Source organism: Schistosoma haematobium, chromosome ZW, assembly GCF_000699445.3.
Source record: "Schistosoma haematobium chromosome ZW, whole genome shotgun sequence".
Lineage (NCBI taxonomy): Eukaryota > Metazoa > Platyhelminthes > Trematoda > Strigeidida > Schistosomatidae > Schistosoma > Schistosoma haematobium.
The window spans coordinates 14,143,752-14,257,974 of NC_067195.1; the positions used below are offsets into that span (position 1 = coordinate 14,143,752).

At 37.6% G+C, this 114,223-nt stretch overlaps 4 protein-coding genes across 7 annotated transcripts; 1 reads left to right on the forward strand and 3 right to left on the reverse strand.

Annotated features, from left to right (window-relative positions):
- Nucleotides 1-2,910: 2,910 nt before the first annotated feature.
- Nucleotides 2,911-7,874, forward strand: MS3_00002825 (uncharacterized protein; the record flags this gene model as incomplete). The annotated part of the gene is made up of 2 exons (XM_035732610.2): nucleotides 2,911-3,139; nucleotides 7,448-7,874. The coding sequence occupies 2 exons, from the start codon at nucleotides 2,911-2,913 to the stop codon at nucleotides 7,696-7,698; spliced, it is 480 nt and encodes a 159-aa protein (XP_035586967.1). The 3' UTR covers nucleotides 7,699-7,874.
- Nucleotides 7,875-27,428: 19,554 nt separating this feature from the next.
- On the reverse strand, nucleotides 27,429-31,969 carry FTSJ1_1 (putative tRNA (cytidine(32)/guanosine(34)-2'-O)-methyltransferase). 4 transcript variants are annotated; one of them, XM_051210474.1, is made up of 7 exons: nucleotides 31,916-31,969; nucleotides 31,781-31,869; nucleotides 30,293-30,430; nucleotides 29,044-29,153; nucleotides 28,840-28,996; nucleotides 28,261-28,607; nucleotides 27,431-27,784 (listed from the first exon to the last, which is right to left on the reverse strand). In XM_051210474.1, exons 3-7 carry the CDS (start codon nucleotides 30,414-30,416, stop codon nucleotides 27,491-27,493), a joined length of 1,032 nt encoding a protein of 343 aa, XP_051070468.1. In that variant the 5' UTR covers nucleotides 30,417-30,430; nucleotides 31,781-31,869; nucleotides 31,916-31,969; the 3' UTR covers nucleotides 27,431-27,490. The 4 variants fall into 4 exon arrangements, with proteins under 4 accessions (XP_051070467.1, XP_051070468.1, XP_051070470.1 ...); XM_051210475.1 differs by having other exon boundaries at nucleotides 27,429-27,784; nucleotides 28,261-28,996; nucleotides 31,841-31,969; XM_051210477.1 differs by having other exon boundaries at nucleotides 28,840-29,153; nucleotides 31,841-31,969.
- Nucleotides 31,970-52,876: 20,907 nt separating this feature from the next.
- Nucleotides 52,877-99,031, reverse strand: SKIV2L_2 (Helicase SKI2W). The gene is made up of 15 exons (XM_051210478.1): nucleotides 96,683-99,031; nucleotides 83,850-96,650; nucleotides 82,626-82,779; nucleotides 78,378-78,657; nucleotides 77,538-77,693; nucleotides 76,014-76,181; nucleotides 70,183-72,339; nucleotides 67,515-67,750; nucleotides 66,873-67,163; nucleotides 64,316-64,549; nucleotides 63,102-63,350; nucleotides 60,244-60,712; nucleotides 58,996-59,284; nucleotides 56,044-56,360; nucleotides 52,877-53,931 (listed from the first exon to the last, which is right to left on the reverse strand). Exons 12-15 carry the CDS (start codon nucleotides 60,640-60,642, stop codon nucleotides 53,617-53,619), a joined length of 1,320 nt encoding a protein of 439 aa, XP_051070471.1. The 5' UTR covers nucleotides 60,643-60,712; nucleotides 63,102-63,350; nucleotides 64,316-64,549; nucleotides 66,873-67,163; nucleotides 67,515-67,750; nucleotides 70,183-72,339; nucleotides 76,014-76,181; nucleotides 77,538-77,693; nucleotides 78,378-78,657; nucleotides 82,626-82,779; nucleotides 83,850-96,650; nucleotides 96,683-99,031; the 3' UTR covers nucleotides 52,877-53,616.
- A 7,348-nt stretch (nucleotides 99,032-106,379) lies between these two features.
- On the reverse strand, nucleotides 106,380-113,049 carry SKIV2L_1 (Helicase SKI2W). The gene is made up of 4 exons (XM_051208595.1): nucleotides 112,617-113,049; nucleotides 112,255-112,581; nucleotides 107,296-107,558; nucleotides 106,380-107,181 (listed from the first exon to the last, which is right to left on the reverse strand). Exons 1-4 carry the CDS (start codon nucleotides 112,947-112,949, stop codon nucleotides 106,968-106,970), a joined length of 1,137 nt encoding a protein of 378 aa, XP_051070472.1. The 5' UTR covers nucleotides 112,950-113,049; the 3' UTR covers nucleotides 106,380-106,967.
- Between the last annotated feature and the right edge of the window lie 1,174 nt (nucleotides 113,050-114,223).

The window sequence follows — 114,223 nt, forward strand, 5'->3', positions numbered from 1 at the left end:
TTCGTCTGTTGTTGACTGATGTCTTCTTGTCCTTAGTTTCTTGAACCTTGTCCAGTGTTTCGACGGCGGTCCATTCCTTTTGATGATGCTTCTCGTGGCTCAGCACTTCTCGGCACGTTAAGGACAGTGCTACTACTCGCTGCATTTTATAATACATATATAACAGTACTGAATACAATAATGGGAATACATTCAAGTGTATTTGTGAATGGCTCTAAAAAGGACCTTCAGCCGTCTCTTAATTTTCATTCCCTTGCCTAACTTATTACCTTCTGCGATGACAACATGCCATGTGACGAGTCGTCTTTCGTAACTTGTCTGAGTAAAAGGTTTTTCTCCTCAAAATCACGTGTATCACCTCCATGGAACTGAACATTTGGTTGGACCACTTTTAACACCTTTTACTTCTTCAGTAATAACTAATCTACTATATACTGGTGAAATATGGGATCTGACGCTTCTGTCATTGAGAAATAATTTTGTAAACTAGAAGGCAAATTTATCAAAAACGAAATGAACCTATCCAGGATTTTTCCGACGTCGACAGTGGAACATCTATATATTTTTTCCGATTGTGGTTTGCTCAATCCTACTGATAGTTGACGAGTAAACGAAAAGTGTCACACACTTTACATGACACTTCAAATTAAACAAATCGTAATATTTGATACTAGTCCGGATGTGTTTCCGAGACTGCAGCGACTATCTCCAATCAATCGTCCCTGACGATTCCAAGAAAATTTAGATTATTGATTGACACCTATAAAATTGTGGAAATTGAAAGGGTACAACTGAAAACGCTCAGCGGGTGAAGGGGATGGATGTTGGTATGCTCAGTAGATTCATATCCAAGGTCATAATTCGAAAATGAAGTAAACGTTTGTTGTTGATCTGTTGTAACACATTATGCCACATATTGAAGGCACCCTGCGGATTCACCCGTGTCAATAAAGCCTCTTTAAAATGATAGTATTAATCTGACTAACTTATAACTATCAATTAATAAAGGCTGAGTTTTTAACAAATACCGGGTATTATCGAGAAAATTAACACCACTCATATTACTCTTTCGGAAATACTAACCATTAGCTTCATTTGATTAGACAAAACGGATAGATAAGGTTTTAATGATAAAAAATACATACACCAGTGTGTTGCAAATGGTATTCATAAGAAATTATCTCCTAAACCAAAAATCCACTTCCAAGGAATCGAAGTCAGTTGTGTACGTTTGTGAATAAGACTTCCTCCGCTGTCCGGACGCAGATTAAAATACACTTTATCGGACGAGCACTTGATAGGGGCTAATAAACTTTTCGACCTCTAAAACTGCTCTGATTCTCTGGAAAATGGAACTTAGTTACTTAGTTTCGAAATATCCAGGCAATGGTCCCAAGCTTGCAAACATTGGAGCAAATTATTTATTTTTTGGGACTGTTATAAGTTCTCAAACTTCTCACAAACAAGTATTGTAGTCTTCACGGTATTCATGTGCAAAACTATTAGTTACAAAGAGGTGTAGTAGAGATATTGGTCTACGAAATTCCTTTTCAATCTGAGCACACATATGACGCAAGATTGCTATCGTTTAGCGCATCAGTAAAAAATAATGACTGTGTCGCATGTTTATAGACAAAGAGTAGCCAAATATATACCTCTTTTAAGGGTCGATTGAAATCAGGTACACGTTACAGAAGGAACCTTACTGACGAATAAGAGACTATCAGTTAAACGGTATTTTCGAATAAGAGTTGAGCACGAAAATCAGTGGGCCATTAGAGAATCTGCTACATGATCAGCAAAAACTCAAGAATCAGCCATCATTGAAGTCCACGAAGTACTCTAGCCAGTTGATGATAGTCAGGACAAAGCTTTCGGACATGATGTGTAACATTAGGATCATTTATCATAAAGCGTGGTCCTTAACACCACCACGGTAGTTAGTGTGTTCGCGCCAACCCTTCCGTTAAACCCCACGACAATTAAGTCTCTGTCTGGTGGCTGTGAACTTCAGAAACCGAGAGGATTTGAGTAGAGATTATAGTACTAAATTAGGCGTGTCCTTCCTCCAATATCACGGACGAAAAAGTGAGTATGCAAGGGATGGAACATTTCCCATTCGATAGGGTAGGTAAAAAGCGAGATGAAGTGACGACACAAATTAACAATCGCTTCAAAGCCGAAACACAAAGCTTTAGTTAGCTGACAGAATCATGCTACTGTTGCTCCGATAGACAGACCAGATTACAGCAACCACACCTGGGGTTTTTCCAAATATCACATGTTTCTCGTCGAATCTTTCCATATCACGGGACAGTTGGACGACCTATTCGGACCAAACAATAACGGTCCATGTATTATCTTTTGACTAGGAGCATTCGACTCAAAACTTCATGTAATCATGGATACAGCTGCGAAGATAGGTTTCACTTACCCATGTTTATCTTGGATCCCAAACTTCATGGAGAAAAATATATTTCCAATCAGATCAAAGAAACTGCACTCAGGCTAGATGATCTGAAAGAGAAACGATCATTTCCTAATGCTTGAATTTTCGCTTTTTCTTCACATTGGGATCAACCAGTCAACCTCTTGCTTGATGACATGATAGCTGCTGGTATCCGAAAAGGTTTCTGCCCTGAGATAACCGAACTAGCTCAAATTAAAACATGTAAAAATCCACACAGCTACGAAACTGATAAGAGTTTGTGTAATCCATTAACTGGACTACCTTTCATTGAATAATAATAAAGACCTGAAACCGTACTGAATAATTAAGAAGCAAGATCAAAGAAATCATTCGGTCTATTTAAGATTGCGAATAATAAAATGGTATATTGGATCTTACACGAAGAATATTTCCTAGGCCATTCTCGAAACGCAAACTGGGGAGGCGGGCGTTTGGTTTTCATGAAGTCATTACTGAAAAAAGCATTAAGTCAAATTGCTATTGTTACAGCTCTGCCTGAGTTTCGGAGACCTGAGGTAATCTTTCATGACGTTTTGCACAGTTCTCAGGTACGATGTAAGTCCAGTAGGAAGAACCAAAGTAGAGGCCAACTGAAACGTCTTCGCAATGAATTATACCAAAAACGTCATTCCAAAAAAGTTACTTGGAAAATATTTTCAAGTAAAAATGGTAAGTTATTTTTTTCCAGACTCAAAGGTTGTAGCATACTGTGTCTGGTAGAGTAGCATGTTGTTACCTAATTAGGTGCTACGTAGCACGACAGGTTAATCCCTACAGATTAACATGTCATCTTTAAACCGATAGGTCAACATAAGACAGAAAAGCCAATATATGAAAGTGAATCGAACAAAGAATAGGAATTTTAAATGCTTTAGGCGTTAGGTCGGAATTCTCCAACTGGATTTTGTATACTTTGAGCTGGTTATTAGTCTGATTTTCGTTTCAGTTAACGCACACTTATATGCTCTTATCCTAAATGTCTTCTATGTTAGCCGTTATTTACACCACAAGACGAACGTTTAGATACAGTGGACTCGATTTAGAAAATTATACATGGTTAGTAACACTTATTTACAAGAAATGACATCGCACCTCCTCGTTGTACATGCAAAACTCCACTGTCACTGACGAAAATCCGCAAAAAAGTTACAGTTAACAGGTTACGCGCTAATTATTTAGAATTTTCAGCTTCATATATCAATTTTTTTATCTACAACTGGCAACGTAAAACGAGAATTACGGCAGCTCGTCAAGACTGAACACTACAGCTATTGAACAGCAATAAAAAGTTGCCACTTCAACGTATTTCTCATATTTCTTTTGTGACTTGCAGCTGATCTCATGTCACTCAGTGCTTTGGTGAGTTCAGTGAGTCCCGTGAAATGATCTAGCAGGTCAGTGAAAGCTCTAGATCTAATTAATTCTTTTTTCCTTGATATCAGTGATTACCCCAGGTTTTCATGTATCATTACTACATTATCCGGCTTAAATGAAGTTATAGTAGTATAGTTATAGTTGTAGTAGTATCCTTAGAAGTATTTTTTTGTTTCTTACAGTCGTACGTGTCTGCTGTAGTTGCCGAAATGATAACTTGAAGCCTACTACAGGAAATTATCTCTTCTGCATAACTGTGATTTGCTTACTTAGCCATAGGCTAAAAGCTATGTACTATTTTTTTAGTATCTCATATAAGACTCGAATGGAAAAGCTGATAGCGGATCTTGCAAAATAACGTTAACGAATGTACGCTATAAACTAAGTGTTCAGTCAGTCAGTAACAACGTAGAACTTCGTACGTACGTACATCAGTTCGAGTTGCCACACCACATTAGCACAGAGATGCAGTTGTCGATTCAAATCCCGTAGTGGTAGAGGTAATAAGAGTATAAGCAGTAATCGGGAAGATTAGGGTTTGGAGATGTTATTTAAAGAGTATAATCCAGTGAAATAAATTTGGAAAGAGGAAAAAAGGGACATGAAGAATTCAGAAGATTAGAATTTGGGAGAACACAGAGAGTGGATGCACCTGCGCCATTGCAAACGATTTTGACCCATGTCATTCAGGGTCTCTAACCATCGGTTGCTATCATCTCGCGGTCCTCAACCAGGTAGTCTACACCTACCAACATGACTCAGTTCACTTGTCAGTGACTTCATGGACTTGTGCCATGTTTTGGTCTGGCCGCCCCTAGCTTTCTTCCAACCTACTCCTATACCACTGAACATAGCACGTCGAGGCAGTCGGTCGTTGGGCATACGTAACACATATCCCAGCCATCTCAACTGATGAAGTTTCACTACTTCATCAATTGATTTGCCACCCTTACCTAGTACCCGTTTCCTAACAACTGTGTTACTTACTCGATGGTCCCATGATATACGAGCAATGTTTCGAAGACACCTATGATCAAATACTAGTAGCCTACGGATATCCTCTACTCTTACCGGCCATGTTTCACTGCCATAAAGTAGGACGGAACGAACTGCTGCGCAGTAAACACGTCCTTTGGTTGATAGACAGATATCTCGCCTACGCCATAAATGACGCAAGTTGGCAAAAGCTAATCGAGCCTTCTGTATCCGTGCTGAGATTTCGTCACACACTAAACCACAAGGGCTGATGTGACTTCCAAGATAAGTGAAGCGGTCGACACGCTCAACTACTTCACTCCCTATCACTAGTTCGGGTGTCGATGCAACCCAATCCTGAAGCAACATTTTGCATTTCGAGGGAGAGAATCGCATCCCGAACATGCTTGCATTGTTGCTTAGAGTGGTCAGAAGACTCTGCATTTTGTCAGCGTCTTCACCAAATAAAACTATGTCATCTGCATATTCTAAGTCAACAAGTGAACCTCCCGGTAAAAGTTCAACACCTGGAAATTTAGATGAGGAGAGTGTTATCTCTAAAAGTACGTCCACCACAAAGTTGAACAAGAATGAGGAGAGTGGGCAGCCCTGACGAACACCACTTGAGGTAATCAATTCTGATGACAGTTCGCCATAAGCTCTCACTCGACCAGTTGTGTTCGAGTAGAGAGCCTTTATAAGGTTAATGTACTTCTTTGGTACTCCTTTCAGTGACAAACACTGCCATAGAACCTCACGATCAACAGAGTCGAATGCCGCCTTAAGGTCGAGAAATACTACGATTGTGGGGCGTCTGAACGTGTGTCTGTGTTCTAGAACCTGACGTAGTGTGAATATCTGATCTATACAACCACGTCCAGGTCGAAAACCGGCCTGGTTTTCTCTAATCTGCTCTTCACGAGCTTTGATTAGGCGTCGAAGTATTATTGAAGCTAATATTCACATTCTCTAAGAAAATCACACAAATGTTTTCTAACTGAACCTGTCACACTGCTGCAAAACTTAAGACGCGTTTGCGCTAATGCTAGACATCTAGAATTTAAGTACGGAGGTGGTGGTGATGTATTTTTAAGGACTATAAAGAGGACAATAAACACTGTCGCTACCCATACAGATACAAAATCTAATGTACGACATTTATGCTGAAAGTCTGAAGTACTTTCAACACAACTCAAGAATAACATATGCCCGTGATAATAGTTTTATTCACACTCCAAGTTCTTTATGAGGAATCTACCCATAAACAGACTTTTTTCTTCATTACACATAAATATCCCAAGTGCATTGGATCTGAAGGGAATCTTGAAACCATATTGATTGGAAGTGTCTCAAAATTAGAACGTCCATGGTGTGAGTTGGTTGACTTTGTTAATGAAAACTGTCATCAGTTCGCGATATTCATCGTTTAAAAATATCATCCTTCCTTCAATGAAATAACCCACTACTACATGCATATCATAGCCTGCTTCTCCGTTGTAACTGTATTTAACTTCTGAACGAGCAGGTGCGTCAAACGTGACGGCAACCACCTTAATAGCTATACATTTGTTCATTCAAAGGTTTCAAGCTATTTAGTTGTGATATAATATGCTGTTCCTTAGCTTACAAGGCCCGATCTAGAGTACGAGTAGTTGGCCAAATGTCTTGAATGCCAAAACACCAGTTTACTTACTCCCACCTCCTACATTGTCCTCAAAGCAAGTTATCCAGTTTCCTCAACTCTAGAAAATGACCAACTTTTCAGTGGTCAAACATTGCTTTCTCAGATAACGCTAAGATTATGTTTTATTATAAGGTTATTTGTCTGTTCCCACTCGAATGCTTCCGGGAATGAACGCCTGTCATGTTAAGAAGCGACACTATAGACAGCTATATGTGTCGTTTATCGCAGGACATACATACGCCGTGACACCAGTACTTACCGCGCTACCCACCATTATCTTTTGGTAAGTCGGCTTTGACAATTACCTCTTGCAAAACATCATCTATGAGCATTCCTTGACACGTGAGATTGATGTTCGTGAAGCTTTGGTGAGTAACCACAAGTAAAACCGGAATCTTTGAAGAAGGAACACCACTGTCCCATTCAAGTAGTGTATAATCCAAAACGAGTGTCATTGGTAACTAAGACGACGTGAAACAACTAAAAATGATGTAAACGCTAAGAAGATCCGAAAGCTGTCCTTCACAGTGGTTTTTATAACTAAAAACAGCTGATAATCACCTAGTCGTTCACTGTTGAAGACTTCAGAATTAAGTCCATTGTGGCTAGCAGTGGAATCCAAGACTTTAGCTGCATGTGCGTGCATCCAAACAACCATTACAAATACAGAAGTAGCTCCGGCTAAGTTGAACATTATTTATTCGGATTCATCATAGCAATCATGCAACTTCTCTACAATTGACAGATGTTCATGGTGTATCATCAAGAATTTACCAGTCTTGAATACAATGGTGATCCAAACATTATATATATATATATATATATATATATATATATATATATATATATATATATAGAGAGAGAGAGAGAGAGAGAGAGAGAATTGAAAGTAAACACCTTTAACTTAGCAGTGCAATAAATTTGTTTATGTGAACGTATCCAAGGTAAACTTTTTTTCCTGAATTATTTTACAGACTCTCAGTCCAAACCTGACAAGTGCGGTTCTGTCAAACCTAAAAATATCAGCAAAGTCAATCCTGAACTAATAAAACTTGCAAAACAAATAAATCAAAGTAGGCGCGAGGTTTTCGAAGCAACCTCCAACAGGACGATAAGCAAGAAGACAGAAAGTGTTCTCTTCAACCAAGATTATGATCATTTTAAGGATGATTTGAAGACTCTTATATGCTCATAATTTCCATTATATAATCATGATTTTCCGTAATTAGTTAACTGGTTTCTTCAATACCCATTTTTTCAAATGTACAGATGGATAACTAACAGCTAGAAAACTGGTGGGACGTAGTTGTATAGATACTTTATTTTTACCGTTACGAACAAATATTATAAAATAAAAAATGTTTCCTATTAGTTTTTGTGACGGAATACTAGTTTAAATATTCGATACGTTGACAGGAATAAGGCGAAACCAATTGGTACGAAAAGCGGCGTATAAATACCATATTTTTGGTCATCCTACAAAAAATAAATTGTGTAATTATTAAGCGAGTAGGTAAATCTTCAGAAACTAGTTATTTATGTGATAATCAGAATGAAAGCACTCAAAGAACACTACTTTGACGTTTTCGCAACGCTCAGTAGATTTGAATGTGATTTTTGTTCTGCCGTAAGGTCGACGACCAAGATTCTCAATCAAATGTTGAATCGTAAGGGATGGCTACAAACCCCAATTGTATTGTTCCCCCTGGTACGGTCGAAAGTGGGGAGAGTCTGCTCTTCCTCTTGAAATGCCATCATATGACCATGTGTATTTAGTCACTACTGTGGAAGTTCTACTCACCACCATTTCGTTGCGTGGTCGTTGTTTACGAAATCGAGAAGACGAGAGCGAATGTCCAGCACTTAAACCAGGTTCATGCACGGATCATGACTTTCCTCCCAAGAAATCACACAAGCTTCTGCAGTCTGCATAAACTCACGGAAGTAAGTAGTCGGATGACTACTCATCTTTTTCTGTATTTAAGAATATTCTTCTGTAAGGATTGAACTTGGAAGGTATATCAAGCAGATTATTTATGAAGCCAACTTAGCAGAGTTGGAGAACCCTGATTCCAAACTAACGATTCTCATAGACTCCAGGATCCTGAGAGGACAAATAGCGTCCAAACCTATTCTTGATCACCGGCTGCCATGAAACCGCAACTCCCAGCGTTGCTCCACTGCATCGTGGATTAAACCTCTTGGTCGAAAGTTCGGGGAGTGGCACCCAAGACCGCATTCTATGGTTTGGGCACTCCGACAAAATCCTTGGAGAAAAAAAATTTATTGATAACTACTTTGTGTGGCGCATATACATTTTGTTACCCCTTTGTATCAATGTGTTTCAATAAATACCACTTACAATAGTGTGTGCTAGTGTGACAGAAAGAAGCTTGGGCACTATGGTTAAATTCATTAACCACAAATAATTTAGACAGTCTTAAGATTAGCAAAGATCTCACTACAATACGGAGTTCCAGTTACACAAGAATACCTACACAACAAAAGGTAAATAATAATTATGCGTTTGCACACCTGTCAAAAAGACGTACAATTTAATTTTAAAGGCTAATTCCCCAAAAATCACATCTTCCCTCCGTAAAAGGTGATTTTGCATTCCTAAGGTTTAAGGGGTATAGTGACTCCGTATTATTCACTAGATTTAATATAGTAAAGCATTGGGTTACATTGAATCTAATAAGTGGTTCCCAGGTACTTGGTAAGGTGAGCATTCCATAATTTGACATGCTTTTACCAACCGTTCTAGACGGCGATAATAATAAAAAGCTTACTCACCTCGAAATATAAAAGACCAAGCAGGCTGTGGTCGAAAAACGCGCCATTTGAAGAAATTAAAGCATTATGTGCATATTGGAATGTAACACCGAAGGAGCACATAATCTCGTTGTGTGACGACGCTGAATTGTTTATTTCATCTGGTTTTTTGAGATTATCAAGAGCTAATGACCAATTCGAACATGAATGATATACTTCATGAGCAACATCATCTCGTATAATCATGTTTGGAAGGCGTTGTAGTATGTTTATTAATGATTCAATAGTTCGTTTTGTCTCAGTAAGACATTCAATAGTTCGTCGAAGAAACCACAAGTTAAGCTGTAAACAAACAAAATTAAAAGACATGTCCTAGTCATGTGATTCACTAAGATTTGAACTCGCTATGAAGCCCTAAGAAACTTACAAGTTTTTAAGGCACGTTATGAAGTGAACATGTGCACAGTACTCGATAGAACATACTAAGTGAAGACGGTAACAGATAGAAGTTACTAAAAGGTATAATAACGAAACATGATAAAAACGAGCTTTTGAACTCTGAGACTCTACATGTAGGCCAGTAAAAAAACAAATTCACTGAACATACCTATAAGATTCATGTAGGGATCATGACTTTCCTCCCAAGAAATCACACAAGTTTCTGCAGTCTGCATAGACTCATGGAAATTAGTCGGGTGACTGCTCATCTATTTCTGTATTTAAGAATATTCTTCTGTAAGGATTGAACTTATAAGGTATATTCAACAGATTATCTATGAACCCAAAAAATTTTGAGTTGCTTCAAGATTCCGAAGCGAAATTCAATCTGTCGTTTTTTGTGAGGAAGGTGATTGGCTTTCTGTCTAGGCAACTGATGAGTTAAAGTAATTCATAAATACCAATTATACCGACAGGAAATGTAAGTCATGTCTGATAGGTAGTGCATGTTGAGTACACTTCATAGTCAACCTGGTTACAAGCAAAATAGCCAAATCAACCAATGTAAATTAAAAGAAATGCTTCATAAGCCAAATAATGCAGAAATTAGTAAAAACCATGCTAAAGCAATAATTTTCAGCCACTCCACATCTAAGCTAAATAAAACTTTGTCAACATAGTGTTTTAAAGATATAAATTTATAAGAAAAAACAAACCTCCCAATTCGTTGTTTGACCATTTAAGTCCATGTTAGATTGAATATGATAGGTGTGACTATTATCCTCATCCCGATCAAAATACATTTCTTTGATTTGTGGAAAACCTAATATTGAACGTATCACATAAATAATTTTTTGTGCAATCATCTTGGTTGATCCAGTCCTTGTCATACAATCAGAAGCATCAATAGAAAGTAGACCACCCCATTGAGGTACAAGTGCATAGTCGGTTATTACTACAGATGAATATGATGATATATGAAATCTTAAAGGTAAGGGACAGTCAACTCCGTGTGAATTATTTCTTTTAAAAGTATTTAATAACAAAAAAAGATGTAGACCTGGATTAGAACGAGCCACATCGAGATTATCTGCATACGCTGTTTGAGGAGGTCCCAAAAATGATTCTAAATAATTAATCAGATTGGATATATCACCTTGAGAATAAAATGTATAGTTTCTGGTTTTCGACAATTGACTAGAAAGAGAATTAAGTAAAATATAATTTAAACAGACAGAGTAAAAGTTATCGTTATAATTCAAATTGCTTTTTTTTGATGAGATTAAGTAAGCCTTACAAAACAAAGAAATCAGTTCGAAACAAATCATATTTATGGCAGACATCTCATAAAGATATAAGCTACTAAGTTAAAATATAATTTTCAGTTGAAAAAATAACAATCTCCTAGTTTTGAATTGTTTCCGCTACAGTTGGCGAGGATTATTCGAGTACATAATCCTCTAGAAATCTTATTTGTATCATTAAGCTGTTCTACTTCCCATTACTACCAAAGCCTTAATCTCACTAGTCCAATACAATACATTGGAGTGTGCATGCACTGTGCTCTCTTTATCTAGTTCTGATTCGGTAGTTGTGACTAGAGTACGTACTGGTTACAAATGAGAATTTACTAACTGCTATATTGAAATAAATGAGACCCATTCTACCATTTTCGAAATGAATGTGCATTTTGATGTATAAATAACAAAATATGATTTATCACGGCTTAATTCTCCTGCAAACCATTTTGACAGAATGCTTGTATACACGCTTTATAGCTATCAAGATAACTTTGGATAGGATGTGAATTTTCTGACTGTGAAAGTGACATCACACTGAAGTTCTCTAATGACTTCGGAACTGTTTGATTCATCATATCATTGATTAGGATTTCTATCTCTCATATGTGGACTGTGAAAATGCCCAATATCTGAAATGATATCAAAAATATGATTCAAGTTTAAGTCATTCAGAAAATGATTCTCACAGACTAGATCATATGATACAAAGTTCTGACCAACAATTGAAGACCAGATTACCTGAGCCAAGGTAACCATCTGTTAAGTGTGAAATCTAGAGCACATTACAGTGAAGTTAGTCTTTTACGTATCATAACAGTCTTAATGCTAGATACTTATCTGCTTCGCTCAGAAACCTAATTACAGATCGCTTTGCCGTAAAACATCAGTTTTGTGTAGAAATGAGCACCAAAACTGTGCGATACATGAGGAGTTATTACCTGAGCTCTTAAAGAGAAACAAGCGGTTTGCTTAGAGAAATATACACCAAGTCTTTTACTTAAGTACATAATCCATAATGCATTGAGATATCATCAGAACAGGGAATTCCACAGTAGGTTTGCACACTATTCGTTCGCTTCGGATCTAGAAGCCATTATGTACCACTGCTTTGGAATCACAAATTTTAACCTCCATAGTTTAGACATCTGTATCTACCAACCGAATTTTAGCGTCTGATTTCTATTTCCAACCTTTCATTTTGTAGGAAAACCACACCACACCAAGACAGGGGGTGCGGATCCCCTGTAGAAGGCTATAAAAATATGATTGCATAGTAGCAATTCGAGAGGGACTTCTCTACGTATGGCCACATTGTGATTATCGCTCTTCTCACCGTTTGGAATATCAATATTCAGCTGTTTTGGTTGTCGATGTATTCCAGTTAATTAATAAAACCGTGTTAAATGTCCAGGGTACTCAACAAAAAGATAGTATGAACATATAGAAGTTGTAAAGCAAAACAGAGGATTATCAGTTGTCGTCCACAGGAAAACTTGATGTTCAGTTTCAGTCTTTGCCTACTAACTATTCAAATCCAGCATCGGTCAGTATTTTGCCGAATTCCCATCCACCTTTACTTAATGCATGTCATATTATTGAAATGAAACAATGAAAAGCGGCATTTATCTGTCAGTAATGACAACTATATTGTAAACTAAGCTTAATTACAAGCATTCCACATAACCTGATAAATCAGCAAGTTATAACGAGGATTAGACTACAAAAGCCGAAAAATTTATTGTCGCCCATGACATATAGCTGTTGAGATTGGCAGAATGAAACAATGTTTATTAAAACTTATCACAGTAAATAAGACTCAAATATTCCACAAGTGTTCAAACGTAATAATCGGTATTTCAACTGAAGTCATATTTATAAATCAGCGATATGTCTGTCGAACTCGAAAAAATGGTGCTTGCAGTTCTATGAATATATATTCCCCAAAATGACAGATACATACCAAGCAGTTACATAATTCTGATACCATAATGGAAAATACATCTAGGTAGTCCGAGCACACCTAGCTGTTAAACTGTAAAGATATATCCGGAGTGAACACCACGAAATTTCCTGTTTCGTGACTCAGTCAATCAAAACAAACGAGTTTGACCAAGTTGATGTCGTTTCACTCAGGTCAAGGTAATTTATGTAAGACATACTTATATATTTGTGTCTGTTAATGGATGAAAAACTTGATACATGTAATAAGAAAGGATAGAATTGAATTTGTATGTATGGTAATAGTGTGAGATGTGAATAGAATCAGATATGGCAGCTCAATAGATGGTCGTCCAAGGCCTTCTATTCTATTGAGGCCTATGGGATTCAGCAATATATGGAAAGCTTCAGCTACTGGCAATTCTTCGCAGCTGGAAAAGCTATTTTCTATTATTTTGATATTCTTAACATCGACTTGATGGTTATTGAAGATATTATGCACTCCTATAACAGATTCAATTCGGATTCTTTCAGGTTCTACAGGATCATTAGGTGGCTTTTTGTGTACCTAAGATGGCTTGAATCAAGATTACACGAGATGACTCTCCGATACAGAAGGTACCACTATCGACATAATCTAATTTGTAAACGCAATTCTGTGTTGACTTAAAGTGAATCTTATCCTTTATATGAACTGAAGCAGTTTGAAGAATGGTGGTTGTTTTGTAGTATGCTATGATTCTGTATTGTTTTAAGACTCTTTGGAGTTCTTCTGTTGTACCGTGGCGGCATGGTAAAATACAGTATCAATCCATGGTGCTTCTTTCAAACTATTGTTTAGCAGTAAATAATCTCGTTTTAATGCATTTTTATAATAATTTTCATAGGAAAATTATTGAATTGTAAGATGTTAATTATGTGCTTTTGTTTATCCATTTCAGATGTAATGTTGTTTGCTTTTCTAAAAAGATTTATGGTCAGAAAGATTTTTGAACTGAATCAAAGTGCCGAATTGAAGTTAATATGACGATCCGATAGTGTTAGTTTTCTGTAGATGGTTAGATTCAGAGCTTCAATTCACTTCCTTTTAATTGAGTAGTGTGAAAATGAGAACTGACTGTGTTTATTTTCATTCTTGCAAGTAAAATAATTATGGGATGAGAGCGTATTGATCAGTTTAGTAAAAGTATGTAAGAGAGTCTTTTTCATGAAGACAAAAGTGACATGATATTGACTTGGCTAAACCTATTTTTTGACTGATCGTACTATATATCTGTTTTATTTATTTGTACTATTTAAACTTGGGTTAGTTTAATTTGTTTATTTATTCTCCGATGAATTCATGAAACGTCATTGGGATGTTAAAAATACATCATTTTTATTAGCAACAATCTAACCAACATTCAATTTATTTGAAGTCAAACCTTGGTAACGATACCTAAAAATTATCTATTATACGGGATCCCATTGGTAGATAGTCTATTTTTGATAAAGTGGTCCAACATATAATGATACTTACCTTTTTTTCAACAGTTCAGCACTAACTCCATAAAGTCTCTGTGAATAGAAATCGACTTGAACAAAAGGCGACCAATTTTTAAAAGCTGATCCTACGTGTGCTTTTAACCATGGTATAGGATTTATCAACATTTCGTTAGTCCAAACCGATATTTCATTAGATTCTTCTACTAATTGTGAAACAGAATCATCGAGTGTAAGCACTGTAACAGTTACATCGTACATACTAGATACAGACAATGGTTTATCTATAATTTTCGAGATTTGATTGTACTGACCAGGAGACAAATTTGCAGGATTATCGTATTTTTGTACAAGTTTCTAAATGGGATTTCGAAAGCAGATATTTCAATACCAGCCCACTTGCAGACGAGAAAGTAGTTTATTAAATTTAATGTACAGTAACAACTAAATAAAACTTTTACATAACCGCGACTACATAACAACGTTCGCAAATGACACAAACTATTTGTTTCAGGAAACCATAGAAAACAAAAGAATTAGGCTTAAAATATACTATATCTTATAAAAAGTTAAACAGATATAATCCCAAGTCAAACATATTAAAACTGCGTCAAAGCGAACACTTATTGCTTTAAACATTCATAAGAAAGATGTAAATAATCGTTAAAATTTATAGTTTCCCTTTTACATAAATTTCGAACTGGAGAATTAAAATAACTCTAATAAAATCTTATGATATAAAGAAAATACGAATCTTTTGGGATTTATAGGAGTAAATCATACAAGTGAATAAAACTCACCATAACAGTATATATAGCATTTAAGTACAGGTAAATATGTTTATATATTGGCTTGTATAATATGATAAGAGGTGAAAATGATGAATACATTTAACCAAAAATGTTTCAAACAGTCAACAAATTTTTATAGTCATATATGGCTGGAAGTCAGATGAGCTTATATATGGTTGAAAGTAATTAGGTATATCATGCAAACTACTTGTGAGTAAAATCAGATATAACATTAGTATATATACTGAAACATTTATTCCCCTCAGTTAAAAAGACCAAAAGCTAGAAATAAATTATAATATAATTTGATACGAAAATTTGAGTAGTAGTGGTGATTGTCACATAAATATATAGGCTATTTAATTAAACCTAATAATCTCTTAAATGATATTTACAAATAAGTAAACCACAAGAAAACTCATTAGAATTTCAAATTCATGTATAACGAGGCGAAACAATGTAAGAGACTTAGCTTCCATGTATGCGAATGAATATAATAATACAAAACTAAATCTGTAATTTATACGAAACATTCTACAAAAATAACCTGACCAAGTTACGTATTCAATCGCGATTTCTTATTGACGATATCAATAGGAAACACGGAAATGAACCGGTGGGAGATTAAATTTTTCAGCTGTGGTAACAACTACCACGAGCACAAGAGATAATTTCATAAGCCACTATTAAATCTTATGAAACAAAATTACATCTGAAGTTTGTGCTGATGATGTCGTTCAGAAGAACGATGAAAGCTCCACGACCAAACTATCCAGCTCAGAGAACAAAACTCCACCAAAATCATCCACCTGAGCTACAAATCTCCACCATCTCACATTGTGCAGTTTCCATCATAAACTGACCTTAAATAGGCAACCATCCCAGATCAGGAAGCACTGTATAATCGATTTACCATAGTATCAAATTCCTAAGCAATGCATAATCATAACCTCATCGGGAATCGAACCTACGATTTTTAGGTCTTGTGGCCACGCCCCCAAATGCCTTGGTATGGCCTAGAGTGGGGTGAGCACGCCCTCCCTCTAGAAATGCTCTCACACGGCCACGCGTATATAGCCTCTGCCAGGGAAGTCCTACTCACTGCCTTCTCGTGGCGGTGTTTATACGAAAATGAGAGGACGAAAAGCGAATGTCCGGCGCTTTAACCGGATCCCAAACCAAATCAATGGTGCACATGGGCTCCAGTATCCTGCGGGAACAAGTGGCGTATAAAACCAATCGTAGGTCACCGGCTACCAAGGGACTGCATCTCCTCACGACGCTCCACTGCCTTGTGGGTTAGACCACTAGGTCAAAGGCTCGGGGTGTGGCCCCCAAAGGAAACCACCTGCTTCGGTTTGGGCACTCAGGCAGTATCTCAGCCCGCACACAAAAACATGACAAACTATCTTGGACGATGGGCAGAGTTCTTTGAAAGGCAGTTCAACTGGCCTGCTGCTCCGGCAACATCGGTCAGACTGTCCTGCCCTTCATGGCCGGTGACGACTGATCCACCAAATGAGGCGGAAGTCTGCAAGGAACTCCAACTCTTTAAACGCTACAAATCACCTGGCCCAGATGACTTACCTCCGGCTCTTTTTAAAGATGGTGGTGACATTCTGACTAAGGAAATGACGACATTGTTTACAAAGGTGTGGGAGCTAGAGAGTGTACCAACGTCATGGAATGAGTCGATAGTTGTCCCTATCTTTAAAAACGGTTCACGTCGTTCCTGTAACAACTATCAGGGGATAAGTCTACTTCCGATTGTGTCCAAGCTATTGGCTTCCGTCATACTTCGTAGGTTGTTCAAAACCTGAGAAAGATTGACTCGCGAGGAGCAGGCTGGGTTTCGTTCTGGTCGAGGATGTATTGATCATATCTTCACCCTCTGCCAAATGTTAGAACACCGTCATACTTATCACAGTCCAACAATCGTAGTGTTTCTTGACATCAGAGCTGCCTTCGATTCGTTGGATAGGACAGTTCTCTGGGATTGTCTATTGAAGAAGGGTGTGCCTGAGAAGTTTATTAACATCCTAAAGGCCCTATATACAAACACCTCAAGCAGAGTGAGGGCATACAACCACCTCTCTCCATTGTTCTATTCGAGCAGTGGGGTTAGACAGGGTTGCCCGATCTCACCATTCCTCTTCAACATTGCCATAGATGACATTCTGGGAACAGCTCTGATGAATGTAAGTAATGGTGGTGTAAATCTGTTGCCTGGAGAAAGACTTCTCGACCTTGAGTATGCGGATGATATTGTCTTACTGTGCGATAATGCCCAAGGTATGCAATCCGCACTTAATCAGTTGGCAATCAGTGTCCGTAGGTATGGTATGTGCTTTGCACCTTCGATGTGCAAAGTACTTCTACAAGACTGGCAGGATTCTAATCCTGTACTCACTCTGGATGGTGAGCAGATAGAAGTAGTCGAGAAGTTCGTGCATCTGGGTAGCTACATAATTGCTGGTGGTGGCGTGAGTGATGAGAACAATTCACGTATAGTGAAAGCAAGAGCGGCTTAAGCCAATCTGGGCCATCTTCGACGCCTTCATGATGTCAGTCTGGCTGTAAAAGGTCGGATCTACAACGCATCGGTGAGAGCAGTTTTGCTCTATGCTTGTGAAACCTGGCCTCTCCTAGGTTGAGGACGTTAGACGACTCTCTGTGTTCGGTCATCGTTGTCTCCGAAGGATTGCTGACATCCAGTGGCAACACCATGTTAGTAATACAGAGGTTCGGCATCGTGTGTTCGGGCACAGAGACGATAATTCAATTGGTGTCACCATCTTGAAACATCGACTGCGGTGGCTTGGACATGTTCTACGAATGTCGTGCCAGAGAATCCTACGTCGTGCATTATTTGCCGACTCTGGGACTGGTTGGAAAAAGCGGAGAGGTGGTCAGTGTATGACATGGTGTCGTAGTATGAAAGAAAGCTGCAAAGGGCTGGTTTGTGTTGGTCCCTCACGAATCCCTGGCTCGGGTCCTAGAGATGGTGCGACACAGTGGCTAGAGACGTTATCAGATATGGCTCAGAATAGAAGCCAGTGGCGATCCTGCTGTGAACTTCTTTTACTTTCTTTATAAAAAGTGGTTGTATCTTCCTTAGCTGAAAGATTTCTCCTGATTGTACCTTTCCGTTCCCCCCATTATTATTATTACACTTCCTTACACCAGTCTGGTCGTTATTGTTCTATTTTTTTACGCTTCTTACCGTCTTTTTTCTCTTACCATTTTCATTGTTTTGTGTGGTGCATATATATTTGGTGCCCTCTTGTACAAATATTTGTGTTCAAATAAATAATGCGACCACTGTTTAACCTTTGAACCACCGAACCAAAATCCAACGACTTATATGTGTAAATTTCATCAATTCGTAGTATTTCCCAACTATCTTCCAATGTCATTTGTAGGTAATTGCTGCATACACAACATAGTCGAAACCAACCACAAGAGAACTACAGGGGATTATCGCACAAAACTGGTCACTAGTGAATATACGATTATGATTTAGTACTGGGGTCAGTCTGTAATTTAAACCATAAAATTCAAAAATTTTCATAATTTTTACATTATTTAAGTCTAAAATTACTATTGCAAATGTATGAGAGAGTAATTTTACTTACCATAAGATGATTGGTTTGTATCAAAACATTATCTAATAAATATTTCATATGTAATGCTAATACCTCTGGAAGTTGACCATTTTCACTTGACATAATTGTCGGTGGAATAAAAATGTAGATTAAATTCAAATGTAATAAATTTCTAATAATTGAAAATGGTTTCACTGATGTAGTAGATTTGTTAAAATTCATCCCCTCTAACCATAAATTATCAATATTGACCATTGGTAATAATAGAAAATGATAAACAGATGAACTGCTGTTTCTTCTTTGTTCAATAAGATGATCGCTGTCAACGACAAAATGGTAAAGTATTGTAATAATTAAATTAAAATGAAAATATACATACATAACATCAATGCACTGAGAAGTCGGTTTACAAGATGGTGGATACACGTACCATAATCAAATAAATAAAACTATTAATTCAGATCAATCGATTGTAAAAGTAATCATAATATGTGAAAAACTATCCCTATACTAAATAAATATCTAATTAGTTGAGAGCGTGATAAAACTAACTAATCAATTCTATTTTTATTGATCGAATAAAATACTGAACTTTTATGATAAACAGAAATCACAGAAATATTCCATACGGTTATTGTTACACTGTCACCAGAGAAAAAAAAGTTTCAGATTCCAAAATATTCGCATAATCATCTTATGCATTGAAGGCGGAGAAAAAACATTGACATAAATGCCATTTATCAAATTCAATAAATATTTAAATGTTATAAAGAAATGAAAACATTTTTATCAATGTAAGTATGCGTGTAGCTTCATCTGTAGTTAGGTATTATTACCAAGGTTTGACTTGATAATTTCGAATAAATTGAGCATCTAAGATCCTTTTCAAAACAGATCAATACACTTTAATCGCACATCAAATTTACTAACGAGAATAAAAGTGAACATGGTGAGCTACCATTTTAGATTGCTTAGTGAAAAGAAATCTAAATGGAATTTTAAATCTATCCATCTACCGAAAACCTACACACTCTAATCGTTATATTGATTTTAATTCAGCACACCCATTCAGTGCAAAGATCTCGCTAGCCCTAAATCTTTTTAGAAGAGCTAACAAGATTATCACATCGGAAGAAGATGAACAAAAGGAACTAAAGAATGTAATTAGCATCTTGCAATTTAATAAATTTTCTATGAAGATTATTAGAAGTATATTAAAACAAGACGTTTCATTGCGTAATAATAGTAATTCGAATGAAATACCATGGATTGGTACTGCAGTTTGACTATACTGTCATGGCACAACAGAAGAACTTCAAACAATCTTAAAACAACACAGAATTAAAGTATATTACAAAACAACGAAGACACTTCAAAATACTTTAGTTCGCTTAAAAGAAAAAATTCCCCTTCATGTCAATACAGAACTGTGTATATAAATTTGGGTTTGTCGATTGTGATACCTTCTATATTGGGAAGATATCTCGTGAAATCTTGACTCGAGCCAAAGAACATATTAGGTACACAAAGAAACCTGATAATCCCATAGAACTGGATAAGCTCCAAATTACATTGGCAAAATCAGTCCACGCAATTTTCATCGACCACCAAATCGATTTCAAAAATATCAAAATACCACAAAAAGGTTTTTTCAATTACAAGGAAAGGAGAGTAGCTGAAGCTTTCTATATAATGCTTAATCTTACTGCTCTCAATAGAAAAGAATGCCTTACTATACGTCATACTTGGACGACTTATTCTAGCCACCTAGTCTGATATTATTCACAATTTACACTATTATCTTACAAATTAAACTCTATCCTTTCTCACCATAAAGGTCACACATTTTTCATCCTTAACAGTGCAAACATACACATACACAAATTTACATACATGTCGCTTATGAATCACATTGACCCAAACGACATAACATTGATTTCTTCAGCCCTATCGTTTGATTGACCACATAATATTCTTGTTGTTCGATTTATACTATTTAAACTTGGATTAATTTTGATTTGGTTATTTATTCTCTGAAGAAGTGGCTCACACCAAGTCACCAAACGTCAGAAAATTTAATTTTTCTACTCACTGGGATATTACAAATATATTAATTTATTCGTCTGTACCTCTTCAAAGGTTAGTGCCGATCCAAAGTCGGTGGGAATAAAATAGGTAAGCGGAAAACACCAACTGCGATATACCAAATAAAAGGTATTTTAGCGAAGATATCTTTTATAGGAAAATTTTGTTCGAATGCCGAAGCGTTATTAGCTACCAATCCATGCTACTGGTACGAATTAATATAACGACCATGGACAAATTACTTAAATATTTCAAGACCTATTTTTATGTTAGACAAAACTCTTATGGAGTGTGGAGTAATGTTTCCTAAAATTGTTGATATTGTCGCTCACCATGTTTACAAAATTATGAATGGTCTCACTCTATTGTAACAGTAAGTTGAGTGGATAAGGAAACAATTCTACTGAAGTTGAAGGAATAAAGCATTGAGTATGCATGGATAAAAATGGACAAAGTGATCAATCCTCACAAGTTACGCTAAACCATTAAGTGTGATAAGCTTACGACAAAAACTGGAACAATAATATAAGTGACCAAAGAAACACTGGGCTATGAAATCAAAATAGGATGATAACTTATAGTTAGCTTACAATGTACTCATTTTCAGTGATGACTGGTAGTAATTAGATCCAGAGCCGAGACTGTTACTAACTCTGGTTTATATTAGTTAAACTATATGAAATTTCAATGTTAATTTCTGGTATATACACTGATGTCTGGTAAAAGTGAGACTGAAAAGTCATACGTTAAGTCACCATTTCACTATTAATAGACAAGATTAAACGATTCTTTAAGAAAAAAAATCAAAGTAACATATATGCAGCAAAAATTTCACAAAAACTGACAAAGTTATATTAAATAAAGCTAATACTGTTCTGCCACAGATATATTATCATAGTGTTTTGTTATTGTACGGCATATATGTGGAGCAGGAATGAGATACAAAATTCAGGAGTGGGGTTCAACAATTACTACTACCTTTAAAATGATGGCAAAATGTTCACTTTATTAAAATATTGTGATCTAAACTGGTATGTTTAACCACACCAAGAAAACATTAATTCTCTTGCTTAAAAAATGATGTTTGTTTATTCGTTGAATCAATCAACAAACCCTATTTATGTCAATAACTCTTGAGTTCTAATTCTACAATCAATATTTGAATTGTATACAGTATTCCACTATGAATAAGCGATTCAATATAAAATTGTATATTTAGAAATTATTTAATAGCTTATAGGTTAATTAATTCATTAAGCGTTTTTATCCGAAAAGCTACAAACTTTTAAATAAAACAAAACATAAATATATCAGTGTTTCCAGGTTTTCCATGGTGGTCTAGCTTCAACTGACTCATGATCTTAACCATTGAAATAAATATATCAATCTTGTCCTGAAAAGTATGGTGAATTTAAACGCTACTACTGATATTAACTAGTAGTAGGCTGTATTTCTTACAGATAATGTCAGCAGTGAACAGTTATCATCAATGGTATCAAATGATTGGAAGCTGACCTAACAGTTTAATGACTAGGAGTTAGCCACGAGACCCGCAGTTCCCGAGTCCAATCATGGTTAGAGTTGTGAGTGCGCAATACTGAAAGGCGTCATACAATGATTAGACACCCATCCACTGATCTTTAGTTTTCAAAAGTATACTGAAATCAATTTGTGACGAATATAACCCACAAATTAAGCTAACCTCCATAAAATCACTTCAATTTAACTTCCAGAACGATAACAATTCAATGGCGTCATTACGATCGCTTTGATTTAATTGTACATCACCATCAGAACGGAATGATAAATGTTTGTCAATAGATTTACCCACTATACTATCAATCAGACTGTAAATCTACGACAGTCCGTAAGAATAATGCCAGATTTTCTGTTAAATTTTTTTATTGATGGATGCTGAAACCGTTTTTCTATTTAGGCTTTTTCAACTAAGTTCCTTAATTTAATTTTCAAAAACGATGGAAGGACTTTTGTGGAGATTGATCTCAGTTGAGGTACCACTGAAAATTAGGAGGCACAAGATAACTGAATGGGAGGAAGAGGAAATAGCTAGGAAGGAACTACGAGGAAATGGCTGTTCACCGCGCTCCCGTTTCCAAGGGTACGTCAACTGAAATCGTTAAGCAACGGATACAACCTACAAATTTTCAAACTATTCAAATATTACTTTACTTTTCAAAGCTCTTCGGAGTGTCTTTTATATCGAAAGCATTCAATAAGCTTAAATTTTTTTCAAATGTTAACCAAAAGCTAAGAATATCATTTGAAAGCGACTTTGTATATGTTCGGATTTCTAAATGATTCATCATTTGTCTGGTATTTACATGATAATTCATTAAAATTTCATCAGAGCCATCTGTCACCGTAAATGCTTGCTGCTCCAAATTAAAACGGGTAAATATTTCACTGATTTGGTGTAGACTTCGATCATCAAGTTCAGCATGAAAATTGAGCACATTGATCTGATGAGAGGTAAGAAAATAGAAGTAAACAAACAATAACCTATTTAAAACAGCTTGTAACAATGAAGTTTATCATATTTTTAACTGCCTCTGAATCATTTGGCATATTCCATGTGGCGACAACATATTATTATTATTATTCTTAATGCTAATATACACATATGTAAAACCTTGATCGGGACCAAGCAAATGAGCAAAAGCACCGTATGGTAAATGACCTAACTACATAGTAATGATACTTTCAAGGAATAATCAGTTAACCATAAAAACAAAAGTTTCAATAACGATCCTTATGTTTTTGCTTTATCGATACGATGAATAGGTGTTGAAGTACAAACGCCGCATGTATTCAGTTTTTGTTTAACGAACAGTTGTTAATATAATTATCAATCTCACCCTCCACCTTATCCGTCCGTCGAACTAAAATAACTTGTGAAATTGTCTTTTCCTCGGTAAACCATGTTTAACTGCAACCACATCAATGGTAGGAGTTTTATTATCGTTAATTTTTACATTCCTTCAGTTTGTTTCCACCAACTGGTAACTACTTCTTATTCATCTAGCTGCATAATTAACACATACAGTTTGTTCATGTAGATTGATTACAACTGGCTGCTTTCATTGGGATATCTTAAATAATAAAATTTAGCCTTGGGTCAACATTTTAGTGCATCAAATAGAAAACCTTATCTGAAACAACTATCACTGAGTAATTACAACACAATCACGAATTAATCGATGTAAACTAATGGGTTCTGCGCTTACCTGTGCAAGCGAGAGTTCACGATACTAGGTAAATTGTCAAATAGACAAAACTGTTACTACTACCTTGACGTGGTGTTTGGGAATTGATAATTAAATAACTCAATAAAACTAAACTAGCTGAAACCATACCAGATAGGTTGATTGGAGTTTGAAAACTGAAAGCAGTAAACTTAAGGTCTAGAAGTGAAGTTGTACTCCCGTGTGCATAGATCTGTAACTACAGTGTGGTGTTTTCCAGATAAAACCAGCACCTGCAGCGATGATATCTCCTCATAACGGAAGGAGCGTGTTAGAAAAAATCCCCTCTACAAATAACACAGCATACCGTGCTACACCGATTTCCGTCGTCAGTGACAAGTTTTGAAAATTACGGAGTTAACAAATAAAGACCCACTAGCAAGAGGTGTGTGCGACTGACCATAATTAAACATTATCCAGTGTTACCAACACCACCCTCCTAATCCAGTTTATTTTTTACATAACTCCAGACGTATCCATTTTAGCGTGGGTAACTTCGAAGTCAAGATCACTTATATCTCTATTTGAACATAATAACACCATTTTAATCACGACCAAATCCCACCTATTTCCGAGACCCATCATCTGTCATCTGTCTTTGACTTCTCCCATATGTGCCACCAGTGCTCATGATCCGAGTTTATGGAATACTGTCCGAGGTATCTTGAAACTAAATCGAAGTGAAATGAGTATTGAATACCTGGGCTTTAATGGTCAAAAATTAACTCCTCCAACCACTTCTTATATAATTACCAATGCAGAGTAGGTAGTCCATCACCTGGAGTATTCGTCTTTCAACCAACGTGTCGTATGCTACAATTCTCATCCCCGTTTCTTCAACCGGGTATTATATATATATACCATGCCCTCCATACAACTACTGCAACCACAAAGTCAAGTACGCACATCTATACTTTGTAAATAAATTGGACGGAAATTAAACTTTTCAGAGTCCCATTTATCTTAAATAAATAAATAATCACTAAACAATGTTATTCCATTTTAAACACATCAACAAGTTACAAAAAACCATTATAAACGCATCGGACTCAATTCACCAAATGAAATTTCGCTCAACACATACTTACTGGTACAGTTATCTCAATTTTACGCGAGCTTAATATTTGAATCTCATTATAAGGCAATGAAGCGTGATATGGTGTAGTAGTTTTCAACCATAAAGGTACTCCAATCAGAATTGTAATCAGCAAATAGAACATTGAGTTGACGATAGTCTTGCATTTTTCTTCAGGCGTTGCTTGATATGTTTGTAATTCTGGATAGTTGTCAAGAGATGTTTTGAACTGAGATGATGACTTGTATGAATTATGCATCATCATTGTCATTAACAATCCTGTAAAATATGAAGCACACAGAATATTGAGATGAAGAAAAGTGTGATGAACACAGCTAGATATAGACTTGTGTGCACTAGACTAGATTTACAAATTCCCCATTAAGTATGAAAGTTAATTGCACTACTCCCACTAATAGTGTTCGTGCGTTTACATAGATTATTAGTTAAGCATTCACCTTCCCGATAAGTAGATCAGAATTTTGAACTTTGATCCACTCATAATTTAGAAAGTCACATATTTGTAAAGTCTCAATCAGTAGAAAATCGAAACTCCCGAGTTGCTACCCACAGAGAATATACAAACAACCATATCTTACATGGTTGCAATTATATCCTACTGCAGAGTAAGGTAAAACTACTGTAACAGCCTATGATATTTCATTACTTCTTTTTAAACAAATCACCCCGTTTTAAGAAGTATTCATAAGAAAGTTACTGAGCTCCAAGATCGTCATTGTATTCGCCTTCTGATTTAAAAGTTTTGGTAATTCTTCTGAATGAATTTAAAGCGCTGAAAATTCCTCCACTAAATAATATGTGCTATCGAACTCGACATACTGATTATAACGTGTCGGTTTACGGCAAATGACTACATCCAGAATTCCATTTAAACTTCCTTTGAGTATGCAGTTTAACAATGACACCTTAGTGAGTTCGTTTTCATTTCCGAAAGTGGATAAAAATGTGAATCTATATGGAACATGAAAAAGTAAGCAACAATCAGGAACATAGGTGGGACTCACGTCCACTTTGTTTTCATCTATAGTCCTTCTTTGAATGTAAATAAGATCGAATTGAAGCACAGTTCAAGGAATAAACTGATGTTTGAACGATTCTAGATAGCCAACAACGAACTAACCAGAACCTTTATTAATAACGTTGTAAACACCATATCCATCAAACAAATCAATGTCTACCCGGATTCAGTAGCTCAGTGAATAACGCTCTCATATTTGAAGTGAAAAGGTACAGGAGATTGAGTCTTAATGTGAATATCAACACTAAGACGCAGACACATTCAACCGATGAGTCTGAAACGGGAAGAAAGTCTGTCGTATCCTCTTGTTAGTCACAGCTCATCTATTGTGCGAAATCTCATTAGATCTCATAACATCGAAACTAATGAAGACAAAACAATCGTGAGTATTCAAATTCCTAAAATCAGATTAAGATGAAAACCTTTTCTCACGGTAAGAATTAAAATAAGGTTTTATCGGGAATCAATGTCAGCTACAGAAAATTAATCAAAACCATGATGGAAATCTGCTCGTTTCCACAAACATTAAGTAATGACAAACAGTCATTTGGTCATTCATTTATAAGTAGTTTCGATATGAATTCTGTGAAATTCTAGAGAGGTGCTATGATGTGTGAAATTAATCCAATCCGGTGGGAAACACTTACTCACGGAATTGACTTTAGTAATAAATTTGGACCACTGAATATTGTATTCGCACATATACCAGGTGATTAAGTATTGAGGACTGGTCAGAAGTATTAACCCGAAACGAGTTTATATGTGGTTCCTGATTTTCATAGTACTTTAACTGAAATCAGTTCCTGGTCAATAATAATGTTGGGAAACTATCCACTAATGTGATACCCTTATACAACTATCCTATACATTTGTTGAACAGATATATTCATAGAGATATGGTTGAATGATTTCGTCAATCAAATTTCAATCATTAAGCCACAAATCGGAATAAATCTTTATTTAACTAGGTTTGGAAAGTCAAGTATTTTCTTCTACCTGCAAACAAAACGTGTAGTTCAAAGCTTGATAAATCAGTGTTTAGTTAACGAATTGGATTAACAGTTTGTTAATTATTGGTGAAATAATAAACAACAATCACAACATATAACACTAATAGAGGAAAGAAATTAGAGGATAAATGTAATACATTTATTTGTTTATAGAATAAAATAGTTTTGTCCATAAAAATCAAACATCATAAATGATCTTCTCTTGGATCGAAAGACAACTTTTCCATAAGTTCTGTAAATCTAGAAATATCATCATTATTATCAATTTCATTATTCTTTTCCAAAGATTGAAATTTTGAAGTATTTGATTGATTTAAGCGACTGAATCGGCAAACTTCGGAATAAGCAGGATCTACAGGAACTTGTACTGGTGGCTTGACTATATGATCAGGGTCTAAAGTATACGTGACATCTGGGTCAAAACCTCTCAAATCTCCACACGCCATGAATGGTAATAGAGCTTGTTGAGAAGAATTAACCTAACAAATAAACAAACAAAAATGTCCCAAAATCACTATAGCTTAACTCTATATTCGATTTGTGAATGAGAGTATCAACCAAAATAATAGGGTCATCTTATTCTTGTGACTAATTATTTACTTAATCATTCAATAGGAAAATTAATGCAACATAAAGATAAACGTTTAGATTTACAGGCTGAAAGAATGACGGTTGAATAATGTTTTGCTATTTGACTTGTAACGAATTATTTGGAGCTCAGCATTCTTACAGCAGTCATAGATAACGAAGTATTTTCATACATTTCTATACATCGGTCCTCAAAATCTCATACTTGAAAACAGGAATGACCAATGGTTGACCACAACCACTACTCAACTTCAAAAATATGATTGTAAAGAAATACACATAGCTATAAACAGAACATGAGAACGGAATATTCTCTTGGCATTTTTCATAACAAACTGAGTATTGAAGGCATAACATGTTAACATACGTCTTCAAAGTTATCCTTGTCGTACCATAATAATAGCAAATTATCGTTGCTTGAATGATTCTCAAAAGATGTGGATGGTTTCAAATCTGTCCGTAAACGAGGACCCATAAATCCACGACATACAACAAAGGACTCTAAACTAGAGTTCCGACTAGCTCTTGGTTTTGCAAAACTAACTTCACCCGAAAACAAAAGTCGGAGTTGGGAACCTAGTAAACCAGAATCTCGTCCACGAAAAACCTTAGCAACAAATGTACCACCAAGCTCAAGAACTCTTGAACAGATAGTTATAGCAGCTAAGATAAGATGCGACTGAACATATTCATCCAAATCATGTAGACCTGTCACTACAAAAATAATAAGAAAAATGTTAGCAAGACCATTAATACGTGGAGTAAGGATTTTAAGATAAAAGTACACTACTCAATAAAAATTGGCAGTAGAACACAAAGAGTCAAAAAATAAACCTAATACAAAGTGGCATATATTTATACCAAAAGTTTAAACGGACAGAAGTCAAAACTTACACATAATTTACAAATAGAAAATTATTAGCTTGAAAAGCTCAAACTCACTTACCATCTGGAGCACCATCACAAACAACAAGTTGAGCTAACTTGCCGTCAAAATGTCTTATAATCTGTTGAGCCGTATCCTGACTAGTAATATCGCCTTGAATTTGAATAACTCCTGGTATTGGGGCCATAGCCTGTAGATCCACGGCAACGATTTTCACCTTCATTAAGAAATATCAATAATGAAATCTCAAAATGTATGCAGTACAGATTTTTGATCCTCTGGGGATTTCGATTCCCATAAACGTTTTGATAATACTTGTGACCAGCTACCAGGTGCAGCACACAAATCAACCACTCGTTCTAAAGGAGCATTTTCTGTAAAAGTGGGGAAGCAAAATAAATGGCAATAGGAGCTCTGATCTTTAATTCGAAAAAGTTCCCGATTTACAAACCAATCTGTAAAAAAACTGTTATTATTAGTTGACAAAATCTCATGTAAGTACACCATATTCTTGAGTTGTAGCCGCTAAGACTATCTGAAGCCACCACGATGTGCAAAATTCATTACAAGCAATTGATTATTTCAATCGACTTGACATTTAGTAACTCATTGGTACGACCGCTTTCCATCTATAACTTTGCAAGCTCTGAGATTGCACTAGTAGAATACTGTATCAAATTTAGCTGTTTTAGTCAGTCGAATGCTATGATGATATGAGGGTCAAAGTGGATTTTTCAACGAAAACCTTAAACTAATGGTAGATTTCACTACTCACTAGCCAAAGAAAACTTATATGTAGCTGACGAACCGTTGGAATAGTACAGAAAAATCTATGACAACAAGTCTCAAACTTATGTGTAAACCAATTTAAACGCTTCTTTATTCAACTTACTAGTTTACATTGCCATTAATGATTGGACATCGTTGCATCTACTTTGTCGCGGTGGTTAAGTTTGTTTACTATAACGAAACAATTGAGTTATATTCCCTACATCACTTGTTTCTTTTCATTTTGCTAGTAGACAGATCCGCCGGAAAGTGGGCTAACGGAAAGGAGTGAATTTCAGGTCCAAGAAGAAAATCCTGATTACTGGCCCTATTCAAAGTGTGGTGGGAACAGCCTTTCCCAGACAACCGTCAACACCGCTTTTAAATAAGTAGCAGAGTTGAAATAGGTTACTAGTAAAATAAGCACATAATCTTAGCTCCAATAATTCTCCTTTCTTATAGTGTAGTTTGAAACACGTGGACTAACCTTAAGAAAGTCGGAACAGCTATTCACAAAACAGTCGTGTTAGAGCCACTTAAAAGTTATCCCTTAGGTTGTTTAATGAGGTTCACATGTGAATAATGCCAGCATTCACACTATCTCTTCATAAGAATAATCATAACGGATTGTTCTATGACTTCAATCAGTTTGTCTATCAATCAGTGGACTTCTATAATAAAAATTTAGTATAACTCGAGTGGTATATTTCATTTTGCCCATAAATCTAAACCACCATACACTTACCAGGAGAAAAAATTCCATACCCATCATCAATTTGTAGCAGCTTATAGGCACTACGTGCTCTCCAACCCTCTTCTTTAGCTAATCTATAGTAAATATCACGTTTATCGCGTGAAGACTTCCCCATTATTGATGGCTTCTCTGAAACGGGTAAAATTAAAAGTATGCTTTAAGTTTTGGGGCAACAATCCCAGTAATCTGGTATTCAATTAGCACTATAGTAAACTAGAATCTGTTGACAGAACGAAAACTCACTATTAGTCTCTTTAGTAGGATAAATGAAACTAAAATATGGGCAACAATCATATCATAATGAAACGAACACTTCAGTATTGCTATTAAATGAGTGGATATAGCAAATAAGTATTGTAAGAATTTTTACATAAAACCAGAACACTAAGGCTAGAAGACTCATCTCCAATTTATTTTGTGTATATGTAGTTGTAACCAGCAAGTTTTTCGGTCCGAGATCATTGAATAGATTTCAGCAGTAATAAACACTCCTGTAACTGATACTTACACAACTCGTTAGCTATGAGACCTTTCCAAAGAGGACAGGAACTCAGATGGTTGGAGTTGAAAACTATTAGTCAGCAACTGCCGTAAAAATATTGGAAGGTGATTCTACTTGAACCGACCAAATGATGATGATACAATTTGAGGAAACGTTGGGAGTCAGCAGTATAGCTGCCTACTATCTAGCAACTAACACAGTAAGGGAGCGATTGAATCGACAACTGCATCACTGTGCTAATATGGTATGGCAACTTGAACTGATGTACGTACGTACAAAGTTCTACGTTGTTACTGACTGACAGACAATTCCAAGCTTAAAACATGTGAAAATACGTGAAGTATGACGAGTCAAAGACGAAAAAGAGCAGATACTAATATCCAGATGGATTATCCTCGGTAGATTTCAATTTTGGAGGATTAATTTTGGTTTAATTGACTGGGTAGTTAGTCTCGGAGTTTGGTGGCATTTCATCTAACTGATCGCAGTCACTGACGACCAAGTAGTATCGATGTTTTCACACTGAGTAGTCAACGTTTGGAACCTACTGACAGAAATGGTTGACGTGTTACGGTCGTCCGAGTCTGACTGACAGAGCGTATCAGTGATGCAAGCACTTAATAGACTTGTTCAAAAGAAAACTACAAATATACAAAGGCCTACTGCAAAAAGACTAACATGGACCTCCAGCCCTCTTTCCTCAAAATACAAATCTCATCTGTTTAAAAATAGATAGTAGTCCAATTGTGATGATCAGAAAGGAATTATTTCAATCAATGGTGATTAAAGTCTAAGCTACTAAAATCCTTGGATGGTTTTCCGAAACATATGATCAAGGAGTCCGGAGAAACAAGCTGGTAATAAGTGGAAAGAAGATTAAGATGATCGAGTACTTAGCTCATGAGGTGTTTCAGAACTTGGAAATATTGCCATCAGTCCTTATAAGCACACACTAATAGTGTGGCCTTATAACTTACGGTAATAGTAACTCAGTTCAGCTTAGACGCACTTTTCTCGAACTCTTAGAATGCACTCACACTTTATAAGGAGAGAAATCGACAACAATCTGAAGTAAAACAAGCGTGAGATTAAGGGGATATTCCAATTGGGACCAAAGATTGACGACGCAGTGTCGGCAACGCTTCAATGATATCGTTCACTGATGTAGGTTGCGAGCACTTGAAGGTCAAACTGTCCCAAGACGATTGGTGCATCACATCGACAATTCATGAAAATTTTCAGAAGCGGTAAAATCAAGACATTTCTAGATTTGAATTGAGTTCAGCCACACCATGTCTGATAACGTCCATCCTTCAAGTAACGAAGACGATGCCATCGTAATGATGTTTCCAGTTTCCAGTTTGGGAAGGACAGGAGGCCTGATGGCCTATGTTAGTCCTGGTAATGGTGGTCTCTCAGTTGATCCAACTTTCTTTTGAAAGAGTCGACGGATGGAGCCTCAACCACGTGCTGAGGTAGTGAATTCCACTCGTTGATGATTCGATGGCAAAGTCGATAGTCAGCTGACAAGTAATTTGTTCTTGGCTTGTGAACTTTTTTGGAGTGTCCTCGTAAATTCTCTGTTTTGGAAGACAAGAAAAATGAATGCATATCAGGTGCAAATTTGGCACTAAGCAATTTGAAAACTGTATTCAAGTCGCCTCTAGTTCTGCGATATGACAACGGGAAAAGGTTCAGCTTGGCCAGTCGAGCTTCATACGGAAGCTTCGCTATTCCGGGAATCAGCTTAGTTACCGTTCTCTGAACCTTCTACAGAAGCTCACTGTCTTTTTTTAAGCAGAGGCTAGCCGCTTGTATGCAGTACTTAAGTTTAGGACGTACGAAAACTGTATACAAAGTCAAAAACGTCTTAGCGTCGACGTGACTAAAAGCCCTACGTATTGACCATAAGGTTTTAAAACTTTTGGCGGCTATTGTACGGCAGTGTGCAGTAGTCTTTAAGTTTTGACTAACGATAACTCCTAAGTCATTATATATCTGGACGACAGGTAGCTCAGTGTTATTCATCGTGTATGTATCTGTGCCTTGATGACCGATATGCATCACAACACACTTGGAAGTATTTATCGGCAACTGCCATGTTTGAGACCATTCAGATAACTTCTTCAGGTCATTTTGGAGTTCTAAGCTATCACCCTTACATCGTATCGTTTTCCATATCTTGACATTGTCAGCATATAGTAAGACCGATGATGATAGAAGATGGGGAAGGTTATTTACATACAGCATGAATAGCACTGGCCCCAAAACTGTACCGTGGGGCACTCCACTAAGCACAGTTCCCCAGCTAGATAACTTTGAGTTCACCCGAACTCTATGTTGACGCCCAACTAAGAAGTCTTTTATCCACATAAATAGATTGCCTCCAATCCCGACATTTCTTAACTCATATAACAGCCGGTTGTGCGAAACCTTGTCAAAAGCTTTGCTGAAATCAATGAAGGCGACGTCTACAGGTAACTTTTGGTCCTTAAGAGCGCACCAGCTTTCACGAGCCACTAATAAGTTAGTGAGACAAGAGTAACCTATTCTGAAACCGTGCTGCGGTTTTTATCGAGATACTTAAACAGCTCCTTCCGAATAATCTTTTCTAAGATTTTAACGACCACACTAGTTAGGCTAACGGGGCGGTAGTTCTCAGGCTTGTGTTTCGTGCCTGTCTTGAAGACAGGACTTACTATGGCGTTTTTCCAATCTTTCGGTAAGCGACCCTGCGTAACGGATAGGTTAAAGCATGTACTTAAAGGGCTTGCAACGAAGTTAGATAATTCCTTCAGTAGCCTAGGATGTAGTTCATCGGGTCCCGTGGATTTACCTATGTCAAGCTTATTTAGTAGACCAAAGACATCGAGTTATTTAATGATCACGCTATCCAGTGTATGTATGGGGGAATCTGTATACGTTGATGGGAAGGGTGCTTCTATGGTGTATATATTGCTAAAGTAGTTTGAGAACACTTGAGCCTTACCAAAGCCGTCCTCCACTAGTGATGCCGCAGTACTGTCTCCCCATAGAGCAGGAATATTTCCTCTTCGCTTTGTCCTTCGGTTTATATAAGAATACAAGCGTTTAGGACATTCTATGGAGTCCTTGACAATCTTTTCTTCGTACAACTTTCGGAGGGTCGAGGCACAGTTATTCCGGACTTTTCTATACTGAGATTTAGTTTCATCAGTCCCCAGTAACCTAAATCTATCCCACATTTTTCTTCTCTTACGGAGAAGGATGCGGACCTCCCTACTGAACCATGGTGGTGAGTTTTTCGGCCCCTTTGGTATAGTCCAAGGGATGTAGGGTGTGATAACTTTTAAGTATGAATTTCGGAATGCGTCCCAGGCCGTTTCAATTGAGGACTCTGGGTCTATTGTCCAATCTAATAACGATGCTGAGTTCATGATATCTGGTATATTTGCTTTCCAGAAGTTAGGTCTGGATTGGGCTGACAAGTGCTCGTGACTGACAGTTATATGGAAGTCGAAAATTAAAACTGCGTGATCACTTTTACCTAGGGGTGGCATATAATGAAGGTTCGCAACGTCATCCACATAGTGAGTCAGTATAAGATCTAATAAGGATGATTCAGTGTCCGGATCGTACCTTGTCGCTTCTTTCACATGTTGCACTAGAGCACATGTGATAACCCCATCAACTAGTTCCTGCTCGAAAGAATTCTCCGACGATTTAGTTCTCAGATTTTCCCAGTCTACCATAGGTGCATTGAAGTCCCCTAGGATTAGACATCGACCACTTCGTGATCAAGTATGTAGACTGCTTAGCGGGACCTCATTTATTACACAGCTTGGACTGCGATAGACCAAACCAACCAGCAGCTCTTGTCCCTTGCATTTCAAGCGGAGACTAACTAATTCACACGTCCCACTCTCGTGGGATACACCGTCGATAATAGCAAATGGGATAGCATTCCTGATGAATAGAGCTACTCCCCCTCCTTTACGCTTTTGTTTTCTATCAACCCTTACTAACGTAAAACACTCGAAATCAAGTTGCATACTATCTATAGACTGTGTCAGCCAGGTTTCTGTGACTGCGATTATGTCTGGCTTTGTAGAGTCAATCCGTACACCTAGTTCCGATCGCTCATTGAGCAAGCTTAGGGCATTAGTGTAATAGATCCGAAGCCTATTTAAGTGGCTTCGTGCTTCACCCAGAGTGGCTTCGGTATCATTCTCTGTCGAAGTCTTACAACCCGAAAATTTACAATTTTTGGGTCCTTTTCGCCAGCGTCTAACCTAAGTTGTAGTTCTTTTTCGACTTCCCGTCTTTTTACACGGTCTGTCAACGGTAAGTCCTTTCGTATAAAGACTCGTGAACCCTTTTATTTGTGTCCATTCTGTAAAATTAGGTCACGTTCGTTCAAAGAGTTGAATACCACTTTAAGCAGTCTGGAATGATTTGGTTTCGAGTCCGCTAGACTCCCTAGTCTGTACACCTTTAGCAAGGTGATCCCGATGATATTTTGAGGCATGAGTTGATTAAGCAGCTGCCTGATCAGCACAATGTCATGCTCAAAACTAGCTTTAGGTTCAGAGCTCTCGCTCTCCTTGATTCTATAAAAAATAGCTGATCTGTCACTATGACCAGCTTTCGATTTTACGACTACTTTCGCGGGGGTAGGATTACCTTTTATATCGCTACTTCTTTTCTTCCTTACAACCTGTACCCACTCGTCAACGGTGCTGGGAGAAGCAACAACAGTTGCGTCAAACCTAGTGTTGGATTCTGGACGGTTGTCGACGACCTGAGAGGTCAGGTTATGTTTACCGTTTGAAACCGATCGAGCCTTGCGATTGTGGCTTCTAGGCGTTTCCTGTGGGATCCCATCTGGGAGACGGGGAACAGAAGACCCTACTTTTCTTGAGCTTTTTTTTAAGGCAGGACCCTTTGGAGACTGCTTTTCCTTCTTTGACCGGCGTGAGTCGTCTACTATTGAACTAGCCCTAGTTTGCTTCATGTCGATTTGTGTGTCGACAGATCGAGTGCTGTTTGACGTGTTCCGACTACGCTTGCTAAAACACTTCTTTGAAGCATCAACCAGTGAGATGGCCTCGGTTAACAGGCCGTTAGCATCCGAACAGCACTGTTGACAAAGCCATACGCAACCCATTTTACTGAACCGTTTGAAAGCCGCAGGCGTTAAGTTCTTGCAAACTTCGTGGTACCAGCTTTTGCACTCGTCGCACTGCATGCCGCTTTCAACGGGATAACGACAACCCGGACGTTGGCAACTTCTTTTTTTACACTATCCAGCCATTTACAAGGAGTCCTTTTCAGAAAGGAAGGAGATGCGATAATACTCAGAAACAAAAAAATAATCAATGACCAAAAGTGAAGAACTGTAGATTGTTAGGACCAAAAGTACTAACAGATACAATTGGAAATGAGGTACTCAAGAGTACCAACGACAAAACTAACTGAGAGAACGGTAAAAACGGTACTCTAGTCGAATGCTTTAACTGAAAAGAATTCAATTAAAGTGGAAACAGTGGTTTTGATACGTAATAAACGATCAAAACAATGAAATTTACTCAGCGAGGAAAAATAACAGCTATTTGAAAGAAGTACATAAGGTAATATGACTTTGTGGTTAATAATTATTATTTTAGGATACGCATACTAAGTATGTTATGTCAGTATGCATAAAGAACGGTGATTATCAAACGCTTAAGTACTTTTTCGTGAGATATGTATGTACATATGGACGTAAACACAATTCGTCAGAGTCAGATGCTTGTTTTCAGGATGTAGATGATGATAGTGATCATCATTCTTCCGAATAGCATACAACTTCCAACTCACCACCACAACCTAAACAAAGAAGACGATGTCGGTTATCTACGTATGTCTTATTTCGAATGAATTTTTCCTACAGGTCTAAATATTGCTATTGTCAATCCGGATTTGGGGTCCGTGTAGTGAATGGTGAGCTAAAAGTCACCTTCATTAAGACCGTGCACAATCATCCTTGCACAGAAGGATATATTTCTTTAGATCCTTCAAGACGACGTTTGACGTCAAGTGAATACTTATATTTCAGAACGTTTCTATTGAGTAATACACCAACTCGTAGCTTACGGTATCTGGTTTCTTGGGAGTTTCATAAACAGCTTACCAAGGACGATATCGCCAGAATGCGTTCACACTTGTACCCAGGTAATATGTACTGATTTGATTTATCAGACCAACAAAGTTGGGTAAGTGACGAATAGTAATAAATTTATCTTAAAGTTTTCCACTGTCCCAGCTAGTTGTTACTGAGCAAGGGCACTGTTATGTAAGGTCTTTGCAGGCAAGAACGACGCGATGTCGTAAGTCTAGTGGAGTGCTTTAAATACATGAAGTGCGGTACTTATGATACACGCACTTTCAATATGGATTCGGCAGCGACCGAAAATTCAGCGGCACAGTCTAAACAGTCATGCCAAAACAGTACTTTGTTCATTCCATGTCTTAAGAACATTTTTCAGGAAGGTAAGTGTTAGCTGTACAAATTATTTTCTGTAGGTCCGAAATCCTGACTAAATTCTGCCCTGTGGTCTTATTTTGTATGCACATTCTAAAAATCTAATTCGTGAAGGCATGTGTTTCTTTGTCTCTATAAGCATTGTAGACTTATTTCAACATAGCAGCCGGTGGACAAGGGAATACATAATGGACTTGGCTCTTCGTGCGATGGACGTGTCAATCTCTACAGGGAGTGATGATCTGCTAAAGAAGTTCATCAACAACTAACACTCAATCCATGCTCTTATTGAACCTTTGACAAGTAAACTCATCCGTTCATGCCTAGAAGCATCGGAAGGTATATGCGCACAAGTTATGAGTTCAGTCAGTGCTAATCATGAAGCTACTTCGTCAGAATCCATTGTTCTCACTGACCATAGCTATGCTCCTTGATAAGAAGTTCTAAAATTGTAATCTTTTTAGTTTTACATAGATTCATTTTTATGGCCATTAACTTGTTCTTATAGCGTTACAGCAGGTAGAGTGTACTGTGCAGTCTTATGTGGTCGTGAGACACAGATGTTGGGTGTAACAATTATAAGGTTGGCGCACACGCGATTAGTCATACAGACCGTTTACCAAATACTGCAAACTTGAACATGGTGTACTATAATACTAGGTCGAATTCGGGTCTGTCACGATAGATAAGCATTCCCGTAATCAAAAGACCGATACGTTATAAATGAAAACGTTTATTGAAATTTAAAACCAGCACAAATGATCCATCAAAAAATAACTTCCAATTCCTAAGAATTGATCATGAGTTTTGGTTAAGTAGATCAGGTTGGTGTTGAACTTTCATTCAGTGTTCTACAAAAACAGTTTATTACAAATGTAGTATCAGAAAAGCTTATAATAGATAAATGAAAGCCCCATGTCTTGGCCATTATCCAACCTAGGAATTCATAAAGCGTGCCAATGGCATAACAATGTTTTCTGAATTAAAAAGTTCCAGTTAGGTCTGTGAACACTTGCGAAGCCAGCTGGAAATAAGATAGACAGGAAATAATTATTTCAGTATAAATGTTGACCAAAAACTAATATACAAACAGAAAGCGGTATTCGATTACAGATCGAAAGTACATTTAGCACACTTTCTTTGGATCACCACCCACGCTAATTTACTTTATCTCTTGCGTTGCTTAGCAAAGTCTGGCTCGCAAGATACATGGCTTGTATTATTTGGTTCTCTGAACAGGTTACACTTCGAAAACTAAAAACTAAACATATGTAAAGACTGCCATGTGAACTTACTTTGAATCGTCCTATGTAATATGTAATTACTGATGCCTATGTTACTTTAGTCAGTCATCAGCACGTAAGCTAGACACACCTTGGTTGATTTTCGAAGATCGTCACATACAACCTCGGACAATCTGGTCACCTGAGCTCAGGGTTGCTTGGGAGATCAGGATATCTTAATTAATAAATCGTACATTTCAATGCCTTCTCGTAACCACTTTATAATAGTACCTATTTCTGCTATTAGCTATTTTTGCAAGAATACCGGCAGCTTAAACATTGGAATTCCGTACATGAGGTAGTAAAGCTATCTTAGCTTAGACTCTGGTGAAATCTTCACACATTTGTACCTCTTACACACAAGTCTAACTTATTTCCTGCAATATAATGATTCGGTAGCTTATATATATAACTGTAGAAGGTGATATTACTATTTTGGTGTGTGTTATAATCATCTTTATCATATACATGACATTTACAACCCTCAGAACAGCTAAAGATTTTCACTGTTTACCTATTTCTGCCATAAAAAATGGACAAAACAGTCAAAATAAGCCAAAGTTGCAATAAAGAATGGAAAAACGATAAATCTTATCATGGCATTGTTACTTGTTGCGCAGTTTTGGTAGCCTTGACAACTACGCAATTTTTATGACGATATATGCTTGTATCATGTTATTTCATATAAAAATAGAATATTTGTCTACCCTCAGTGTAAAGTTAAGTTGAAATAGTTGCTAGTCTACGATGAAAATACGGAAAAACTATTATAGCAGCACCTGATTAATGAATTTTCAAGGAATTCGCGATACCATGAAGCACAAGTTAAAAAACCCTTTCCACCTAATTGTGAAGACGGAAAATGAACATTCAAATTTATTTATAATTAATTTCGAACTTTGACTCAGCAAAAAGCAAAAATGAAAAAGTAGCGCAAACAAGTGTCGCGAAACCCCTGGAGCGTTGGCCGAAGTTGGCGCCGTAACCTTTAAATCTCTAAAACGCCTCTGATTGGCTTGTCCACAAATTAGTCTCGCCGACGGACTGCGTTTACATCCATATGTACAGACATATCTCACGAAAAAAATACTTCGGTGTTGGGTCATCATTGTTCTCTTTACATACTGACATAACTTACTTAGTATACGTATACGAAAAAAATAATTATTAACCACAAAGTCATATTACCTTATGTACTTCTTTCAAATAAGTCTCAAAATTGCCCCAACTTGTAAATCGACGAAATAACATAATATCATTAAAGATTCGTCCTATATCATGCATCATCACGATCGCATTATCTTCGTTACTTGAAGGATGGACGTTATCACACATAGTGCGGCTGAACTCAATTCAAATCTAAAAATGTCATGAGTTGACCGCTTCTGAAGGACTTCACGAATTGTCGATGTGATGCACCAATCATCTTGGGACAGTTTGACCTTCAAGTGCTCGCAAACTCCATAAGCGGACGATACTCCTGAACCGGCACCCCAAGGGTACATAAGAGTACTCCACAAAACGGAAAAGAATATATGCTTAGGGAGGAAAAAATTAATTAGATTACAAGGACCAAGTACATTTGTGTTAAATTCCCTTTTCTGGTTTGATGTAGGTATGCATGATATATTGAAGAAATATTATGTCAATTCATCCGGGTAACGAATTGGTCTGCACCTTTGAAGTGTGTGTGTCCTTTTACTCATTAGTATTATGAATGATTAATCGATGTAAGGAAATATTTTATTCATTTCCCCCACGGTCTGATATGGTCTTTTGGCTTAGCTCGCGGTCTAGCATTCAGTAAGACAGACGTTCGCGTGTGTGTGTGGCCTTGACTTTTGTTCACAAAACCCTCTTTGCATACAATGTTTGTTGCCCGTAGGTTGCTCAGATATGAGGAAAAATGACAAGAGGACAGACTGAAATGTCGAAGTGCCATATTGAAACAGTACAAGTTCTTTGTTTATATTAATAATAATACTACAAAAATACTACAAGTATGGTAGATTTCCATTTTACGTTATACTTAAGCCAACAAAAAAATATATAAGTTATTGGCATAACATGTTTTTTTACAACGCTATTGTAAAGTAACAGAATTTTGTATAGATCACTAATAATAATTGGTTTAACGTTAGCATAGCCGTGATAGTCATATCGTTAGTTCAATTTTATGATTACTTAACAGTTCACTTATAAGTTGTTTAAAATTAGGTATGTGGAGTCAATGCAGCTAACACTGTCAACTTACAGGTAACGTACTGTACCATATCTTCAGGATTATTGATTCTGAAATGTCATAAATTAAAAAAAAATCTGAATGGTGCCAATAAAACTGGGTTATATGATCACATTAATAAGCATGCTGTAGGAAAACTGGTCGATTTATTGCATATTACAAAGTAATTGACCATTGTTTAATCCAAAATGTTTTGTCTAAAAACCACTTATTAATAGTAGTATCGATCGTATCAAGCTAGTAAACATATCTTCAACAGAAAACGTTTTAGGAGTAGTTCATATGGTATATATAGAGACAGTCTAAGTGAAAAAAATATATATAAGAAGTACTGCAAATATAGTTAATTAACCAGAAAAAGAAAACTCGCCAGGGTTACTTTTTGAATTCGCCGTTACTGCCAGGGTTAGTTGTATGGGTTCATGATGCATGTTCACAGGGAATTTGTTCAATTTTTCCCTCCAACTTTTTTATTTGTCTACCCTTTTTATGTTTTTGATTAATAACACTCAGCAATTGTTAAGGAATACCCAGCTTATGTATCAATTATTAAAAAACTTAACATAATACTTATGTATCAAAATTAAAAGATCTTGGGAGTTATGGCTAGCATAGTATCGCAAACTCCCTTTTTTGGAATGCTTTTGTTAATTAAATAAATTAGGTAGGATTGTATGAGGAAAAAAAATATTTTTAAATAAACGCAGGACCTTATCAGATACGTCGTTAGATTTTATTCTGCAGCCGAAACTGTCAATATCGTTGACTGATAAATCGAATGTGCCAAGCTAACCATTTTAGTCACTTGTAAAGATCCGTCATTTTTACATGTCGATTCCGTAATTGTTTTGTCAGTTAAACGGTCTACCAACAAGTATGGTGGTTCGCGATCGAGATAAGCCGGTATTAACCTATCAATACTTACGGACTCGATGTTTCCATGTCTTTCTATTATGAAATATTTAGATTTTCTTGAGACGACTTTGAGAGAACCTTCAAATGGAGGACTGAGTGGTGCTTTTATTTAGTCACATCTTATCCAAACGTGTGTGCAATTGCTTAGATCTTTAGGTAAATATATGGCGCGTGATTGTTCACGTGAATTAGTTTGCTTAAGTTTGGACATATGATCCAGTAGTTGATCTACGTAATTTTCTAGATTAAGTTCTGGACTGTTAGTATTAATGTTAAGAAATTCAACTGGTAAGCTCAGAGTTTCGGAAACTAGTCCCGCAGCTGAACGCTGAGCGTTAGTTTTGACAGATGTTCGTATTCTCAACTTAACTAACGGTGGAGATTCTGTTTACTGATGGGGGTTTGAGTGAGATGTAAGGGAGGTTTTTAACTGACGGTGAAAACGTTCTATCATCTCATTATTCTAGGGATGATATGCAGTGCGACGTATCCTATTGGAGCCTAGAAGTTCAGTCAAGTTATTAAATAGTTCGGATTCAAACTGCGCTCCTCTATCCGCCATTATTGTTATGGGCGTACCGAAAATGGTTACCCAGTTCTGCTTGGAAACCTTGGCTACTGTTTCCGCTGTGATGTCCAATATCGGGATGGCTATAGGGAATCTGGCAAATTGATCTATGCATGTAAACAGATAAATAAAACCGTTCGAAATTAGTTAAGGGCCTAGCAAGTCGATATGTACATGGGCAAAACGAGCATCTGGTTACGAGAAAACACTTATGGGTGAACTTGTGTGTGGATTAATCTTTGATTGTTGGCATGCTGAACCCTCTCGAACCCACTTATGTACATCATTCTGTAAATTTGGCCATATATATCTGGCACTGATTAGTTTAGTTGAAGCTTTTGCGCCAGGATGAGGCAAAGAATGAAAGTTATTATACACCAACTTCCGCATACTTTTGGGAGCGAAAAGTCGCGGCATCACCTTGGTCGTGTCACAGCAATTTAAAATACCATCGATAGGTGACGGTAATTGTTTCAGATTAAGACTTGAATTGTTTGTTTTAGGTAGGTTTTGTAATTCTAGATCCTGCTATTGTTCATGTCTCAACGTCTCAAAGTTTACTGTAGTCTGCTGTAGCAAGTTCATTTCTGGTCTAGATAAAGCATCTGCAGGATGAAGTCACCCGTTCCATATCTCAAGGGGGCTGAAAGACGGATCAAGTAAAAGAAAGGACGAAAGGCAGAGTAGCCAATATTTATGAAGGAATGTTTAAAGTATGATTACTCAGTCTAATTTTCTTTTGTTAAGGTATTTGTTAAGCAAGAGAATTCTAATAGGTTGAAGAAAATAAATGTGAACAGGTATGAGTGGACATACAACTGACAAATGGAGGCGATTCAGAAAGGAGTTGAGAGCATGGGATTATGTGTGGTTATAAAATATAGTACTAAAAACAGTATTATGATATACAACTGACTATCTTCCTTTTTAATCGAAGCTATTGGAGCCCTCTTCATCTTTTTGTATTATTATCATTTATTTATTTAGGTATCACAGGGTGTTGAGTAGGCTTCGTATATTATCGAATTGTCTAGTTTGCTTGTAATAGGATTACTGGGTAGGAAGTGAAACCAATTCAACGTTCGTAACACGATTTATTGAGGTATTTTGCATGGTATATCAGCATTACCTGAAGTTCGTAAGATCCCACTGCTCGTACATGCTGTTCGTGTGATTGTAAATCGGGGCTGAATATTAACAAATCGTCTATATACCCTTGTGCAAATGACATTTCGAATTAGGTCATTCATGAATATTTGAAATGTTTGTGCCGCATTTCTCAGTCTGAATGGCATGCGTACAAACTCAAACAAGCCAAAAGGTGTAGTAATAGCTGTCTTCATCAGCCACCAGGATATTGTGATATGTCCTCACTAAGTCAATTTTAGTAAATATGTTCACACCCTGTAAGCTGTTGATTCGGCTTTCGGAGAACTTCTACGGAGCCTCCAGAGGCCCAAAAGGAGCCGAAGAGTCCTAGCCAATCGGAGCATGATGGAGCATTCTTGAATTCCAACGTGGCGTGCTACTATTGGTCAGTAGCATAATATGTCATTAATGGATTGGCTGAGAAATGATGTTGATTTAACAAACACTAACATCTATAAATACCCATGTTTTCTGTACAAAAACGAACCTTGAAATAAAGTGTTTCTCTCATACTTTGCGTCTTCTTTCTGATGTTCAGGTCGCCGTATAGTTCTAGCGTGCGGGTTATCAGAATAGCATAGGAACGAATATAGCGTCCAATTCAGCAAGACATCACGTAAACCGTTTGTGAAATCTTGAATATGCAGTATTGGGTACCTATCTGGTAGCGTTTGACGGTTGAGGGCTCTGTAGTCTCCGCACGGTCGCCAATCGCCTTCATCCTTCTTTGGGATCATATACAAAAAGGATGTCCATTGACTATCAGAGGAACGGATAATACCCAGTTGTAGCATATAATCAAACTCGGCTTTAGCGATTTTGAGCTTAACTGGCGCTAGTCTCTTGGGTTTTGCAAACACAGGTTCACCTTCGGTTTTGATAGTATGACTTACTTTTAGTTAGTCTTTGGAGGGCTGTGGGTTTGATCTAGTTAAGTCTGGAAGTTCCGCGAGTATATCTTGGAATTTCGCTGTTGTTACTGGAGGAGTTTGAATCAAGTTAAGAGATGTGATGTGACTTTCTTTGCCTTTTGTGTAATTAGAAGTTTCAGTGTTGAGCGTCGTTTCGTAGTGTCAACTAGGAATTCGTATCTCTCTAGAAAGTCCATCCTCAGTATTATAAGATCTAAATCGGCTACAGTAAAAACCCAGGGGAATTGCCTCCGGAACCCTAAATCTAATGTTAAAGTTTTCTGCCCAAATGTCACGATTTTAGTTTCATTGGGCGATGTTTCTCGACTCAGCACAGTTTTATTTTGAGGGATGATACTAAGAGCAGCGCCACTATCTACCAAGAAATTCAAGCCAGAGTTTCTGTCTCTAACATAAGACAAGCGGCTGTTTAGGTGCCCCTCCTCAATCGTCGCGATCTGGAGAGGGGTTACTCGTTTCCCGCTTTCTTGGAATTTTGCTTAGGTTAGGCGCATTGTCGCATGCACTTGATTGAGTTGACACCAAACTTCCAGTAAAAACAGTAGAACTGTCCAAATTGTCTGGACCTTTGTGACTTGGGTCTTGGTCGTCGTGGTGACCTACTCCTGTTTCTTTGACCCATTTGCATTCTGGCGACAGCCTCAATAAAACTTTTAACACTCGCAATGAGTCCTTATATGACTGGGCCTTTTGATGGTTCTTCCTTTTGTGTGTGATTTGTCGTGCGCGATCCAGTTGGAGGACCTCTTTCTATTATTCTATCGGTTATACGTGCCAAATGAGATAAGAAGGTTACAGGATCTTGTGCATTCAAACATTGTTGGACTTAGCATGGCAGAGCTTATATCCGTTCTCGTTTTAGGACTGCTTCATCCACTGTGTTATCACCCACTAAGATTTGGTGACTTAAAAACTGTGACGGCGACCTGTCACCTAGTGTTTCTTCTTGGAAAAGCCTTTGGATTCTTTGACTGTCTGATAGTAATAAACGGTTTATTATCTCTCGTCTTAAGACGGTGTATGGTTGTGGTGATGGTGAACTTAAAATCAAGTCATGGACTTCTTTGGCGACTGAAGGAGGAAGGATAGAACACAAGTCTCTATAGCGAATTCCTTCAGATTTGATATTGTGTCTCGTGGAATAATGCTCTAGTTGAGCAAATCACAACTCAGGATCACTACGATCAAATTCTGGAAGTCAGGATTTCGTAGTCATAACAGTGTCTATCTTCGCTGGTCATAAATCCTCCAGGATTAGGGTTTGTATTGAGTCTGACATGAGGTATGTGACCAATGTAGTAATAAAATTAGCACGAAAAATGGCTACTATAACACGAATGCCTTCAGATAAAAAATAAACTATGCATATACCCCACTTAGTTTGCGGATAATCAGGTCTACTTTTACGATTAAGTAACGACAAAAATGAAGTTAAATTTGTATTCAATAGGGCTCACCAGTTTCGTGCATCTAGATAACCCTAGTGCTATTGATAGAAGAAACCAGAAAAGTAGTGAATAGGTCTTCATTTAGATCTTCGCACAGTCACAGTGGAGCGTGGGATTGTTTGTTAAGACAAACAGAGCCTCTCAACATTCAATATAAGATAATAGAAAATATATCGCCTATACAAATTAGGAAGTAAATGAATACTTGCACTATACTGTTTTCACATATGCTTAGTTGTTTGAGGTGAACTCTTAACCAACCGACCTACTCTGTTACAGTCTCATAAGTGACGCGCATTTTGGCATGAATCGTCTATAGAAACTTACAAGGCTGATATATATGCGCTACTACTTTAAGGTTGTCGGTTCTGGGTAATCAAGAATGGCCGCCACTTTGATTCTAATGGGTCGGATGCCTTGCGCATCAATATTGTGTCCTAGGAAGTTTAAGAAGTCGATTCCGATTTGGAATTTTTGAATGTTTACAGTTTTGCCATGTTTTTGTAGTCGGTCTAAAACAAGATCCAGATGCCGGAGATGCGATTCTCTGTTCGGACTTGCTATTAGGCAGTCATCAACGTACGCGTGTACGAAGTTGAGACCTCGAAAAACGTCATCTATGAACCTTTGGAAAGTTTGGGCAGCGTTACTTAGACCGAAAGGCATTCGCAAAAAGTCATAGAGTCCGTAGGGAGTTATTGTTACGGGAGAACTGTAAGCATTTGTCTGATTAAAACCTTTACATTAAATATTATTGATTTTACTGTGTTTTTGGATGTATTTGTCTTACGGAACTTCTGAACCTGTTTGTTTATATTATTGTTTTCGGACATTTCGGTTTCTTTTGTCTTTGGTTTGGTATTTGTGAGTTTTTGCTCCGGGAACCTACAAAATTGAAGGTTTGTTTCGCAATTGTTATAAATATCGTTGTTAGAACGACATTTGGGTCGACTAATTGTAAATTGCGAATAAACTTTGGTACCCAAATCGGAGTTAGATTCGTAAATTGCAAATAGATCGATATACCGTACTTCAATAATGGGGACTAGCAAAAACTTGGACGTAACACTATGATAGCGGTTTTCGGAATATCGTCAGTAGCCATAAGGATTTGGCTATACGATTTAACCAAGTCAATTTTCGAAAAGACAGTTGTACCTTTCAAGGTGGCTGTCAAATCGTGAATGTGAAGCAACGGGTAACGATTGGGAATGATTTTTGCATTCAATCGCCGATAGTCACCCGTTGGACGCCAATCGTTTCTATTCTTTTTAGGGACCATGTGCAGCGAAGATGCCCATGGACTGTTTGACGGTCGTATGATTCCTAAGTCTGTCATGTGGTTCAATTCGTTTTTCGTCAACCTCAGCTTTTCGGGGGCCAGTTGGCGTGCTTTCGAGAATACAGGTGGTCCTGTAGTCGTGATGTGATGTGTAATATTGCTGGTTTTACACGTCGATTTCCGCTGCGGTTGGTGTATCTCAGGATACTTATCGGGTAGTGGTTGATAGAATGGAGCTATCGTGTGCCTAACTGTGACAGGAGATAATCTGCAACCGGAAAAAGAAGTTACACAAACAGATAAATTAGTGTTTCCATCTACTAGCCTCCGTTTGTGTGTACTTATGATCAGATTGTGGTGTTGTGCAAGGTCTATACCAATGATTGGCATAGAAACATCTGCAACAACGAATATCCAGTGTATGGGTTTGCGTAAACCCACGTTAAGATAAACGTACCTTTTGCCATACGTAGTGATAGGCTTTCCGTTTGCCGCCTGTAAGTTTAAAGCCGATTCGTGAAGCCGGTCATTAGAATTCGCTGGGATAACGCTAACTTCTGCGCCATTGTCGACAGGGTTGCGAACTCTCATTGTCACATCTGTGACGTATAACAGACGGCTATGTTTGCCGGACCGGTTGCCGTTAACGCGTGCCGGCTTGGAAGTTTCCCGAGTTGTTTTTCGTGTCCGTCAGTTCCAGGGTTTTCTTCAATTTCTGGAAGACTTTCCATACTGGTTATGATACCAGCATCATTCGAAGTTGTCCGTCTCTCGTGGTCTAGAGACAGATCTCCTACATGAAGTGCTTCTACTCGGGGTATGTGATCGATTATGGTCGTTTGAGGCTTTTCTTTGACTGAAAAAACCTCGGAATTAGAAGACTTCGTGATCCTTAAAATGCGGTCGGGAGATGCAGCCAACTCATCTGCGGCGTTGTTTCGAAACGAGACAAGCACAGCTTTCACCTGTTGAGTAAATTTGGATAAGAAAAGTTTGAACAGACCATCATCGAAAGTTATTTGGCCGGTAACCTCTCTCATTCTTTGCAACATATCTGTCGCAGAACCGTGTTGCTAGTCACTGTTATTAAGGAGTTAGTCTAACCTTTGTCGATCGGTTAGGTCTCTACACGTTTAAGGATAGATTGTTTCAGTGTTTCGTAGGGTTCCGAAACATCACTAGTAAACATACTAGGTGTTAAGTACCTGTTGAATTCGCTCAGTAGTGCCTGATTACTGCGAGGAAATGTGCACGTGTGTCGATCACGCCGTGCTCGTAGAAGTCGGCTTCTGCGTAGCAAAACCAGGCTTCGATGTTTTCTGACCAGAAGGGCATCAGTTGGAACGAAGGTAGAGACATAGTCTTTAATCTAAGTACCTTGGGTATCTGTTCATTCATGGTGAAATGTCAAGTACGAGAATGAACGAATGAAAAATCTATATATATAACCAAAAACACAGAAAAAATATCACAATGCATAAAAATCAAAATAAAGCAATAATTTATGAGATCCGAAAAAAGAACAGACTCACAGTTTGCAGTCTGGTGTACCAGATCACGTCGGGCTCACTAATGAACATGCCACAGGTATTTGGAGTTTGAAAACGCTTTAACCAGTAACACCTCCTAATGTCAATCGTGCCCATCAAGTGAAATCAGAAGACAGAACCTAGGAGGTTCGAAGATATGTTTGTTAGGCTATCAATATATCGAGGATCGATTGATCTAATCTGGCTAGCGATTGCATGGGATGTTGAGCACGACGTCCTCACTCGTGATCTGGTGCGGATGCATGACCGAGCGCCTTCAGTTAGGTGAGTCCTTTAAAACGAATGTGGTCAGCATCCAATGTTTAAGACTTAAAGAGCTATTTATTTTGGGGATTTATTTACCGCTACACACTCACCTCGCTGCATGCTACAATCCACCGTGAATAGACATCTTGGGCGTTAACAACTACGCTTGTCACATTACCCAGTCAATAATAGGAGGTTTTCAGACAGCTTGGATGAAAATACAGACTGAAAACTGATGTTTAATGGGGTTCAGACGAAAGCAAACATCAGAATAGTTATTTTTTAAGTCCAAAGGATGCAATAACAGAAGACCTATTGTACTCTTTAAGGGCACAGGTGCAAGGATATCTTTTCACGATCAACGACATTTTTGGTAATACTTAAATTAAAATTTATAAAATTGAAAACATCAGTGTTGACGCGTTCTAAACCATCAAAATCATAAAATTTAGTTTAGTGAAGGGAAACGCCTCGGTATTTTGGGTAGTTTGATTTTTATAAAAATCTAGAATTAATACTATCTTCCCAATTTGATCGCCTTTCGCTTTCATTTTCGCTGAACAGTGGAATAGCTGAGATCATTGACTGTCAGATCTCCAGTAAGCGCTGAAGTTATAAGTGTCCATTCAGAATTATCAAATATTAAGTGTTCGAAATTACCAAATTATTACTTGAAATTTTGGTGAGAATACATGTTGGTGGAGAGGTTAAGGAAACAAAGGATGGAAGTACTAACATGTAACTTTGTGAAGACCTGACCACTGTAAGTTTTATTTTGGTTTAATTTAATATTTCAGATGAAAGAAAACTACATGACATATTTGTGGTCATTTTGCATTCACTTCAGATGGTTCAACGAAGTGACGGCGACTAAGCTGAGAGGTCTTTATTTTAGAACATCCACAGAATGCAAGTGGGAACTCACTGTTGTGTTCCCAGTTAGTGGTTGATCCTGAGGGTGTCCGCATGTGATCACTGTTATGTTCTTATGACCTGTTAATATACCATGTAGTAACATCACCATTTAGAACACCGACTTATTGATCAAACCAATGACGCATGAACTAGTACGAACAGCCTGGAGTCAACCCTCATTTCTTATTAATCCTTCGAGGTAGAAGCTTCTAACATAATCCAATCAGTTCAGTCCAAAACACTAATATCAAATTCCGGTATATGAATCATGTATTTCAGACATACGTGGTTCATATTACAAGCAGATTAGACCGCACCATACCATAAAAGAGAAAATAACAATTATACAACATCAGGAAAAAAGTGGCTGTGAGTGTCAGATACTGTAACTAATAAATTGGGAGAAACTTAAGAATAGTAAACTGTATATTAGTAGTCAATAGGTCAATTGGAAGCTTGTAATAAAAAGAATATGAATATACATATTATATAGTTACTGAATAGTTATGCAATAAAAATGTATATATAATAACCGTCAATAGATATTGAATATAAATTCGGTTACATTTAGTGTGACAAATAGGAAATGTGGTTTTTGTACTGTCGTTACAAAAATCAGTGAATATACATGTCACAATACGGTAAACTCTAGCTTTCCGAACCTGACCTTTTGTGATTGCAACGTAGTCAATGTAACTGATAAGACGTCCACATACATCTCCCGGTGTTATGAACTATTCTGGAGTCAGTATGGTGTAACCTATGAAATTAGAACAATCCCATTTGAATTGCTTGACTATAATTACACATTTTGACTGTGAATGAAAGCCCTCTTTCAGAATTGAAAACATTTTGGTGTTATAACAAAACTAAATATTATCTTTCGGACAATCTGTACAAGCTCTATCCCAAAAGGATATAATAACACTCCTGTATTGATAAGATTATTTAATTATTGCACTTGGTAATACTCTTATATAATTTGTCAAATTATCTGCTGATTGCAATTTAAATCTGAATACTGAGTGAGTAATTATTGTTTGGATAAACGGGTAGTAACATTTTTTTGGGTAATAATGTACACCTAAAGTCATAGGGATATTTAGGACCATCACGTACCTAGTTACTTTGTTTTGAAATCGACAGGGTGATAGCACTAATTTACATTAATATAAACAGTTATTCCTCGTCGTTATGTCTTGTGGCTCATCAAATATCACGTGACAACTAGGATACTGACTTCTATGACCTTTGTCCCTGTGCCAAACTAAGGATGCGTCAAACAACACGAGCAACATACTGCTAATTCTGAGTCCTTATTGGTCTTCTTTATGGTAGCTTTTGCCCAAATCAGCTCGTTCAATCCAGAACACAAATATCAGCCTCCAATATATGAATCGTATATTTTGAACATACGTTATTTATATACAAGAAAATTAGGCCGCATGACACCATAGAATGAAGAATGATAGTTATATCAGTTCAAGCTAAAAGTGAGTGTGAGGACAGGAAACTGTAACTAACAGATTGGGAATAAATTCAGTCACTTGAGTCACACAACTTGCTGGAGTGAGAATTAAGCTTGAAACAAAATCGCCAGTGCAACACTCACCTACAAGGTGAGTGTAAAAGTGCTTGAGGATACTTGATACCCCAAACATTTGAACATTAAAACAAGAAAGCTGCAGACACCGACATGGATCTTATTTTCCGGAGACCTCTAAATAACGCTTGAAAGCTTCATTTACGGTCACTAAGACGGCTAGACACATCCTACTCACTGACATAAACTAGTAATTTATTTCCATTAACACGCACACCAGGAACGTTGGTTTTCTATCTACATCATTCTAACAAACCAACTATACTTACGATTTAGTTGATAATACCATCATGTAATCGACAAAAAAGACGAATCCTCAGTTGCTAGACTCCATTTTTATAGTGACTGATTCGAATCAATCCAACGAGGTGTTTATTTCCACAAGACTATATCGGTATGCCAAATGAATTCGTAAATACAGATAATGATAGACAAACAGTAGTCCCATCTGGTATCAGAGACAGTCGTAAAATGTTTTGGCGAGAGATATTCGTGATATACATAATCGAATTCGTATTTTAAGAACAGTAACAAACGGGATAAGTCTAACGTAGCTCTCATATTAAGGGCTGATATTTTTAGCTACGACCAAGAGCGCTCCATATTTCAAACCTCCTGAAGATTTGTGTTGTAACGGGTGGACTGAAGGTTAGATGCGCAGAGTATTTATCGACCGATCCAGTGACACGTAAGGACGACCTAGAGTCCCGCTTCCCTGTTTAGTCCAGCCAGTTGAGTCCAGAACACAAGTCACAGCCTCTGAGATATGAATCATCATATTTCAGACATACTCTATTTATATACCAACCAACCAGACCACATCGTACCATAAAATAGAAAACAACATTTGTACAATATTTGACAGGTGAAATGAATATCGACCAATGGAAATGTCCATTTAACGTCCAAGGACACCATTAGACTTAACACGATAATTATTGGTATATTCCTCTGCATCCCTAACAATTTGTAGACAGATTTATGCAACAGTTAGCTAATTTGTGATGTATATTGAGTCTTGAAGTGCCAGTAAAAGAATAAACTCAAGAATCTTAAATCAATTTGCAAATCGCAACCGTCTCATACTCTGCGATTCAGAAAGTAAACTTGGCTCGATTGCTTTAACATTATTTGCTAGTTGTGCTTACTTAACTGTATCATCCGGAACAGTGTGGGTTGAACCAAAATCGCCAACGCTCCATACAAATCCTCATTTGTCTATGTATACAACTCACTCTATAGTTAGATATCTAACCAGCAACCATTCTACCAAACCTCAACACAACTGAAATCAAGATCGCCTAATTCGCCTGACTAGTACGTGCATTAATCAATAATCAAGCAAGTACAAACTAGGAAAATATGTACGACACATAAAAAATCTGTCAGACTTTCCACTAGCCTGTCGGAAAAAAAACAATCAATCACTACTTACTTCCGCCCACGCAACACTTATGTTTGAGATGACACACTTCAAATCATTGTCAAGCAAACAATTCTTGTGCCAAATTCAGTTCTCGGCACACTAACCTTGTGTTGGTATAGATTTATTGATATTCACTGTAAAATAACTCTGCACACAAGCAATCTGAATTTATGCTTAACACCGAAAATTAATTTTTTTTCAAAGTATATCAAATCATAGAAAATGAATCAGTTCAGTAAAAATGTTTATTGAATTGCTGCCATTATATCATTCGTTAATTGAGCAAGTTAAAATGTTTATCTTTTAAATAGATTATAACGACTAAACTAAAGGAGAGCAAACAGACTATGCTCAAAAAGAAACAATACAAACATTATATCAAATTACAACAAATAGAGTAACCTCTTGAGAAAGTCAGTAAAATAGCTAAATAACAAAAAATATGTAAATAGGCATACAGTTGTATACAAACGAGCGGAGAAAAGATTGTATACAGTTAATTAAACCAGGTAGAAACAGAAAAATACTCAGTAGTAATAATATAAAAAGGGGAACAGAACAACATTAAAAAACTAGCTGCGTAAATAACCTTGAAATGCATTGATATTAAAAGTATAAATATGCTCGATAAAAAGCATTTCAGTTGAAATAAATAGCAAGTGTAACTATAAGTAGTAATATAAAAAAGCATAAAGGTATGTATATGCGTATATATCATCAACAAAATAAGACTGCTGCAGAAATAAAATAATTCACACAAGATCATCTGCAGTATACAAACTTGGAGCACATACAAGATCTCGCAATATTAAACTTCTTGCCTCCTTCATTCGTAAACTTAAATTTTTATCACCCAGATGATGACAAGCATTGCATATATGATGTAATAGTTCATCGAGTTGTAATAAGCCACGAACCAAGTGACCTTCAGGAACACTAGTCATACTAACCAATGATGAGAATGAATAACCTTGAGCCCAAGCAAAAACAGCATTTACAGCTTGTAGAGTTATCCTTGTGTCTATAGATGGATCAGTAAGACCATATTTAGTCTGTAATTGCTCTAGCTGGAAAAGAAGAAAAAAAAATCAGATTTGATACTGTTTAAATGTGTTGTTCTCCAAGTTTCAGCTCCGTACAAATAGGACAACTACTATAACAATCATAAAAAAGTACAAGTATTTCTAAACAGTTGTCTACACAAGATACTCAACGTCCGTTGGCTGGAGACCATTAGCAACCAACTTCCAGTTGAAGAGAAATCAGGAAAACACACTGGAGGAGGGTAGGACATGCACTATAGAAATCATCAAACTGCGTTACGGAGCAGGTAAAATCTAAAGAGGGAGGTCAAAGAACACATTCAGTCGGAAGTTGGAGGCACACATCAAAAGAATGAATACCAATTGAAAACAGCTGGAAAGAAGAGTTCGGAACAGAGTTGCTTGGAGAATCCTGGTCGGTGGCCTATGATCCCATGAGGGGTAACAGATGTAAGTAGTAAGTATCTACGTGGAACGACTGCAGACAGCTTTAAACTTTTCATGTATAGAATTTTGGACCAGTAATATTTATGTTTCTTCCTAAAATATACTTATTTAATGGAAGTATATCTGATGAAATGCCCTTGAATATAAAAAATAATTTAATAATTTATCAGCTAACCCTACTCAAATATATATGGATAAAAAACATAACATGCTTAAAATTGCACAACAATGATAAGAATAAATTTCACAAGTTGAAATCATGAGTCAATTGAAGCTAGACCACCATGGAAAACCTGGAAGCACTGGACGGCCGTTTCGTCCTGGCACGGGACTCCTCAGCAGTGCGCATCCACGATCCCGCACCTTGCAGGATTCGAACCCAGGACCTACTGGTTTCACGCGCGAGCACTTAGCCATTAGACCACTGAGCCGGCATCCAACGGTGTTAATGTCTAACTTCAACCAATCCACGAAGTTGCGCCACCGTACACCACAGTGAGTTCCTTTCTCACAACGGATCTGGTTGAACTCCACTGGTAACGACTTCTCACTAGAACTCCAGGAGTATCTCCTGAAGTCAAAATAAATTTGTTTTATATAACTCATCTATCTATTTACTTGAATTGACTTAAACGCTATTATTTGTTTCTGTGATAGGTTACGACTAGTGACACTATAACATGGCTCATCAAACAAAAATCAGCAAAGCAGGTTAAAAGCTGGGTATTCTAACTGATAAACAATCACTTCACAAGTATTACATTAAATTGTAGTAAACGTGAACGGGTGTAGAAATATATTGAATATTATGAAATAGTCTGATAAGTTGAGCTATGAACAATAAAACTGAATAAACAGTATACATAACGTACATCCTAATGTTGACTAGTACAAAAGAGTTTTTCAGCATACTACAATCTGAATAATTGCATAAAACTTGTTCATTAATTACAGGTACTTGTAATAGTGAAAACTTAGAGCTGATGTTATTGTTTAACAAGTCAGCTTTCAGCATTTTAATTTAAAATTGTTTGAGAGAGTATTATCAATGACATTCGTAATATCCAGAAATGAATGTAAACGTGGAAACATATGAATCACTGAATATTAGATCAACAATTTGAAGGTGAAAACTGACCACGAGGTCTGTATATTTAGGGTTTACTATCTTGCAGGGTTGTCATTTCTCGGATTTCAATGACTGTTTAGCTAATTTAACTCACACTTTAGAGTTTATTTCATTTAGTCCAACTCATATGGTCCGTAGTCACCAAAAATAGTATTTTGGTTTAAATTTCAGTTCATCAAAGCATAATTCTATTACAATCAATCCAATAATATAACCTGTAGCCAATAACAATAATCTTTCACAAATAAAGATTCAAACTGATCTTAACCACCACTGAAAACCTGGAAACGCTGGACAGCTTTTTCATCCAAACAGTGTGAATCCACGACCCAACATACGGGAATTAAATCTTCGGTTTCACACACGAACGCTTAACCTCTAGACCGCTGAGAGAACATTTAACGGTCTAAACGTTTAACTTAAACATCATCCGGATACTACTTTGAGAAAAAACTACACTACATCACTGCCATGAATTATCATAGATAATAATTTATAAAACAGATATAAATCATTTAAAACAAAGTAGCCTAATAACTGAAAACCAAAAGTGAACAAACCTCTATAGCAGATAGTACAATCTTTTGTAATGCAGGTATAAGATTTGAAGGATAAGAAGTAACATCTGAACAACTATTAGACAGATGATTTTGATTACAATCATCATTAGTAAAATTCATTAGAGATCCAAGTAGACTGTGTAAATATTGTCCATCGTGTTGTTGTAATTGTTCTGTATCAGTAGTGGAACGTGTTTCAAATACAAAACACGATAAAACAGCTGCTAAATCAGGAGCCGATAAATCAGTGAATGAACCATTTAGTAATAGTTGAGTAATTAACACTTCCATTTTTGTCAATTCACAAGCAATTCGACCTGAATTAATGCAACAAAAAAGAAGTAAAAAGACGAATAGATTCAGTTATTCAGAGGCTGAGAAAAAATTAAGGTTTACAAACAACTTTTCAGATCTGATATGTGGTTATCAATTGCAATATATCAGTCGAACGCTTCACGTAAGCAATAACAAAAGATCCAGGAACGAATATACATCATAGCACAAAAACTAGGTTAAGCAGAGTTTCATGTTGACTACTTCTAAGTTTAAATAGTGTTGTAAATAAAAATAATATATTTGTAATATCCCAATGAGTAGAAAATTGGATTTTTCTGACGTTTCGTGGCTTAGTGTAAGTCACTTCTTCAGAGAATAAATAACCAAATTAAATTAATCCAAGTTTAAATAGTACAATGGAACAATGCAAGAATAATATTTGATCAATCAAAAACAGGTCTGAGCAAGTTGATGTCATGTCATTTCTGTCAAGGTGATTCATAAGTGATATGTATGTAAATTTGTGTATGTATGTGTGCATTGTTTAAGAATGAACACTTGTGTGACCTATATGGTAAGAAAGGATAGAGTTTAAATTTGTAATATGAAAGTGTGAAATTGTAAATACGATCAGACTGAATGGTTAGGATAGATGGTCCAAGTAGGATGTATGGTAAGGCCTTCTTTTCTATTGAGAGAAGTAGGATTAAGCATTATATGGAACGCCTCGGCTACCCTCCTTTCTTTGTAGTTAGAAAAGCCTTTTTGCAATATTTTGATATTTTTAAAATCGATTTGGTGGTTGTTGAAAATGGCATGAACTGCTATTGCCGAGTTAATTTGAAGTTGGTTCAATTCTACCGGATTGTTAGGAGGTTTCTTTGTATACCTAATATGTTTTTTGGCTCTAGTCACGATTTCGCGGGATGACTCTCCAATATAATAGGCATCACAATCGATACAACCTAATTTGTAGACGCAGTTCTGTGTGGACATGAAAGGGATTTTTTCTTTCAGGCGAACTAAAGTATTACGTAGTGTGTTCGTTGTTTTGTAATACACTTTAATTCTGTGATGTTTTAAGATTCTTTGAATTTCTTCTGTTGTGCCATGAAGGTATGGTAGGACTACAGTGCCAATCCAAGGCATTTCATTCGAATCATTATTATAATGTAATAAACTGTTTTGTTTTAATATGCTTCTAATAATCTTCATAGGAAAATTATTAAATTGTAAGATGCTAATTATATTCATTTGTTCTTTTTGTTTGTCTTCCTCTGATGTGATGATCTTGCTAGCTCTTCTAAAAAGATTTAAGGCTAGCGAGATCTTAGCACTGAAAGGATGTGCTGAATGGAAGTCAATATAACGATTTGTTCAGACCTGTTTTTGATTGATCAAATATTATTCTTGCATTGTTCCATTGTACTATTTAAACTTGGATTAATTTAATTTGGTTATTTATTCTCTGAAGAAGTGACTTACACTAAGCCACGAAACGTCAGAAAAATCCAATTTTCTACTCATTGGGATATTACAAATATATTATTTTATTTATAACAATCAACCCAATGCTCAATTTATTCGAAATTATCAAATCAAACCTTGGTAATGACACCTATTAAATAGTGTTGGTTTGACAGAATGGAAATAGTATGGAAAAAATATAGGTATAGCAAAGTCATATGAACAGTACAAACAGTACTGACTAGAAGAGTTGGATAAAATATTGGAATAAGACTTGATTTACTCAAGTGCACGTGACATTCTCTTGGGACATGTTGAACAACAATCTGAAAAAATCCACGAAACGTAGAATATACAGTATTCTGCGAGTAATTACTTTTAAATGTTTTCTGAATGACAGCAGCATTGAATAAAAATCTGAAACGATCACTATATTTCGCAATCGCATCATCAATACGGTCAATAATAAAACAATTGATTGATTTTCGTGAAATGATGTAAACAGAGGGTAAAAGTTTCATTAAATCGATAATAAAATCGAAATTCGGTAAAAAAAAAAAAAACAAAAACAACATATAAAACAGCTTGATATCAAACAACTTTTCATCGTCATTCTTTTGTATGACAATGATTTATGGTAATTTCTCTTATTGCCCATACAGTGTGTTACAAGAAGTCGAGAAGAAAAAAACCCAACATAAGTTTATGATAAACGGATAAAGTAACAATCTATCGATAAACATTTAATTTAATAATACGTTTCCAATTAGATGATATTTTAAATCTAACATGAAATAAAATGAATGATTAAACATTATTCATACTGATTTAGTGAATTAGTGATATTGATAGTCAGTCGCTAAGATACTTTGTTATTGAAATCTTCATTATGATGTAACTCACCTATCAAATACAGGTTTATGTCATTTGAATTTGAACTATACCATTTGAAGGAGGACTAAATATATTGTCCAACTGCTCAAAATGCATTAGATAAAACAGGATCTGAACCTGTAACGACGTACTGATTGAAAACTAAATATTTAAACCGTTAAGCGACTGTTCATCTAGTCAACCTTTTTTTACGATCGATTAATGTGTAAATTTTTTGCGAAGCGATAATATATATAATTTCATACCACTCAAAAAGAGTTTTTTTCCTTACAATTTAAAATACAGTATATGATAAAAATAATAAAAATGTCTAACCTTTTAAAGTCAAACAACCAGTATGTGTTGCTGAATCGATAAAACCCAATTCTTCAAGAACACACAAACGTTTCACATACTCCGTATTTAATTGTAACTGCGAATTAGATAAACTATCTTCAATTCGTTTTACAGCCCATCTTCGACGGCAGGTACGATGAATCAGTTCCAAATGTGCTACAAGATCAGGACAACTAATCGGAGCCAAACGCTGAGTAATAACCGATGTCAGAAGTGGTGTTGTTAGTTCATCACTGAGTAAAGCGTGTTCATCAAACACACAAGCATCCTAAAAATTTAAATGATCACAAACAAATTATTTATAGATAGTGACAGTTGTATTATGAAGGTTTGAAGAAGTACTCTCTAAGCGATATGAGATTAAAGCACTCATATTTCAACAGACTGGTAGACTATGAATTCAAAATCCAGCTTGACAATGATGATGTAACTCACTAACAGGTTTATGCACCCAAACATTGAGCCAAATCTTTTAGGTGCTAGGCAAACAGCCCCGTTGCTGAAACTGAAGCAAATATGGCAGGACTCAAACATGGAAACTAGTGGCTGGAAGATGAATTCGCTAGTGAAAAAAGTGTCACCACTCCAGCTTAACAATAATAAATGTGATGACTAATCAATTATAAAAACTGTACTTGAGTAACTACTGGAAAACCGCAGTGCAAATATTTTATATAAACAAAAATATGGGAACAATAGGAAAATGATAAACGTGGTTTATATAATAGTAAAAAATTTTTAGATCAAATTGACTTATTCACCATGTTCCTTGGTATACTACCCGCATGTCTAAACCCAATTAAGTGCAGCAGGAATCGAACCTGGGACTTAACCATAAAGCCACCGCTCTCTAGGAAAAGAAAAATTCCCAAACTTGTGACAAAATGAAAAACAGGATAACGGCCATGTCTTTTTTAATCATCAATGTTTAACTATTGATATAACTTTTGTTATCGTATTTTATTATTCTTACTACTATCAGTATTCTTACTTATTATGTGTGGTGACTTATTCTATTTCATTGTGATCATTGACCCATATTGCCTTGATTGGTTTGACATTTTCGTATAAATATTCATGTATATTAAAGCCTGGTGACGATCTAATTGAAAACAATTGTTCGCTTATATGTGTTGTTCTAATTTTCACAATTGGAATCTTTAATATATATATATATATATATATATATATATATATATATATTTTACTGTGCAACATGATAATTACCTCCTCTGAAATTCCTTTGAACTTCAATGATGTTCTTAAGTCAACTTTAGTAGGGCAGTTAACTGGTAGACCAAACATCGGTGACATAGAAGATTCCGGCATCAATGAAATTACAAGATTAAATAAATTCGCATTTAATTCATCCATAAGAACTAGGGGATCACAATCACTTGCAGTCGAGTTTGAACCAATCACTAAATGCATACCAGCTTGTTTAGCTGCTATTTGCTGACGATGACGTTTAATACCACGAAGTAATAATTCTGATGGCGTTATATTTGCATTATTTACAGTATTATTACAATATTGTTTTACAGTAAAAACATGATCAGTAATTCGTACAAATGATCGAATAGACAAATTGGATAATAACGTTAAACGAGCATAACCATCTTCCATTGACTAGTGGAATTTATAATGAAAAATAAACGTAGAATCATGAAAAGACAATACATTTTATGAATTTTACCTGAGAAAGAATTCCAAAATAACAAATTTAATTAAATAACAGAATATTTAATTATGTATGATAATAAGCATAATTTCATAATCCAGTTCGCTAAACTGTACGTATCAGAACTGTTCAACTTAGAAATGAAAGCAACAATTGCACTAAACTGATATACGATAAAATACAGGTGTAGAATTAGCTAAATCTTAATTTTAATGGTATTTGATGAATAGTTAAAAACAGAAAAAGAACATCTTATTATCGTTTAATGACTAAATAGAAGTTCAAAAAGCAATAATTTATTTAAAGAACGCTTCATTTGTTATTGACTCGACATAAATAGATTACAACATTAACTCTTGATGTATCTGTGGCGATCAATGCGTCTGTACGTTTGAAAAAACTTCTGTAAGAATGACTACAATAGCGTAAATGACAGTTGGTATTGTGGTGTGTGCTACTGGTGTCGATAGATATAAATAGTATGTAGCACCAAAAGAAAGTGAAATGCCTGAAGACAGAAGGTTGAGAAAACGGAAGAGAACAAGAACAGAGAGTGATTGGTATGGGGACGAAGGAACAACAAAATCTGAGACAACTGATGGATATCTTGCAAATGAAGTATTTACTGTACGGTTCTCAGATTTTTACCAATATATTCTGCAATGTTGTATTAAAGTACACTTGGTTATCCCCGCCGGTATTCTCGTTCACTAAAGTATCTGTGTCTAATGTTCATAACACTTTATCAACAATCAAAGTGAGGTCTAAGAGCACGCAAATATGGAAACTGGTGAGGCTTAGGAAATGTACAAAACTGTAAATCAGTGTTACAAGGGTTGATAGAAAGTAATTATAATAATAAATACAGTGAACGTTATTAGCTTATGCAAATATTTTCAAATATTAAACAGATAAATGTGCGTCACGTTCAGAAATTATTGGAAAAAAACTTTACTGAATATAAACAAGTAATGTAAAGCAATGCGCAAAAGATGGGCTGAATGAGAAGAGAATAAAGACAGAAAATGGCAACAAATTTAACAACATATGATAATTAAATATGGTGCAAAACCTCAAAAATCACGTCCTTAATTCTAATCCACCCATTCCTATAGTATAACTTTACTGAAATGTCATTCAAATTTGAATTTAAAGCAAAAATCCAAAGGTTATTCTCTCGATGACAGCTGGCTTGTGTTAAATGTATTATTTTTAAGGATAATATTTGTTGGAGATATTTTGTATAAAAGTATACTATTGTACCAGAAATAAAAAGGCACTATTCTAATGGTCATTTTTTTGATATCAGTTCATTTATGTGTGCGAAGAGGAATTGCGTCTAATTATATCAAATATCAATCAGTATTTTATTTATTGCCACGTTTGCATGATCATTTATTATAAACATTTAGGCTTACTTTCACGTTACAATGGAAATAATAAGTACTGAATTGCTTCAATACAACTAAATATGAACCGTTTCGCGTCATCTCAAATATCACCATTTGACCCTTGACTTCCCATTTCCTTCACATACGAGCGAAATATGGTGGGTATAATTAAACAATTATTATTTACTAATGTCACATAATTTCCGAGTGTTAATTGTTAATTAGAAGTTATTGATCAGCCGTTGCAAAGAATTTGTGAATAAATATAAAAACTTCTTACAAAAATACCATATTTTAGAAAAAAAATAAATTCATAGTGATAAATATGCATACAATAGAACTGGTGATAATGAACTCTGTATGACAGTCAATTGAAAGATAAATGTTTGATGGATACATTTTTTTCAAATGTGCTCGACTTCTGTGAAGTTCATTTCATGTGGAATTATGAAAATATGAGGCATTTTACTTGTTGATTTATGGAACAAAGATAATTGGATAGTAAGCAAGGTAGTAGTCAGAAGTAGTCAACAGGATACCCTGAATATAGGTTTCGTGCCACCTGACACTCGTTAGCATAGTGTACCAGTAATTTTGAGGGAATTGATGCTTCCTGTCGGAATCGACCACGTGTCACCCAGCTTCATTTGAATTAGTGGCCATATTGCAAATTGGTCAATAGAATTTTATCAGCATTAAAAAGGACTTGACATATATAATACTGGTCACCACTCAGTGGCCAAGCAACTGTAAATTATTGGTTAGTACTATATACAAACTAATGAGCGATGTGATTTATTACCTAATTAGGTGTTCCTATAAAGAACTGTGCATCTTGAGCATGTGTTTCGTGGTAGTGACGTACGTAAGTAAGAGAATTGTCACAATAAACTTAGAAAGAGGTTTTCAAAGTTCTTGTGAGTAATCGTGATGTGTATAGTCGACCAAGTCAGAGGAGGGCAACTCGTTGATGACCATGCGTTCAGGGTATATATATATATATATGTACTTACCTCAGGTGTATAAACAGGCATTAATTGTGGAGGGTATGGTGTATTAGACAGTTGAGAATCTTCACCTTCTTTCAAAATATCCTCTTCATCAAATTCATTGCATTGAGTAGTGTTATCGTTAATATTTTCTTGTTTTCTATCATTTACATCATTCACTGAAACGGTCTGATTTATCGATTGATGATTACACTTTTTAAATGATCTAGAATGATTTGGTAAATTAGACGATTCCCAAGTGATAATATCGCACTACAAGAAAGGAACAAAAAATACTAGAATCAAGTGCGCAAAACCAATCAAACAATAATCTGTTGGCATTAAAAAAGGAAAACAAAGTATTTTAGATGATTAAATTAATATTGTCAAGAGGTTAGAGTCCAGACTATTACATTTTCTTATTAGGATCTATCGGAATAAATTGACTGACTGATTGATTTTCAACTAATTAGCACCCGAATGCCCTGGTACGGCTGAGAGTGGAGAGAGTCTGCTCTCCCTCTCGAAATGCTCTCACATGGCCACACGTATATAGCCTCTGCCAGGGAAGTCCTACTCACTGCCTTCTCGTGGCGGGGGTGTTGTTTACGAAAACGAGAGGAGAAAAGCGAATTTCCGGCACTTTAACCGGATTCCAAACCAATGGTGCACATGGGCTCCAGTATCCTGCGGGAATAAATGGCGTATGAACCAATTGTTGGTCACCGGCTACCATGGGACTGCATCTCCTCACGATGCTCCACTGCCTTGTGGATCAGACCTCCAGGTCGAAGGCTCAGGAAGTGGCCCCCTAAGAAAACCACCTGCTTCAGTTTGGGTACCCGGGCAGTACCACAGCCCTCACACATGTCGAATGAGATTTGTGTGGCGCATATGCATTTGGTGCCTCCTTGTACCAATATCTATGTGTTGAAATAAATAAATAAAATAAAAAGTGGACAAATAGTGAGTGTTAGAAGATCCCTCATAATTTTTTTCTATTACACTAATTCACATTTTCTTGAATCCTATCTTTTATAGCTAGTCTTTTGTATTACCAATATAACACTTACTAACCCTACTATTCTTGAATTCACGTTAACAATTTAATGTGAGGACTAAGCAACTTGAACCAATGTACACATGCCAGGTTCTTCGTTGCGTAAGATTAACTGATGAAAGTGGAAAAGTCCATTTTGTCTTTTACATTTGATCTAAAATAAATCGGTACAACTCACTTGTATTTCACTTTCGTTCTTGATTTTTTTCTTTGTTAAATTAACCAAAACACCTGGTACTAACCAATTGGGTTGTTTTGTTGTTACTTTATTATACAATGATGAATTATCAGTTTGTGGTAGATTAATAAATACTATACGACCTGGACAGAAGACTTTTTGTAGATCAGTTAGATTTTCTTCAGAAAGTAAACGGACAATGGATGATGTAAGCTTTTGATAATTGCAACAGGACTAATTTATTTGCAAAAAAGATGAAGATAAACAAAAGAATAACATTTGTAAAAATCTGATGATCAGAGAGAAAATATAACTAATTATTTCACATACATAAGTACACAAACACATTAAATGTGAAATTGTATTTGCGAAACTTTCACTGATTGAAATTTCATTAGTATCAATGATACACAACTAACCGATCGACTCCGAGATTCTTCGGGGAAATAATAATCATCATCAAGTAAATTTTGACTTTTATTTCCCCAAAGAAGTTCGTACCGGATTTAAATCTTTACAAAAAGAAAATACAGTAAAAATATTTCAAAAATGTGCAAGCTGATGACAACTTATGTACCTATTTAATCTGAGCCAATATAATAATAAGAAGAAAAAACGGCATAACACATTTAAGTGAAGATACTTTCAGCATTCACATCCATCACCCTGTCATAGTACAATTATGAAACTTAATCTCTACAAACCACTAAATATACAATAAAGGAAAATCTAGTGATGACAATTACAAAAACATGTACAAGTACATGCGTGCATGAAACAAAATAAACTTGAAATATGTCACTTTTTTGGTACATTAAAGAAAATACTTGGACTAACGAAGCATAACTTCAGAAATATATTGAAAAGCAGTGAACCATAGATAATATGAAATTGGTTACTTTACATTGTGATTAATTTCTAACAATCATCGACAACTCCGAGCGTAACATCTTCCTTGACGAGATGGTTGAGTTTGATGATGACTCAATCAAGCTACAGTGGCTGGAACATATGTACCTACCTTTAGGTCGGTTGAGGAACGGTAAGATTAAAAGCAGCAACTCAATGTTCGAAAGTCAAGTCATACTAGTGACTTTAGAGAAGGACGATGTCAGTAAGTTGTTCACCACAAACAACTAGCAACTACTGACTGTCCACAAAGGAGGGAAAGGGTAAGAAAAAGTCAACCCTGAAAATGTCACACCTTACCTTACCCTATGGATTTTCGTCTCCGGTGGTAAAATTTGCTAAGTACTCATCTAAATTACAAAAAATCAGTGTGACCGGCTTTCATCAGTTGCTCCTCGTGCTCTGTAATTACGCTCCCGGGTAACTTAACTCAGTTTCCTTTTCAAGTCCCTCGAGAAGGAATATCCTTCTATGATTTGGAGAGCCGGGAAGTGAAAACCGTCCCCATATCACTAAGAGCACTCGAGATCAACTGGGTAACGATATGAATCCAAAACAAAACAGTGCCAGCAGTATATAGGTGTGTAAAGTTGAAATTTGACAAATAGTAATCTACAAGCATCAAACAAAGAAGGAAATCCGAAATACGCAAGTCTGTTTATCGTTCATTTTCTGACCAGTTAACAATAATAGGTGATAATGCCCAGTCTCCATATTAACAATATAAGGTGATTACCATAGAATACGTATCTATGGTTTTTTAGTGTATCTGCCTCTTAATTATAAATGTGTGTGAACTACAGGGTGTGTTCATAGAAGCCATATGAGAATAATTTAATATGACTGAAATGAAATCCCCCGTGAAAATGGCACTCGTAATATATAGCACTGACCTAATAAATGAACGGAAAAATGCTAGATATTAGACCTTTATTGAATATTGAAAAACGGATGATTATCTTCACACCTAAAAACTAAATATTAAGATTAAAAACGATTATAAAGTCGTTTTAATCAAAATTTTCACTTCAAAAATTGAACACTTTTGATATAGTTTCTTTTAGATTTTATAAAACAGGATTAATCCTTGTGGATTAAGAGAAGTGAAACGTTTAAATTAAATAGTTTCTTATTAAACATATAACAAAGATATTTTATCCTAAAATAAAGATAAAATCTAATTGTAAGTTAGTTCACTTACATGCATATATACATGTATACAATGTTGAAATTATCAATGTTACCAGAACACAAATGACATATGTTTGATTTTGCAACATGTTAAACATGCAATCTGTTGATCTCTTGCAGGACCCACTTATTTCATGGATTATGAAATAAACTATTCACTCATACAAGCTGTTTAACACAACCCAACGTAATTTACTCTACAAAAGTGGTTTTTTTAATTCTCCTATACAATCTGGATGTCTGATAACAAAGAAAATTGGGAGGTAGTAAAAGGACCAATCCATAATGTTTTTATGCGATTTGGTCGTCTCTAGGAATAAAATGTCTTCTGTGAAACTTTAACACAATGAAGATAATAATTTGTTGGAAGTTTACAACACCAATATTATAATAAACATATATATATATATATATATATATATATATATATATATATATATATATATAACAAACTAACCTGATAATAAGTAGTCATTGCATCACAACAACTTATTTGACCAAAAGGGCATTTCACTTGTAAAATAGGTTCACCGATTGGTACAGATAAACGAGAAATATTATTCATAGATATTGTAACTTTACTATTTGAACTACGAGCAATTTGATGAGGTATATTTGATGATAATCCAGCAGGTGGTATAAGAGTAGTTGTTTCATCGAGTTTTTTGCGTAAAGCTGACAACCATTGCTTACGGTCAAGTTCACGTCTAAGATTGGCTGCTTCCATGAAACTTCGTCGCATTACATCCTTCGTTTATGCATAAATAAATAAATAAATAAATAAATAAATAAATAAATATATATATATATATATATATATATATATATATATATATATATATATATATAAAGAGTAATTGCAAACGAGTACAGAGATTAAAATCAAATTCTTAATATTAATTTCGTTGCAAAACAGGCAAACGAATATGTACCACATACACGTAAACAGACAAAAGAAAACAAACGAAAATTATTACACAATTCTACACATTGGATTTCAGCTGAATAGATCATCATTTTTTGTAAAAAGACAAAATAATATGAAAAATAAAATACACATAAAATTAATGTATCCACTTATTATCAATAACGAAATTACCTGTGGAGTTAACCAATTAGTTCGATGTAAATGTAATATCATAGAGTAGGTGATTTTAAATTTCGAAACTAATTGAGTTTGTCTTCCAAGAATAATATCACACAGTGTATGCTCAGATGGTAAACCCGAACTACCTGGTGTAAGTGATTTACCAATTCCACCAAGTAGAATAATTACAGAACCGGAAGCATCTAAACCACGACGACCTGCACGCCCAGCCATTTGTGTATACTCACCTGTAAGTATGAAACATTTTTTAAACGAGGAAATAAAAAGATAGAAAAAAAGTTTACAGTGATTGCATATATAAACACAAACTATCTAACAATATATCACTATTAGTAAAAGCTTGAATTATTACACTATTGGCATACACAACAGAATTTCTGATTAATCCTTGTTGGCATGCATATATATATAATGTATGGATTGCTTCGATATAGTCATTTTGTTAGGATTATTTTAAAATGAAAGAATTGTGGCTAGTAATGGAATCTAGGATGCACTAACCGTCTTACTTAAAACTCGTCAGACAGATATATCTGCATTCAAATATTGATGTTTACATTGGGACTCGAACACCACACCTTTCTTCAAATAATAGCTCATTATCCACTGAACTACTAAATCCATATAGCCACCAATTTCTAAATGAGTACGATGTTTATGCCATTATTAGTGAGGGTTGGAATTATTCCGTTGTTGACAAATAGGACTGAGTTTTTGATCAGGTTTTGTTGGTACATGTCCATTCTGTACAGATTATCTTGATATAACTATGTTGCGTCTGCTGTGATCACCGAGGGGTAAGTAATAGTGACGTTAGACGCAGGATATTAGGGAATGATGGTAAATCTGTTGATGAGGTCGTCGATCTTCATCGACTGAGATGGTTGGGCCACGTGTTACGTATGCCCGAACACCGGTTACCACGACGTGCAATGCTAACTGGTGTTCGGGATGGTCGGAAGAAAGTTAGGGGCGGCCAAACCAAAACGTGGAATCAGTGCTTGAAGTCACTAACTTCTAGTCTGAGCCATGTTGGGAGATGCAGACTACTTTGTTGGGGTCCGCGTGACTTTCGTAACCAATGGTTGGAGACATGGCTCAGAATCGATCACAATGGCGTCGGTGTATACACTCTCTGTCTTCCCTTAAACTAAGAGATTAAAATCGCTTTATATCTTTCTTTCTACTAACTAATTCTTTCTTCCTATACTATATCCTTATATGCAATCTTTCTCCTATATATTACCACCTTTGACCAAACCACCCCTATGAATCCGGTGTTCATCTTGCTGTGCTAATGCGGTATGGCAACCTAGACCGATGCACATATGTGCCTGGTCCTACGTTTTAGCTGACTGACTGTCAGTCAAAATCCATTTATTATAAAATACCTTATCAATAAACTATAATGAATTTCTCCACATAAATTGGGCAATAACGAATTGTACTTTAATAAGTGTTCATTGAATTCTACAAGTCGAAAATGTATTCACCTTAGTCTTCAGTAGACTAGAGGTTGATCGATGTACAACTGTGAATTTAAAGAATATTTTCGTGATTAATAAGGATTACATAACAACACTGCCTTATATATAATCTGGCAATAATTTGGCAAGATATCCATAACTAACTATAGTAACTAACAAAAGTAGTGGACAATAATAATTCAGAAAGCTTTCCCTAAAAAATGAAATTTACTTGAAGTTACACCATAGAAATCTTCATGATAATGTTCATAATAAGCATAAAACAAGCAAATGTACACATTTCAACTATTCTGCTTTTTAAAAAAAAACAGTTACAAATTGTACAAATGATTAAATGGTGAATTCACCAAAAAACTCGATCTTCTTTCATTCTCAACAGATAAACTGTGTCAACAATTAAAAAAATAATGGTCTTGTTCAATAAATATAAAATTAAATACCATTAACTTAATAATAATGTAGAGTGATACAATGTGTAACACATATGTGAGATTTGTATGTTATAAGTGTGTTACTAATGAGTAAATAGTTTTTTATCTAGTAATCTCCTGCTTATACTTCATCAGCTGTTAATTGTACGTTGTCAGAATGGAGACTGTAGTAATTTTTCAAAGTTGAATCACTGAGCCCATCTAAGCTAAACCACCACTGAAAAGCTGGAGGCACTAGACAGCCGCTTCTTCCTAGTATGGGACTCCTCAGAAATGCACATAATTATTCTAATCCTGGTTAAGACAATTCTCATCTGTTCGAACATATTGAAATGATCCCTTTCGCGTTTGTCCGCTTAGTTACTGTTATTGTTGAGTTTATTTCTATGAATGTGAGCACTTTTAAACGCAAGTTAATCATTATTTAGTGAACAATCACTTATTTTTCAGATACATACTCATATAATAAATATTTGGAGAAGCCAAGAGAGTCGTCTAATCTTCACTGATCTCGAGTGAGTTATTCCAGTGGACGTAAAAGTACAGAAGTGAAACTTCTTTATAGAGTAAGGTTGCTTAAATCACATTAGGGTGGTATGAAATAAAAACGTGACATGAAATGATTGAACTAGTCCAGCACTATTTACTGAATTATCAGATAAAAGCTTTCCTCTATCAATATTAAAGGTTAAGAACGTGAAAAAGAAAAGAAACTATTAATAAAATAAAATAAACACTGACTTGAATTTAAAGGACGACGTTTTTGACCATCAAATTTCTCCAATGTAGTAAAGATTACACAACGAGCCGGCATATTTACACCCATCGCAAATGTTTCAGTAGCAAATAAGATTCTGATTAAGCCACGTCGAAATAACATCTCCACTGTCTAATATTGTGTAAAATAACAAAACAGAACACGCTTTTATGAATAAAAATACAAAATGGTCAAATGAAAAATGAATGTACAAATTAACTATTGGGGATGAAAGGCCCCTAGAAATCACCTGGTAAACGTCTTATTTTTGTAATTTTACCTTTAAAAATTCGAATTTCTTATTTTCGCCCCAAAAGCGTCTATTTTTATTTTTACCTTTACTTTGTATTTCCCTTATGGGTTCATTTCCACTTTTAATACGCTATTTTGCGAGGTTTATCAGGGACATTTTTATGCTGTATATATACGCTTGATTTGTGTGCTTGTTGACTAGTGCTTTCTACTGCTTGTAGAACATACTTTCCCCTCGACTGAATATGGGGAGCAGTGAATAGTATAGCTTCTCTTGTCGCTGTGTTGCTGATCTTTTGTTCCGTTCGCCGATTTCTAAGTGATCTCGTAATCTCCTCAATCATGGCATTAACAGTCAGTCATAAACAACGTAGAGCTTGGAACATTAATGAATCGCGTCATATACCACACCACATCCTAAGACAAATGACAAAGCAATAGTAGAAGTAGTAACAGAATCAATTGTAGCAAAACAGATTACGTCTAGACAATATGATTCGCCAAAAAAGAATAAATTCACAGAATAAAAAGTACAGGATAACTTTAAAGCTTATGATTTAAAGGAAGACTGACAGCGAATGAATCTACACGACAAAAAACCGATCCTGAGTTATATCGCCTTAGTTAACAAAGGAAACTATAAGAAGTCATTTGTTAAAATTACGGGCTAGAACAAAACAATTATCTCAACGTATGAAGTTCATTGGGATCAGGAAGCGACCAATGTTAGACCACCATGAAACCTGGAAGCACTGGGGGGCGGTTTCGTTTTAGCATAGGAATATTCAGCAGTGTGCACTAACGATCGAAGGTCCTGGGCCCGAATCCCGCGTGCGAGACCTGAAGAGATCCACAAAACTATCAGTTGATTATTCATTCATCATAAATACAATCATCCTTCACACCTATTCGTCTAAAAACTATTTTCTTCCTAGTGCATCTCATTATCTGTTTATTACGTGACTTTCTATAGCTTTATTATTGATGCAACAACTTTCTATTTACAAATAAGATCGTATAGCATAAGTAAATAACACCATCAACTACCATATAAACTGAGTCCAATGCCGACTTATAAGTCAATGAATATAGATGATGTTTGAAGCTGTAAAATTTTTCAGTGTCTCAAGACGATAACAAAGACGGTAATCTGATGGATACACCCCGTGCTTAGACCTGAAATCATATTGGTTATTACGGTCTTCTGTTGTCTAACTACCATTAATGCATGAAATAATCATGAACTATGGGAGTGTAGAGACTATTTTAGTCAAATTGGCTTCCTGATGGCTATCATACGAGCGTTCGTCTTTTATTATTAACTGATCTGATCAAAAATTCAGATCAGTTTGAAGGGATTATCCGAATAAAACACAATACATAGACGCCTGTAATTGGCAAACAAGGTTCATGAAGTGAAGTCTACTAAAATAGATCCAACAAGAACCGAGGTATGTATATAATATCTGATAGTAGTAAACAAGTAAATAGCCACAGACTGATAATGATGAATTCTCAGAACAAGTTATATTCTGCTATGGTTGAGGCGAAATGAAAATACAGGTTCAGCTAGATGTCATGCATTGTAGACGTTTGAGTATAAGGAGGGTAATTTGAAGGCCCGTAAATATAATTAGTGTCCCACTTTTAGTTTTTAAAAGTTAACGTGCAGAAAATATCGGTTGACAAATAGCTTCTAAGAAATTTCACAAAATTATAAAAGATAACTCTCACCTCTTTCAAAATAGGCAACATTCCAGCATGATGAACAGCTAATCCTCTAACAGCTAATTTACTAATAAACTGAACTGAAGCAAGTTGACGATCACATCTTTTTAATCGTTTAGTGACAGAACAATGTAGAAAATTTTTAACTTGTTGTTTTTCACCTGTTTTTAGATGTGAAAGAAACCATAAAGGCAAACTCAACTTCGTACTGAAGCATATTATATTATAATCACAAAGAAGAAACACGTTGTCTAGTTTAAAGTAATAACAATATTGATCAGTAGTGCCCACGGACTGCAGGAAAATGAAGGAACGAAAATTGTACATAGCTACTCAGCTTGCCGGTTACCGAGAGACAATATCTCCTGACATTGTTTCACTGAGGTAGATAGAACTTTAAAGTCAAAAGCTCAGGGAGTGATCTTTGGGTATGGGTGTAAGGGCAGCATGCTACTTCACACACGTACGATGATGAATAATTGGGACGAAAATGTACTGCGCGTTTCCCCTTACTATCCATAATAACAATATTTGAAATCGTTTTACTTGAGGTGAATTTATTTTAAATCGGATGAAGTTTTATTTTATTTTACTAACTGCTATAATCTCTTTCTTCTTACGCTTAATGACCCAGCTATTCCTATTGCTTAGTATTCTCGGACACCGATTCACTCGACAAGTCCCCAAATCAAAACACGGTTGAACAGGAAAGAGATTATATTCCAAATAACAAGGTTAGATGGAAGTAAGAAGCACGTCAGAAGCACAATAGAGAAAATGTCAGTATATTTATAGTTTTTACATAAGAAGATTCCAGAGTATTCTCCAACTATCGACTAGTGCTGATTGGATAAGAATTAGCCAATCAGCGTGCACCAAAGCAATCATGCATTGAGCATGCTTTAATCCAGTCTATATCCCGCTAACACCTCCCCTTTGAGCAGATTCGTAGGATCTGGTGCTAGGGTCCAACTGCAACCGAGTGACTGGCCTGTGCTTTCGATTAGTCCATCGTCTAGGCAATAGAGAAGTATCACTCTTTTCTTGCACAGAAACTGACGTGTCTATTCCCGATGTTTTGATTTCAAAGGTGTCTAGCAGAACATCAAGAGGTAATCGATATTGAATGTTGTTGCTGGCTATCGAAGTTGCTTTCAATTGCTTAGCATGACGTACCCAAACTTCCGAGCCAACTGACACCTCGTAAACCACACTCCCCTTCTTTCTCAAGATCCGACCAGCTGTCCATGTAGGATGTTTCCCACGATAGTCCATAGCAAGTACTTTTTGTCCCACCGTGAACAATCGTCTTTGTGCCCCATGATGTCGGTTGAACTGATTCTCCATCGATAGGTTTCGTTGGGGTTCAATAGCTGGCGTAGGACGGATGACATCGAAATGTGTTCGTATTTTTGTTTTCGGTTTTCCTAGTAACCTATCACCTGTCTTCTTTGGAAGTACTGGGGTGTCCAATGATGAACGCGATACGTTACAGACACTGTTAATTGGTACATCCATTATTCCAAGTTTGTCTAACATATCTAGACCAAGAAGATCAAGGTTTGGCCGTTCTGTTAGGTAACATATTCCTGTACAGTTAGTTCCATTGAAGGAAAATTCACACTGTAATTCACCAACCAGTCTTAGCACACCACCTGATGCGTTTTTAGCCGTTTTCTTAGATGGTTTCATTGGCGGTTTACCCAGCAAGTTATACGTTTCTCTAGAGACTAACGTGATATCTGATGCTGTGTCAATTTGAAGACGAGCTGATATGCCGTTGATCTGGATGGTCACATACTTTCTCTGAATGTCATAGTTTGTTTGAAAGGCAGCTACCAGAGAAAGAGATTTAGACTCGGCTGATTTCACATGTCGAGGACGTTTATGCTTCTTCTTAGGCTGAGACGTACGCTTCGGTGGACAGTGACCTTCTTTATGTCCACGTTTGTTGCACTCCTGACATTTATGCTTCTTGAATGGACAGAATCGTGCATAATGCCAATCACCGCATAACCAGCATGCAGTCCTTGGTTTGTTACGAGTTGTTAAAGGCTTCTGAACTTTTAACCTAGTAATAGTATTTACACTACCGCAGGTTAAATTAGGATTTACCTGTTCAATCAACTCGTTTTCGTGTCTGATGCTTTGTAGACGCTTACACTCATCTGTCAATGTTCTGAGTGTGACGTTTGGGTCTTGATCCAGTCGAGCTAAAAGTCTAGTCCTGATCTCAGCATCTTGTGGTGACTGAAGAGCTTTGATGAATATTAAGCATTTAAATTGGTCATCAGTCAACGAGCGTAACTTGAAACGTTCACATTCTCTGTTGACGATGTCTGCTAGAACACCATATTCATCGGCTTCGCGTTTCACCAAGTTTAGACACTGATATCGAATACTAAACAACGAGGATGACTCGCCGAATATCTCTGACAACTGAAATACCGTCTCCTCGAAACTGAGCTCTCGAGGTAACTTTGGCAATATATGGTCAGCAAAACGTGCATGTTCATTGCTTCCCAACTTACGTACCAACAATCGGGTCTTCCACGCATCGTCTTGGTTACAGAATTCTGTTCTAAATGTATCTTCCCAACGTTTGAATTACGTGAGAAAAGTATTTCCACTTTCGGGATCATAGATGAATTCTGGGATGCTACTAGCGACTGCATCACAAGACGTACTTGAAATAGCATGTGAATTCGAGCAGTGGATGTTAAGCTGTTGAGTCAGAGTCTCCAACATCCGCATTTGTGCATCAAGTTGTGCTTGCTGTTGTTGTGGTATTCGGTTAAGCTGGTCATCTGATATGGGCATCTTGAATTTGTTTTCCTTTTTCCCCGTCGCCACTGTTATATCTCTTTCTTCTTACGGTTAATGACCCAGCTATTCCTATTGCTTAGTATTCTCGGACACCGATTCACTCGACAAGTCCCCAAATCAAAACACGGTTGAACAGGAAAGAGATTATATTCCAAATAACAAGGTTAGATGGAAGTAAGAAGCACGTCAGAAGCACAATAGAGAAAATGTCAGTATATTTATAGTTTTTACATAAGAAGATTCCAGAGTATTCTCCAACTATCGACTAGTGCTGATTGGATAAGAATTAGCCAATCAGCGTGCACCAAAGCAATCATGCATTGAGCATGCTTTAATCCAGTCTATATCCCGCTAACACTAACATTCTGTGTGTACTTTCATTCTTCAATTAACTAGTCACGTCGTGTTTATTGAATCTTAGTCTAAACGGTCTAAAGTTGCTGAATAGTTAATTTCAAGGATGTTATTAATAAATATGAGATCTATCAGATTTTCTAAAGCTACGTATCCCATTTAAGCATGCCTCCTTCAACGCTCCAAGTTTGATCCAAGTCAAAAAATTTATAGGTTTAGTCCACAAAAATTTGTGATATTGATAAATGATGTATATCCGAGACGTGTATTAATGGTTTCGTCGAAGTACAACCTATACTATCTATCTGTCGATTCTAAACGTCTGTACCATGTGAACTTTATCAGGAACTTTGTAGTATTGGCGTCTGTTATCAGAGCTAGGCTAGGATTTATCGATCGGATTCCCGTTGGTGGTTACTTATGTATTGTTAATTTAGTAGGATGGATGAAACTGAGAAAAAACTAATGTGGCTAATAATGTCTTTTCGTAATCTCTGCCTACGACCCGACAGATTATAACGTGGATGCATTCAAGGATGAGCTCTATGGCCAATTAAACGACCTTTTCAATAAAGGGCACTTAACGGATAGATGAATATATTTAGAAGAAACATCAACAATAATATAATTGGCATTAAAGTCAAAAACTGATTACTTGAATTTAACAAGTCCACTGAAGATAAATGACCAGCCAGAGTTTCCAATGATGATCGAGAAAAGGCAAATGCTATAGTTGGCATAAGATCACGCTCTTGAAGAAGGTGAATTACTCCAAGCCATAAATTTTTGGTACGATGATCATGTACACTTATTCCGTTAGTTGCTAATGAAGTCAAATAAATATAAAATTATTCTAAAAACTTTTGAATCAATATACTACAATAAATAATAACGTAACTCATTTGCCAAGCAAAGGGTTTACGTAATAGACTTTGATACACAATTTATGTGGAAGCTAGTGAGACAATACCATTGCCTAAACCGAACGGGGTTAAAACTTGTGAATATACATAAAGTAATGGTTGTCTTTTTCTGTCATAAAGATTAGGCACATTATGATGCAACAGCTAAGCTACATATGATTGATATGTTGTAATTCCTAATTTCATCATGAGAGCTATACAGTATATAAATTGTTAGTAACACACAGTACTTGAACTTAAGCTCTATGTAACTTTGATTGGCCTCTGAAAAATTCTCTATCGAATCTAACATGCGATCAGTAGTTCCGTTATATTAATCGAGCTATGAAAGATGTCTTTTGATAACACTGAAAACCATTCATACAATGACACCTTAGCATTAACTACTGAAATACAACCTAAGAATGCAATGATCAGGTAATCGTTTTTGTTATAGAAATTTTATCAGAGAACAAGTGTTACATGTTATTAATTCATTTAAACGTAACACGATTTCTGCGTGAAATATTGTTGGTTGATATACTGATTTTAATGTACAAGAATATTGGGTTAAAATAGGACACAGAAAACTCAAACGCTAATGATTCGAAAGGCTCAGCTAAAATCGATTAGAAATGTACGTGCAACAGGATTTCTTTAGGCTAACTTTTAAACACGACGCACAATATGAAATATTTCGACCATTTGTAAGTAATTTTCTGAACCCATAATTTCTGACCATGTGGTGTAGCGGTGAAAAATGAGTTGCGATTCGATTTAGGTGTACACAAAGCTCATATAATGATCAAATAATTTCACTGAAATTATGAACCGACCAATGAAAACCTGGAATAACTTAACGAGCTCCACAACCTTATACTGATAATTATCATATCGTCACTATTGACTAGCTTAGAGATAATTCCTCGAATTTCGATGAAAAGTCGTGACTAGTGGAGTTCAAGCGTGACGGATGTGAGGCCATTAAAGAAAATGAAACGTGGTAGTGCAATATCGTGAATTGGTTGAGGTTAGACATTAGCACCGTCGGTTTTCAACTGAATGGTCGAGAGGCTAAGCGTTTGCGCGCGATATCGAAAGTCCTGGGTTCGATTATCACATGGGAGACGGTAGATGCGCACTGCTGAGTCCCATACTAGAACGAAACCATCATCCAGTGCTTCCAGATTCTCATGGTAGTCTAATATTGGTCGGTTCCTGATCTCAATGAAACTCAACAACCTTATACTGACCTAAAATAATTCTCTATAGCTTACGTGGTAATGCACGGAAATGACCTGGAGTATTCACTTTACCACCAGTATTCTTTCGTGGCACGTTTTTAGCATTCGATGGATTTGCCGGATTTTCAGTAGGTTTCTTTTTATCAACATCTTTTTCGCCGCTAAGCATACGATTTGCCTGTTTATAACCTATATTTGTGTGAGAAAGGTGTGAGAAAAAGAAAACATGATATTTTGGGAGTTATTTTTTAGTGAATCAGTTTGTAAATAGTTTTGAAAGCATTTATAAATGATTTTTTAGATGACAGTTTACATAGCTCTAATTGTATTCTTATATTCTATACAAGTCTAAGAGCTAATGCTACAATGCCTACAACTCTAACGCAAATAGTAGAAACCGGAAAAACAACGACATATTAAACTGAAACTTAATACTGCACATATAATGAAGAGAGAAAAGTTATATTTTTCATAACAGGTTTTGCGGTTTCTATAAAAAAGATTCATTAAATAATATTTATCTCATACAGATAATGAAAGTGTTCAGAGTCTGATATATGAGCTCTAGTGGTCTACTGGATGAAAATAAGAGGATTCACGGTTCCTTCAGGATCAAGGTACGAATTAAAGCGATAATGACTTAAACAATATTGATGATAATAAATACTGATAAACATGAATTAATGTTTGCAACCATAAATAATTCATAAATATAAATTGATTTTGTGTTCGATTCGTAGCTGGAATTGTGGGTGTATACGGTTCAGAAGAGATAAAAAAACAAATGTTTTCTAAATGTGAAATCTTTACGAATAGCAATATGAACATGAAGACAAAAGCTATTATATATCATTAAAAAGAAAACAGCTTAACCTGGTAAATTGAATTGACCAGCTTGATCTACAATTAGATGAAGATGATCTTTACTACGTTGACCATCCATACCGGTAAAAAGAAAATGTTCCAATGGAACTGGACGTTTATTAGTTGCAACTACATGTACTTCAGTTCCACGTACACGTCCTAACCAATCAGCAAAATCAAGTTTATTAGGAACTGTTGCACTTAACATAACTAATAACACGTGTTTAGGCAGCATTATCATAATTTGTTCCCATATATGACCTCTTTCCACATCATTGACATAATGAACCTGTAGAGAAAGAGAAATATACGTATACATATAAACATTTTGAGCACTAAAAGAATACATAAAAAGTAACTATTACCTTGGTTGGCTACATAATTAGAAAAACAGATTGTAAATACAATAAACAAAATCACTATGATAGATTACAATTGTTTAGTTCATAAATATAACAGAAGTTGGAGATTAAATTTCTTTAAAATATGAGTAACTGACTAATTATATCAAAATATCTATTATTATTTTTATTTATTTTACTTTACACAAGGAGGCACCAAATGCATATGCGCCACACAAATCTCATTCGACATGTGTGAGGGCTGTGGTACTGCCCGGGTACCCAAACTGAAGCAGGTGGTTTTCTTAGGGGGCCACTTCCTGAGCCTTCGACCTGGAGGTCTGATCCACAAGGCAGTGGAGCATCGTGAGGAGATGCAGTCCCATGGATGCCGGTGACCAACAATTGGTTCATACGCCATTTATTCCCGCAGGATACTGGAGCCCATGTGCACCATTGGTTTGGAATCCGGTTAAAGTGCCGGAAATTCGCTTTTCGTCCTCTCGTTTTCGTAAACAACACCCCCGCCACGAGAAGGCAGTGAGTAGGACTTCCCTGGCAGAGGCTATATACGCGTGGTCATGTGAGAGCATTTCGAGAGGGAGAGCGGACTCTCTCCACTCAGCCGTACCAGGGCATTTGGGGGGCTTGATGAGTTAAACAAGGCAAGAACAGTAAAATTTACACAATAAAATGAACTTATGAAGTCTTAGTAACTACTCTGAATAGTTTACATTTACAAATAATCCGCAAAGGATGCACATATGCCACTAAGAGACTGGTCAAGTGACGTTTTATACATCAATGGGAAGATTCAAATAAACAATATAAAAATGAATTAATACTTCACCTAATGGCTATTAGGATTCAGTAGCTAAATTTTTATAACTTGTGGCCCGAGGGCCCTGTTAATGTATAACGTAACGATACCGCCAATTAGAGAGCAGTGAATTATCGATCGGACCAATGACGCGTAAACCCGTACGAGCAGTCTAGTGTATTTATCGGTCCTGCTTCCTGCCTAGCCCAGCCAGTTAAGTCCAGAACACCAATCTCAGCCTCCACGATATGAATTGTTTATTTCAAGCATACTGGGTTTATATGCCAACCAGACAGACCACACTGTACCATAAAATCTGAAACAACATTTGTACAAGAACTAGGCAAATGTGGTTGTGAATGTGAGAGGTAGTAATTAATAGACAGGCCATAATTCAAGAATGGTAAATCGTATAGTAATAGTTCATAGGTCAAAATGAAGCTCATAATAAGAGGGATACGGATATGAACATTTTAGTTACATAACAATTATACGATAAAAATATACTTATCGTATTGGTCCATAAATGGATACAAAAGTTACCATTTATTATGCTTATCGGGACATGACTTAAGTGGATAACGCAATTACGTTTAAAGCGAACGAAAATGGATTTGAGTCTCGGAGGGAACATTAATCCAGTTGACGAGTATCGAACAGAACGAACCGCGCGTCCTGTATTCCACTTTTGCTTACAATAATAGTAAGATTTCAAGTAGAAGACGCAAATACGTTAGTTAATAAAGAAGTTGCAATAAATACTTAGCAAAATAAAACGAACAAAATACATTGTCGTTGACATTAAAGCATATTTATGGGTAGAAAAGCTGAAGAGATTGAGATCACAAATAATAACATCAGTAATAAAATAACGATTGGATCACGAAAACATTTAATCAGAATGAAACGTTTCGTCAAATTATTTTCAGAACTATGTTCCTAGCATGATAGAACTTGAGTAAATAAGCATTGTATTCAGTATAGTTTCACCAGGTCATCACAATAATGGCGCCTAGTTGGTGCATCAACACTGTGGCAGTCAGTCACTAAGTCAGACAGCACAGACCGTAGTGAATGAGCCCACTGGCAAGTCTCTTTATTCGAAAAATAAACTACCTACCAAAGCGCAACTATACAACGCAACGGTAAGCTATAATTTAAAATAGAGTTGTGAGAAAAGACCAACAGACATAATATATATACGGTGTATTTAGAATACAATCGTGTAAAGGAAAACCAATGAGTGGGTACTGTCAACATAAAGCTAAGTCCAAAACAAGAGAGATAAATCAATCGACTAAAGCAGTCAAGATATACGTTGAGAATGTTAGGTTGCCACTTCGTGTACTGCTGAGTACTATAGGGTCAGAGAAAGAGGGAAAGTGTGGAAAGATTGAGATATAGAGTGATTATTACGCCACTAACTGCTGATATAAGCATTGAACGCTACGTGAATGAGATCCTCGAGAAGAATCAATCACCGAAGATTATCCGATTCCTTCATGAATTCAAATAATGATAACATGACCTGAGATCAATCACAATCCAGCAGATACATTCAGATTGTAATTACATATTGAACACATTGTAGCATCTAAGCTGAAATTGTCTATTTCGTTTGTATTCATGTACCTCTATTTGCGTTAGACTTTTTCTGTGTTGTGACAAATTAAAACTTGAACTGATGGACATTCCGGGTTTTGTTGTCGGCTTTTGACGGTTATTCATTAGAGCTAGAAAAAGTACTCCCACTGAAGAACTAGCAGATTTCAAAATCTGTTACAATATACGGATTTAAATTGTAATGATTTGGATTATCCCGATTTTGATATTTTGACTGAATTTTGATCCGTCTTAGCACATATGAGCCCGGTGGGGATTGTCTCAAAATAGCCACTATGAAACAAGTTTATATGGAATAGACGGATAACACTAATCAAAATTCAGTCGAAATATTAACAATTGGATAATCCAAACCTTTCCGAATTAGATTAAAATTCATACTCGTTGCACAAGTGAGTGGCTATGAGGAATCAGTGGCATTAACATTTGAAGTGAGATGTACTGAGTCCGAATCCCAAAGCGAACATCAACTCTAGGATGCAGATATATCCAGATGACGAGTCCCAAGTGGGACGGAACGCACAACCTGGATTTTACTGGAAGCCACATCCTATCTATTAGATATAGACAAAAAGACCTTTTAATAAGGTTATATGTTAATCAATTATGGAACATATGAAGTCTGATAAGTACTAAAATACATCATTACCACAAACGATTTGTTTATCTTTAAATAGTAACAGATCAAACAATAATCTGGAAAGATGGAGACTTGATAAGATTTCTCAGTTAACTAAACATCTTATTAATCTTATTTAGCCCATGATCTGGAACAAGACAGCAGTGCACATTGCCACTGCACTAGGTTACTACTTTGTTGTATTCAATGAAGTTAGGTGTGTCAGTGTATGTAAATTTTATGATCAATGTTACAGAGTCATAGAATTTTGATAACATGAAGATTTATACACAGTTTGATTCTGCGAAATGATTTTAAGAAATAGAGTACGTTACTAAATAGGCTAAAATAATCAAAAAATGACAAATTACAGAAATACAATTGTAAAAAGAAAATTGACCTGTGCAGTTTATTGGATTGTCCTTAGTTCACAACTGTTAAACCATGAATTTTAAACATTACTCACTTACAAAGGCATTTTAAGCTTGACACATGGTTCATGGATTACAAACTGAAATCGAAAGGTGTGCCCAAGTACAAGACTAATTCCTAGTATTGTAGATCGTTAAACTAGAGATTCAACTATAAACCCTATAATCAATAAGGTTTTTGGGAAAATTAATACGGTGGGATACAGCTGGGTTTATGAATATATATGTAAATGCTGAATTGGATTTTGTTTCGATCTGGGTACCCGAGTAGTATCACAGTCCATACACAAATCACATGACTTGTGTGGCGCATATCTCTTCGGTGACCCTTCGTACCGATATTTATGTGTTCAAACAAATAAATAAACCAGTATGAAGAGAATTATGAACATATAGGCAATAAATATTTTAAAAAATACTTGCTTCGTCCATAATGACTATTTCCAGATCTCTGATAACATCAGCATCGTTACACAACATGTTATGCAGAATTTCCGTGGTCATTATTAGAATTGTAGATTCGGGAGCCAGTTTGATATCACCTGTAATTAGTCCAACACTATCTCCGAATGTCTGTCTACAATCCATTTCAAAAAATATGAAAATGGTAGTTAGGAGACAACAAACCAGGTTAGCAATAGTCTGCTGTTAATTACAGCTGGCATCAGGTAGACGTATCGAATTGTATTTTAATGCTAAATTTTAGGCTTTTATGCTATTTAATACTTTTCGCTACCCGAATTAATTTTTTCAAACTTTCCAGATTAATTATTAAAAATAAAAGTGTTTGGTGTAACACACAGTAAAGACAAAATTATATACTATTTTTCAGTAGTAAAAAGTTTGTCTAGAAAACGTTATTGAAAAACGATATGTAAGATATATGCAGTTAAGCACTGTTAATTTCACCTAGAAATCTAGTTGCCAGGATTACTTAAGGAATATAAAAACACTACAGATAAGTACCTCAACAATGGGATGGCGAAGTGGTTTAGTAAATTGTGAAACTAACTCAAATGGAAATTTTTATTGACTCCCATAAACCGACGACAAAAAAATCTCAACACAACCCTCAAGTTCAAACATACAATACAACTAACTAGAAGAACGACCACTATATATAAGTGAATGGCACAGCAAAAAGAACAGAAGCACAGAATATTTACCGTCAAATTTTCAACCTCTATAAGAGTTGAGAGGGATTTTTGTGTTTCACTGTCGTTATGCCTAAATGATGAGGGAATTAAGACTAGTCAGTGTTCGATCAATCGTTTCAGCTGTCTGTTGTGAGCATGGAATCTTGACTGATTATATTCAACGATGATTTGGATTATCAGCTTCTTACTTACAAAAGCTTATCCCTGATAGATAAGGTTCATTGTTGGATCAAAGTCTTAAAAAGAGACTGAGATTATTAGGTTGTAGGTAGTATGATTTCGCAAGCGGTACCTTCACTAATTTCAATTTGAAATGGTCTACAATGACTGAAATACTAAGCATTATATTTTTTATTTTAAGACACCTATTAAAAAATTGAAAACAAAATAAGAACTACATTTTTCAAGGTTCACACTAAATATAAAAAAGAAGCTATTAGCTACCAAATTAAAACGCGATTTATCCCAAGATACGGTGAGAACAGTATACCTGAAATCATAAAACTTTTGATTCGATAAAGCTTTAATCGGACTCGTATAGATAACTCTTGTGCCCCGACGTCGACAGAGAGCACAAGCATATTCTGCGACAACCGTCTTCCCAGCCGAAGTATGGGCTGCTACAAAGACTGTTTGATTACGCTCAAGGCACAAAATAGCTTGTTTTTGAAAGGTATCTAGTTCAAATTCCCAATTGAATGCCGGGTTGTCGACAAGTTCAGTTAAAGGTGGGAGTTCACAAGTGGTATCCTCCTAGAAATCGGAATTATGAAAACTATTGATATAATTGTATTAAATCATTTGATAGTAGATTACTACAAAAAATTTACACCATAGAGATTAACAAATTTAATTTTCCCATTTGTATTTTAGTGGATTAATTGTAATTTTTAAATAAAATACGAAAATTTTAAATGTTTTTGCAGTCGGATAAATAAACTCTATTAACATTAATACCGTAGTGAACGAAGACTTGGTGAAGTAAAAAGATTTATTATTTTATGTAAAATCACAAAGTGACTTTGTAAAATATGATTGTCATACATTAAATACATCATCTGCACATCTTCTTTGAGTTATCCTTTACATACTCCATCATTCTTCCAATTCTGTTGTTATTCCGATTGCTCTCTGTTTTCCATCCTCTTCTCTTGATTTCAATATTCTGTCGGTAGGCATTTCACTTCGAAATCCTATAACATCCTACTTATATCAGTCCGCATAAGTAGCCCACACTACAATAAAGTTATCAATATTTGCCTTTTCATAGAACAGATACTAGTTCCAAAGTAATTCGCTATCAGTAAGTCATGCAGTCAGCTACAACGTAGGACCAGGCACATATATGCATCGGTCCACGTTACCATACCTCATTAGCACAAGATGAACACAGGATTCATAGACGTACTTCATTCACTGGTTGCAATATATAAAAGAAACATTGCATCTAAGGACATAGTACAGGAAGAAAGAATTAGTTCGTAGACAGAAAGATATGGAGCGATTTTATTCCCATAGTTTAAGGGAAGACAGTGAGTGTATACACCTACAATATTGTGATCGATTCTCAGCCATGTCACTCAGTCTCTAACGACAGTCACGCGGACCCCAACCAAGTAGTCTGCATCTACCAACATGGCTTAACCTAGAAGTTAGTGGCCCCAAGCACTGATGCCACGTTTCGGTCTGGCCGCCCCTAACTTTCTTCCAACCATCCCCAACATCGGTTACCATTGTGCGTCATGATAATTGGTGGTTGGGCCTGAGTAATACGTGGCCCAACCATTTCAGTCAATGAAGGTTCACAACCTCATCAACGCATTTACCGTCATTCCCTAATACCCTGCGTATAATTCATCATTACTCACCCGGTGATAATAGCAGATGCAAGCAATATTTCTAAGACATCTTTGGTCAAATACTAGTAGCTTACGAGTATCTTCTACTCTTAATAGCCACGTTTCGCAGCCATAAAGTAAAACAGAACGAACTGCCGCACAATATACTCGTCCCTTAATTGATAGGTGAATAACTCGCATTCGCCATTGGTGTGAGTTGGCAAAAGCCAAACGAACATTCTGAATCCGTGCCGAGAACTCGTCAGATGCCAAACCGTTAGGGCCGAACAGACTTCAAGATAAGTGCAGTTGTCGACGCGTTCGAATACTTCACTCCCTATCCTAAGTTCAGGCGTTGCCGCAGACCAGTCCTGAAGCAACAACTTGCATTTAGAGGAGGAAACGCATCCCAAACATTCTGGCCTTGTTACTCAGTGCTACCAAAAGACTGCATTTTATCAGCGTCTTCACCAAACATGACTATATCATCTGTCTATTCTAAGTCGATAAATGGACCTCCTGGTAGAAAATCAATGCACGAAAATTCAGTCGATGAGAGCGTTATTTCTATCAGTATGTCTATGATGAAGTTGAACAAAAATAGAGAAAGTGGACAGCCTTGACGGACACCACGTGAAGTTGCAAAATCAGATGACAGTTCACCTTATGCTATAACTTGACTAGTAGTGTTCGAGTAAAGAGCCTTCACAAGGTTTATGTACTTCTGAAGTACGCCTTTTAATGACAGACACTGCCATAGAACCTCTCGGTTTACAGAGTCAAATGCTGCTTGCATGCTTGTGTTCTAGAACCTGACGAATGGTGAATACGTGGTCGATGCAGCCACGACCAGGTCTGAAGCCAGCCTGATTTTCTCGTGTTTGCAGTTCACGAGTCTTAGTCAGGCGATCGATAATTATTGACGCTAATATTTTACATGCTGTATTAGTCAAACTAATCCCTCTATGGTTGTCACTGGATGATTTTGACCCTTTCTTATATATTGGGACGATAAGTGATTGTGACCAGCCACATGGGATTACGTCAAACTCCCAGATTTTAGCTAAAATATCAGTCAACCTAATCGCTAAAATTGAACCACCATACTTAAAGATCTCTGGAGCCAATTCATCTGAGCTAGCTGCTACGAGTACTATGTCTGAGCGTTCAGAATTATAAAGAAGTTCAGAAAGCTTCCTGTAAAACTCATCTTTCACTTCATCCGGGCTGCAATCAGTGGGACCATAGGCAGAAACAACGAAAAGGCAACGATGTGTGTCCCTATCCTTCCGAGTTCTAACGGAGCTGTTGAGCCGAACAACATATAGACGACTGTTAACGGGGATCCACTCCAATAGTCCTTGTTCTGCCCTCGTACTTAGTGCTATGTCACACCCGCCAGTTCACGAAAACTAGCCACCGCGTCGCCAGATACACGGAAAGTGCATCCCATCGACTATCCTTTTTGACGTCAAGTGAATGACCACACTAGGATCCTGTATGTGTGTTTCGGAGACACAGCATATATCAATGGTACGAGATCCTAGGGTTTTAGCCCAGGACGCCTGCTGGGCAATTTGACACAGGGTGCGTACGTTGAAGGCTCTAATGTGTAGTTTGGAGCGCGGTTTCAGTAGACCTGGGACAATGTTTTACGCACTAGAATCGTTGGCTATGGTGACACTTGAGGAGGAAACCAAAGCAGGAGGTTTAATGTTGAAAGTCGATGTAGGAGGAATAATAGGAATTTGCTAGTTTTACAATACATCAGCAATGGATAATGAAACAGAAACCAGTGTGTTCTCTAGTATTAATTTAAATTAGGTTCGAAGTCTCAAGAATCTGAATGCAGAAAGCGCTAAGTACCTTCCTACTTTTCAACAATATAATTAAAATCTAAATGGAAAAAAGGCTACAGGATTGTTTACGTCATCTACGATGCTCCACTGCCTTGTGGGTTAGACCATTAGGTCGAAGGCTCGGGGTGTGGCCCCCTAAGATAACCACCTGCTTCGGTTTGGGCACCCGGGCAGTATCACAGCCCACACACAATTAATGAACTGAACTGTCTATGATCATGGAAACTAATTCATTTGCTTCGACGAACATTCAAATGATTCAATTATTATTATTGCTATTATTATTATTATTATTATTATTTAATACGTAATTATTCACCTTCGCTTATTCCCACTCTGTTTATACTTATTTTTTTCGACTTACACAGCAGCTTGTCTATGGTGGAAATCCGATTGTATCTAAACGTTCTCGAGTCACTGTCCGGTTGAAAATTGTATGTTACCACCGAATACGAATACTGACGCAGTTTTTATGAAACCACGTGCACCACTCAAACTGGCTGCCTTCAACGTTCGCACATTTATGTAGGTCGGACAACAGATAGGGCTGGCTATGTCTTTGGAAAGTCTTAATATTGATGTTTGCTGTCTATCCGAGACCCGTACTCAAGACTCTGGTGAAGTACTACAAATTCGCGTCTAGGCACAGAAGAGAGTCGTTTAGGTGGCCGATGGGGACTTGTTGGTCGCAGGACAGATAACGGGGACCGTCTACTGCAACTGTGCACAGACCACAACCTGTTTCTGGCTAGCACTAACTTTCGGCACAGTCATCGCCGATGTGCCACCTGGCGTCCTCCCACTGCATCTCAAGCCTGGACTCAGATTGATCACACCGCGATCAGCTTCCTCTGGCGTGGTTGTGTACAAGACTGCCGCTCCTTTTGGAGTACCTATCTGGACTCTGACCATGCCTTGGTCTGCGCCAATCTTACCTTACTTTTCAGTGGACAACGAAGTGACCGCCACCAACGGATTGATGTTAGCAAGCTGGTTGCAACTTCTGTTGCTAGTAAGTATCGAACCGAGCTAGCTTCTAGGCTAGCTACCATTCCACCGAAAAGTATAGATGAGCATTAGTTGCAATAGCATGACGCCATGAAAATGGCGGGTACAGTCAGTTGTGGGTTCGCGAAACGTCCCGCTTATAAGCACTGGGTTTCTTCAGGCTCCTTACAACTCATTGAAGCCCGTCGGTCTACTCCGGGTGACCGTGAGTTTGACCACAAACGAAGGTTGTTACGTAGTGAAATTGGGCAAAGCTTGTGTAAGGACCGAGAAGCATGGTGGTCGGAGCGTGCTAATGAGCTGGAAGCAGCAGCTGCATCTGGTAATTACCGGAAGCTCTTCCAACTCATCCGAGCCACTGTCAGCAAGAATTCTGGTGTGAGCGAAACAATCTGTGAGGATGACGGGATGCCAATCACTAACATCCATTGACGTCTTGGACGATGGGCAGAATTTTTTGAAGGGCAGTTCAACTGGCCTGCTGCCTCGGCAACATCGGTCAGACTGTCCTGCCCTCCATAGCCGGTGACGACTGATCCACCAAATGAGGCGGAAGTCTGCAAGGAACTCCAACTCTTTAAACGCTACAAATCACCTGGCCCAGATGACTTACCTCCGGCTCTTTTTAAAGATGGTGGTGACTTTCTGGCTAAGGAACTGACGACGTTGTTTACAAAGGTGTGGGAGCTAGAGAGTGTACCAACGTCATGGAATGAGTCGATAGTTGTCCCTATCTTTAAAAACGGTTCACGTCGTTCCTGTAACAACTATCAGGGGATAAGTCTACTTCCGATTGTGTCCAAGCTATTGGCTTCGTAGGTTGTTCAAAACTCGAGAAAGATTGACTCTCGAGGAGCAGGCTGGGTTTCGTTCTGGTCGAGGATGTATTGATCATATCTTCACCCTCCACCAAATGTTAGAACACCGTCATACTTATCACAGTCCAACAATCGTAGTGTTTCTTGACATCAGGGCTGCCTTCTATTCGTTGGATAGGACTGTTCTCTGGGATTGTCTATTGAAGAAGGGTGTGCCTGAGAAGTTTATTAACATCCTAAAGGCCCTATATACAAACACCTCAAGCAGAGTGAGGGCATACAACCACCTCTCTCCATTGTTCTATTCGAGCAGTGGGGTTAGACAGGGTTGCCCGATCTCACCATTCCTCTTCAACATTGCCATAGATGACATTCTGGAAACAGCTCTGATGAATGTAAGTAATGGTGGTGTAAATCTGTTGCCTGGAGAAAGACTTCTCGACCTTGAGTATGCGGATGATATTGTCTTACTGTGCGATAATGCCCAAGGTATGCAATCCGCACTTAATCAGTTGGCAATCAGTGTCCGTAGGTATGGTATGTGCTTTGCACCTTCGATGTGCAAAGTACTTCTACAAGACTGGCAGGATACTAATCCTGTACTCACTCTGGATGGTGAGAAGATAGAAGTAGTCGAGAAGTTCGTGCATCTGGGTAGCTACATAATTGCTGGTGGTGGCGTGAGTGATGAGAACAATTCACGTATAGTGAAAGCAAGAGCGGCTTAAGCCAATCTGGGCCATCTTCGACGCCTTCATGATGTCAGTCTGGCTGTAAAAGGTCGGATCTACAACGCATCGGTGAGAGCAGTTTTGCTCTATGCTTGTGAAACCTGGCCTCTCCTAGGTTGAGGACGTTAGACGACTCTCTGTGTTCGGTCATCGTTGTCTCCGAAGGATTGCTGACATCCAGTGGCAACACCATGTTAGTAATGCAGAGGTTCGGCATCGTGAGTTCGGGCACAGAGACGATAATTCAATTGATGTCACCATCTTCAAACACCGACTTCAGTGGCTTGGACATGTTCTACGAATGTCGTCCCAGAGAATTCCACATCGTGCATTATTTGCCGACTCTGGGACTGGTTTGAAAAAGTGGAGAGGTGGTCAGTATATGACATGGTGTCGTGGTATGAAAGAAAGCTGCAAAGGACTGGCTTGTGTCGGTCCTTCACGACTCTCTGGTTGGGGTTCGAGAGATGGTGCTACACAGTGGCTAGAAACGTTATCAGATATGGCTCAGAATAGAAGCCAGTGGCGATCCTGCTGTGAACTTCTTTTACTTCATAAAAAAAGTGGTTGTATCTTCCTTAATTGAAAGATTTCTTCTGATTGTACCCTTCTGTTCCCCTACTATTGCTATTATTATTATTACACTACCTTACACCAATCTCTTCGTTATTGTTTTATTATTTTTTTTACGTTCCTCACTTTTTTTTTCTTCTCAGATTCTCATTGTTTTGTGTGGCGCTTATATATTCGGCGCACTCCCGTACCAATATATATTTGTTTAAATAAATAGATAGTAAAAGTCATCTACTTAGTACAGATTAAAGCAATTCAGTCAGTCAGTCAGTAACAACGTAGAACTTCGTACGTACGTACATCAGTTCGAGTTGCCACACCACATTAGCACAGAGATGCAGTTGTCGATTCAAATCCCGTAGTGTTAAATGTAGTAAAATTATAAGCTGTAATCAGAAAAATTAGGGTTTGAAGATGTTATTCAAGGAGTACAATACAGTGAAATAAATTTGGAAAGAGGAAAAAAGGGACATGAAGAATTCAGAAGATTAGAATTTGGAAGAACACAAAGAGTGGATGCACCAGCGCACACCAATGCAAACGATTTTGAGCCATATCATTCAAGGTCTCTAACCATCGGTTGCTATCATCTCGCGGTCCTCAACCAGGTAGTCTACACCTATCAATATGACTCAGTTCACTTGTCAGTGACTTCATGGACTTGTGCCATGTTTTGGTCTGGCCGCCCCTAACTTTCTTCCAACCTACTCCTATACCATTGAACATCGCACGTCGAAGCAGTCGGTCGTTGGGCATACGTAACACATATCCCAGCCATCTCAACTGATGAAGTTTCACTACTTCATCAATTGATTTGCCATCCTTACCTAGTACCCGTTTCCTAACAACTGTGTTACTTACTCGATGGTCCCATGACATACGGGCAATGTTTCGAAGACACCTATGATCGAATACTAGTAACCTACGAATATCCTCTACTCTTACCGGCCATGTTTCACTGCCATAAAGTAGGACGGAACGAACTGCTGCGCAGTAAACACGTCCTTTGGTTGATAGACAGATATCTCGCCTACGCCATAAATGACGCAAGTTGGCAAAAGCTAATCGAGCCTTCTGTATCCGTGCTGAAATTTCGTCACACGCCAGGCCACAGAGACTGATGAGACTTCAAAGATTAGTGAAGCGGTCGACACGCTCAACTACTTCACTCCCTATCATTAGTTCGGGTGTCGATGTAACCCAATCCTGAAGCAACATTTTGCATTTCGAGGGAGAGAATCGCATCCCGAACATGCTTGCATTGTTGCTTAGAGTGGTCAGAAGACTCTGCATTTTGTCAGCGTCTTCACCAAATAAAACTATGTCATCTGCATATTCTAAGTCAACAAGTGAACCTCCCGGTAAAATTTCAACACCTGGAAATTTAGATGAGGAGAGTGTTATCTCTAAAAGTACGTCCACCACAAAGTTGAACAAGAATGGGGAGAGTGGACAGTCCTGACGAACACCACTTGAGGTAATCAATTTTGATGACAGTTCGCCATAAGCTCTCACTCTACCAGTTGTGTTCGAGTAGAGAGCCTTTATAAGGTTAATGTACTTCTTTGATACTCCTTTCAGTGACAAACACTGCCATAGAACCTCACGATCAACAGAGTCGAATGCCGCCTTAAGGTCGAGAAATACTACGATTGTGGGGCATCTGAATGTGTGTCTGTGTTCTAGAACCTGACCTAGTGTGAATATCTGGTCTATACAACCACGTCCAGGTCGAAAACCAGCCTGATTTTCCCTAGTCTGCTCTTCACGAGCTTTAGTTAGGCGTTGAAGTATTATTGAAGCTAATATTTTAGACACTATATTAGTCAAACTGATTCCTCTGTGATTGTCACAAGAGGACTTTTGTCCTTTCTTATAGACTGGCACAATCAGTGATTGAGACCAGTCAGATGGGATTACGTCCAGTTCCCAAATTCTACCTAAGACCTCAGTTAATCTCACTGCTGATACTGGACCACCATCCTTAAAAATCTCAGGAGTAAACCTGTCAGGACCTGCTGCTCTCCCACGCTTCAGATTTCTTATGGCTTTTTCAACTTCGTACATTAACTTGCCATTCAGGTTGACTAGAGATCGTGGGAAACCGAAGTGTAGCTGAAGGCCAGTTGAACTGATCCCTAAAGTGTTCTGCCCATCGATCCAATCTCCTGGATTGAGAATGTATAATATGTCCATCTTTCTCTGAGATTGTTTCGCTAACAGTCGGGTTTATTTATTTATTTATTTCAACACATAGATATTGGTACAAAGAGGCACCAAATACATATGCGCCACACAAATCTCATTCGATATGTGTGAGGGCTGTGATACTGCCCGGGTACCCAAACTGAAGCAGGTGGTTTTCTTAGGTAGCCACACCCCGAGCCTTCGACCTGAAGGTCTGATCCACAAGGCAGTGGAGCATCGTGAGGAGATGCAGTCCCATGGATGCCGGTGACCAACAATTGGTTCATACGCCATTTGTTCCCGCAGGATACTGGAGCCCATGTGCACCATTGGTTTTGAATCCGGTTAAAGTGCCGGAAATTCGCTTTTCGTCCTCTCATTTTCGTAAACAACACCCCCGCCACGAGAAGGCAGTGAGTAGGACTTCCCTGGCAGAGGCTATATACGCGTGGCCGTGCGAGAGCATTTCGAGAGGGAGAGCGGGCTCTCCCCACTCTCGGCCGTACCAGGGCATTTGGGGGCTACAGTCGGGTTCCTAATACCTAACGAGTCTGAACAATTGTCTGTTATTACCTATTGCCGCTGCCTTTTCCATCTCTCTTGCTTTCGCTACCCACCACTGTTCACGATCATTGCGTAGACTTCTTGTCAGCTTGCGCTTAAGCTGACTCCGCTCTTCATTATGTTCAGAGCCAGGTGAGTTTCCGGGCATCTATCAGTGCGATAGATGCTGCTGAGATCCAGTGGTGCTCCCTAACCTTCTGGTTTACCTTACTAGCAGATATCACTGCTGTTTCCACAGCTTTTCGGATATCATTCCATGCTGCCTCGGGGTGGGCATCACATACATGGCTGCCTAACTGTTTTCCTAGTTGTTCCCCAAATATACTCTTAGCTTGACTATCATTAAGTAGGCCCCTAAGAGGTTTCCTTGCAGCGTCTTTCCTACGTCCAGTAAGACGCAAGCAAATACGCGCTCGCACTAGAGCATGATCTGAAACTAAGCATGTGCTCCAGAATGAGCGACAGTCTTCTATCGAGCCCCTCCATCGGTGGCTGATAGCGATGTGATCTATTTGGGTCCAACGTTGGGACGAATTAAGAGGTCGCCATGTTAAAAGATGTTTTTCCTTATGCTTAAAATTAGTATTTGCAAGGAACAGGCGGTTATCTGAGCATAGCTGCAACAGACGGTCGCCATTATCTGTTCTTTGAGCCACGACACCATAAGATCCACCTAGGTGTCTTTCCCTATCGCTTAGTTTACCTACTTAAGCATAAAAGTCACCGGCCACTATGACTACATCAGAGCGCCTAGCTTTTCGGAGAAGGTCGGAAAGCTTTCTGTAAAACTCATCTTTTACATCATCTGAGCTGCAGTCAGTGGGAGAATAGGTAGAAACGACGAAGAGGCAACGACGAGTGTTCCTATCTTTCCGGATTCTTACTGTTCCGTTCAGTCGAACAGCGCACAAACGGCTGTCTACTGGGATCCACTCTAAGAGAGCTAGTTTTGCCCTAGGACTCAATGCTATACCTACGCCGGCGAGGCCACGGGAAGCAGAATCAGGGCTTCCAGATACACGAAGCGTAAATCGAGTCGGTTCTTTATTTTGGCATGGTGAGGTTAAATGAATGACGCTACTCGGATCCTGTATGCGCGTTTCAGAGACGCAGCACACATCGATGGCGCGAGATTCTAAAGTCCTAGCTAAGGAAGCCTGCTGTCCTATTTGGCACAGTGTTCGTACGTTAAAAGCTCCTACGTGTAGTTTAGAGCGTGGTTTCAGGAGACCAGGAATAACGTTCCGCGTACTCGAATCGTTTGCCCTAGCGGTGCGAGGTGATAAAGAGACGTGAGGAGGGTTAGTCATGGAGATAAGAGAGGTATTAGGAGGTGTAGGAAGGATTTGAATGTGACCAACTTGGTCTCGTGTGCTGTTACGGGTATGAGGGCTGATATCACTTCCCGGCTACCCACACCGTGGAAGGGTATTTCTTGAGGAACCTGAGAAGGAAATTGGATTAGTGTTGGTCTTAACGACCTGTGAGCGTGACCGCAAAGCCCAGGGGACAACTGCTTGAGGCCGGTCGCGCACGGCCTTTTCGTGGAAGGTTTTTAATGTGTTAGCTCCGTTCTTCAAAGGGCTTTACCGCCGGAGACGGAAATCCGTGAGGTAAGGTGAGGTGTGACATTTTTAGGGTCGACCTTTTCTAACCCCACCCCTCCTTGTGGGAAGGCAGCATCACTGCAGATGCTGGTTGTCCGAGGGAAACACCTTACTGCTGTCACACCCCCTCTGCAGTCAGCAGTACGACTTCGCCCTCAGACCTTGAGTTGCTGCTTTTAGTCTTACCGTTCTCCGATCGACTTGCCTGGCATGGTAGAACCTACAGGAACATATGTTCCAGCCAATATAGCTCCGTTGGGTCATCACGATAGGCAAGCCCGACCACCGCGTCAAGGTAGCAGCTTCGGTCGGGAATTGGTGTTGATCTACACCTTGTGTGAGGGCCAATGATTCTCTCCGGTTGCTCAAATCGCTTTAAGTGATAGTTTTAACCAGCAGCCTACTAGCTGAAAGGTAAGTGCTTTGTTAGTAAATGACAAATCAGAATTATATGCGATGATGTAGACTTTTTCTCAGAATTATGAGTATGTAGCAACATGATACACGACTACACAATAACTTATGTTATAGATAAGACAATCTGTAGTTTTGAATGATACATCCACACCAATAAAATCTACAGAAGTGTGAAAATTCATATTACTGTGGTTAAAATCAAAACAACATAAAAATAACTCGAGTCAATGATGCTAAGGAAAACTAAAAGTTAAACGCCCTACATAAAATAAATGCTGATTAAGTGGAATATACTCTCAGGACATTTTATCAACAGGCTTTAACAGAAGATATATAGAAATCAGTTTTAAGTATTCGTGTTGCGGTCATTTTGGTTCACAATATGAAAACAGTTCGACAAAACTATTTATTGAAGCCATATTTCAACTGAGATCTTTTATCGAAATAAATAGTCACGTTGAAGCATATGGAATACTGAAACTCGTTACTTTAAAATTAAAACAAAAGTGCAGCAATCGTTCAGTTGTCACAGGAACCATATAGTATGACCTGAACTAGTCAATTTTTAGCGCACAACAAAACTTGATGTTGTTTTTATGTGTTGTGTGATTCTGTATAGTTACTTTACCGCGTTATCATAAGATGTTGTGACGATGACAAACCAAGAAAAGGACTAATTCTCAGATCCACAACTTTCAATCACTTAATGCAGACAGTACTTTGGTTACCGTTCTCGTCAACGATTAAAGTTTATTGCCTGTAGACTTCGTGAAGTTTAAAGCCATTGTCCAAAAAGGGTCCAGTTACTATAACATAGTATCAGCCTTCAGTGTGTTAATGATTTAGAGTTAAACGAGCGGTATATTAGTCCCTAAGGATGTTTCTGTGACTGAAGGAAGAGTTAACAGTTGTGAGGGTGTTATATCTTTTCATTACCTTGCACATGACATCCGGCTAGTCGGGATCCCACAGCAACCGAAAGTACACTCAGAAATCGAGATGACCCACAATTAAACTATATCCCACAGTCGTTATTAGAAACGTCAATGATCGATACACAACAATATAGACGGCGGTATCAGAAGTGGTGAGTGCACTTTCTTGTATTAAGTATTTAAGCTATACAAAATATAACGTTAGGAAATACCTAACCAACTAGCTACAACCATGATAATAGGAGCGACATACTGTTTATATTCCACTTACTGGTGGGTGATGGGTAGAAAGCGTACAATAAAGTCAAGAGACAGTTACACAGTATATTTTATCAAGTTCAGTTCCCATCAAAATTTTGTACAAATAACTATTTGAACACATAATGCCAGATATTTAAGACATTAATACACAAAAGCGTACCTGAAAGATGTATGACGGTTGAGGTTTGGAATTTCGAATTCTTTTTTCCAGCAGCTCTTTTGTTTTCTTATTTATATCTACCCTCTTACCATGATTCAAACTTTCAGTACTTGACGAAGAACTAATGCCAATTTCAGTTGAACCAGTCCAATTGGCCAAAGTCTCACGAGGAACAATTGAGAGAGAGGCATCCAAAACAACATCAATTGCTGCTGACTCATATTTGATAGCTCCTGGTCTGAGTACAGATCGATTATGAGAAAGTCGAGAACCAAGTTTGTTAAAAACACTATCCCTAACTTTTTCGATCGCACGCACGATAACAGCCTCAGTCTAAAAATATGACAAGAAAACACTCAACTAACCTTCATCTCTCCAAACTTGGTGACACTACACTCAGTGGGAAAAATATTTTCGCAAAACAAATCTGTGAGATTTAATTGACCTCCAATACATTCACGAGTAAGTTTTGCTTCATAAGACGTGCATTCTACATCTTGACGAGCTAATCTTTCGTAGCTAGGTTCCGAATCAATGTAATTATCTTGAGGAAAAGAGTGATCCAGGAATGCGTGGAAAATAGTCAAGTGCGACATCAAGTTGTGGAAATTTTATTTAATGCAGCCAGTTATGGTGGATCACATGCAAGAATCTAGTAGCTATTAACAGTATAAATCAACGTTAGTTTTGCACTGGCTTTAGAACGTAAATACATTCAAACAATTTCACGATAGCACTTTTTGTAAGAACTAGAGCAGGTTTATAATTTGAAAAAAACTGCTACTATTAACCAAACACTTGAATATCAAGCATAATGGATGGTTTTTCTAGAAATTAAGGGTTTAAAGGCAGTAAAGTTGTAGAGTCTAATACTTTCACGTCCTGTACTGACAAAACAGGTCGTCTCAAGCATTGTGAGCGCATGTTATACTAAAGTCGTTAGTCACAATAACGAAACGTTTGAAACAACTTTAGGGTCAAGAGTGTAACTCGATATACATGTATTGACAGGAGCATGACCAATAACATACTAATAAAATACGAATACCAAAGGGTCAATTAGTCGTATCACATGCACTTAAATATGAAAGAAAATTATGAAAGTAGCGACCGTTGTTCGATGACTTAATGATATTAAGCTCTGGTACATCATGCGGTCTGATGTATTACATCTGTTATCATTCTCGACAGACTATTTCAGAACATCTTGCAGAGTAGAAAAAACATGTACATGTCAGACCCAACACCAAGTGACCGGAATAATACCATAGTAAGCACGATCTTTGGAATTAAAATGAAAACCCGTAATTAAATTTTGACCTATCCACCTGACTGGAATATTATCGCAACACTAGGAACACTTTATAGACAAGTTGAACATTTGTTATTTACTTGAACACATAAATATGGGTACAAAGGGGCACCGAATGCATAAGCGCCACACACGTCACTTGAATTGTGTGTGGGCCACGATACTGCCCGGATGCCCAAACTGAAGCAGGTGGTATTCCTAAGGCGCCACACTCAGAGCGTTCGACCTAAAGGTCTGATCCACAAGGCAGTGGAGCAGATGCAGTCTTATAGCAGCCGGTGACCAACGATTGGTTTATACACCATTTGTCCCTTCAGGATACTGGAGCCCATATGTACTATCGGTTTGGAGTCAGGGTCTTCCACTCCCCTAGATGGACTCTCAGTGTCCACCAACCCGGTTAAAGCACCGGACATTCGCTTTTCGTCCTCTCAATTTTGTAAACAACACCCCCGACACGGGAAGGCAGTGAGTAGGACTTCCCTGGTAGTGGCTGTATACGCGTGGCTATGTGAGAGCATTTCGAAAGAGAGCTAATTCTCCCACCCTCGGCCGTACCAGGGCATTTGAGGACTTTCTTTTAAGGTGAGTACACGGGAAGGACCACACAATCTACTGATAAGAGTAGCGGTGCTTGCAGTGCCAGTTCTTACATGATAAGCTTACTTATTAAAAGAAGACCAGGTTGCACGACAAAATACAAGAATACCTGTTAAAATAAGACTCACAGGCTCCAAACAGTGGTTTGATAAAGTGCTTCGTAAATGACAGAGGGACTTCAGTCTATGCACGAACTTCAGGTGGTGCTTAAATGACCTGAAGAATGTCCAACTACTTGCTGGAACTACACAAACGTTGTAGATTTGTGTGAAGAATCAGGACAAGGATTGACAATTGAATGTCAGGGTTAGGAATTAGAGTTGAGGCTTTCACTATGAACTGACATCATTTGGTGCCTAAATGCCAATTAGCTTTATGGATAAATGAATTTTGGAACGAAATTCAAGGCCTGATATATTCTTTCAGGTCGGTTCGTACATAAATTAACGGTCTCGCCCAAAATGACTAGTATAGTAACCCTAGAAATAAGCATTATACAAGCATGAGCTGAAGACAAAATAAGGGCTAGCAGAAAAATAATCGAACGGAAAAAACACTGAGATGAGGAACCTCAACCATAGCTCCCCACACTATATTCGCTATATGAATACGACTTAAACGCACTACACGTAGTAACAGAATAACAGGAAATGATTTGTATAAATTTTAAAAATAACACAACAGTTGAACAGTATATTAAACATGTGAAGCATTAACAAGCGAACGAATAACAGGCGATAGCTAAAGTATTTCACCTAATGATAAATGCAGCAACAGGTTTTGAGGTACGCGCGCGCTTTTCGAACAGGAAGTTTAGTACTAACGTGATTTGCATTTATCAGACTTTTGCTGTGTTCTTACGCAACAAAAGTACTATTTCAGTTCTGAAGAATGTATTCTGAGCTATACGTTAGGTAGGTCACTTTTTTGAGTTTCACCATATTTAATAAATAACTGTGGTTTTGCCTCAGCTTACTGTTCGGTTTTTTTTCACGTAAAGACTAATTCAGTCTATCTCACTCGTTTTTATCCGTTTTTTATCCATTTTTGTCCGTTTTCAGTGTGCTTTTTAGTGTTTTTTTACAGTCTTAGGCTTTTTCAAGCGTCTACTACATAGTTTGCTTCAACTTAGTCATGAGAAACTCATGCAAACGTCCGGGATGCCGTTTTGCTGTTACAACTGGCATGCAATGCGAAAACTGAAAAGGTTGGTTACACGAAGCGTGCATATATCTGACGGCAAATGCTTACAACAGACTCAGCAAGTCGGACCAAATGTGGGTGTGTGTCACATGCAGCACGGACACTGCAGTCTTTGCTGAGTAACATCATCGTCCTACTGACAGGTCTGCGGAACAATTTGTCAGCAAACTTGGATAACGACACTAAAAAAACGGGTAAACAAACAAGAGCGCGCAACGAGCACAAGATTAGGGATGTCGACAGGTATACCATCGATGGAGCATCCTTCAGCACTAATGATAACGTGTTGAAGCTCAGCACCATCATTACGTCGACGGTATTAGACTCTCTAAGTAAACTCGGGTCTCCCAGCTCAGGGTCCCCGAACACAACAGTGGTTCCCCAAAACCCTGTAGGTGATTTGACCCACGCTAGCAGAGCCCAGAAGAACCAGGTGTCACTGCCTAAGCTGAGCATCCCAAGTATTGTTGTACGGAAAACAACTGGTTATTTGGTCCACAGTCAACCCCCAAGGATGTTCGTTCGGTCATTAAGGAGCCCAAGATTCAAAAACGTGCCTTGGCCTCCAAACAACAAGGTATTAAACCTGAAACCATCGGGAAACCTGGTAAATCAACAACAGTTCGCGGCGATTCTCTCATAATCATGAATCTCATTGAAAATCCTGACCTTCCTCTCAGTCTGCAGGACAAAAATGACAGGATGCTGTGGGGTGAACTGAACAAGAAGCTCGAACTTCCCAGAATAGAGCCTTTGACGGTCACCCGGCTCACTCGAGGAAAGGATTCTAAGCATCTAAATCACCCGAGGCTTCTTCGAGTAACACTTAAGAATGCGACCGACGTAGGGGACGTCTTGCTAGCAAGTCACTTGCTGAAATCCGATGGTAACGTAAAAATATTGCCCGACATACCGTACTCTGAGCGCAATATCATACGGAACACCCCTAAAGAATCTCGCGAGAAGTTTTTCCCCTAAAGAAACATAATTGTGCAAGGTATACCGGGAAATACGGACCCTACTCAATCAAGCTCTGACATCAGGGAATGTAAGTTCATTAAACAGTCCTTGAGGTTCGAACACATACTGACTCAGCATATGACGAGCTAGCCAAGAAGGATGGTGACCCTAGACCCCGTCTAATGAAGACAATATTCCCATCCCCCCACATGGCGGCTGCAACTCTGGAAGCATTTCGTGCAAACAGATGTCGTCTGCCACCTGGAATCCACATGCACACGGATTGGGCATACGAAGCTAGGACCAAGCACAAAGGCAAGATGGAGCTGACCATTTCACTTGTGGACTGTCTAGACCATAAAAAATACGTGTGAAGGACATGGTCTACCACCTTGGCAAACCTCATATAGGTAGGCTACCTGTCCATTAACGTAAGGCTCATACAGACAAACAGGACGAAGCTCACGCGTTCCAAATTGAAAACATAAACTACTTATATATGAACGCCGCGAGTCTACCAAACAAATTGGATGAATTACGTGAACTTAGCAACGCTGATAAGGCCCATCTGATAGGAATATCTGAAACCTGGATATCTTCTCAGTTCTCGGACCAAGAGTTAGCATTGCCTGGGATGTCTTTGTTCCGCAACGACAGAAAATCAGGAATTGGGGCGGAGTAGCCCTATACATACGTTCTTGCATATCTTCTTGGAGGTGCACCAAGTTCACAACCTTGAATTTAACAATCTTGAGGAATCCATATGGTGCTCTGTAAGATTGTCAAGTACTTCGAAGTGTCTAGTCGGAGTCATTTACAGGAAGCCAACTGCCGACATCGAGTACGATAGTCGTATGCTGGAAGGACTATCCCGCTCTACTCGTCTCGGTTTCACATACATCCTGATTCTAGGGGACTTTAATTTCCCTAGAGTCAACTTCGCGGATCACACGTATATTGGAGGTGATAATTCAATTAAAGCCCAGTTCTTCAACCTCGTCGATGACTTGGGATTATATGAAAATTTGAGGTCGGCAACTCGTTGGAGAAACAGTCAGACACCATCGCGCTTAGACTGTGTATTCAAAAACGAAGAATTCCTAGTTGACAACCTCTCAATTCTTGCTCCCCTGCGAAAAGCGATCATGCCGTCATAGCCTTCAGTTTTGTCAGCAAAACTAAGCTAAGCTATCCCACCAATAACTTGCGTTGGAATTTTAAACGGTTGAATGTGCCAGCTCTACACGACTATCTACAACGGGTGGTTTGGGATGTTCACCCCCAACTCGATGTGGACGGGCATTGGGACTTCTTACTGCACACGCTACAAATCATTCAGTTCCTCAAACGGTTCCCAAAAGCTGCGAGCCACATACAATAATCAAGAAATGTACCCTTCGCCTGCTAAGCCGAAAAAGGCACTGTTGGGCAGAATACAAACGAACTGACAACGACGGAGCGTGCAGGCAATATAAACATATAAGGAACATATGCACGAAGGCTATAAGAGAAGACAGGCTTCAGTACCAAAAAAAGCTTATGGACAAATTTGCCTTTAATCCTAAAAGCTTATTCCGTTATGCAGCCTCTCTTCGTCAAGCCAAAAATGGAGTTTCAGAACTGCTAGGTCTCAACGGCCCGACCAACAACGATGGCGACGCCGCTAACTTTCTGGCTGAACACTACTCTCAGACATTTCAACCGACCGACACCAACTCTACTGATGACAGTTTCCTCTGCGATTCCATAGGACTTTCCGAAGTGAACCTAAGCGCTGACCCGATGTTCCGGAAATTACAGCACTTAAGACTTGACACTTCTCCTGGCCCGGATATGGTCCATTCTGCCATGCTGAGGGAAGCAGCCTCAATCCTGGCAACGCCGCTTAGCGTGATGTTCTCACACTCGCTAAGCCGAGGCAAACGACCGGAAAATTGGAAGTTGGCTCACATCACACCAATTTTCAAAGGAGGTCGACGCAACGAACCTTCAAGTTATCGGCCCGTGGCTCTTCTGTCATTACCTTCAAAGCTCATGGAATCCCTTATACGCGACGGTTTATACGACTATCTACTGTCCTTAAATTTCCTCTCACCCCAACATCATGGTTTCAGTATGGGCTACACTTGTATAACCAACCTGCTGACTGCGGTGGACAGATGGACAAGTATACTCGATCACAAGGGAAAGGTTGACATCATCTACCTTGATTTCTCAAAAGCTTTTGATAAGGTTAACCATTTATGTCTTATCAATAAGCTCAAACGACTAGAAATCAGACCACCTCTAATCGATTGGCTTACTTCATACCTGAAAAATCGACACTTTAAGGTTAGGCTTAATTTCACTTTATCTCAGGCTATGGAATGTACAAGTGGGGTCCCCCAGGGCTCAGTACCAGGACCTCGTCTCTTTTTGATATAAATAAATGATCTTCCTCAACAGGTAACGTCAGAATTGTTACTCTTAGCCGATGACGTTAAACTATGGAGAGAGATATGAAATCAAGACGATATATAGGCACTTCAGGAAGATCTGACTTCAAAGTTGGATAGATAATAATGTAAAGTAGTCCATCTGCGACATGTCGCAGACTACAGTTATAACTTAGGTAACTCCTCTCTAGTAGTATCCCAAGTCGAAAAAGATTTAAGAGTCTCGGTCCCCTACGATTTGAAGTTTTACGCTAACTTTGACAAAAATGCCTTCCGAGCAAACCTTGCACTGGTAACATTGAAGCGCATTTTTGGACAGTTCGACGGAAGAACTTTCCGTACAATCTTCAAAAGTTTCATCCGTCCTCATTTAGAGCACGGAAACATAGTATTTCCCCCTCACTCCAAAAGGATAAGGATACCCTGGAACGTATCCAACGGCGAGCCACGAAATCAGTTCGAGGACTCAAATTTAAACCTTACGAAGAGCGCCTCCATTCACTAGACCTTTACCCATTAGAGTATAGACGTCTTAGAGGTGACCTTCTGATGGCTTGCAGTATCCTTAACACTTCTGGATATCCTCTCAAACACCTACTTAAGCTTAGTTCGAACACTAACCTGAGAGGTAACACCCAGAAACTGGAGACACAACATAGCAGAACGGACTGTAGACATAACTTCTACTCCTTAAGAGTTGTCAAATGCTGGAATTCGCTGCCGGCAGAGCTAGTCCAAGCGACTCCCCAGAAGTCCTTCAAGAGGCAACTTGGCCTATTCTTAAGGACCAAGGACAGCATCATACTATGATTTACCAATTTCTTTTTCCTCTTTTATTGGTAAAACACCTAGGTTCCTGCCTGGAGGATTTGGTGATTCCCTGCTACTAGACACGGAAGCCTGTTAAGCGAAAGCTTCTTCTATTCCGTCCACAACCATTTGAACCATTTGAAGATAGAGTTAAACTAAAAACAGTAGGCAAAGATGTGAACTAAGACGTAGAACAGCGATCTAATTACAGAACTCCTAAAATAACGAACCACCACATGGATCACAGAGACACAAGTGAACTGAAATCTTGCTGAACGTTTTATCGCTAGATGTACCCACCCAACTTCGTAAATTTGAATAACAACCATAAAATGAAATTCAACATCCACTACGCGAAAACAATTAGAATGACAAATTATTATATACTCACTGATTTATTGCAAAAATACTCAACCATAAATCTCATCGGCGAAGACATCACCGAAAGCAACGCTGATCCAAAACAGGTTTTCATGGTGGGAGACGGTCATTGTTATTCAACCAGTGACCAACTACTCCTCACCGGCCACCAAAGCGACTCTTCCGTACATAGAGGCCTTATCGACAAATTCAAATCTCTAGATAACACTTAAACATCTGTCAAACGCGATTTCTTATGATCATTTAACTCGTGTTAGAGCTAATCCTCGATTGTATCCGGTCGGCAATTTGTTGGGGCGTAGGCATTGATAACGATATAAAATCGTATTCCATTTTTGACTTCTCGCTCTGACGGAACTTTTTAATCTTGAGACACACTGACTACTGTTAATTTGGGTCTAATCGATTTGGTACAGGGGCGCTTAACAAACCCAATAAAATCTGATTAGGAAACATTATTAAGTTTTGATACTATAAGAAACATGTGGTAACCTGACAAATTATATTCCTATTGACAAAGCATACAAACTTAATACAATAGAAAATAGTTACCATCATAGGTCATGACTCTTCATTTGAAAAGAATCGTTGACATGAGATTGTTAAACAAATCGATAACTTCATGAAAATGAGTCAGTCAGTATTTTACCCATGAGCGCAAATACTATGAAGGAATACGTGACAACTTGTTTCCTTATTCTGACGTGTAAACGTTACCTGAATCTATAAAGCGACCATCTTTGTCTACAATAAGGTGAAGGTGGGATGTATATTGTTCCGTCATGCCAGTATATAGGTAATGTTCCAGTGGAACAGGGCGTTTATCTGTTGCGATGACATGAATCTCACAACCTCGTACACGTCCTAACCAATCAGCTATTTCATAATTATTTGGTACAGTGGCGCTTAACATTACTAGTAGAATATGCTTAGGAAGCATTATCATAATCTGTTCCCATACGTAACCTCTGTCAGGATTATTAATAGCTTAATGCTGGTTCACACTATTCAGAAAGATGTATTCATATTACTAAGGGAACTTATGTTATTTGGAGGAATAAAATAAAGTTAACTGGAATTAAATTCACAGTTGTTACCACTGAGCTTATAGTGTTTTCAAATTCTTAGTATCATCTTAATTTTGAGTCCGTCGGACTACCTGCTAAATTGCGACCAGACCAATAAAATCGGGTCAGCATCAAGGATGTATCATGGATTAAAATTTGATGAATTCACGTGAGCACAAGATAATACGATGTGATTAAATTATAATCTGTCATGAAGTAGAATTGTTAACACAAGCTCTCAAATTTAATGACTTAAGATGCCAATACAGCTGTTAACAAAATTGATTTTTTTTCACAGTAAAATAACGTCTTTAGACAAAGTCTTAGGTCCAGAAGATTAACGTGATTAAGCATCGTATGCGATTGCAAAATGATTGATTCTGTAGTTCAATCACTTGCTAGTGGGAATAAAACATTAGTCAATTTAACTCAATTATTGTTCTATCACGTCAGCTATGATCGACATAGAGCCTACGACAGTTGGCAACCCTAAAGAACACCACTCGCAGTTCAAAATTCCGGTAAAGGTTGGTCATAAGCTTTGACTTGAGCAGTAATATTGTTATAGCGTTTACGTGCTTTTTTGTCATACCTTTCTATGACAAGCCATATCACAAATCCAACTCAATAAAGTTGAATGCCGCCTCAAGGTACAAAAGAACACTACAACAGTTGGGCGACGGTAAATTTCATTATGTTATAGAACCTGACATTTGTTCAATATATTCACGTTCATATCTGAAACTACCCTAGTTTCTTTTAACTTGTCTTTGTGAAACTGCAAACAAACGTTCGATAAATATGGCGGCTACTACCGTAGATATCCAGATTGATTATTGTGTAGTTATCACAAAACGATTTTGGTTCTTTCTTCCTCATAAGGCTAAAGTCCGTCATATCATTTAAAAACCATAAACCTGGTTACTTCTAGGTGGTTATAGGTATGGGGTTGTGAAGATTTATGAATTCCACAGAAATCACGAACCGACCAAATCAAGATCACAATTGGAATCTCGGAAGCATTGGATGGACGCTTCATCCTAATATGGGACTCACCACCAGAGGGCAATCACTACCACACACGTAATCATCGAGTCCAGAAAATTAGATATCGCGCACGGACGTCTAACTGATAAACCACTGAGCAGGTATGAAAAAGTGAACAAGTTTAACTACAACCAATTCACGATATAGCGCAACGTAAGTCAATCATTTTCAGTGTGTACAAACATCACACTCGACAAGGTCTAGCTCAATTGGTCATTACATCGAATTATAGCCCTGGAAACTTCCTCTTAAATCTAGTCACTAGTGAGCACATGATAACTATCAGTATGGATTTATGGATATTGTTGAATTTCATAGAAGATAACCACGCAATAACGTAAATCGATTGATATTAGACTCAGTGGTCTAGCGGTTAGAAGTTTGCACGCGAGACTGAAGGTCCTAGGTTCGATTCCCTGTTGTAGGGTCGTGGATGTGAACTTCTGAGGAGTCCCACACTAGGATGGAACGGCTGTCCGATACTTTCGAGTTTTCAGTGGTTGTTTAACTTTACTTGGTTTGTGATTTCGATGAATTGCAGTGATCAGTTATTGCAATAAGATTTATTCTAACGTAAAATAATACCTTTATAGTAATTTTTAGTCAACAGGACGTAATAAAATAATCATAACTGTAATAATAATTTCAAGAATATGGGCCCACGACGTTTGTGTTATTTGGAATACTATATGTTTTGGAAGGTATTTGAGCTGAAACCAAATAAACTTATCACAATTAACTGTCTTGTGGTACGAAATGTAGAAATTTTGACAATCATCTACAATAGTCTAGCCCGATTTTTTCCACAGATATGTAATTTAATAAAACAACATAATTATAACAAAATAGTTTTTATTAAACAACCTTGGTAATTAAATGATAAGCAATAGCTTACCTCGTCCAAGATTACAATTTCAAGATTTTTGATAATCTCAGATGCATTGCACAACATATTATATAATATTTCAGTGGTCATGATAAGTAGTGATGCTTCTTGAGCTAGTTTGATATCCCCAGTAATTAGTCCTACATTTTCACCAAATCTTTCCCTAGAGTAGTTGGTAAGTGGTAGACAAAACTGTGCTTAGTATATCCCCATATATATAAACTACGATAAAATACATATTAAACTATCATTTCACTAATTCAACAAAATGACTAACCTAAAATCATGAAATTTCTGATTGGAAAGTGCTTTAACTGGACTTGTATAGATGACACGTGAACCACGGCGTAAACAAATAGCGCATGCGTATTCTGCAATCACCGTTTTACCAGACGATGTATGTGCTGAAACAAATACTGTTTTGTTGTTTTCAAGACAAAGAATTGCACGTTTTTGAAATGTGTCAAGCTCGAAATCCCAATGCAATGCTGGATTATGAATTAATTTTGTTAAGGTCGGGAGTGGTGTTACAGTATCCTCCTATGCAGAAAGTGATAATAATCATAGGAATGAAAATTTACGGATAATATGCATAAATGAACCTGTTAAAAACACCATGTAAATCAAAATACAAAATGTAGATCAAAATACTGTCGTTTCAAATAAACAAACTCATATTTCCATGCAGCGATTACATTTTGTTTCAACTTCAGTTTCAACTTTATATTGTATAATTAATTGGCGGTTAAAATGTCTCACTATATGAGATAAAAAGAAACGAACGTCTACTACACATATTTAAATCCATGAGGCCATTCATCGGTAAGGCTAAATGACACATTCAGTACTTGGACACGAAATTGACTCCTGATCGTTTTCTAGTTCCTCAGAAATCCCCTACGCTTGAACCTCAAACGAAAGACGAAAGGCAGGAAGTACGAAAAGATGCTTCACTTCAAAGGTTATTTTGAGTATAGAGAATAAGGATATTTATGGGTGATCTTGATATTCTGTAAGTCGCTGAAAATATGTCAAAATTGGAAACAATATCGCTAGTTGTTTAATCAGAAGAAGACACGAAACCAACCTTTCCTAGAGTTTTCTGGGAAGTCTCTGTCAAACATTGGCTGGCGGACGTATTTTTTCAACCTTCTCACAGTTTCTGAAGGCTTTTACGAGGAAATCTAGTAATAAACATCAATTAATTTGTACGGCGTCATTTTGATCAATTTGCTAATAAAACTGACCAATTCTAGACATCTTTAGTGAACGGATGTCATTCAAGAATTAGTTTTTTTCATTAACAGAGTATATAACAGAAGTTGTTTGTGTAATATTGGGCAAGGAAGTGTATACATTCTGGGTAATGTTTAAGTGAACAAAAAATAACCAAGTCATGCAAACGAAATTACTTAATCTGCCAGGTATTTGGTGAACTGATGCGAATACGTAAAATACTTTAAATAAAACACTTTGTCAACGTCCTCAACTGCAAAACGTTAGTAAAGAAAGTTCCACACAAAAATCAAAATGCTTGACTCGTTATCCACCCCACAACAAGCACATCTTGATCACATGATTACAATATGAAGATAATCAGTCAGTAAGCATTCCAAAACATATTACATTACAAACGAATTCTAAGCTTTCTGAAATAAAAATGTGTGTGAACCAATATGGAGATAATTAGAATAGGAGTTTATTTAGATTGCAGAGATTTATAGTTTACATAACAGGATACTAGCTGCATAAATCTTTAGAATAAGGAACCGTGGGGCGGCTGTTTCGATCTAGAATGGAACTACTCGTCAGGGAGTATTCACGACCCCACCGAGGACTGAACTCAAGACCCCCAGATCTGAAGGCAAACGCCCAACATTAGACTACTGAGTCTGGATTCAGAAGTATACATCACCGGCTATAATCGAACCTTGATATTACGCGAACACCTTACAATGTCATCGGTGGATAAATGTCAGACACCCCACAAGGTTGAATTAAATATCTCACTAGAACACGGAGAATAATCTGTCGCAATCAGCCACTAGTGATGAAAGAAGACTTAATAGTATAAAGCTTTAAGCTGAACACTAAGCCCGTAGGCCCTCAGTTCGATCTAAAGTGAGATGGTGGGTGCCCGCTTCTGAGGAGCCCCGTACCATCATAAAACAGCTGTCCGGTGCTTGATGGTTTCACTGGTTATCTAGATGAGGTCAGTCAGTTATGTAAAAAATGTGAAATAGTTTACACTACAAATTAGCTTTAGCTACATTACTGTTGAACCAATTCTTTCTTCCTGTATTATATCCTTATACACAATCTTTCTTTTATATATTACTACCATTGGAGTAACTACTATGAATTTGGTGTTCATCTTGTTGTGCTAATGAGGTATAGCAACTTGGACCGATGCACATATGTGCCTGGTCTTACGTTGTAGCTGACTGACTGACACTACTTCTGAAAACCAGAAAACACATGATGTCTAGGACGAAAGAGTTTCTTTCTCCGATCTTCAACGGTTGTCTAGCTAAGCCAGTTTATGGTGTTAACTATCATTAAAGTCTTCACAATCCCTCGATCCTAATGAAAAGACAATATATTGGATGTGGAGAATAAATTCGTAATTCATTATTGCTTGATATCTGTAGTTTGTAAAGAACCTATGATTGATTAATGAAATGTGTTGAGCCTATAACAAACAAATGATCACCATTGCTGTCCTAAGTATTTCATATACGTCAGGAAAAAATGGGAATCATGTAACCCGGTGAACTGCTAGAATGAAACAATGGAGAGAGGTGGTTGTATGCTCTCACTCTATCTGATGTGTTTGTATACAGAGCTTGCAGTAAGTATGGCGTAACGCCGGAATTTCATAGAGGGTGAAAATTATAACCAATAAATAAACAACCAGGACGAAAGCCGGTCTGCTTCTCGCAAGTCAGTCTTTTATATGTTTCAGTGTGAATTATAACGGAAACCAATAGTTCTGAATCGATTGAAAGTAAACTTATTCTGGATCTTTGTAGAATAGATGACTTAAACCCATTTTAAGGACTAGGACTACTGTCGCTTGATTTTAGGATGACAGAACACTCTCTACTTCGTAAATCTTTCCAAACAATCTAGTTGGTTCCCTGAACAAGAAGCTCGCCAGAGTGAGTCGTTCGGACCTGACGATTTGTGACGCTCCGGAAGTTGGGATTCCTAGGCGGCCACCTCTCCGTCAGGTGGGTCAGTTTTCACTGGTCATGATGGGCAGGCAAACCTGGTGGACGGCCAAAATGTCGTTCGAAAAACTCTGCGCACTGTCCAAGGTCTCGTTAAATATTATTTATCGACTCCCTAGATTGCTTCACTCACATCAAGCTTCTTCCCCCAACGACTCGGATCAATTGAAAGAGCTTTTGACAGATACCAGATGCAGATGCTGCTTCCAAACTAGCTAGCATGCTTCAAGTACCAAGTGTTCGGTTCTCACACAACTTCTGTATAACTTCCAAATCTAAGAGTCTGTTTGTTGCCAAGCTCGTGATTAGTCACAGTCAACCGTGTCTCCAGAGGTCTGTTGAAACTTAGTGGTAGTCGGCGAGGCGTTTCGCAAAGCCACAAGCAACTTGTCATTTTCTTGACGCCAGGCAAATGCAACCGGTCTCCCCATGTGTTTCTTCGTGGACTGATATTTAGCCTTGAACCTTGTTCATTTTTATGTTTAGTTGCAATGGAAGCTGCAGCCAATTTTTATTTATCAACTACTTCAGAACAATGAAATGTTTGGCCACTTAAAATCAAAATAAAGGGGCCAAAGCCAAAGCACGATAAGAGATCAGATACGTATTTGAGAATGAGTGCGTCACATACACAAACATATAAGCAGTAGCTGAACGCAGAGGGAGTGGAAACATACATCATATCAGACTGTGTCGAAAGTAACGCCGACCCAAAACAGGTTTTCATGGTGGGAGACGGTCATTGTTATTCAACCAGTGACCAACTACTCCTCACCGGCCACCAAAGCGACTCTTCCGTACATAGAGGCCTTATCGACAAATTCAAATCTCTAGATAACACTTAAACATCTGTCAAACGCGATTTCTTATGATCATTTAACTCGTGTTAGAGCTAATCCTCGATTGTATCCGGTCGGCAATTTGTTGGGGCGTAGGCATTGATAACGATATAAAATCGTATTCCATTTTTGACTTCTCGCTCTGACGGAACTTTTTAATCTTGAGACACACTGACTACTGTTAATTGGGGTCCAGTCGACTTGTGCTGTCTGGTACTTACTGCGACACGGAAGCCAGACAAACCGAACAGAAATGCCACAGAGTTACCAGACAAATACACACGGAACAAGCGTCTCGAATCGAGAAATAGGATGTGCAATTCTAGCATTAATGCAGTCTTAAGTATGGGGCTCGGGTGTACAGCAGATGTCCATATCAAGACTTCATAAAGACAACCAAATTTACCGTCTGATCTGTATTAGCGCCAGAACGTTGAGAGAACCCAGTTTGAGTGTTAATCATAGCTTCAGAAAGGCTTATTCAGAATCTGTACTTGGTGGTAGCCATTAAACTTTTGACTAGTCTGTAATTTGAGTTCGTTTCAACACGACAAAATTGTTGTCTGCTTGATTGGTTGAATTACTTGTGATCTGAATACAACGCGAATATAAATAATACTGTCATTCCGACTATATTAATGCGCCTACGACTATTGTTGAGGTTAAAGTTGAACAAGTAGTTGAAATCTACCACTGAAAGCCACGTTTTTGACAGACAACCGAGTGCCTCATTTGTGTCAGATGGCTGAAGTTGGTGAAGGAAAAGGAAATTTACGTCTATCCCAAAATATCCTCAGACGAAAATCTATAGAAATTGGCGATATTTTAAACGCTAATGGGGTAATCAACAAAATTCACAAGATTATTAGTTACATCACCATCTCCATAAAACGAAACTGTTTCACTAAGATGCATCAATTCTATTACAATATCCAGGTAGAACTAAGAAAGCTATCAGTAGGACATTTTTGATAAGTTAAGATACAAACACGTTAAGTAAAGTTAAGTAAAGTGAACCACTTAACATAGCTAGGTGGACATATGCAAAACAACAAAGGAACACGGTCGTTGTTTTCCACCAAATATTTTGGATGGAGACCCATGCGAGATTGACTTTAGGAAAATTTTCAGAAACAAAGCGTTTGCAAAGCATTCAAAACTTACTATTGTAGCATAGGATTCACGTGGTTTGCAGCTCCTTATTCGTCTTTTAAGAAACGTGATCGTTTCTCTTTTGGGTAGTAAGAAAGTTCCTGCTTCACTTATCTGAGCTGTTAGTCGAAGAAAATATCCCTTGGGAAAACACCAATTCTGAACCACATCCTCAGAAGCCATTTTCAATAATTCATCAATTATACTAGGGACAGTTGGTAAATCACCAGAACAGTCAGGTGATTTACGTATACAACTCAATAGATTAAACTCCATCTTAGTTGAACGGAGAGCCTGTTTACTAATTTCATGGATGGATTTCATAATTGTTGGTTCAACCTACGGAGATCAGGCCTGTTTCCAATAAAACTCACCCTAGTGTTGGCAGTATTTATTCCACAAGATGTAGCCGTAGCACATGACCGTTTAAAATTAACATCAGGATCCACTACTTTCCCCGTCATACCATCTCTATGTATTGGGATATTATGATACGGGATTTGGGTTCGTTGGTGAATTAAATCATGTTTTAGAGAGTCCGGAATTAAGTTCTCATTCTTTGAGAAAGAATGTCCGAGGAAAGCGTGAACTTGTAATATCTGACTCATAGTTCTATATTCTGTTATAGCTGTTAAGCGACTGCAACTTAGGCCTGTAACCAAAGTAGAGAAACACCAAAACAACAACAATTGAGACTGGAATTCCATTTTTCTTTCGGGAGTAAACAAAAGACAACTTCGGGGGTATTTGTAAATCACATCTCACAACTATGGGTCGCATGATGGGCTTACGTGAGGTACGCAGTGCCCATAAAATTCCATATACCTTTCCAAAATTTAACTTGAGTACCCTACAAACGGGACGGTAAAAAGGTTAGATCCCTTTAAATACGTCGGCGTTTCGTTTCAGAGACCTTGAAGGGCCTAACAGGGGGCGGTCATTCCGTACTTCGAGGACGATTAGGACGATGAGCCATGGGTTTTCGCGCGCATGTTGCATGGTGTCGAGGGTCCTGGAAGTCGTTATTTATTAGTTATTAACAGTATTTTGTCCGTCACACGCCAATTTTCGTAGTTCAAATGGTTCAAATGGTTGTGGACGGAATAGAAGAAGCTTTCGCTTAACAGGCTTCCGTGTCTAGTAGCAGGGAATCACCAAATCCTCCAGGCAGGAACCTAGGTGTTTTACCAATAAAAGAGGAAAAAGAAATTGGTAAATCATAGTATGATGCTGTCCTTGGTCCTTAAGAATAGGCCAAGTTGCCTCTTGAAGGACTTCTGGGGAGTCGCTTGGACTAGCTCTGCCGGCAGCGAATTCCAGCATTTGACAACTCTTAAGGAGTAGAAGTTATGTCTACAGTCCGTTCTGCTATGTTGTGTCTCCAGTTTCTGGGTGTTACCTCTCAGGTTAGTGTTCGAACTAAGCTTAAGTAGGTGTTTGAGAGGATATCCAGAAGTGTTAAGGATACTGCAAGCCATCAGAAGGTCACCTCTAAGACGTCTATACTCTAATGGGTAAAGGTCTAGTGAATGGAGGCGCTCTTCGTAAGGTTTAAATTTGAGTCCTCGAACTGATTTCGTGGCTCGCCGTTGGATACGTTCCAGGGTATCCTTATCCTTTTGGAGTGAGGGGGAAATACTATGTTTCCGTGCTCTAAATGAGGACGGATGAAACTTTGAAGATTGTATGGAAAGTTCTTCCGTCGAACTGTCCAAAAATGCGCTTCAATGTTACCAGTGCAAGGTTTGCTCGGAAGGCATTTTTGTCAAAGTTAGCGTAAAACTTCAAATCGTAGGGGACCGAGACTCTTAAATCTTTTCGACTTGGGATACTACTAGAGAGGAGTTACCTAAGTTATAACTGTAGTCTGCGACATGTCGCAGATGGACTACTTTACACTTTGAAGTGTTAAAGGTAAGTCCGTTATCGTCTGCCGAACTTTGAAGTCGAGTCAGATCCTCCTGTTTGTGCTTGTTACATA

Coding starts and splice junctions, on each gene's coding strand:
- FTSJ1_1 (XM_051210474.1), bottom strand. CDS start 30,416: ATGGGGAAGTCTTCACGCGATAAACGTGATATTTACTATAGATTAGCT. Junction 28,608..28,839: donor TTGTGATGGTGCTCCAGATG/GTAAGTGAGTTT, acceptor TTATTTTTGTAG/TGACAGGTCTACATGATTTG. Junction 27,785..28,260: donor ACAAGGATAACTTTGAAGAC/GTATGTTAACAT, acceptor TTTATTTGTTAG/GTTAATTCTTCTCAACAAGC.
- SKIV2L_1 (XM_051208595.1), bottom strand. CDS start 112,949: ATGGAATTCCAGTCTCAATTGTTGTTGTTTTGGTGTTTCTCTACTTTG. Junction 112,582..112,616: donor TAAATACTGCCAACACTAGG/GTGAGTTTTATT, acceptor TGATCTCCGTAG/GTTGAACCAACAATTATGAA. Junction 107,559..112,254: donor GTGAATCCTATGCTACAATA/GTAAGTTTTGAA, acceptor CTTTCTGCATAG/GAGGATACTGTAACACCACT.
- SKIV2L_2 (XM_051210478.1), bottom strand. CDS start 60,642: ATGGAAGATGGTTATGCTCGTTTAACGTTATTATCCAATTTGTCTATT. Junction 59,285..60,243: donor TCAAAGGAATTTCAGAGGAG/GTAATTATCATG, acceptor TTAAATTTTTAG/GATGCTTGTGTGTTTGATGA. Junction 53,932..56,043: donor TTGTACTATCTGCTATAGAG/GTTTGTTCACTT, acceptor CTTCTTTTCCAG/CTAGAGCAATTACAGACTAA.